Raw genomic sequence first — 121,896 nt, forward strand, 5'->3', positions numbered from 1 at the left:
AGAATTAACCATGCAACACTGTGGCCAAAATAAAGTGTCTCAAAAAGCATTTTTAATGTTTCATATGTTCAGAATCTGTTTAATCCATACGTTGACCAACTGACTGAAGACTGATAACTATGTGGATATTTTTAGCAAGATGGAGTTAATGACATGTTATAAGACAACAGGACAGTTAGCAAAGGCGGTAAAATCTGATGGCCTCCAACATTGCATGATCTCTCTTCTGTGGAGCAAGTTAAAAGGCCAGCTGACTTTAGGTAATCCCCCCACATACTGGAAGAGGAACATCTTAATAGTGAAAAATGGCACACATCAGGTGTGTGTAGCTTACAGCCTGATAAAATGCATTCTGTACTTGATTGCTGTCAGTGTCGGTTATTTCCAGCTTCTTATCTTAATAACAGTTATGTTAATTGTCTAAGGAAACTGAATTCGTGTCGGATTTATAAAAACTTTGTGTGCAGGTTTCATTTTGGTCACCCTGACTAACATTTCCACAGTAACAAACTTGAAAATTAGTAACAAAAATCTTTGAGCACTTTCCTTATATTTCAGTGACCTAAAATATAGTAATATTGTCACAAAACAAAGCATTTATCAAAATTTCGCTGTATCGTACTACTTTCCTCAGCTTACTGTGTCAGTACTTCTGGATTGTGATTGAAACTGATGTTTAATTAAAAAGAAAGCACCCTTGTTGTTATTGGCTAGAGACTTCTATCTCTCCTCCCCCCCCCCCCCCCCCATGTTATATTATTCATTCTGAAGAAAGATTATCATTTAGTGCCTCATTGACATCATGACTGTTAGAGCTAGAGGACCAGCTAATTTGGGAGGGGAGAATTTGCCATTGATCTATTGGAAGAGCCACCTCAGCACTTGGCTGAACTAATTTGATGAGCATTCTAAACCATAATTAGGATGCCTGACTGTACTTCTATCTTGTTCATTCCATTTAAGAATCCAGTGACTTAAATCATGCACCACAAGTTTTTGTTGCCAAAGAATACTGAAACTAGTAGTAGGCATGCTGCAATTCTTCTATCTCTTATGAAGAAATCTTCTGCTACTTATGAAGAAATTGTTTTAGATACAGCTATTGGCAGTATTGACTGGAAATCACTCTGGAATTCTGAAGATAGCAGGGATACAACACAGGAAGCAAAAGGGTGTAAAACTTGTAAAAATACGAAGTCACAGCTATGTGAATAAGAGAACTTGAAGGGGAGGCTGTAGCTAAGAAGATAATGAGATGGCATTGTAGCCTGTCTCCCCATGTTATTTGACCTGTACATTGTGCGAGTGATGAAGGAATTCAAAGGAAAATTTGGAAAATAAAGTTCAAGGTAAAGACATAAAAACTTGGCAGTTTGCAGACAACATTGCAGTTCTGTTGCATACAGTAAAGAACTTGGAAGATCAGCTGACGGCATAGTGACTTGAAAAGAGATTGATTACAAGATGAATATCAGCAAAAATAAAATAGGGGTAACTGAATGTGGTTTAATTAAATCGGGCCAAGTTGAGGAAGTTTAGACAGGAAATGAGACACTGAAAGTAGTGGACCAATTTTTCTATTTGGGGAACAAAACAGAGTCAGATGTCAGAAATAAAGAGGATATAAAAAGTTTCTCTGAAACAATGAAATATTTTAACATCTAATATAAATTTAAATGTTAGGAAGTCTTTTCTCTAAGATTTTTTTCTATTACTCAACAAGGCGAAGTGGATACCTGGCCATCACTACAATTGACTTGGTCACCCGGTTAGGTACAGGTACATTCCATTTGAAAGTAATGCGACATAGTTGCAGGGAGGGCATAATACATTAGTTTTTTTGTGAAAAAATGAAGGCTGAGAATTGAGGAAGTTTTTTTTTTCAAAACTCAGTAGATGCAAAAAAGTAAATTTTTGAGGAGAAACATATTTTAGATATCATACCGAAATACTAATTACGTAAACAATGCAATTTACACAGTTTTTGAAGGCATGATTCTGATTGTCTGTCTGACTTTTCTAAAATTTTCAATGTTTACTTCGGAATAGAGGGACAAAGCTTAAAGCTTTTTCAAATGTCAATAAATGGAAAGATGAATGTTAAAATTTTTGTTAACATAAAAATTCAAATTGATTTTTACACCTCTTTTTTTTCTTTGACATTAATTAAAAAGAAAAAGCACCCTTGTTGTTATTTTGGATACATATATGTACTACAGTTTAACACTTTAGTATCACACTTTTCCATAAAAACTTGATAAGCAAAAGTGCAAAACAGCAACAAATGCTATTAAAATACTACACAAAATACTTACTACAAAAATACTGGATATCTATTCATCACTTTCAACACTGGCATTATAAAACTCTTCTGGTACATTAAAATGTCTCATAAATTTTAAGATTTTTATTTTCTTTTCTTTTCCTTGCTGACGAGGTTTGTCTTTTCCAAAGTTGTTGCTTTTCTCACTTACTGGCTGCAGTTTCTGGATTTTCATACCTCAACCTCTTCAGGACTCCCATAGCAAGTGTCCAATACTGACAATACCTTCTTCTTAGACTTTTCACAAGCCATGACTTGCTGAGTAGTTATTTTGAAAGGCATTTTAGATCATAGGGCTTTTAGTGCACTGGACTGGAGATGCTTTGCTTCTCAGTCTTTATTTAGTATCTTAATGGTACCATGTTGTTCCAGCACTTCATAGTATTCAGTCAGTGAGAAAATATCTTGTTTTTTCCAGTAGTCTGTATCCACCCTATCAAACACTGCCAATATTATAGTTATGACCACAAATATGAAAATAGTGGACTGCTTATTAAATTTTTTGTTTTCTTCCTTGAAGGCCATTAGTGTGTATGTCATTATGTATTTTTATTTTGAATGATACAGGAGTCGGCAAAAAATTAATTTCATTTGGACCATTTTGTGACTGGAACACCTCGAGGTTCCTGAAAAACTCAATATAGCAGCAGGTACCTGGTTGCATCCTTTTGGTCCTTCTGTTTGAAACCTAGCACAGAAAGCAGTCCTTTCCTTTGTCTATGCTTTGGAATGAATCATAATTTACAAACTGTACAGCCATCCTATCTTGAATAGAACACTTCTCTTTTGGAGAGCTTTGATATTGCCTGATTCTGTTGTACACCAGACCATACTTTAATTACATTTGGATTTTCTTGTTCAGCTTATAATTGACGATGATGTCCAGCATTGTTATTTTCCTTTCAGGTAACTCGGAAGCAAAGCACAGTTTGAATTTATTAACTTTTGATTTAACTGTCAATGTGTTGTTGTGGTCTACACTCCTGAGACTGGTTTGATGCAGCTCTCCATGGTACTCTATCCTGTGGAAGCTTTTTCATCTCCCAGTACCTACTGCTACCTACATCCTTCTGAACCTGCTTGCCTTATTCATCTCTTGGTTTCCCTCTACAATTTTTTCCCTCCATGCTGCCTTCCAATACTAAATTGGTGATCCCTTGATGCCTCAGAATGTGTCCTACCAACTGATCCCTTCTTCTAGTCAAGTTGTGCCACAAACTCCTCTTCTCCCCAATTCTGTACAATACCTCCTCATTAGTTATGTGATCTACCCATCTAACCTTCAGCATTCTTCTGTAGCACCACATTTTGAAAGCTTCTATTCTCTTCTTGTCCAAACTATTTATCGTCCATGTTTCACTTCCATACTAGGCTACACTCCATACAAATACTTTCAGAAATGACTTCCCGACATTTAAATCTATACTTGATGTTAACAAATTTCTCTTCTTCAGAAATGCTTTTCTTGCCGTTGCCAGTCTACATTTTATACCCTCTCTACTTCAACCATCATCAGTTATTTTGCTCCCCAAATAGCAAAACTCCTTTTTTACTTTAAGTGTCTCATTTCCTAATTTAATTCCTTCAGCATCACCCGACTTAATTCGACTACATTCCATTGTCCTCGTTTTGCTTTTGTTGGATGTTCATCTTATATCCTCCTTTCAAGACACTGTCCATTCCATTCAAATGCTCTTCCAAGTAATTTGCTGTCTCTGAGAGAATTATAATGTCATCGGCGAACCTCAAAGTTTTTATTTCTTCTCCATGGATTTTAATTCCAACTCCGAATTTTTCTTTTGTTTTCTTTACTGCTTGCTCAATATACAGATTGAATAACATCGGGGAGAGGCTACAACCCTGTCTCACTCCCTTCCCAACCACTGCTTCCCTTTTATGCCCCTCGACTCTTATTATTGCCATCTGGTTTCTGTACAAATTGTAAAGAGCCTTTTGCTCCCTGTATTTTACCCCTGCCACCTTTAGAATTTGAAAGAGAGTATTCCACTCAACACCATCAAAAGCTTTCTCTAAGTCTACAAGTGCTAGAAACGTAGGTTTGCCTTTCCTTACTCTTTCTTCTAAGATAAGTCGTAGGGTAAGCATTGCCTCACGTGTTCCAATATTTCTACAGAATCCAAACTTATGTTCCCCGAGATTGGCTTCTACAAGTTTTTCCATTCGTCTGTAAAGAATTCAAATTAGTATTTTGCAGCTGTGACTTATTAAACTGATAGTTCGGTAATTTTCACATCTGTCAATACCTGCTTTCTTTAGGATTGGAATTATTATATTCTTCTTGAAGTCAGGGTATTTTGCCTGTTCCATACACCTTGCTCACCAGATGATAGAGTTTTGTCAGGACTGGCTCTCCCAAGGCTGTCAGTAGTTCTATTGGAATCTTGCCTACTCCTGGGGCCTTGTTTCGACTTTTCATCTGAGCTCTTGATATTCAAACAAGTGGTTCTCTTTTCTCCAAAGGTCTCATTAATTTTCCTGTAGACAGTATCTATCTTACCCCTAGTGAGATAAGCCTCTACATCCTTACATTTGTCCTCTAGCCATCCCTGCTTAGCCATTTTGCACTTCCTGTCGATCTCATTTTTGAGATGTTTGTATTCATTTTTGCCTGCTTCATTTACTGCATTTTTATATTTTCTCCTTTCATCAATTAAATTCAATATTTCTTCTCTTACCCAAGGATTTCTTTTACCTACTTGATCCTCTGCTGCCTCCAATACTTCATCCTTCAAAGTTACCCATTCTTCTTCTACTGTATTTCTTTCCCCCATTTTTGTCAATCGTTCCCTTATGCTCTCCTTGAAACTCTATAAGCTCTGGTTCTTTCAGTTTATCCAGGTCCCATCTCCTTAATTTCCCACCTTTTTGCAGTTTCTTCAGTTTTAGTCTACAGTTCATAACCAATAGATTGTGGTCAGAGTCCACATCTGCCCCTGGAAATGTCTTACAATTTAAAACCTGGTTCCTAAATCTCTGTCTTACCATTATATAATCTATCTGATACCTTCTAGTATCTCCAGGCTCCTTCCATGTATAAAACCTTCTTTCATGATTCTTGAACCAAGCGTTAGTTATGATTAAGTTATGCTCTGTGCAGAACTCTTACGAGGTGGCTTCCTCTTTCATTTCTTAGCCCCAATCCATATTCACCTACTCTACTGTTTCCTTCTCTCCCTTTTCCTATTCTCGAATTCCAGTCACTCATGACTTAAATTTTCGTCTCCCTTCACTACCAAAATAATTTCTTTTATCTCATCATACATGTCATCAGTTTCTTCGTCATCTGCAGAGCTAGTTGGCATATAAACTTGTACTACTGTAGTAGGTGTGGGCTTCGTGTCTATCTTGACCACAATAATGTGTTCACTATGCTGTTTGTAGTAGCTTACCCGCACTCCTATAGTTTTATTCATTATTAAACCTACTCCTGCATTACCCCTATTCGATTTTGTATTTATAAACCTGTATTCACCTGACCAAAAGTCTTGTTCCTCCTGCCACTGAACTTCACTAATTCCCACTATATCTAGCTTCAACCTATCCATTTCCCTTTTTAAATTTTCTAACCTACCTGCCCGATTAAGGGATTTGACATTCCACGCTCCGATTTGTAGAACGCCAGTTTTCTTTCTCCTGATAACGACATCCTCTTGAGTTGTCCCTGCATGGAGATCTGAATGGGGGACTATTTTACCCAAGAGGATGCCATCATCATTTAATCATACAGTAAAGCTGCATGCCCTCGGGAAAAATTACAGCTGTAGTTTCCCCTTGCTTTCAGCCGTTCGCAGTACCAGCAAAGCCAGGTCGTTTGGTTAGTGTTACATGGCGGGACCAGTCAATCATACAGACTGTTGCTCCTGCAACTACTGAAAAGGCTGCTGCCCCTCTTCAGGAACCACACGTTTGTCAGGCCTCTCAACAGATACCCCTCCATTGTGGTTGCACCTACGGTATGGCTATCTGTATCGCTGAGGCACGCAAGCCTCCCCACCAAAGGCAAGTACAATGATTCATGTTAACTGTCAATAACAGCAGCAAATATTGGATTTTGACCAGACTGTTTCAATAGGTCATGCATAGCATTAACCTTCATTTGTAACTACAAAAATCTGAATTTTTGACAATTGAGTAATTATTGACTTCTGAAAAAACATATTTCAATAAAGCAGCCAGTAGTTTGTTTGGACAAACTGTAGATTCACACCCACTGAATAAATGTTTCTAAGTGATGATATGTGAAGAGTATTCTTAAATGTCGTTTCATTGTAGTGAATGTTGTTTCTCGTTCACTTCTCCTCACTAACTATAAGGAGAAAACATTGGACTATCTAGCAGAAATGGAGAGCGAAAAAATTAAAAATATTGAGAAGAAAAGCTGACTTTTTGAACTTTTGTCATTAATTATGAGCACTAACCACCACCTGTTTATTCCACAGTCAAAATTTTGCAAGAAAATGGTTCCCTGCTTACTACTTAAAATATAAAAAAACTTCTATCCAAAAAGTTCTTGGACTGATTTTATTCCTGGTGTACAGCCAATGTCAGTGCAGTAACTATGCATGGGCTTACTAAACCCGTTTCAGGAGTACTGAGAAAACTGAATTTTTAGTTTCTTTTTTAACCCACAAATAATTGTGGCATCACAGGGATTGTTCCTCTACAGTAATTAACTAATGATGTTTTACAGAAAAGCTTAATGCATAACTGGCTAGTTAATGGATTTTTGTAATAGTAAACAGAAAATACAAATATTGCTGTACTTTGATTTGATTTGATTTGATTTTTTATTGGTCCAGTTTGATCATATAGCACAAATTTTACAATTGATATTGGACAGGTCAAAGATAAGTTACACTAATGCATAGTATTAGCAATTAAAATTAGGTACCTACAACAATTAATTTTGTTACATATTCAGAAATTCTCTGACAGAATAGAAACAGTGCTTTATTAGAAATGCCTTTAGTTTAGCTTTAAATATTGGATGAGTAATATTTTTTATTTCCTCTGGTATCTTATTGTGTAGTATTACACCAATGTTAATTATGCTCCTCTGATAGGTGGTTGTTCTGTGATATTTTTGACATATATTTGATTCCCTTCTGGTATTATAGTTGTACACACTTTTGTTCTGTAGCAGTTTGCCTGTTTTCAGGAGGTAGTCCCTAGTGAACAAGATAGTTTCAAAAATGAATAAACTTGGAACATTTAGAACACCAGGTTCAGTAAAATGGGATTTACAGGACTCCATCTTTTTAAGGCCACAAATTATTCTTATAGCTCTTTTTTGCATTCTAAAAACCTTTACACTGTGCGTTGAGTACTTACATGGTTTTGGCACACAACATTCAAATTATTTATCAACATGGAGCAAAGTTATATTAAAAACAAGTCACTATATAATTGGAATCAGCATAACCAGTCATTGTATTAGATCACCAAATGATCATAAAACACTAAACAAGTTATTTTTTCCTGCACTTTATACATCTGTGTCTCTACTGTAATGTCTTGTCTGGCAGGTGGCTGCAGTTGAAGTATGAAGGGACTTAAACCAAGTGTGAAATTTCTCAGGTATGACTCCCTTTTTGCATAACTGTATCAGTCAATTCTTTTTCTGTGCATTTATTGTCAGAATCTTAAGATGAAGGTCTTGTAAGTCAATATTTTCATAGTTAAAGGATGTACTTTACCAAATGTGTGTATTTCCTTATAACTGATGAGTGACTGTATCTGTATTCTGTCACTCCTGGCTTGCATTTTTGGTCATTTTTAGCCAGTTAATTTTATTTTCCAGACAGTCAGTACCTTTTTTTTTATGAAAGATGCAGAAAGTTTAGATAAATCCTCGAATTTTGTGTGTTTCTATTCATGCATTGCATAACGTTAACCTTTGTTGTTTCAAGCCATTTTTGATCTTGCTAGTCTGAATAAATTTAGCCAATCCTGGAGGGTATAAACAGGCACATGTTTCTTCCCTCATTAGGCTGCACTATACATGCTGTTGACCAGATTCAAGAAACACGTGTTCAATAATTTCTAAATTTATTGTCTGAACCAATTGTAGGAACAAGACAGCTAGGTTTTGATTCCTGTTCTGACCTCCACCTGTTCTGATTCCCACATCTGTCAGAGAAGAATGAAATGTGTTTTATATCTGGTCGAAGCTGTTTAATACAGGTACTGATTTCTGAGCTACCTATCTTTTCGATTAGCTCAGTCAAAGTATAGCATAATGCATCATTTGGCTCAGAAAATTCACAGATAGTGAAATTGTATGTACATATTTTCGGACTGTAGTACATTTGACTGACTTCACTTGAAGGAATTTGCAAGACAGATTGTAAACCAAATGTGGAACACACAAATGTCTTGTTTGCTCTACATTTTTTCTTTTATCAGTAGCTTTCACTTGATTGGATTCATTTTTCCTTGCAATATGGTCATGCTTTCTTTTCTTCATAACTCTTTGCTTCCTAATAACCCACACATTTTTTACATTGATCCTTTCTAGGTTTGTAGAAGGTGAGATTGTAGTTCTGAAAAAAAATTGTTCTGCAAGTTACTTCAGTGACTGGTTTGAAATCCTTACATTATTCCTTGCACAGGCTGCGCTTTTTAGATGTACTTAGTTTGGGGTTAAGTACAGGCATTTTATGGATTTCCTTGAGTAATGACACATCATTGTAGCAAACTTTTCTGTGCATTCTTTAACTCTCTGCATATCATCTAGTTTAGTTTTATTGTATGGAATTCTTTTGCCTCCCTTATCACCTTCTCTGAAAAGTCCACTTTCACCTTTCCCTTTATATGCAGTATCAACACATCAGCCAAAATACATAAAGTTTTAATAAAGAAGTTCTTAGAGACTCTGACTTCTTTATAGTCTTTATTTAAATAGTAAACTTTAGAATATTTATGTTCTTTGGTGGCTGATCAGTATTTTGTCTTCATGTTGGAATAGGCTTACTGTGCTACCAAGAATAAAATCTTTCTGCCTTGTGTAATCACAGTCCCAGAAGTTTCTACAAAAGGAGTGCCTCATTTCAGCTGAAAATTTTTTGTTGCAGTTGTATCTACATCTTTCACAACTAAGTTGCTTTGGTTTTGTTGATTCAGTTTTATATTTTTTACTTCCATCTTTTGGGATCACTATTAATCCATCTTGATCATTTACCACTGTTACTCTCTTTTACAGCATAGATTTCTTTAATCATGATATATCTGTATTGTCTGTAACACTGGAACCTGGTTCGTAGTCAGGATCCCAGTGTCATAAATCACTCTCTTCTGCACTATGCTTGACCATTTCACTAAAAGCACTTCCCTGTGGGCACGTCTAATACAGTTCCTACTTTGGCTTATCTTTTGCCGTTGTCTGTGTGAGGCCTTCATCGCATACTCTGCTTACATCATCTTCTCTGCTTCCACTTGATGCACTTGGAGATTCAAGTTCATTTCCTTAAAATAAAAATATGAAATAAAATTATTTCACACATTTTAAAAGTCAGTGTATTGTAAGAGTGAAATTCACATTTAGAGTGTCATTTTATTGCTTACTTCCACTTTCATCTTCTGTGGGTACCATTTCCTTGGCCAATGGCAACAAGCAGGGTGCTTCTTGAAAACATTTTTTAGAATTAAACTCACAGTAGGCAACTGACAAAATGCTACTGCACTCACTGAACTCACAGCAGCTTCCGCTACAATGGGCATTTAGTTATTCATGCAAGTCAGTTACAATAATCAACAATAATACTGATGTCACATTGTTGACACAATGTGATATTATAAGAGGCCAACATTGAATCACCAGCATTGTTACTGGCTGTTGAGAATAACACTAAACACATGTACACAACAGTCTGCTAACAAAATTTATCTTCAATATTTTTCAAATTATGAACAATAATATTTATGTCACATGGTTTATGTAATGTAATATTATGTACACCAACTTTAGATCACTTTTCTGGTAGCTGAATCTAAGAAACATAAGCATACCACAGTCTACTTATAAAATTTGTCTCCATTACATCACATACATTTTCCAGCTGAAATACATTACATGCCCTTGATGGATTGTTGTTGTTCAAATAATTTCAACAATGTATCCACAAAGTACAGGAAAAATCATGTAAGTGCACTTAAATAATTTCTGCTGCATACAATATTCATCTATGAACTTAACGTAGTTCTGCATCTGTTTAACTTCTTAGAGGGAGAACTGCACTTAACTAGTTTCTCCAGACAAAAGATATTCGTTTTCGGATAAAAAATTCATACATAAACCAAAAATGACAAACTCTGCACTTAATGGGTTTTTTCAGTAAGCCCGTGTATGTTGGTAGTTTGAACTAAACCGAGCGAGGTGGCACAGTGGATAGCACACTGGACTCGCATTCGGGAGGACGGCGGTTCAATCCTGTCTCCAGCCATCCTGATTTAGGTTTTCCGTGATTTTCCTAAATCGTTTCAGGCAAATGCCGGGATGGTTCCTTTGAAAGGGCATGGCTTATTTCCTTCCCACTCCTTCCCTAACCCGAGCTTGCACTCCGTCTCTAATGACCTTGTTGTCGACGGGACGTTAAACACTAACCACCACCACCAGTTTGAACTAACAACAGATGTGCGTTCAACCAATTAGTTGTGAGCAGGCAGTGTTAAGTAGTGGGCATGCAGCTGTAGTGTGTTAGTGTCAACATTGTCACAATTCATAATGGAGCAACACCTCTAAATCAAGTGTTCAAGGGATTCCTCAGAGTGTTTTGAAAAAGAGAAAAATTTGTGCATAGTTTATCCTACAGAATTTGACTCCCGAACAAAAATGGCGATGTCTGGGCACCTGCCATGACTTGATTAAAATGCAGAATGTGCCAATTCTTTCCTGGAAAAATTATCACAGTTGACAAGAATTGGTGTCATCAATATGAACCTACTACAAAACAGAAATTCACATGAAGAGTTAATGCTTTGTCGACATAACCAGAATTCGAGCCAATGCGATGCATGAGTTGAAAAGCATCCCAAAGAAGGATGGACTTTTCTGACAGTTACCTATGGTTATATGAATATTTTGTGTGTTGTACTCAAATAGGCTGAGGCAATGTAGAGCACCTGAAACATTCAAATGACTGTCTTAGCTTTCTCTGTGTTTTTTTTTTTTTTTCATTAATTCACCCTTGAAACTTTCACATACAGACATATGGTATGTGACAGGATTCCACTTGCAAGAGTACTGGAGTGTATGCTGCTATTACCTCTTCTCACACAGGCAAGAAGAGCATAGAAACTTTTGAAATGTGGTGCTACAGAAGAAGGCTGAAGATTATATGGATATGTTGAAAACTAATGAAAAGCTACCAAATCAGATTTCAGAGAAAAGCAGCATGTTACAAGAGACTAGAATCAAGGATTGATTGATAGGATATATTTTGGGCAATTAAGGGCTAGACAATTTGATAATAAATAGAGGGACGTTTGCAAGTGGAATCCTAGCACAAACCATATGTCTGTATGTGCCACTGAATGAAGTCCCCATTTAGAAGAGGAATAGAAACAGGATGTACCCATCAGCCTAAAAAGTTTCAAGGGTGAATTAATAAAAAAAAACATACATAATTCAAGGCAGGGCTACATGTGAAACAACACGTCATTTATCAGCTGACATGCCTGCGCTGCACAGCCGTTTACATCGGTATGATGACAACTAAACTGGCTGAGCACATGAACGGGCACAGACGAACTGTCCGCCTAGGAGATGTCCAATACCCAGTAGCAGAGCATGCCGTCCAGCATAATTCTAGGGACTTAGGAACCTACATGCCATTTGGCTTCTCCCACCCAACACCAGTCCCTCGGAACTACGGAGATGGGAACTTGCACTCCAACACATACTTTCATCCCGCCATCCCCCTGGACCGAACCTGCATTAATCAACCTCACTCCCATTTACTCTTCAGTCTTCTCCTTTTTCTCTTTCCTCTTTAGCCATTCACGCATCTTTTCATCCTACACAGTTGTGTTTATCTTTATACTATATACTTACTTCTGTATGCATCCTCTTTGGTTTGAATCTGGCACAGTACTTAACAGTAGAATATCTTTGGCTTCTCTCTGACAACCACTGAGCGAGGTGGCGCTGTGGTAGCACGCTGGACTCACATTCGGGAGGACGACGGTTCAATCCTGTCTCCAGCCATCCTGATTTAGTTTTACCGTGATTTCCCTAAATCGCTCCAGTCAATTGCTGGGATGGTTCCTTTGAAAAGGGCACTGCCAACTTCCTGCCCCATCCGTCCCTAATCCAATGAGACCGATGACCTCGCTGTTTGGTCTCCCCCCCCCCCCCCCCCCAAAAAAAAAGAAACCAATCTAATCCAATCTGACAACCATGCCTCCATTCTTGCCACCCTCCCTGTTTACCTTTTCCTGTTGCTTCATAACCTGGGTTGTGAGTAACTTAATCCACTTTCCTTTTTTTCCTCTCTCTCCTCCCTGATGAAGGAACAAAGTTCTGAAAGCTAGGAATGTCGATTTTCTGTTCTGTTCTGTTTTGTGAATCTATCGGCTGTACTGAGCTGAGCTAAGTAGTGGCCAGCCCCTCTGTCACTTCGTTAGTATTTCTTTCACATCTTAATATGAGATTTTCCATTAATCATTTTGAATTCATCTTTAATATGTTTTTGTCAGCAAAAGTGATTAAGTTACACAGAGAATTTACAAAGTAAATATGTCTTTACAAAGTAAATATGCCTACACATAAAGTGGTGAAAGCCTTTTATTACATACATTACTCAGGAAATAGGGGCTGACCAGAGTAGACTGGACCACATTACAAAGAAACGGATGTAGCACATATTCAAGTCAAACACGAAGGTTGAAGCAAAAGGCCACAATGGCTTCTCAGACTAAAAATTTTAGATTCACATCTATGTTGACATACACTCTCTGACAGTCACTGTGAAGTGGATGGCAGAGGGTACTTAGCATGCTACTATATGACAGGATTTCTTCCTGTTCCAGTTGTGTGTGGAAAATGGGAAGAATGATTGCTGAAATGGTTCTGTGCATGTTGTAATTTATCTAGTTTTGATTTCACTGCTACTAAAACAGTTAAAGAAGTGACACACAGTGGGCTGAACAATATCTCCAGATTCTTCACTTAATACTGGTTCTCAACACACAAGTAGGCTTCTGCAGGATAATTTGTCACAGAAATGACACATTCGGTGATATTTAAACATCACAGCCTTTATAATAAAATCAAATACAGACACATTTGTTCATTTATAGACAACAAGAGTACAGAAAACTTTCCACATTTAAGTCTTATAGGAAGGATCCCAACTTTATTTCAGCTAAATTCCATTCCCCAACACTTGTAATCCCATACAAAGGAGCAAGCATGTTTTTATTTTCTGAGTATGCCTACTCATTTCTATGATCACACAATACATTTTTATTCTTTAAAAATCCCTTGTAGTTAATAAAAAGTTATCTATGTAACATACATAGATATCTAAGCAGCTTTCTCAAAAATATTCGTCTTGAAATGTTGCCGTGTCAAAAATGTATTCCATCCTAGTGCACAACCATAGTTTGGAGATCCTGGAGATGATTCACTATCCAAAATTTTGAAAATTAAGCACAGGATTCACATGTTAACATTCCTTAATATTTATGTCACATTCTATAATGTATTTTATTAGTAAATGTATGTCACATTTTGAAATACTGTTAGTCATTATTCATGATGCAAGTGGGGATGTATGCCATTTCTCTGCAGCCTCAGGACATTTATTTATTTATTTCATGTTCTGTAGACCTAGTTAGTGAGTCAATCACAAGAATATGGAACATGTCAAATTGTACAGGTTTCAATTTAAACTTACAATAAATACAAGGGCGATTCAATGCCAAATTGTACATAGTTTAAGTAAGACATACTATAAATACAGTAATAGATACAAAGTCAGCTAGATAACATAACAACCATTTAACAGAAAAAGGAATTTCAAATAAAGGTTAAAGATAAGAGCACAAAGTTAAATTAGATATTAGGCCTACAATAGTAAATACAGGTACAGTCAATTTGTTTACAAAAAGTGTGCTAATGCTCAAATGCACAATAAAATCAATTGAACTACTTCTAGACAAAATAAGTTTTTTTCTTTCAGATATTCATTCACAGTATAAAAAGATTTCTCTGTCAGGTAATATTTGAGAACTTGTTTAAATTTTGGCAGTTCTGTATGAACACATTTGATATGTAGTAGTAGAGCATTGAACAGCTTAATGCTGGAGTAGTAAACTCCTTTTTGTACCAGAGTGAGACGTTTCACTTTGAAATGTAGATTGTTTTTATTTCTGGTATTATAGCCATGGAATTTACTGTTGTCTTGGTAGATAGAATAATTTTTGCACACAAAGGTCATTAAGGAAAAAATATACTGTGAGGTAGTTGTTAGGATACCTATCTTCAGAAAAAAAGTGCCTGCAAGAGTGTCTTTGCTGGACCCCACACATTATTCTGATTGCTTTTTTTTGGATGGTGAAAACTTTTTTTGCAAGTGGTTGGTTCCCCCAGAATATGATAGGATATGACATCAATGAGTGGAAGTAGCCAAAGTAGGCAATCTTAATGGTGTCAACTTCATCCACTGAAAAAATTACCCTTAATGCAAATGTGGCCGAGCTATTTTTTTTTACATTGATGAAGAATGTGAACTGACCAATTACATTTGCTGTCTATGTAAGCACCCAGGAATTTTATATCTTCAACTTTCTGTATTGGTTGATCTCTACATTTTATGTTAATTTCATCGAGACAACTTTGTGATGTATGGAACCTCATATAATGAGTTTTATCTGCATTGAGGAGAACCAATTTAAGATGTCATTAAAAACAGTATTTGTAGTTTGTTCAAGATCGTGATCTATCAAATCGTCAATTAGAATTGTGGTATCATCAGCAAACAGGGTAAATTTGCTGTTTGTCTCAGAACAAAGAGGAAGATCATTAATAAAGATGAGGAAAAGCAGTGGGCCCAAAATTGAGTCTTGAGGCACACCACACGTTATCGTGCCCCATTCAGACGAGGCAGGTTCTCCAGAAGAGCCATTTAGCATTACAGTCTACTTCCGATCCTGTAGGTATGATTGTAGCCACAAGCCAACAATACCAACTAAACCATAGTATTCTGCCTTTCTCAAAAGAATTTGGTGGTTTACACAGTCAAAGGCTTACGTAAGATCACAAAAAATAACTACTGGAGACATTTTTTGGTTAATGGCTTCCAAAACTTGGTTGTTGAAAGAGACTATTGCCTGTTCAGTACAAAGACCGGCGCGAAACCAAACAAATTTTTGCTTAAGATACTGTGGAAGTTGAGATGGTCTACAATCCTCCTGTGCATGAGTTTTTCAAGAATTTTCGAGAAGGTAGTTAATAGGGATACTGGGTGATAGTTTTTAACAATACTTCTATCACCTTTTTATAGAGAGGAATCACTACAGCCAATTTTAGTCTGTCAGGGCCAATCCCTTCTTGTAGGGATGTATTGTATATGTTGCATAAGACGGGACTAACAAATTTATAACAGTGTTTCAGTATCTTACTAGAAATATTGTCCACACCAGCAGAATTTTTATTTTTTAATGATCTAATTACGCTTATGACTTCGCTTACAGTAACTGGAGGTAAAGGTAGCTGTGGGATTCTGTTGTTAATAGCTTTCTGTAGGAGGAACAATGATTCTTCCATAGAGCCATTACAGTCTGTCTTCTCTGCTGCTCTCAAAAAGTATTTATTAAATATTTCTGCAACCAACTCAGGTTTCTTTATGATACTGCCCCCTGTTTTAATCTCTAACTGAGACATGTTCCCTGTTGTCCTGCTAGTTTCCATTTTTATTACATTCCATATAGTTTTAATTTTATTTTCTGAGCTTTCAATTTCTGATTTTATGCACATACTTTTAGATTTATTTATAACCTTCTTGAGAATGCTGCAGTAAAGTTTGTAGTGTTGTCATTTCTTTGGATCATTACAAGTCCTGGGAGAACTGTATAACACCCTCTTTGTTCTACAAGATGTTATTATCTCTGTGGACGAATGTGATCCATAGCCATAAAACTGTGAAGAGCTTCTGGTTTTATTAAATACAAAGTAACTACTTTGACTTTGTGTCCTGATTCTTAGGTTCTCAGTATTTTACTTACTATAGGAAACATAATCTTAAAATAGTGATGTTATTTCATTGTGACAAAAATATTGATCATCTAATTGTACGCTTATCTCTTGTCTGACAAATTCAAAGCTCAAGTAAGATTTAATATATGAGCAGTGTGTAAAAGCACTCTTATTCCCATCCTTATTTAATAAGGTTCCAACCTCAGCTTGTACATCCGTCGCAGAAAATGGTAAGTTCTCTATAGTAAAGGAAGATGTAAATTCTCAGCAGTAACAGAATATACCTCCCCATGAACCATGGACCTTGCTGTTGGTGGGGAGGCTTGCATGCCTGGCGATACAGATAGCCGTACCGTAGGTGCAACCAAAACGGAGGGGTATCTGTTGAGAGGCCAGACAAACGTGTGGTTCCTGAAGAGGGGCAGCAGCCTTCACAATAGTTGCTGTGCTGGTACTGCGAATGGCTGAAAGCAAGGGGAAACTACAGCTGTAATTTTTCCCGAAGGCATGCAGCTTTACTGTATGGTTAAATGATGATGGTGCCCTCTTGGGTAAAATATTCTGGAGGTAAAATAGTCCCCCATTTGGATCTCCGGGCAGGGACTGCTCAAGAGAACATCGTTACCAGGAGAAAGAAAACTGGCGTTCTACAGATCGGAGCGTGGAATGTCAGATCCCTTAATCGGGCAGGTAGGTTAGAATATTTAAAAAGGGAAGTGGATAGGTTAAAATTAGATATAGTGGGAATTAGTGAAGTTCAATGGCAGGAGGAACAAGACTTTTGGTCAGGTGAATACAGGGTCATAAATACAAAATCAAATAGGGGTAATGCAGGTGTAGGTTTAATAATGAATAAAAAAATAGGAGTGCTGGTAAGCTACTACAAACAGCAAAGTGGACGCATTATTGTGGCCAAGATAGAGAAGAAGCCCACGTCTACTACAGTAGTACAAGTTTATATGCCAACTATCTCTGCAGATGATGAAGAAATTAATGAAATGTATGATGAGATAAAAGAAATTATTCAGGTAGTGAAGGGAGACGAAAATTTAATAGTCGTGAGTGACTGGAATTCGAGAGTAGGAAAAGGGAGAGAAGGAAACATAGTAGGTGAATATGGATTGGGGCTATGAAATGAAAGAGGAAGCCACCTGGTAGAGTTCTGCACAGAGCATAACTTAATCATAGCTAACACTTGTTTCAAGCAACATGAAAGAAGGTTGTATACATGGAAGAATCCTGGAATACTAGAAGGTTTCAGATAGATTATATAATGGTAAGACAGAGATTTAGGAACCAGGTTTTAAATTGTAAGACATTTCCAGGGGCAGATGTGGACTCTGACCACAATCTATTGGTTATGACCTGTAGATTAAAACTGAAGAAACTGCAAAAAGGTGGGAATTTAAGGACATGGGATACGGATAAGCTGAAAGAACCAGAGGTTGTACAGAGTTTCAAGGAGAGCATAAGGGAACAATTGACAGGAATGGGGGAAAGAAACAGAGTAGAAGAAGAATGGGTAGCTCTGAGGGATGAAGTAGTGAAGGCAGCAAAGGATCAAGTAGGTAAAAAGACGAGGGCTAGTAGAAATCCTTGGGTAACAGAAGAAATATTGAATTTAATTGTTGAAAGGAGAAAATATAAAAATGCAGTAAACGAAGCAGGCAAAAACGAATACAAACGTCTCAAAAATGAGATCGACAGGAAGTGCAAAATGGCTAAGCAGGGATGGCTAGATGAGAAATGTAAGGATGTAGAGGCTTATCTCATTAGGGTTAAGATAGATACTGCCTACAGAGTAGGAAAAGGGAGAGAAGGAAACATAGTAGGCGAATATGGATTGGGGCTAAGAAATGAAAGAGGAAGCCACGTGGTAGAGTTCTGCACAGAGCATAACTTAATCATAGCTAACACTTGGTTCAAGAATCATGAAAGAAGGTTGTATACATGGAAGAATCCTGGAATACTAGAAGATTATATAATGGTAAGACAGAGATTTAGGAACCAGGTTTTAAATTATAAGACATTTCCAGGGACAGATGTGGACTCTGACCACAATCTATTGGTTATAAACTGTAGATTAAAACTGAAGAAACTGCCAAAAGGTGGGAATTTATGGAGATGGGACCTGGATAAACTGACTATACCAGAGGTTGTACAGACTTTCAGGGAGAGCATAAGGGAACAACTGACATAAATGGGGGAAAGAACTACAGTAGAAGAAGAATGGGTAGCTCTGAGGGATGTAGTGAAGGCAGCAAAGGAGACCTTTGGAGAAAAGAGAACCACTTGTATTAATATCAAGAGCTCAGATGGAAACCCAGTTCTAAGCAAAGAAGGAAAAGCAGAAAGGTGGAAGGAGTATATAGAGGGTCTATACAAGGGTGATGTAGTTGAGGACAATATTATGGAAATGGAAGAGGATGTAGATGAAGATGAAATGGGAAATACGATACTGCGTGAAGAGTTTGACAGAGCACTGAAAGACGTGAGTCAAAACAAGGCCCTGGGAGTAGACAGCATTCCATTAGAACTACTGACGGCCTTGGGAGAGCCAGCCCTGACAAAACGTCACCATCTGGTGAGGAAGATGTATGAGACAGGCGAAACACCCTCAGACATCTAGAAGAATATAAAAATTCCAACCATAAAGAAAGCAGGTGTTGACAGATGTGAAAATTACCAAACTATCAGTTTAATAAGTCACAGCTGCAAGATACTAACACGAATTCTTTCCAGACAAATGGAAAAAGTGGTAGAAGCTGACCTCGGGGAAGATCGGTTTGGGTTCCGTAGAAATATTGGAAAATGTGAGGCAATACTGACCTTACGACTTATCTTAGAAAATAGATTAAGGAAAGGCAAACCTACATTTCTAGCATTTGTAGACTTAGAGAAAGCTTTTGACAATGTTGACTGGAATACTGTCTTTCAAATTCTAAAGGTGGCAGGGGTAAAGTACAGGGAGCAATAGGCTATTTACAATTTGTACAGAAACCAGATGGCAGTAATAAGAGTCGAGGGGCATAAAAGGGAAGCAGTGGTTGGGAAGGGAGTAAGACAGGGTTGTTGCCTCTCCCCGATGTTATTCAATCTGTATATTGAGCAAGCGGTAAAGGAAACAAAAGAAAAATTTGGAGTAGGTACTAAAATCTATGGAGAAGAAATAAAAACTTTGAGGTTCACCGATGACATTGTAATTTTATTAGAGACGGCAAAGGACTTGGAGGAGCAATTAAATGGAATGGACAATGTCTTGAAAGGAGGATATAAGATGAAAATCAACAAAAGCAAAACGAAGATAATGGAATGTAGTTGAATTAAGTCGGGTGATGCTGAGGGAATTAGATTGTGAATTAGACACTTAAAGTAGCAAAGGAGTTTTGCTATTTGGGGAGCAAAATAACTGATGATGGTCAAAGTAGGGAGGATATAAAATGCAGACTGGCAATGGCAAGGAAAGCGTTTCTGAAGAAGAGAAATTTGTTAACATCGAGTATAGATTTATGTGGCAGGAAGTCATTTCTGAAAGTATTTCTATAAAGTTAGCCATGTATGGAAGTGAAACATGGACGATAAATAGTTTAGACAAGAAAATAGAAGCTTTCGGAATGTGGTGCTTCAGAAGAATGCTGAAGATTAGATGAGTAGATCACATAACTAATGATGAAGTATTGAATAGAATTGGGGAGAAGAGGAGTTTGTGGCACAACTTGACAAAAAGAAGGTACCGGTTAGTAGGACATGTTCTGAGGCATCAAGGGATCACAAATTTAGCATTGGAGGGCAGTGTGGATGGTAAAAATTGTAGAGGGAGATCAAGAGATGAATACACTAAGCAGATTCAGAAGGATGTAGGTTGCAGTAAGTACTGGGAGATGAAGAAGCTTGCACAGGATAGGGTAGCATGGAAAGGTGCATCAAACGAGTCTCAGGACTGAAGACCACAACAACAACAACAACAACAACAACAAGAACAGAAAATAAGCAACTTATCATCTACCAAATTTACACTACCATAGGATTCCACACAAGATTTCCATTTGTGGTTCCAATGTGTCTACCTTAAAGTGTAAGTGATCATCTAAAGTGTATACTTGTTGAAGTCCTAATTCCAGTTCTTTCTAGTTTATCCATCCTTCCATTTAATTGAGAACCAAAATCTGGCAGTTTATCACTTAGGCTAGGAAATATTTTGTCTATTTCTTCTAATCTTTCTTTTTCTTAATATAAAATCCTTTGTTTATCTGTGTTCTCAGATGTGAAATCACTTGCATAATTGTTTCTTAAGTCACATTTCCTTCTATGAGAGCTGCAGTTGTAAATCTACTCACAAATATAAATTTAGAAAATTACAGAACTGGCAATGAAATTAATTAAGATGGTACTAACAGTAAATGATATGTTTTTCTTGTTTCTAACCAGTTCACTCTGCCAGTTGACAGTGTGCTAATTGAAATTAAGAATTCCCAACCCTTTAAATTGTATATTAAATGAACAGAACCCACTGGGTTTTGCTTAAGAGAATCCTGCTTGGAGTCCAGTCAATAAAACTTGAAAATATTTTGCAGTACAAAATTAAACTACATTAATTACATTTATTACAAAAATGGACTGTTAAATAAAGTGGATTAAAAACAAATATTAAATGTGTGTACTACGACCAAGTGTAGCAGAACTGTATTAAGGAATAAATTGTGTTGTGGGATTGTAAAAAGGTGAAGGTGATGAGGTTGGTGGGTAGATGTGTGAGTAAAGGTATTGCACTAGATTGTGTTCATGTGCTTCCCTCTTCCATAGGTCTGCAAACTGAAGAGCAGAAGGTGCTTTCCACTGCATCACAAGGAGCAACTACAGGGTGTTTGACAAAGTTACACTGACCCTCCACAGTGCAACTTACAAATCACTGACTGTGGTGTGCACTGACATGCCCATGGGGTGTTAGCTTTTCACAAAGTGCAGTAATACTACATGGAATACAGATATGAGTTACTACTAAGGCTAACACAAGAAATGCATACAGACAGAAACTACATAAATCTGTGGACATTGTTCTAATCTGCAAGAGGGAAACTGTGTAGGCTGCAATGAGTGGAGCCACTTAACATCCATCCACATTATATACTCCATGTTTGGTGTGAATATGTGCGATGGAACGAGACTGACCATGTTCGGTGCTACAACAGTAATCTTCTGTAATGCACTGTTTGATATGTGATGAAATATCTGAAGTTCCATAGTACCCAGAAGACCTACTTCAGTTGCTGACGGAGACAATTTAAGACACTGGGCTTACGTCTTCAGGTGTTGGGCAATACATTTGAAATCCTCATGCAGTGAAAAGTATTCCAGCCAATGATAATGGACACAATGAAATCGACATTGTTGTGGTAGTATTATTGGTAACTCAAATGAATTTGTATTGCACTGTGTAGCAAGTAAACACCTACCCCCCCCCCCCCCCCCACCTTCTCGGACATATTTGCACACTTTGTGGCCAGTGATTCATAAGGTGAGCTATGGGTGGAAGGGTTGGTATAACTTTGTGAAATACCTTGTAGTTGCTTTTTGTGACACAATGGGGTAGATAGAGTCGGAAATCATCTGCTCACTGTTCAGTTTGCAGACCTATGGAGAGGGCAGTGCATGATTACAATCTGGCGATCTGTCTTCCCTCAAGCTTCTACCCTCCATCCCTGCCCCCTCCACCCTTTTACATCCCCAGAACACAATGTATCCCATAATATGGCTGTACTGCACTTAGACATTTAAGAATGTTTAGGTAGACGAAGATTATTAATTAATAAGGGTATGATTAATGTGATGCCTAGAATGGCTTTGTGCTGATGTCTTTTGAGATCATCAAATATAGCCTCTCCTCCATTATTAAATTTGGTAGGTGAACTTAGATTATAAAATAGATTTATGTCTTGGTCTTCTTTTATATTTTTTGCTCTATTTTTTTATCTTCCTTTTAGATCTGTTTATATATATCACAATAAAAAACACACAAACACATACACAAATTTCAAACTTTCGCAACCCACAGTTGCTTCATCAGGAAAGAGGGAAGGAGAAGGAAAGACGAAAGGATGTGGGTTTTAAGTCTCTCCCATCTACTCAATATCCCACATCCAGCACTACTCCCCCCAAAACCTCAAAATTCTAGTCAACACAATCTGGAACCACAACGCCACAATTCAGCAGTTAACCTTTCCTCCAAACCTCTCTCCCAATCCGAAACCTCTGTCCTATCCAAAGGCCTCACCTTCATCCCCACTCTCAGATTCAACCAAACAGCCCTCGTCAAAGATATACTGTCTTACACTCGTAGTCTCTGCTGGAAATATCACTTTGCCACGAAAAAAATTATCCTAATCCTACTCCTAATGATCCAACTTCCCAAGACACTATCCAAATTGAACCCTGCCTTGAACAGTTCCATCCTCCATCACAGCAGGACCCACCTCCTCTTCCTCAAAATCACCCTCTCCAAACCTTCCAGGAATTTCTCACTTCCAGCCTTGCCTCTCAGTCTTTCTTGAAAAACCTTAACCCTACTCCCAACATCACCACAGCTGAAGCCCAGGCTAACCGTGATCTGAAAGCTCATCGATCCATCGTCATTCTTCCGGCTGACAAGGGTTCCATGAGCGTGGTACTTGATCATCGGGAGTATGTGGCTGAGGGACTGCGTCAGCACACTACACACAAAGTTTGCCAAGGTAATCCCCTTCCTGATGTCCAGGTGGAGCTTCAAGGAATCCTCAGAACCTTAGGCCCCCTACAAAACCTTTCACCTGACTCCATCAACCTCCTGACCCCACTACGGTCGCAGGTTCGAATCCTGCCTCGGGCATGGATGTATGTGATGTCCTTAGGTTAGTTAGGTCTAAGTAGTTCTAAGTTCTAGGGAACTGATGACCTAAGATGTTAAGTCCCATAGTGCTCAGAGCCATTTGAACCATCATCCTGACCCCACCGATACCCCACATCCCTACCTTCTACCTTCTACCAAACATCCCGGCTGCCCCATTGTAGCTGGTTACCAAGCCCCCACAGAACGTATCTCTGCCTACGTAGATCAACACCTTCAACCCATTATGTGCAGTCTCCCACTCTTCATCAAAGACACCAACTACTTTCTTGAATGCCTGGAATCCTTACCCAATCTGTTACCTCCAGAAACCATCCTTGCAACCATTGATGCCACTTCCCTATACACAAATATCCCGCACGTCCAGTGCCTCGCTGCAATGGAGCACTTCCTTTCACTCTTTCCTCATTACCTTAGCCAGCTTCATCCTAACTCACGACTTCTTCACTTTTGAAGGCCAGACATACCAACAATTAAAGGGAACAGCCATGGGTACCAGGATGGCCCCCTCATATGCCAACCTATTTATGGGTCGCTTAGAGGAAGCCTTCCTGGTTACCCAGGCCTGCCAACCCAAAGTTTGGTACAGATTTATTGATGACATCTTCATGATCTGGACTCACAGTGAAGAAGAACTCCAGAATTTCCTCTTCAACTTCAACTCCTTTAGTTCCATCAGATTCACCTGGTCGTACTCTAAATCCCATGCCACTTTCCTCGACGTTGACCTCCATCTGTCCAATGGCCAGCTTCACACATCCGTCCACATCAAACCCACCAACAAGCAACAGTACCTCCATTATGACAGCTGCCACCCATTCCATATCAAACTGTCCCTTCCGTACAGCTTAGGTCTTCGTGGCAAATGAATCTGCTGCAGTCATGAATCCCTCGACCATTACACCAACAGCCTGAAAACAGCTTTTGCATCCCACAACTACCCTCCCAACCTGGTACAGAAGCAAATAACTAGAGCTACTTCCTCATCCCCTCAAACTCAGAATCTCTCACACAAGAACCCCAAAAGTGCCCCACTTGTGATAGGATACTTTCCAGGACTGGATCAGACTCTGAATGTGGCTCTCCAGCAGTGATACAACTTCATCAAATCCTGCCCTGAAATGAGATCCATCCTTCATGAAATCCTCCCCACTCCACCAAGAGTGTCTTTCTGCCATCCACCTAACCTTCGTAACCTCTTGGTCCATCCCTATGAAATCGCCAAACCACCTTCCCTACCCTCTGCCTCCTACCCTTGTGACCGCCCCCGGTGTAAAACCTGTCCCATGCACTCTCCCACCACCACCTACTCCAGTCCTGTAACCCGGAAGGTGTACACAATCAGAGGCAGAGCCACGTGTGAAAGGACTCACGTGATTTACCAACTGACCTGCCTACACTGTGAAGCCTTCTATGTGGGAATGACCAGCAACAAACTGAGGCAGACAGTGTTTGTTGGTAATGAGGATCACCCTGTGGCTAAACATGCCTTGGTGCACAGCCAGCACATCTTGGCACAGGTTCAATTGTTAATTTTATGCCTTTAACTTCCGTTTTATGTTTCCAGTTTATCTATATGTGATATACCTTTTTAGCTGGTTTTTATTCAAAGGATTTAATTCTTGAAATGGTTTGATTGAGATGAATTAATTGTTTAATTTTTTCTTTATTTTTTCCCTACTGGTTTAATTGCTTCTTATTCTTTTTGTTTATTTTATTATTCCATATCTGGAGATAATAATTTTTACTCAAGATTTTCTTTTGATGATAAGGGTTATTATATTTCATTTGGTATAATTGGCTTATTGTTTGTTGCTGTTTCTGGTGGTAGTTTTTTTTATCTCGATTGTTTTTCACTATTCCTCATGTGATTGCCTTGCCTTATTATTTAAAGTTTTTTGACAATTACAGCTGTTATTTTGGGTGCTTATTTGGGCTATCTTATTTCTAAGTTTGATTTTTCTCATAATCTGTTTTCTTTAAGTATACTTTCTTTTGTTAGATTTGCTGATTCTATGTGATTTATATCTTTCCTTTCAACTAAGTTTGTTAGATATATTTCTTTGAAGTTGGGTTATTATTTGTCAAAATTATTTGATTATGGTTGAGGTGAGTTATTTGGGTTCAGGGTTTGGTTATATTCAAGGTTGATATGATTCGAATTTTAAGATTTATCTTATAACTTTTTTCTATCTTCTGGATATTTATATTAGTAATGTTATTTTTCTTATACCTACATAGCTTATAATTAGAGCGTGACACCGAAGATGTTAAGGAGGTACCAAACTCACAAGAACATGCCTTAATTAACTTTGTTGATATTTCATCGTAATCACTAGAATGCTTTGTTTTTAAAGATTTTATTATGGAAGTTATTTCTTTTGGTGAAGGGAGTGACATATTCATGTATCTGAAGCTACTTGTAAAGGCTAGTTTCAGATATTCAAGGGCATTATTTACTGATCCTGACAATCCCATTCTATCAGTAATGGATATAAAGTACTTGTTAAATAGATTTACCACACTATGCCCATCGGTTACTAATGTGTCATCTACCCTTAATGCTATTTGCTCCTGTTCCTTTCTGGTTCTACCAATCTCCTCTTTCACTATATCCCATATTGTTTTTATTTTGTTCTCTGACATTGCTATCTTCTTCTCGTAGTGCATTTGTTTAGATGTCTGCTTCTTCTCGTAGTGCATTTATTTAGATGTCTGCTTCTTCTCGTAGTGCATTTGTTTAGATGTCTGAATTACTTTTTTTAAATATTTTACAGTATTCCTTGTATTTAGCTAAGTCATAAGCATTGGAGCTTTTTTGGTTGACAGATGCATTATCCTTTTTGTCTTACAGGAAATCTTTATTCCTTGTGTACTCCATGGTTTTATTATAGACTTCTGTTTAATTTGAGTAACTTTTAGAGGAAAACAGTTTTCAAACACGGTACTGACATTGTTCATGAATGTGTTATATTTTTCATTCATGTTATGAGCGCTATAAACATCTTTCCAGTTCATATCTTTGAACAGTTTTCTAAAACACTCAATTTTTGGTTGATTGACTACTCTGCTGTACTCAGATTTAGCAGTCTTGATAATCTGCTTAGAATTTACATCTAAAAGAAGGAGCTGCATGTCATGATTTTGTTCCTTTGATTTGTCTATAAAAATGTTATTAATGGCTATCCTTGAGGATGTAGTGATCCTAGTTGGAAAGTTTACAGTGTGAGTTAGATTGAAAGACATTACTAACTGCAGTAAATGTTTACTGGAAGATTGCATTAGAAAATGTGTGTTAAAGTCACCAGCAATCACAAATTCTTTGTTTCTTCCTGTTAAATAACCCAAAAGAGCTTATAGATGATTAATGAATAGATTATAATGTCATGCAGGTGTTTGGTAAATAGTTACTATTATATACAATCTGTTATGGAACTCTACTTCAGTTGCACATGCTTCTAGATGCTGCTCTAAACAGAATTTCTTAATGTCAATGTTCTTGAATTTATGGCAGTTTTTAATAAATGTGGCAACTCCTCCTCCATCCATATCTACTCTGCAGAAGTAGGAAGCTAGCTTAAGTCCTGAAATGCCTAATATATCTATACCAGTGGTCACTTGATGTTCAGAGAGGCACATTATGTCAATTTGGTTAGATGAATTCATTTCATCAATACAAACGAATAGTTCATCAACTTTATTTCTGAGTCCCAGAAGATTATTCCAATAATTACATGAAGTCCATGGAAACCTGTTGCAACAAAGAATGTTGATCCATATACTGCATCTGCGATAGTGAAAGGTGTTTCCCAATATTCGTATGCTTGAAGTATTGTGAAATATAATCCTAATCGTACTGTGAAGAATAGGACTTATAGTGCTTCAGTGTGATTATATTGTATAAGACTGGTGTGCTCATGTTATGGTTACTCCTTAGGCTAGAAGAATAGCTGTATTAAGTAATGGAATTTGTATAGGATTGAAAGGTTGAATTCCTATTGGAGGTCATAATATTCCTAGTTTAACTGTTGGTGCTAGTCTTCTGCTAAAGAAGGCTCAAAAGAATGATACAAAGAACAAGACTTCTGATACAATAAATAAAATTATTCATCATAATCCAATTGATACAAATCCTGTATGTAATCCTTGATATGTTCCTTCCTGTACTACATCTCATCATCATTGAATTATGGTTAATAATGTAATTCCAAATCCAATTATGAATAAGTTAATGTTAAATAGATGAAATCATTTCGCTAATCCTGGTACTACGACTATTGCCCCTGTTAATGGTCAAGGTCTACAGTCTACTAAGTGGAATGGGTGATTATAGGTGTCTAGCGATTATGTTTGTTGCTAGTCATACTGCTAATGTACCTGGTTGGATACGTTTCTAATTGTTTCAATTAATACTATACATGATATTAATGCAGGTGGTGTTCCTTGGGATACAAGGTGTGTAAATATGTGACATTCATCCAAATAATATAAATCTTAATCATATAGGTAGAGCAATTGCAAATATTAATGTTGAGTTGCTTGTTCTAGTAAAAAGTAAGGGAATAGTCCTACGAAATTATTGAATAATATTGTAATGAAAATTGATATAAAGATGAATGTTGTCCCATTAAATGATGTTGGTCCTAATAATGTTTTAAATTCATTATGCAGGGTTAAGTTTAGTTTATTCCAGATAATATTAATTCGTGATGGTGTAAGTCAAACTATTGATGGGATTAATAGTAATCCTAGAAATGTTCTAGTTCAGTTTTATGATGAGTTGAAGATATTAGTTGATGGATCAAATGTTGAGAATAAGTTTGTTATCATTTTCAGGTTAGATTTTTTATCTCAATTGTTCTTTTTTCTGCTCTTGTGATAAGATTAGGTTAAAATGAGAAAAAAGTTTATTTGATTAAATAGAATTAAAGTGGCTGAAAATGTAATGAATATACAGAGTCATATGAGAGGAGATATTTGAGGGATTTTGATTTAAACTTCCGTATCAGAAGTAGTCGTTAATTTACTATTGTTTGGTTTAAGAGACCATTACTTACTTTCAGTCATCTGATATTTCAAGGTGTACTAATTATTTAGTTATTTTAGACTGACACACTAATGTTATATATTTTAACTAACTCCTTAAAATATCTTAGATAATCACTTGGTGAATAAATTTACTGATGTTCTTTCAGTTACAATTGGTATGAATGTGTGGTTTGCTCCACAAATTTCTGAGCAATGGGCGAAGAATAGTCCAGGTCGGTTTATTGTGAATGTTCCTTGATTTAGTCAACCTGGTGTGGCGTCAATTTTAACTCCTATAGCAGGATGTGAGGTCTGTCAGTTATTGCTCATGAGTGAAGGCTCTTGTTAATACTTGTACTTCTGTATTTATTGGAAGAACTGTTCAGTTATCTACATCTATAAGTTGAAAACCATTGTTTTCTAAATCCTGCTCTGGTGTTATGTACATATCAAATTCTATGTCTATAAAGTCTGAATATTCATATTTTCAGTATCATTGTCGTCCAATTGTTTTGATTGTAATTATTGTGTCTACTGATCATCAAGTAAATATAATAGTCGTCGTGATGGGAGTGCAATAAAAATTAAGGTAATTGCTGGTAATGCTGTTCAAATAGTTTCAATTAAATGTCCATGAAGTATATTCCAGTTTGTGTAGGCAATAAATAGTACATATCTTAGGGCGTAGCATACAATTACTGTAATTAATAATAATACGACCATAGTATGCTCATGGAAGAATGATAGTTGCTCCATTAATGGTGAAGCTCCATCTTGAAGTGGTAAATTTGATCACGTTGCCATTATTGGGTTTCTAATAAAAGGTCAAACCTTTATTTGTAGGGCTTAAATCTACTGCACTAATCTGCCATACCAGAATGTAGAAATTAATGGTAATTCTGAGTAACTATGTTCTGCAGGTGGGTTATTTGGTAATCATTCTGTTGATCATCTTATATTTGCTCTAAATATGATTGCTCGGTTTGTAATTATTCTTTCTCATATGATTACAATAAATATAATGATTCCTACAATAGAAACTGTAGATCCAATTCTTAAAACTACATTTCATGATATATATGCATTTGGGTAGTCTGAACATCGTCGTGGTATTACTGCTAACCCTAAGAAGTGTTGAGGGAAGAATGTCAAGTTTACTCCAATGAATATAATCGTAACTGAAGTTTTAATCCTGTATTATTTATGGTTAACCCTGTGAATAGTGAGTATCATTGAATAACACCTCCTATCATAGCAAATACTGCTCCTATAGATAATATATAATGGAAGTGGGCTACCAGTCACACCCATAACATGGGTAGTTATGCACCAGTGCCCCGTAAGCAGTATATGTTACCAAAACATCTCCAACTATTCAGAGAATAGTCTGTGGACAATTTAAAGAAGGCATAACAGAGCATAGTGGTAGTTCTTGGTCAGCAAATACACTAATTGTGCTGAAAAAGTCACCTGATGGAACAAGAAAATATAGATTCTGTTGTGATAAAAGGTTTTTAAATAAATGTACTGCAATCAGTGCACATCCAATTCTAAGTATAATTGAAACTTCGGATAACCTTGGGCACTGTAACGTCTTTTCTGCAATATATATAACAATAGGTATTGCCAGATTAAAGTTTGTCCAGCAGACAAGCTAAAAACAGTTTTTTAGAAGACAGGCTGAAAACAGTTTTTACAGCATCATACCGTCACTACCAGTATCAGAGAATGCCTTTTGGGTTCAAAACCGCACCTGCAACATTTAAGTGGTTGTTGGATGTAGTCCTTCTAGGGTTAAAACCAAAAAGATGCAAGGTCTATTTGGATGACATCACTGTTTTATCAAAAGATCTAAATGAAAGTGCAGAGTGTGTAAGTGAAGTATTTGGTAGACTGCAAACAGCTCGTCTCATATTCAGCATTGATAAATTTTGCCCAGCCACAAGTTATAGCCAAGATGGAATGAGGACAAATCCTTATTTCACTGCAGCTTTTCAGTTCCACAAACAGTTAGGCAATTGCATTAATTTTGGGATTGGCAAATTATTACCAAAAATTCATGAAAAGTTCTGCAGAAATTGCACAATCATTCACTATATTATTGGAAAACAGAGGTTATGTTTCAGTCAACACCAAAAAGTCAGTAAGCGTTTCAAAAATTTGAAAGAGATAATTATTTCTGATTTTACTAAAGAATTTATATTATCATGTGGTGGAAGCAGTACAGCTTTGGGCATCATTTTAATTCAAACTGTAGATGGACAAAAGCATCCAGTAGCTTATGCATGTCACCAGCTGAATATGGCTGATTGCAATTATTATTACAGAAAAGATGTTAGTTTTGACACAAGATATTTAGTATTTCTGTTGTTATTTATATGGTAATAAATTTAGTTACAGATCATGCATCCTTGAAATGGTTATTAGGACTAAAAGACCCTTCTAAACTGGTTAACAAGATGGGCATTTCAGTATGAAATAGTTTATAAGCCTAGTGTCAGTCACACAAACGCGGATACACTCAGTAGGAAAACTGCAGTATTGCAAATATCACAATTAAATCTAGTAGATTTGAAAAAGGACAAACAATGGATACAGAATGCCAAGTTTACAGTAAATGATCACAACTTCTGATGCAAGAAGGTGTACTCTGTAGTCTAACGCGGACCATGAATCATTATTCCTATGGCATTACAAACCAAAATGTTATGACAAGCACATGACCCTGTACCATCAGGAAGTGTGGGGTAAGAGGGCTACTGACAGATGAGTTGCAGAGAGATTTTGGAGGAGAAACAACACGGTGATGTAGAGCAATATGTAAAAAATTGCATTCTATGTCCTCAATTGACGTTATAGGCCCGTTTTATATGCGTTTAGTGGGTAATAAGTATGCAATGATGATGAGCGACCATTTTTCAAGATATCTTGTAATGATAGCTATACCAGATCAGAAAGCGAGCACTTTAGCTCAAGCCATGTTGTAACAATACCAGAAACTATAGCCACATATCAAAGAACTAATTTTATGTGTGATCTGATGTCGTCTATTGACAGTGCAGAAAATGCGGACTAGTCCATTCACCCACAAGCTAACGATCATAGGGAACGACTCCACCATACTGTAGTGAAGATGCTAAGTCACTATGTGAATAGTCAACATTTAGAATGGGCTTTCTAGGCTATGTAGTGAGGGCGTACAACTCAAAAATCCACAATGGGACAGTTCTTTCACTGCACAAAGTGGTATATGGGCAAAAGATGGCATCACCTTTTGATTTAGAGCAGCAAAGATAAGAACACACTGGGCAAACATGTGAAGCAATTTGTGAAAGTGTTGAAAGAAGTTTGGCAATGAGTGAAATGTGCAACATAAATGCATCAGGAATGGATTGTAAGTGGATTACCTCAGTATAGAGTAGTGTTCTACTAAACTGCAGACCCCAAAGTGTAAAAAAAAAAGAAATTCTTAATGATGTTTCAAGGACAGTAGATTACTTTATTGGCCAATCTCAAGTTGCTACCAATGAAAACATTGGTTGCACATGTTAATTGAGTTCAACCTTTTAAGGATAAAGTTGACAAATTACCACTGAAAAGGAATTGCCACATGGAGTGGGAGAACCACAGAGTGTGCCTTATGAGTTTAGGTCTAGAGATAAGTAAAAAAATAGCAATGTATTGTTTTTAATTTTGTTCCTGTTTATGTACATAAATATTTTTTAGTTTGCTGTAGTAGTAAATATTCTTGCACATATGTGAAACAGAGGTGAATAAAATCCAGCTATTGGAAAATGGAATCTTGCTCTTACGACAACCAAATGTACTTCTCATAGACCAAAAGTGGCTGCTTAAACTCACCTTTGGCATCTGGGAGTTAAGAAATAAAATTCTACATTTACAGAATATGTTCATTATCTTCAGAAGTGGAAAAGGGGCAGATCGTAACAGATGTACAGAACAAATACCAGGAATTGAAATTTTCTTATGAGACACTTCAGCCTCAGTTACAGCATATGACAGAGGTAATTCCAGAAATGCTAGTACAAAAGAAAAGAGGTTGGTTAGATGCAGATGGAAAGTTATTAAAAATGGTATTGGGGACAGCAGATAAAAATGACATTGCAAATTTAAGTAGTGTGATAGGGGAAATACAAGAAATGGCAAAGAACACAGAACCAGCAGTTGTTTGGCATATACAAACTATAGTTTACAAGCTATACAAAATGTTCCAAAACATGGTACTACAAGCATTGCAATTACAATTAAGTGCGGCATGACCAGTATGCAGCAACTTCGCATGCTTCCTTGTTGGCATTGATGACATTCTGTAGCATGCATGACATTGGGCATAGGCTGCAGACAAGATGACTCATTGTCTGTTCTTCACCACATTCACATGCTGTGGAGTCGCATGCAAATCCCCACTTTTTCAAGTTGGTCTTCGTTCTTCCAACGACAGAACGCAGCCTGTTGAGTGTCTTCCATATTGACCAGCTGTGTGCCAGCAATGGAACGTCGAATACTTCGCGGCAAGGTAGAGAAAATGATGAAAAATGCCATCATTCAGTCTTCACAAAGCCCATGGTCATCACCAGTGATTCTTGTCAGGAAGAAGGATGGCAGCTGGCACTTTTGTGTTAATTACAGGAAGCTTAATAAGATAACTAAAAAGGACGTTCACCCCCTTCCACAAATTGACGATACACTGGACTGTCTGAAGGGGGCTAAGTTTTTCTCAAACATGGACATGTACTCGGGATACTGGCAAATCGAAGTAGATGAGGCCGATTACGAGAAAACTGCATTCATCACCCCTGAGGGCCTGTATGAGTTTAAGGTAATGCCGTTTGGTTTGTGTAATGCACGGATGATTGATAATCTTCTAAGTCACCTGAAGTGGATGGTGCGTCTTTGGTATTTAGATGACATTATAGTGTTCTCAGAGACATTTGATGAACACATAAAAAGACTGAGGGCCGTTCATAAGTGTCCCCAACAAGGTGGACTGAAACTTAATCTGAGAAAGTGTCTCTCTGGGACAAAAGAAATCAAAATACTTGGACACCTTGTGTCAAATGAAGGTGTGCGGCCAGACCCAGAAAATGAAAGAACTATAACAGAATTTCCTATTCCTGAAAAAATTAGAGATGTGAGAAGCTTCCTCGGATTATGTTCTTATTACCGTCATTTTATCAAAGACTTTTGTATCAAAGCCAGGCCACTCCAAGAGTTGTTAAAAGCTGATGCTAAATTTATCTTGGGTGGTGCTCAATAAGATTCTTTCGGTGTGCTGTGAAAAGCTCTGATGACTGACCCTGTACTTGGTCTGTATAATGAGAAAGCACCTACAGAACTACATGCAGATGCCAGTGGGTATGGGATCAGTGCTGTTCTGGTGCAAATTTCGGATGGAAAAGGGAAGGTTATAGCCTATGCCTCTAGGACACTTACAAAAGCCAAGAGAAACTACTCAACTACAGAAAGAGAATGTCTTGCTGTGATCTGGCCCATGTGCAAATTTTGACAGTATCTCTATGGAAGGCCATTTACAGTTGTTACAGACCATCATTTACTTTGTTAGTTGACAGGTCTTAAGGATCCAACAGGATGACTCGCCAGGTGGGTACTACGTCTTCAAGAGTATGACATTACCATAGTGTACAAAAGTAGAAGAAAACACCAAGATGCTGACTGTCTCTGTGCAAGACCAGCAAGACTTTGATGAAGATAGTGACTGTCTCATTGCACTCCAGGATCTCTCTGCTGAGCAGAAGGACTCCAAGATATCTCAAATTATGCTTGCCTTAAATTGGTCAGAGGATGAGGAAGGACAATTTAAGGTAGTTAATGGATTACTTTGCAAGAAAAACTTCGATCCGTTTGGAAATCGGTGGCTACCAGCGATTCCTAAACACATGCGCTTAGATGTTCTAGAGAAATGACACACCTAAGGCCGGACATTTAGGATTTATTAAGACATACAATATGATCCGCAAGAGATTTTTCTAGCCAGGTTTATTTAGGAGTGTCCGTCGCTGTGTGTCGCACTGTCAAGAGAATCAGAGGAGAAAGGCAGTTCTTCAGAAACCACCTAGCCGACTCATACCAATTCCACCAGCTGAAACGCCTTTCCAGCGTCTTGGGATTGACCTTCTTGGATGATTTCCAATGTCTGCTAGTGGCAATAGACGGATTATTGTTTGCACTGAATATCTGACACGCTATGCCATTACAAAAGCCATGAAAACAGCCGAAGCATTCGAGGTAGCCAAATTCATTGTGGAAGACATTGTATTAAAACACGGTGCCCCAAGGTCATTAATTACAGATTGAGGGAAAGTTTTTCAATTGAATCTTGTGACAGAGATAAAACTGTTTGTGCAACATTACTCAACACATGATGACTGCCTACCATCTGCAAACTAACGGGCTTACTGAACACCTTAATAAGACCTTAGCCGATATTCTATCAATGTTCGTCAATACTAAGCAGAGCAACTGGGATGAGGTGCTACCTTTGCCTTCAACACCGCCAAACAAGACATCACAGGATTTACGCCATTTTTCCTGGTGCATGGGCGTGAGGCGACTACGACAATGCACACTCTGTTTCTGTTACATCCTGATGGCGCGGACGACGACCACATCAGCCAGGTGTTAACCAGAGCTGAGGAAGCTCAGCAGTTAGCTCGACTTGGCATGCTGCAGGCTCAAGAAAACAATTATGCTGTGAGTCACCACCATGTTGTCTACCAGCCTGGTTACCTCGTCTGGATCTTCACTCCTGTTCGGAAGGCTGGTTACTCTGAGAAGCTCCTCGGGCGCTAGTTTGGACCTTACAAGGTTGTAAAACAGTTGTTTGATGTTACTTATGAAGTTGAAGATTTCGACTCCAACACAAGACGATGAAAGATCAGAGATATGGTCCGTGTCCTTTGAATGAAGCCCTATAAGAATCCTGCAACCCAGGGTAAATTCAAAGCTCCAGCGACAGGCAACGAGCGGAAAGGTGATGAAGAAGATAGCAGCAAAAGAAGTTCTAAGAAGATCACCGCCAGGGCAAACATCAGTCATTGGGGAGTCGGAGTATGCAGGACCGATGACTTGTTCCCGGACTAGGACATAACACCGAGACACTGTTCTCTTAAGGAGGGAGCAGTATCGCAGAAGAAGCTTAGTAGCACAGTCACCGTGGTGTAGTGGTTATGATACTAGACTGTTGCATGGAGGGTTGTGAGTTCAAAACTCACCTGAACTGTAAAATTTTAATTTCTATATTCAGTTTGAGTACATTCTAGAAGTATCCACAAATGTCAACAGTTATTGTACTGGAATGTTCTGTAACTGTATATATACCATGTGTTCTGGCTGGAGGCAGTTCGCTCCGTGCTCTTGTATGTCCAAGTGCTGAATAAACCTTCATTAAGTGAATTTAGTGTTCGTCATTCATCCAATTACACTTTCTTCTACATGAGAGTATGGTAACAGTGAGAAAATGGATAAAGTTAATACAAACTGACAAAAGAAGTGAAGTCCTGCACATGTGGGTTTCTGAATTGTATTGATCTTTTTGTCTGGTTTTATGAAGGTTCCATTGTTGACATTGATATACAGTGTCACTGTTGATTTTTCTTTTCGTGCTGTCAAAGTGCGTGATTATTGTTTTTGTGTGATATCCAGTAGCATTCTGTTTTCACAGATAGCGGTGTATCCAGAATCATGCAACATTGGTAAGTCTAGAAAAACTGAGAACAATGTCACATGAAATGGAAGAGCACTGCAACTGTATGAAGATTTGTACTGATACGATAAATGATGCAGAAAAGTCTTTAATTTGTATCTAATTTCAGTCTACTGAAGGACTGTAATGAGTAAAGTTGTCACCTGTCAGGACTGATTTCTACTGATATTATTTAATGCTGAAGGCCTTGCAGAGATGAGACAGTAGCAACTTTACGTTATTACACTTTTCATTATAAGAACAATAAGAGAGAATGCTATGAAGGAACTGACTGTTAGTCAACAGGCCTTTATATCACTGCATGGGATTTATATATATATATATATATAAAAGATTAAAAACTAGTAGGATTTCTTTAAACAATGATGTTTCAGTTGACAAATGAGGCAAACACAGAAACCAAGCTCATAAACTTTCAGCAGAAACAGAGAAAAACACCTGCATTCACATCATGTCGTTTAAAGGGAGGTTCAGTCATTACAGCATACATAAAGCACAAAAACTGTATTTGCCAGAAGAACTAACGATCAACAAGACGTTTAAAGAGCTTTCAAGAGGCCCAACCTAACTGTTCAGCGTGATATGAAACCTATCATAAAATATTTAATATTAAATTTTATATCTCGTTTGGTTTACGTTGAAGTGATATTGCAGTACTTGCAATAAACTTTCTGCAACTTTCAAAGCTCCAGAGGCCCAGATTACAAGTGTAACACATGGAAAGAAAAGATTACATTCAAAATAATATTAAGAGAGAGATGACTGAATGTGAACTACACCGCAACTGACACTTTATATCAGCGTAAAAGACAATCTCAACAGAGAAGCATAGTAAATTTATAAGCACTGAATCGATAAGTATAGATTTACCATGGAATTTTCTGTCTCCAACACCAGCACCAATGTTGTCTATTATTAAGTGCCAGCTTTATAGCTATTTATATACATCAACTCTCCGACAACAAGGCAGTATTTTATGTTTACCATGAAACAATACAGAAGAAAGGTTCAAATGAAATAAATAAATAAAAATGCGACTACAATTCTAGATTCAGAGGTTAAAACTTTGGAAATCTTCTGTGACATATGTGGGAGTTTAAAACAAAAACTATCCTCTTTTAAGGTTCATTCACTATCTTGTCCATCATGCAAAGTGTTTTGAATCTATTTGTGTGACATACCCAATTAGAGGAAATTCATATTTGGAAAGCAACAAAGACATGGACCTTGTTGTTGTTGTTGTGGTCTTTAGTCCTGAGACTGGTTTGATGCAGCTCTCCATGCTACTCTGTCCTGTGCAAGCTTCTTCATCTCCTAGTACCTACTGCAACCTACATCCTTCTGAATCTGCTTAGTGTATTCATCTCTTGGTCTCCCTCTACGATTTTTACCCTCCTCGCTGCCCTCCAATGCTAATTTTGTGATCGCTTGATGCCTCAAAACATGTCCTACCAACCGATCCCTTCTTCTACTCAAGTTGTGCCACAAATTTCTCTTCTCCCCAATCCTATTCAACACCTCCTCATTAGTTACGTGATCTATCCACCTTATCTTCAGCATTCTTCTGTAGCACATTTTGAAAGCTTCTATTCTCTTCTTGTCCAAACTAGTTATCGTCCATGTTTCACTTCCATACATGGCTACACTCCATACAAATACTTTCAGAAAGACTTCCTGATACATAAATCTATACTCGATGTTAACAAATTTCTCTTCTTCAGAAACGCTTTGCTTGCCATTGCCAGTCTACATTTTATATCCTCTCTACTTCGACCATCATCAGTTATTTTACTTCCTAAATAGCAAAACTCCTTTACTACTTTAAGTGTCTCATTTCCTAGTCTAATTCCCTCAGCATCACCCGATTTAATTTGACTACATTCCATTATCCTCGTTTTGCTTTTGTTGATGTTCATCTTATATCCTCCTTTCAAGACACTGTCCATTCCGTTCAACTGCTCTTCCAGGTCCTTTGCTGTCTCTGACAGAATTACAATGTCATCGATGAACCTCAAAGTTTTTACTACTTCTCCATGAATTTTAATACCTACTCCGTATTTTTCTTTTGTTTCCTTTACTGCTTGCTCAATATACAGATTAAATAACATCGGGGAGAGGCTACAACCCTGTCTCACTCCTTTCCCCACCACTGCTTCCCTTTCATGCCCCTCGACTCTTATGACTGCCATCTGGTTTCTGTACAAATTGTAAATAGCCTTTCGCTCCCTGTATTTTACCTCTGCCACCTTCAGAATTTGAAAGAGAGTATTCCAGTCAACATTGTCAAACGCTTAATCCAAGTCTACAAATGCTAGAAACGTAGGTTTGCCTTTTCTTAATCTTTCTTCTAAAATAAGTCGTAAGGTCAGTATTGCCTCACGTGTTCCAACATTTCTACGGAATCCAAACTGATCCTCCCCAAGGTCCGCATCTACCAGTTTTTCCATTCGTCTGTAAAGAATTCGCGTTAGTATTTTGCAGCTGTGACTTATTAAACTGATAGTTCGGTAATTTTCACATCTGTCAGCACCTGCTTTCTTTGGGATTGGAATTATTATATTCTTCTTGAAGTCTGAGGGTATTTCGCCTGTCTCGTACATCTTGCTCACCAGCTGGTAGAGTTTTGTCATGACTGGCTCTCCCAAGGCTGTCAGTAGTTCTAATGGAATGTTGTCTACTCCCGAGGCCTTATTTCGACTCAGGTCTTTCAGTGCTCAGTCAAACTCTTCACGCAGTATCGTATCTCCCATTTCATCTTGATCCACATCCTCTTCCATTTCCATAATATTGTCCTCAAGTACATCGCCCTTGTATAGACCCTCTATACACTCCTTCCACCTTTCTGCTTTTCCTTCTTTGTTTAGAACTGGGTTTCCATCTGAGCTCTTGATATTCATACAAGTGGTTCTCTTTAATTTTCCTGTAGGCAGTATCTATCTTACCCCTAGTGAGATAAGCCTCTACATCCTTACATTTGTCCTCTAACCATCCCTGCTTACCCATTTTGCACTTCCTGTCGATCTTATTTTTGAGATGCTTGTATTCCTTTTTGCCTCCGTCATTTACTGCATTTTTATATTTTCTCTTTTCATCAATTAAATTCAATATTTCTTCTGTTACCCAAGGATTTCTAGCAGCCCTCGTCTTTTTACCTACTTTATCCTCTGCTGCCTTCACTACTTCATCCCTCAGAGCTACCCATTCTTCTTCTACTCTGTTTCTTTCCCCCATTCCTGTCAATTGTTCCCTTATGCTCTCCTTGAAACTCTGTACAACCTCTGGTTCTTTCAGCTTATCCGTATCCCATGTCCTTAAATTCCCACCTTTTTGCAGTTTCTTCAGTTTTAATCTACAGGTCATAACCAATAGATTGTGGTCAGAGTCCACATCTGCCCCTAGAAATGTCTTACAATTTAAAACCTGGTTCCTAAATATCTGTCTTACCATTATATAATCTATCTGAAACCTTCTAGTATTCCAGGATTCTTCCATGTATACAACCTTCTTTCATGTTGCTTGAAACAAGTGTTAGCTATGATTAAGTTATGCTCTGTGCAGAACTCTACCAGGTGGCTTCCTCTTTCATTTCATAGCCCCAATCCATATTCACCTACTATGTTTCCTTCTCTCCCTTTTCCTACTCTCGAATTCCAGTCACTCACGACTATTAAATTTTCGTCTCCCTTCACTACCTGAATAATTTCTTTTATCTCATCATACATTTCATCAATTTCTTCATCATCTGCAGAGCTAGTTGGCATATAAACTTGTACTACTGTAGTAGGCATGGGCTTTGTGTCTATCTTGGCCACAATAATGCGTTCACTATGCTGGTTGTAGTAGCTTACCTGCACTCCTATTTTTTTTTTATTTATTATTAAACCTACACCTGCATTTACCCCTATTTTATTTTGTATTTATAACCCTGTATTCACCTGACCAAAAGTCTTGTTCCTCCTGCCACCGAACTTCACTAATTTCCACTATATCTAACTTTAACCTATCCATTTCCCTTTTTAAATTTTCTAACCTACCTGCCCGATTAAGGGATCTGACATTCCACGCTCTGATCCGTAGAACGCCAGTTTTCTTTCTCCTGATAACGACATCCTCCTGAGTAGTCCCCGCCCGGAGATCCGAATGGGGGACTATTTTACCCAAGAGGACGCCATCATAATTTAATCATACAGTAATGCTACATGTCCTCGGGAAAAATTACGGCTGTAGTTTCCCCTTGCTTTCAGCCGTTTGCAGTACCAGCACAGCAAGGCCGTTTTGGTTAATGTTGCAAGGCCAGATCAGTCAATCATCCAGACTGTTTCCCCTGCAACTACTGAAAAGGCTGCTGCCCCTCTTCAGGAACCACATGTTTGTCTGGCCTCTCAACAGGCATAAAACAAAGGCAGAATTTCTGAAGCACAGAATGGACATAATTAATGATGCACATGTCAAACCCACTCCTTCTGTTGTTGAAGTTGATGACCTTAATGATACATGAGAGGTCTGATTTCTTGCAACCAAGACACTTACTAAATTGCTCAATACCATCTTAAATTATTAAGGAGATGAAGGTAGAACGTCATCATCTAAGGCTTGGCAAATAGGCGACACTAACAATGGACCTTGAATCACATAATTTAGGACTGCTCCTGCTGCACGAATGGTAGAGGAAGGAGATTTTTGTTCCCTTTGTCCTGTTATGAAGGTAAGCTATTAACCCTAGAAGCACCAAGCATGGAAAAAATTGCCCGTACATTTTTATTTTTTAAAAATGTCATGGCAAATATTCTTCTATGTTTTTGGGTCTTTTTCAATTTGTCTGTTACCTTGTAATACACTAAGCTGTATGTTTCTATGGTTAAATTTTTATAACAGCAAGTACAAAACAGGAATTTTATGCCCAAGGGCACATTTTGCCCAGGGTTGGTACTCCACGTGACTGTAATTCTTATTATCTTCCCCACAACGACCAAGTATGGGCAAAATTTGCCCGTACGTTTTTCTTTCTTTTATTCAATTGGCAACCTTCAACATGAGTTTTACTGTGGTTTGGTGAGCATCTAATAGTTGAGTTTCACTTTCATTGTTGATTTTAGACTTGCCATTATTACTATTAGCAGTTTGTCACAGTAGAGCGACGCCTTTATTGTAAAGTAGATTTTGTAAGATGAGTTATAGAGGCTTGAACGACGCAGAAGATCTTGCAGAACTGTTACTCGACAACGAATTATCAGATTTAACTGAGTTTGAGTCAGGTCATACAGAAGTAGAAAAGGATTCCAGTGAAGAAGCGGAGGATAATGAAGAAGAAACAAACCATGCAGGTAACGCTCCAAATAAATATGTTACACATTCTGGCAGAGTGTATCTTGCAGAAGCTCTGAGACATAGTAAAAGGGATTTTGGTAATATAGTCCATGAACGTCAAGGAATAACCAGTGCTGGGAAAGTAACAAGCATATGTGAATCATTTAAAAAAAAATTCACTCCTGAATTACTACTGAAAATACTTGACCATACAAATGAAGAAGCTGAAAGAGAAAACGTATCTCCCGTTAGCGATTCTGAAATATATGCATTGATGGGAATTTTAATTCTAATGGGAGTTTACCAGGACACCAATATTTCTTTATCTGATTTATGGTCAAATTTATTGGGAAGAGCGATTTATAGAGGAGCTATGGGTAAGACAAGAGCATATCAGCTACTGAAAATTCTTCACTTTGATGATAAAGGCACCAGGCCAGAAAGACGGGTACATGACAAATTTGCACCGCTGCGTGAAGTATTTGAAGTATTGAATGAGATATTCCCATGGTATTTCAGAAGTGGACCTGACAAGACAATTGATGAAATGTTGTGTCTCTTCATAGGTTGTTGTCCTTTCAAAGTTTTCCTCAGTGACAAAACTGGAAAATATGGAATATTAGTCAGAATGCTTCGTAATGCAACTGAACAATACATAATAAAAATTAAGTGTATGCTGGAAAAGACAGTAGACCTGCCAGTGAATGAGGACCTCTTGAGATTGTGAAGAGACTGGTGGAGCCAATAAAGAATAGAGGCTACAATGTCAGAACTGACCGCTTCTACGCTTCTGTGAAGTTGGCGGACATTCTCTATAAAGACTACAAACTTACATTGGTTGGGACACTCAAATCAAATAGAAAACATGTACCGCAGGAACTTAAGATGACAGCAGGCAGAGAGCTGTATTCCTCCAAATTCGCATTCACAGACCTATCTTTTAAGAAGCCGCCAGTAACAATTGTCTCTTACATCACAAAGGAAAAACCAAAGAAAAATCTGTTGATGTTGTCTACACAACATCGCAATGCAGGAGTAGAAGTTGATACACCAAAAAAGAAAACACACATAAACCTGTACTATAATCCCACTAAGGGAGGAGTGGATGCCATAGATCAAATGGTTAGGACATACTCTACAAAAAGGGGTACGAGAAGATGGCCACTGTCAACGTTCTACAGCCTACTTGATATAGCTGCACTTAACTCATACATCCTGTTCAAGACGAATGCGCCTGAATGGAATGAAGGGAAACCAAACGACAGAAAACTTTATCTCCATGAATTACGCCATGAACTTTTGAAACTATATGTACAAGAGTGAGCCATGGATTTGAAAGGACTCCAGTTGCCTATTATTTGTGCGATGGGAGAGATCCTAGGAAAGAAACTAGAGGTAAACAAAATTGCTGCAAATGAAGAACCAACTAGGAAAGCAAGGTGCTACATATGCTTTAAGAATGCAAGTAACCAGAGAGCAAGAGACATCATCACAAAAACCAAGTGAACATGTGGAAGTTGTGAGCGCCATCTGTGCGAGTCATTCAGAATAAACCATTTTGTGTGCAGGAGGTAAATGTCATCAATAAGTGAAAATATTCGCTCAAAGTGAAAAGTGTTTTCTGAGAGTTTTCAGTGTACAATACCATGTATTTTAGCAAGTGTTTTCATTTCTGTTTTTGAAACTTTCTCTCAAAGACAAAGCTGTATTATTCAATTAATAGATCAAAGAGCACATAGAAACTTCAGACAGCCTTTGCTTTCGATTACAAACCTTCTTATCTTGTTTACACAAACTTTCATTGACCAAGATTTGACCATTCTTGGTTGTTATATTCACCCTATGAGTGATAAAAAATTAAGCTTTCAATTATGTTGTCACTATTTCCTGTTAAAGTAATATCTCAATGGAAACAGAATTACATAAAATAAATACATATTACAACAAATTACAAGATTTACAACTTGTTGTAATACGGGCAAAATTTGTCCTTAGTTGGTGCTCCGTGTAACCTAAAATACCTTGGTGTTTCTAGGGTTTAAGAATTATCTATATAATATACTTAAACTAGATCATATCATTATCTGAAATAGTAATTCTTATTTTATAACAATAAATCTATTGAGGTATCCTGCTAATAGGAGATCACATGGACAATGTTTCAGGATTGTTACACGTTACCAAAGAAACATATCGTGATCTAATAGAACTGGTGGTGTTCTGTGACATTCTTCACAGACTCTCTCTTCTGGCAGCGAATTTATTGTTTTGTCAATCCCATTTGTGTTTTGTACAAGTAAAAAGAAAAACATTATCACTATGAAATATAAAAAAAAAACCATGATTTATTTTTAATAACTGCACTTACGTGTATGTTCCATTAACTATATTTTTGTTGACTGAATGATTGTTGGAAGTAATACACAAGGCGGTTTAATAAAGAGACAAAAGTTGAAACATAAAGTATTTGAATGGTAAAAAATATCTCAGGGTGTTCCACCAGGCTCCATATTAGGCCCAGTCCTGAAGATCAGGATCTGTGATCATACCCTCAATGACTTAGAAACTTGGTTTCAGCTAAATCAGTTGAATCTACACATGTCTAAGACTCATGTGATGCAGTTCAAAACCAAACAGCCAAAATGTGAGCAAGTTGTACATAACAACCAAGATATAGAAGAAGCTGACTCAATCAAATTCTTAGGTTTAAATGTATATAAAAACTTGTACTGGTACATTGAATACCTGGCAAGCAAACTGAGCAGCTTTGCATTTGCAATGCAAATATTATCAACATAACTGACATGGATACACAAAAAGTAGCATATAAAAGCTACGCCAAATCCATTATTAGGTATGGTTTTGTTTTTTGGGGTAACTTGACAAACATAGTGTGGATACTAAAACTACAGAAAAAAATCATTCAAAATATGTGCACTGCAAATCACAAAGAACCATGTCGACCATTAGTTAGAAAACTTAAAATACTTACTCTGCCATCCTATTATATTTTTGTACACCAGACATGAATTATTTGAGGAAACAATTTTGTCCATTCACATGATACTAGAAACAAAGAAAATTTTACACTCCCCACCCATTGCCTCAGACTATATGCCCAGGGACCTCAAGACATGTGAATGAAAATTTGTAATAAATTAAAAGGGAATAAGTTGATGCAGATGAATTTAGGTTTACTTAACAGAAAGCTATATGAGGTACTGACATTGAAGTGTTATTACTCAGTGGATGAATTCATGCAGGACAAACTGGAAATTTGAGCTGGATACGATGTGTTGCATATTCCAAGAAATATCGTCATAGTGTTATTTATTATTTATTTAAAAAAAATCACTGTAACTGTATTATAAATTTTTGACATGTCTTCTGTACACAAACCAAATGTATGTCATGAGATGAATAAAACACAATTCACACTGACTTATTAATCTTTATAATTTACTCAAGTTCATTCAAAATAAAAACAGAAAATCCATAAACAATATTATTCCTAAAACCCTGTGTGACATATGACTAGAATCATAGATGAACAGAATTTTGTCGTGGGAGTTACATAGAGGTTATATTCTGAAAAATGGTCTTAATATCCCATTAGTTTCTAAATTTCATAATCTGATTTGACAACTATACTAAAAAACTGAAAACTAGCATTCAAACAAATAAGACACATAGGGCCAAATTTTTAAAAGTATTTTTTAATTCTTTTACGGAAAACTAAAGAACGGTCATTCAATGCACGTTATAAATTACAACAGCATATTTCAATAAACACTGAAACTGTGAACTTTCAAACTTTAAAACTGCTCCCCTGAAAAAAAATCTAGGAAATGGAGTTAATCCCTCCTTCCCCTGAGGTCTTCAAATGAAATACCAAAAACTTTGTGATCAGTAATATGAAAGCTACAATGCCTGTAAGGCATATTTATAAGCCCAAGTTCAAGATTCTGCTCATCTGTAAATATAAAATTCAACTCAGATGATTGTACCACACAGTAAACATGCCAACGTCTCTCACGATACTGGCAAGAATGTTGGTCCCTTATTATCTGTAAGGTACGTCAACTGAAAGTAAATCAATATTTCTGGAACAAAAAGTGAGAATTACAATGAAAGGTTACAAGGCGAAGCTAATACTTGTCTGTCTTTCTTGGTTCTACTACGTAAAAAAATTTTCACGTTACACTAGAAGCATGTACAGGTATATCTCACACATCCTTAAAAGTAAGTATCCCTCACAGACTCTAGAAATGACATATCCCTTGCCGCCGAACTTATATTTTCATGACACACAGCACTTCTTCCTGTTGGAGTTGAAGTGATCATGTTGTCCTCATGGTTGGACCTTTGTATTTCTTCTGTCATCCAAGCACCAGATGTTGACTGTTGCTGATGTGTCTTAAGGTGCTGCTTGAGACTTTCTCTCCATCGAAAACTTCGACCACAGGTAGTGCATGACAAGTTCCTCTCATCTAAGTGAATCTTCATGTGCTTCTTTACACTGTCTGGGTATGCATAGGATTTACCACACAGCTGACACAAATACGGCCGTTCTCCAGTGTGCTGGCGCATGTGTACTCTCAAGTGACCTGCGTGATAGAAACATTTTCCACAAGTGGGACATTTCAGCATCCGTTCACCACTATGTAGAGTTTTCTGATGCTTGTTGAATGTAGAAGCATCACTGAATGACTTTCCACAGGTAGCACATAAGAATGGTTTCTCACCTGCAATAAAAAAATGTTTAAAGTAGCAGACACTAATTGGAAGAAGAAACTAAAAAACGTAACTTCACATTATTTGATACTGTAGTCTACAAATGAACTGGCAAAAGGAAAGCAATCAACAGTGTTAAGCAATACTCTTTTCCCTGCAGCTTCCCCCATGCATGTATTTGACACGAGTATTGCATACATCTCCTCCTCCCCAGTGTCTCAGGTCAACTCCCCTCCTCTCCCTCTCTCTGTCCATCTCTTCCTACCACCTCCTACTCAGCATCTCTGTCCATCTTCTCATCATTCTTCCCCTCTGTACCCAACTCCTCTTCCCCTCATGTCTCTGCCAATCTCCTCCTTCCCCTCTCTCCCTGTTCATCACCTCCTCTGTCCCTCTCAACCCCCTCCCCCACCCCACACCCATCCGAATGTGTAGCTCCTGCAACACAGGCTGATAAAGCTGGCCTATACTACTCCAACACATCAAATCTGTCATCCAGGGCTGCCTACACAAGAGGGGCTTAAAAACTGTGCCCCTGATATGTAAGCTGTCCTACAAAGCAGTTCGATGAGGAAGACCAATACTATTCCCAAATAACATGCCTGTCGTGCAGGATGCTTACACAGCAAGGGCTGAAAAAACACTTATTTGCCTGTATTTCTGCTGCTATTGAAACCAAAAAATGCTGATAATAATGAAGTTTGCTGTCTGGGCGTAGAATTTGGCTGAAACCAATAAGCTCAGTTAAAAGAGACATAAAAACAATAACTTCACATTTTCAAAAATGGCTACAGCTTGGGAGACCAGAGATTTTTCCAATGGACACAAAAATAGAAATGAGAACATACTGAAAGTTTCTGGAAAACATGAAAAACCACTGGTCAAGAAAGTTACGTTGACATCACTTCAACACATCCTATTTCAATATGTGCCAGACGTTTCTCAGACTGATTAATTAAGTTTCTACCTGTTAGTCCACTGTAAAATTTGATACTATCATCACATGAGATTTTATATATTCCTGATGTCGAGGAAACAAGAGTACAAGAAGAAGAAACTAAAATCCCAATTTTCTCAAATTCAAGAATACACAAAATCTCATGCAATGGACAAACAGATAGGGACAATTATGTTCAAAGAACACACTCTAAATTGTGAAAGTAATCAATCTATCTTTTACCTGCACTTATGCAACCATAAACATAAACCAGAATGAATAGAAAATACAATGAAAATGCTACAGTTTACCCAAAGAACTATAATGAAACTCCTGAAATAACTTGAGATTTGTACCCACACAGACACTTATCCAGACGAAATTGTTGATGAAAATTGGAACTAAAACACAAACAATATTTAGAAAACTTTATTGACTTCCTAAAGGAGAAAGGGTGAGTTTCAGTGGTTCATGACACCAGGAAATAAATAAAAAACAGCAGAACTCTCAACACAAATTATATATGTACATGATACATGAAAACATATAGTGATACAATCTATGTAATGTAAACTTATTGTAAACACATACACATCAGTGGAGTGGGTCATGAGTGAAGTTAGCTTTCCTATCAAACAAATGTAGGTACAAATAAAAAGTGAGGACCATTCATAAAGTTCTGACAAATTCCAACAACCAAGGACACTAAATGACATCTCAAATGTAAAGCTAATTGTTGCTAACATACGTGTAAGCCATACTTAATAATTTTAAACAAAAAACTGTACCATTATTAATATGGTAGGATTACTTGAAATGGGCATAATAGCTGAAACCACTCGTCTTATGTACATAATGAGCTAATAAAATCAGTGTGCAGCACAAAATGGAAAATTCATACTAAATCATTCATAGAAATAGTAGTGTTCACCTTATTAAACTGTAGTTGTCCAGGTAACCAAACTTCCAATATGCTGGAATAGCTGTGGATCAGCAACTTCTGTAAATCATTACAACAAAAAAACAGTTTAAAGTTGCAAATTTTACTTTTTTTATTCACTTGATGACTAGTTTTGGGCTGAGACCAAATTTCACATCATTGCAACATAGTCAAAAACGGTACTTCCGAAGATGTGAAAACCATGTCAAAAATGTGCAACAAACAGTTATCTGTATGCGCTGTAACTGTTCATTGCACATTACAGACATGGTTTTCATGTCTTTGGAAATACCATTTTTGACTATGTTACAATGATTTGACAATCAGTCTCAGCCTGAAACTAGTCATGGAGTGAATAAAAAAGTAAAAATTGCAACTCTAGACTGGTTCTTGTTGTACAAACTATAATTTTAATGTGAAATAATTTATCTTTGCCGAATTCGTTAGTTACAAGACTGGAGTTAAGGCAGTTAAAGTTGTGATAAGTGTTGGCTGAGAGAACAGGAAGGAAAGGTTTAGCTCCCTAATTGGAAAGATTTTCTTTCCTTGTGCACTGTGGCATCTTTCCTTTGCAAATGTTTATCAGTTTAAATGATTGTGATGAGTATATCATGGAAGAATAGCAATCACCATAAGTCAAATACAACTGCCCAAGCACAATTTTAGTTTTTCTGACTGACTTTGAAGTGGTGAAAGATGATTCCATGGAACAGCTTCCAGTTCAGTTCTAAGAAATATATGCCCTCCAAGGACTTTTTGGTAGGAAGGATGTGGCATGATATCTTGGATGGAGAGTCACTGTCAGATGTAGAAGTAACTTCAGGTGTGCTGCAGGGAAGTGAGTTGCAGACAATACTAATAGTTATCTATTGCAGATGATGCAACTGAATTGGTAGACTTTTGAAGATGGATGTAAGCTGTATAAATATGCAGTCAATCTTGATAGGATTTCAAAGTGCTGCAAACATTGGCAACTTGGTTTACATGTTAAGAAATGTAAAAATATGCACTTCACAAAACAAAAAATGTAGTATCCTGTAACATCAATGAGTCACTGCTGGAATCAGCCAAGTCATAAAATTACCTTGGTGTAATACTTTGAAAGGATATGAAATGGAATGAACACACATGCTCAGTCATGGGTAAACCTGGTGGTAGACTTTGGTTTATTCGCAGAATACCGGGGAAGTGCAATCAGTCTACAAAGGAGATTCCTCACAAATAACTTGTATGACCAGTTCTAGAATATTGCTCAAGTGTTTGAGATCTGTACCAAATAGGACTAACAGGGGAAATTGAATGTATATAGACAATGGCAGCAGGAATTGTCACAGGTTTGTTTGATTCACTGGAGTGTGTCACAAAGGTACTGAAGGAACTGAACTAGTAGACTCTTGAAGATGGATGTAAACTATACCAAGAAAGCTTAGTTTCAAGACCCAGCTTTAAATGATGACTCTAGGAATATACTACAATCCCTTACATAATCACTCCCACAGGGTTTGTGAGGATAAGATTAGAATAATTACTGCATGCACAGAGGCATTCATACACAATTATTCCCACACTTCACATGTGAATGGAACAGGAAGGAAAGCTAACAATTATGCAATGGAATGTACGTTCTGCCATGCACCTCATGGTGGTTTGCAGAGTGTAGACACAGACAAGGGCAACTATCAACAATGGAGTTAACGATTGGACCAGGACTGTGTTATTCTTAAAGCCTTCATCAATGTAACCCCCCCCCCCCATACTACAGTTGAGTCTCATGTAACGTAAGACACAATATGGCATCTTACTAGAAATGCCTGTTACAACAACATGACATCAAATTTAGTCAAATGAACTGCAGATTCTATGAGGAGGAAAGAATCAGAAGTGCTGCAGGTTTTAACTTAGGAAACCCATAGGAGGATTCTTTGGGACAAAAAGTAAAATATCCAATGTGCATCTTTCCAGGCATCCAAATTTTGATTTCCATTAAAATATAAAAATTAATAGGCTCTATGAATATCAGAAATTATTAAATGCTAAGCTCAAGTGTACATGTGGGTTCTAGGACCAATTCATCAATCTTCAACAAATTTATACTTCAATCTACTCATAATAAAACATTGTTGAAATACTCCATAATAAAGATTTTTCCTATGTGACATGAGGCCACCTGAGGATTACACATTAATGGGCCGAAGTTGATATAGTGAATAAATAAATTTAATAATAGTGCAAGCAAAAAGATGTTGTACCTTCTAAAATATTGCGAGACTGTGGGCAAGAACAGAAACAGTATTTACCATTTAATGTTCTCCTTTCCCACACAACACTCATAGCCTCTTGGTCAGCAACAACAATGGAATGTCCAGAAACGTGCCCAAGAGCTTGTCAACATGTAATGGGCTACTTAGCAAGAAATCAAAAAGAGAGAGATGACTATTAATAAAAATGGAAACTGTGAATTGACCTCACTAGTACAGGTCCAGCTTACAGTTGCTGACCACACATTCAGGTAGGTAATGTAAACTGCTTTCCAATGAACTGCTCAGGCCTGGCAAACTGTGTGTAAGTAATATTTTGATTTACACATAAAAACATTTAGACAAATCCTGATTAATCTGACTGTAATCAAGAATCAACAAAACCAAAAGACAGAAGGAAATACAAGTAAGAGAGGGGTGAGAGTGAGTAAGATGGGCAAAATGCTTCACTCAGAAAGCAGCTGGAGGCCCCTGGGCATGTTATGCAGTGGACCTGTGTTTCGCCACCCTCTGTTACTACAAGAAAACTAGCCAAGCGGCCAAACTGATAAAATCTCAGGAAATATAACTACAATGGCTAGGCATTAAAACACTGACAAATTAAAAAGAATAAAAAGATGGTAAGGGCGAGAACTATGCCGTTCCACTGAGAATGAGCAGGCATGTGCCCCCTGGGTACGGGCCGGTGAAACGGCACGCCTCCAATCCCTCAAACAGCTGACGAGGCTAAATCAGCCTGCCTCAGAGAAAGGAATAGATACTGTCTTCATGAACAAAATGTAAAACCAGATCAGCCACTTTTGTGTCATCCACTAACACCAAAGGCAGTGAGTTTAACATTTTACCATAAGGTAGCCAAATTAGGGCACTCCATTAGATTGTGTTCATCAGACAGGCATCCCACCGGTAGTGGGGTGGATTCTCATGTCATAAGGTGTCACCATGGGAAAGCCAAATGGGTCCAATGCGAAGCCGACAGAGAACGGTGGATTCCCTGTGAGAAACATGAAGGGAAGACTGCCACGTGATCTTGGTCCCCTGATTGAGAACACTTGGCTAGTGCAAGAATGAACATAACTAAAGGTTTGACTGATGACCACCAATTCTGCAATGAATATACAGCACTGATTCTCCAGGCATCATAGTTCACTGAACCTCGATTGTGTGTAGGCAAAAGCAGTTGTTCTGTCAAGCAATCAGTGTACACCTTTTCTGAACCTCGAAAAGCATCAATGACGTTCAGGAACAGGTGGCAAAAAACCATGGGGCCAACAGTCTTTCTGTCCAAACGATATGTTGAAACATATCCAAGGATATGGTACACACAAGGGGGGATAGGTGATTGCTCCCTGACAAGAGGCAACAGTGGAGGAAGGTGGTGTTCAGAGCAGAGACACTATGCGAACAGCAATTTTGACTCCAGTTCTGGGCCTCTGTTGTGGAAGGTGGAACACAGTACCAGCAAACAGATCATAGTAATTTGAATGCTAAAGGGAGCAGCTACTGTGTATTGAACAACTGAGAATTGGTTGTTGGCACCTGGTCTGTAGTGGGTAGATCCAAGCATCCACGTGTAGGCTGTTCGCAGGGCTAGTCCGAAAGGCACCTGTTGCAAGTTGGACCCACAACAGTTTATCAGGTCCACCATCCTCAATGTCAATGGCTATGCCAAGCCAAAAGGCAGTCTTCCATAATCTAAACAGGACAGGATCAGAGCTTTGTAAAGCTGCAGAAGTGTAGAGTGATCTGTGTCCCAACTGGTGTTACTGAGGCAGCAAAGGGTACTAAGGTGTGACCAGCACTTTTGCTTAAAAGGTGAAGATGGGGAAACCACATCAACCATGCATCAAAGACAAGTCCCGTAAAACCTCCACCACTTTAGCAACTGACCGTCAATGTAAGAGTTCTTTTTGTGGATGGACAGTATGACGGAGGCATAAGTGTGTGACATGTGTCTTGGCAGCCAGAAACTGAAAGCCATAGCTGAGAGCCCAGGACTGCATCTCTTGTATGCCACTCTGCAGTAGGAATTCAACAACACCCACAGTGAGGAGCAACAGTACAAGCAAAAACTGTCAGAATACATGGAGGGTGACACTCTAGACCCCACACCTGCAGCTAGATCATTGATACTACTAGAAAAAGGGGAAAACTCAATATAGAGTCCTGCAGGACCCCATTCTCTTGTGAGTGGGGAATACTGTGGGAAGCATCAACTTCAACCTTGAAAGTACAGTATGATAAGTTCTGGACAAAAATTGGAAGCACACCCTGGAGACCCCACTCATGTAAGGTAAGGAGTATGTGGTGTTAACTTTGTAAGTCTAAGACGACAGCAATAAGAAGCAGTCTGGATAGCAGACTCGAGGCAGACCGAATTGTCAGCAACAGAATGGCCTCGGCAAAAACTGCCCTGTGATAGAGCCAAAAGGACTCGATACTCAAGGTACCAACACAGCTGCCGGTGCACTATAAGCTCGAGAAACTTGCAGAGAACGTTTGTGAGACTAACTGGGCTGTCCACCACAAAGGTGCTGGAGAACCCATATGCAATCTCTTAATGGTCACAGCGATTTCAGAGGTCCACCAAGGTATGGTCTTCAGACAGTTGGAGTCTGAGGAACAATGTATCACTAAGTCAGCTGCCAATAGAATGGCTGCGGCTGTACTCTGGATGGCCACACTGATACCTTCATGTGGCGGGGCACTAAGGATGACAGCAGAAGTGAAGATATCCCTGTAAGCACAGTGGAGAGCCCATGTGACTGATGCTGAGGGAAGGAAGGACAATCAGCAAGTGGCCACTGCCACATAGTTCATCACAGACACTCCAATGGACAGAGGGGAGAAGTCCAGTGCTGCAAGTGGTAAGATCAATGGCCAAATAGAGCCATATGCCACACTGAAGTATGCAGAGGCATCAGTATTCAAGAAACCAAAATCTAGCTTGAAACATAACCATCTTTCGTAGCTAACAAACTCGATACTTAACTTGCAGTTTCTCAGAGTTCTTCACTGCAATTATCTCAACCTGAAAGAAAGTGTTGGGCTCCTTGTAATGTCACGATTGATTAGTCAGGTTAATCAAATCTAGTGAATTATGTGGCTAAAATGAAAATATACTAAATAAATTGTTTATTCACAACACAAAGATGACTTAACGCTGACCCAACAAAATATGAAGCAATACTAGCCATTCCATGGCTGCTGCCATTGATCCTTATACTTCTAATGATAAGCGCATATAAATACCGGCATTGTTTGAAACAGTAATTCTGTAGTTTACAATTAAAAGTAGATTGGTTTTATTAAACAAGTTACATAATTTGTATTTACAATTTGTAACAATCTTTTCAGAAAATGTAAGCAATATGCCAAAGTAATACAGTTATCATTGCCAAAATACACGAAATACCTTTCCACGGTAAGTTCTGGTTTAGAAATGTTTATAATTTTCTAAATATTGGTTTGAGTCAGATACTAACAAAAATTCTGGATCCTTACACACAGTTAAACACGATTACTATCAGGTTTCTTCGTATGAGTTTTGTCAATACAAATTTTATCATTCCTTTACATTTTTATACATAATTTTTGATTGAAACCATTTTAATAAATTTCGTCATTTTTATGTTCCATGTATCTCCATTCAGTCAAATAATATTGTTACAATGTGTACTAATTTAGTTATATAGCTTTGTGTACACATCGCGAGATAGTATCAGGTAGTTCGATATTTTCTATACTGCACTCTTCATTTTGTGTCATCCCATTCTGTTACCCTCCAAAGTACTGCACATAAGAACTATGGATGAGAGTTTGCGGTAGTATGCATGAACTCCAACAGGAGTACATTATACAATAAATTTGATACTGGTGTCTGTGTTGCGAATTGATGGTTAGTATTACTGTACTATCGTAGACGATTGGTACTGCTAAAGCTGTTGCCTCAACATTCCTGTGGGAATCACGAGTGGGGCTTTGAACATCGTCGCCACTGAAAAACCTCCAGGCTGTTGACCAATGAAAAATGCCAGGATGGCGTTATAAGTGGCAGGTGCCAGAGCGCATCTGCTAGTCAAGATCACTTCTATGTTGCTAGTTTGTGCCAAATGTTACATCAGGTTGTTGATAGCTAGCTCTACTGGCAAACATTCAGTGTACTTTCATGTCAGGCCCCTGCCTATAACTAGCCGTGTCTGCTAGACGTCGTCAACACTGCAGCATTTCTTCATCCACAACATGAGTATAATATATTTATTTAAAGTGCACTTGTGTCTACTAATCTTTTGCTTGTCTATCCAGATTTCTATGGTGACAGATCGTTTGGTCATCTCCCACCCATTTATCTTAGGCAGCAAGGTCACCTTCCACCCATTTATCTTCAGCAGTGAGGATACATTTGAGTCCTCGTGACACAACTGTTACTGACTTACAGCATAACAGTTCTCAACCAAGCTTATAACATAAACATATTATGCAAAGAACAATTTAAAGAAGTATATACACAATATTTTTACACAAATAATTAAACATAACTTAATTTTACAAATATGTTTCTTCCATGTCTTTTCTCTCCTCCATAGAATCATTAGTAGAATGGAAATTTTTATTCAACATGCCATCAGCAGGCACCTACTTCTTCTTGAGCCTCTTCAGTGTTTTGTTTTCTGAAACAACACACACATCTATTACCAATCGATACAACTACAGATTAAAGAAATTTTTTTTTAGCTAATTATACAATGTAATCCTCCCTAAACTCAATTCTGGTATTTTGTCTACTTATCCAGTAGTAAGTAAAGTATAGTACTCCAGGTAAATTTATATGATTGTTTTCTGCATCATCTGTTTTCCATATCTGTGATATGGTAATGTCTTCCACATGAAAATCATCAGGAAAACCATGTACTCATATTTTTAATAATTATTTTGTCACCTTCAAAAGATGTAAATTTCATTTCCTCTTAATGAGATGTACTAAACTTAAGTTATAGGCAATGATTTCCAAACAGTATTTTATAACAAATATGGTTCACTAAGAATAGTGTTACAGTATAATCATCATTACTATTGTTTTAAATTCATTGTTTACAGATAAGATACATAACATTTCATATGTATGGTCAAACTCATGAGTATCAGTGTAAAATTCTACCATATTTCAACAAGTGTTAACTTATGTTAGCGCTACTTTCATAAAGGTGTAGATCATTTGTCATATCCTCCATACAGCTTCGCAACTGTAATGAAACTGCTGTCTCCAAGTTTAAAGCGCTTCATATTTATTTCATTTATTTTTATCTGACGATGAACTACTGTTTCAAATATTGAAATTTATTCCTGAAACTAGCTGACAAAGCCAGCATTGCCTGTGTTTCCATTTTGCCAATTTTCACTGGAAATGAAAACAAAAAATGAACTGTGTTTGTAGTGTAGAACTGAAAAAAATTAATTTCCATGAATTCATGAAAACGCCTTTGAAATTATTGTGGTTCATCTGGCCACATTGTGATTTTGTTAACAACACTATGGCCATGCCTGTTCATAGCTCTTTTAACAGCTATTGCTTTTGCCTACTGAAAGTTGTTAAAAGTTCTGCCAGGTTCAGGGACTTCCTTAAGTTGATTCGACTGTATGATTGTCTTAATAGTAAAGAATAAAAGTATTAAAACATTTTAGCATGATGTACGAGTTTTTCATGCATCTCAGTGTTTCTGAGATCATATCTCCTGATGTATAATAGATAGGTGGTTCTTACTCCCACAGTGACTGTTGCTTGACAGTAAGGGACAAGTGTACCACATTTGATTGAAATTGGTCCAGTGGTTTAGGAGGAGATGTGGAACATACACACACCCATTTCTATAATCCCACGGATCCAACCTAACTGTAATAGGTACAAATGCACTACCTAAAGTAACATACAAAAATTTGCGCTGGACTGCGACTTCAAGCCAGGCATCCCACTTATCATAAGTGGTTGCCTTATGACTAAGGCTATCTGAGCATGCTGCCCAGACCAACTCAAACTTCCACATGTCACATACCTATCTATTTCTTCTCACTGATTATTAATTCATTTACCTATACTCATACATATCGTGATTCCTGTGCAGATTTTTAGAATCAAGACCATCGGAGGTCATAGTGTATCACTGCCATTTTCATCACAGGTCCATCTTCACATTTCTATATAATGTAACAAATTACAGTTTCAAATACTGAAATTTATCCCTGAAATTCAACTTAACTATCATAGGTATAGATGAACTACCTAAACCGATATATGAAAATTAGTGCTAGACTAGGACTTGAACATGGATTTCACAAAAATGGCAACTACAGTCTATGACCTTTCACTGCCTTGATTCTAAAACCATGCACAGGTATCAGGAGATAAGTGAGTATGGGTAAATGAATTAATAATCTATGAGAAGAAATAGATAGATCTCTGACATACAGAAGTTTGGGTAGGTCTGAGGAGCGTGTTCAAATAGCCTAAGTGGTTAGGTGACTGGTTGCAGTAAGCAGACGAAACCCAGGTTTGAGTCAAAGTCGGGCACAAATTTTCATATGCTGCTGATGGTACATGTCTATACCAATGAAAAGAATAAATTTCTTTCAGTTGTTTGAAACCGAAATTAGTGAGGCTGAGTGAGAACTAATAAGAGAAAAACTTTCACAAAATCTTTGACACATATGAATGTGTTATTCATTCGCAGATTGATATATTTCACTTCAAGACGTACTTATAATAAGTTTCACAATAAGTAGTAACATGTGTATTCTTATAGCTTAATGATTATGTAGTCAACTGTGTTTTGTAAAATAAGTAAATCATTATTTATATTAAGGTATGAGCTGTGAGAAAGGCCAAAAGTAACAAGGACTGACCTCAGCCCAGATAAGACAATCATTCTAATTGATGTACCACCATGTGTATAAAGAAAGTTCATACACATACTTGTTCTTACTATGTAATATTTACGATTTTATAATCCTCCTCCATTCAGTATAAGTATGTTCTCATGCAAATTGTAAACCAACAGGGTATTAGTGTATTTTCACTGTGTATCAGTGGTATAGCAGTTTCAAAGCATACAGCACTTACAACATGAGCAATAACTGTAGTATGTTCATACAGTACGTTCCATAATTTTATGTAAGTATATAAGTATCTGTGTTCGATTAATATGTAATTTGTGTAGGTGTACAATCATAAGCATCAAAGTGTTAACAGTACTGAGCACTTCTTACAAAATGTGTTTAGAAGTAATGAAGATATTAGCTGAATAAATGTCAAATTAATTCTCAAGTTCTTTCTTTGTGTACAATCCATGAAGATAGTGGGTATGTATAATATATTTCAATGTGTTTATTAATCACAAACTCTTCTCCCCAATTCTATTCAATACCTCATCAGTTATGTGATATATCCATCTAATCTTCAGCATTCTCCTGTAGCACCACATTTCAAAAGCTTCTATTCTCTTTTTCTCTAAACTATTGATCATCCATGTTTCTCTTCCATACATGGCTACACTCCCTAAAAATACTTTCAGAAACGACTACATGACACTTAAATCTATACTCGACGTTAACAAATTTCACTTATTCAAAAATGCTTTCCTTGCCATTGCCAGTCTACATTTTATATCCTCTCTACTTCGACCATCGTCAGTTATTTTGCTCCCCAAATATCAAAACTCCTTTACTACTTTAAGTGTCTCATTTCCTAATCTAATTCCCTCAGCTTCACCCGACTTAATTTGACTACATTCCATTATCCTCGTTTTGCTTTTGTTGATGTTCATCTTATATCCTTCTTTCAAGACACTGTCCATTCCGTTCAACTCCTCTTCCAGGTCCTTTGCTGTCTCTGACAGAATTACAATGTCATCGGCGAACCTCAAAGTTTTTATTTCTTCTCCATGGAATTTAATACCTACTCCGAACTTTTCTTTTGTTTCCTTTACTGCTTGCTCAATACACAGATTAAATAACATCGGGGAAAGGCTACAACTTTGTCTCACTCCTTTTCCAACTACTGCTTCCCTTTCATGCCCCTCGACTCTTATAACTGCCATCTGGTTTCTGTAAAAATTGTAAATAGCCTTTCGCTCCCTGTATTTTACCCCTGCCACCTTTAGAATTTGAAAGAGAGTATTCCAGTCAACACTGTCAAAAGCTTTCTCTATGTCTACAAATGCTAGAAACGTAGGTTTGCCTCACGTGTTCCAATATTTCTACGGAATCCAAACTGATCTTCCCTGAGGTCGGCTTCTACCAGTTTTTCCATTTGTCTGTAAAGAATTCGTGTTAGTATTTTGCAGCTGTGACTTATTAAACTGATAGTTCAGTAATTTTCACGTCTGTCAACACTTGCTTTCTTTGGGATTGGAATTATTATATTCTTCTTGAAGTCTGAGGGTATTTCGCCTGTCTCATACATCTTGCTCACCAGATGGTACAAGTTTTGTGAGGATTGGCTCTCACAAGGCTGTCAGTAGTTCTAATGGAATGTTGTCTACTTCCGGGGCCTTGTTTTGACTCAGGTCTTTCAGTGCTCTGTCAAACTCTTCACGCAGTATCGTATCTCCCATTTCATCTTCATCTACATTCTCTTCCATTTCCATAATATTGTACTCAAGTACATCGCCCTTGTATAGACCCTCTATATACTCCTTCGATCTTTCTGCTTTCCCTTCTTTGCTTAGAACTGGGTTTCCATCTGAGCTCTTGATATTCATACAAGTAGCTCTCTTTTCACCGAAGGTCTCTTTAATTTTCCTTTAGGCAGTATCTATCTTACCCCTAGTGAGATGAGCCTCTACATCCTTACATTTGTCCTCTAGCCATCCCTACTTAGCCATTTTGCACTTCCTGTTGATCTGATTTTTGAGGCGTTTGTATTCCTTTTTGCCTGCTTCATTTACTGCATTTTTATATTTTCTCCTTTCAACAATTAAATTCAATATTTCTTCTGTTACCCAAGGATTTCTACTAGCCCACATCTTTTTACCTACTTGATCCTCTGCTGCCTTCACTACTTCATCCCACACAGCTACCCAATCTTCTTCTACTGTATTTATTTCCCCCATCCCTGTCAGTTGTTCCCTTATGCTCTCCCTGAAACTCCGTACAACCTCTGGTTTAGTCAGTTTATCCAGGTCCCATCTCCTTAAATTCCCACCTTTTTGCAGTTTCTTCAGTTTTAATCTACAGTTCATAACCAATAGATTGTGGTCAGAGTCCACATCTGCCCCTAGAAATGTCTTACAATTTAAAACCTGGTTCCTAAATATCTGTCTCACCATTATATAATCTATCTGAAACCTTCTAGTATTCAAGGATTCTTCCATGTATACAACCTTCTTTCATGATTCTTGAACCAAGTGTTAGCTATGATTAAGTTATACTCTGTGAAAAATTATACCAGACGGCTTCCCCAATCCACATTCACCTACTATGTTTCCTTCTCTCCCTTTTCCCACTCTCGAATTCCAGTCACCCATGATCTCCGCCCGGAGATCCGAATGGGGGATTATTTTACCTCCGGAATATTTTATCCAAGAGGAAGCCATCATCATTTAACCGTACATTAAAGCTGCATGCCCTCGGGAAAAATTACGGCTGTAGTCTCCCCTTGCTTTCTGCCATTCGCAGTACCAGTACAGCAAGGCCGTTTTGGTTAGTGTTACAAGGCTAGATCAGTCAATCATCCAGACTGTTGGCCCTGCAACTACTGAAAAGACTGCTGCCCCTCTTCAGGAACCACATGTTTGTCTGACCTCTGAACAGATACCCCTCCGTTGTGGTCGCACCTACGGTACGGCCATCTGTATCGCTGAGGCACGCAAGCCTCCCCACCAACGGCAAGGTCCATGGTTCATGGGGGGAGGATGTCCTATTAAGATGTGAAAACGTATACTAACAACATTTAATGAGTTCATAATGTCCTATTATAAACTCATTAAATGTTGTTATACGTTTTCACATTCCTATCAGACACACAGTACAAACCTACATCTTATTACCTAGCACAAATATTTACTATATAACGTAACGGATCATCACACACCACAGTGCAGAATAAAATTCCGTAACACACAGCAACCTCATCATAATTATTATCTTCAAAATACTATAATACATCCTACATTTCATCAATATCTTATCAAACAGTGAAGAAAATCTCTACATGTCATCATCACAGCACGTACATAATCCTATCTCATCATGTCATCTTAATACACTTAAACAACTTCTCATATTTCACCATAAATGCAAAACCTACTGTCTCCACATTATAAGATACATCACAGTGTATCAACACTCTACATCATCCATCACTTGTTCACCACTTACAAAAATGACAACTTCATACACTGAGATCATAAAGTTATGGGATAGCGATATGCACAAATACAAATGGTAGTATCGTATACACAAGTTATAACATGGCAGTTCATTGGTGGAGCTGTTATTTGTACTTGGGTAATGTTTCCGACTTGATTATGGCCACACTACGGAAGTTAACAGACTTTGAATGTGGAATGATAGCTGGAGCTAGGCGCACTGTACATTTCATTTCAGAAATTGTTAAGGAATTCAGCATTCTTAGCTCCACAATGTCAACGGTATGTTAAGTATACCAAATTTCAGGCATACCTCTCACCATGGACAATGCAGTGGCTGATGGCCTTAGCTTAAGGACTGAGATCAGTGACGTTTGCTATGGGCTATGGTAGAAGACGACCAACGTGAGTGCCTTTGCTAACAGTACAACATCGCTGAAGCATCTCTCCTGGGCTCGTGATCATACCAGTTGGACTCAAGACGACTGAAAAACCATAAACTGATCAGATGAGCCCTGATTTCATTTAGTAAGAGATGATGGTAGGGTTTGAGGGTGGCACATATCTCACAAAGCCATGGGCCCAGGTTGTCAAGAAGGCACTTGGCAAGGTGGTGGTGGTTTCGCAATGGAGTGTGCTGTGTTTACATGAAATAGACTGGGACCTCTGGTCCATCTGAGACGATCAATGACTGAAAATGATTATGTCTGGCCACTTGGAGACCATTTGTAGCCATTCACTGATGGAATTTTTATGGATGACAATGCGCCGTGTCACAAGTTACAACAGTTCACAAATGGCCTCAACAACATTCTGGACAATTTGCGTGAATGATTTGGCCACACATCGAAGATTTATGGAGCATATTCCAGAGATCGGTTCATGCTCAAAATCCTGCACTGACAATATTTTTGCAATTATGGACGGCTGTATAGACGACCCTCTGGTGCTGTCTACAGGGAACTTGCAAGGACATATTGAGTCCTTGACACTGAGCTGCTACACTACACTTGGCAAAAGGAGGTGTGACATGATATTAAGAGGTATCCCATGATTTTTGTTACCTCAGTGTAATTCTCACCTGTTTTAGCTTTCAAATATTACATATGTGATCTAACAAATAATCTCCTCACGCTACTCCTCTTTTATAGTTAAAAGTGCTTGATATAACAAACAGGCGTTCTGTAGGTTTGAAATTTTCAGCTTAATATTTACTCCTCATAACAAATCATTATCAATGTTCTCCCTATATTCAACTGCTGACCATAGATCTTGAAAGAGATAATAGAAACCTTACAAGCCTGACTTCCTTCATTTTCAGTTACAAATAAAGTACAAATCTTCCCCAAGTAATTCCAAATTTTGTGTTTATGGAACTTCTTTGGGGACCAAACAGCACAGTAAAAACTACTTCTCAAACACAGCCAAAATGTGCCCTCTGAAAATGCAAGACAACTCCTCCGCTACACAAGCATATCAGTATGAAATACCTGTAGCGTAACCATGGTTCAAAATTTCTCTGCCTTAACCAACTGAATCCAAATTTCATTTAGAGAACCACACATGCTGTTATCGACAGATAATAAATGTACTTCACATGATTACTGCTGTGTAACTACATTTGAAATACTCCAGGTTTATGTACACCCAACAGCTACTGAAGAAGGATATCATGACAGAAGTAATTTCAAGGTTTTTACTTCAGTTTCTGTTAATACTTTCATAGCCTGTGGGTTTCATTTATTATATGCATAAAGCTTGCTTGCAAAACTAAATTTTCTACAGTTTACAAGCAGTTTTAACATTATTTATCTGATCTAATTTTACTTTTACAACAATGATTTTTACAGGACCTAACCATGCATCAGATCTGCTGTAAGTTCCTTTCTTAGTTTTGCAGTCAAATTATTCAGCTTCATGATCTCATTTCTTACAATTGTCACTTCATTGTTCTTACTATCAATTTTAACAGCCAAACACACATGAGAAATATTGTTTCACAGGTCACATGACCTTAACATACTGCCTATCATTATGGAACAAAACAGAAAAAAATTTGAAAGTACTTAACTTTGTTTGTAGTCCACCACGTAGATACTACACGTAATTAATTGCCACCCACTCTGTTCGTCATCCTCCTTGCCTACCCCTCTGCTTCACTTCTGGTCCCTATTGTTGTCAGTGCTGTACATATTTGCAATTTGGAGTCATATTAATTTTGAATATAGTTTTTGTGATGTGATGGCACCTGAAACTTAGAAATTATTAACAAGACTGACCTGACAGTTTTCAACATATTCAAACTAAATCCACCAAATTAAAATGTAACCACTTTTCATGATTACTGAACTCTGAACTTAACTTGTAGTTTCTCGAAGTCTGTAAACTGAGGTGTGTATCTCTTCGCTCCTATTATCTCCACCTGAAAGAAAGTCTTGGGCTCCTCGTAATGCCAGGATTGTCTCGTCAGGTTAATTAAATCTAGTGAACGTGTCACCAAAATAAAACAGTACTCAATAAATTGTTTGTTCGCACCACAAAGATGACATAACACTGACCCAACAAAATATGAGACAATACTAGCCATTCCAGGGCTGCTGCCACTGGTCTTTATATTTCTAACAATTATTGGAAATACAAATACATTCATTGCTTGAAGCAGTAATTTTGAAATTTACAGTTAAAAGTTGATTGGTTAACTTACACAATTTGTGAACTTTGGATTTACAATTTTTTTGCAACATTTTCAGAATAATTAACATGTCACAATAATACAGTTATCGTCACCAAAGTACGTGAAATACCTTTCCACAACAATGTTTCACTGAGAAATGTTTATGACGTTTTAAATACAGATTTGATACTAACATATATACTGGATCTTTAAAAATAGTTGAACAATAATTACTATCAGGTTTTCCTGTATGAATTTTGTAAATTCAAGTTTTAATGTTTGTTTACATTTTTTATACCTATTTTGGGACTAAAACAATATTTCCATCATTATATTCTGGGTACCTCAATTTCATTATTTCAGTTAACTAATACCGTTAAAATGTGTGCTAATTCACTTGCAAAGCTTTGTCTATATATTGCGAGATTCCATCAGGTATTTCGATATGGTCTGTATTGTATTCTTCTTTATGTCAACCGATTCTGTTACTTAAGCTCTATGAGCAAATTTTTTATAAATGGCCAATTGTTGTGGTTCAATCCCACAAAAGGTTATATGGATACTGAACTCATCCAGCATTAGGAAGGTAGCTGTGATATCAGTGCAGAAAATGTGATCTGACACAATTCACTATGGGTTGGGAATAAACATTACAGACAGTAAAATCCATAGACGTCTTCACATGAACAGTAACAGTCTCCAGAGATGTATCAAGTGGCACGTGTTTGCTGTACAGTTCAGAATGTACATGTAAGCTCTGTGCGACATTCTTTCATAGTCACTGTGATTCTTAAAATAGCCCCAATAGCCATGGAGGGAAGCGGTTCGCATTGCTGGAAACCAAGTTTCCTGGAGGGCAATGCAAAAAGCACAGGAAATGCATAAAAATGTTGAAGCTCAGCCAGGTGGTGGAGGAGAACCACTACAGTTCCACTAGAACAGAGGTTCTCAACCTAAAGGTAATTACCATCTGAGGAGTAAAATTAAGTTTTCTGAGGGGTAAAATGAAATTTTTTGAGGGGTGAAAACTAGGCAATCCAATTACGTTTCTATCAATTGTTTTCAAAAGATCATTATTACTACCACTGTTCCGTACAACTCCTGTGCCTTATCTTTCCAGTATCCCACTCCCTCCCAAAGTCCTACCGTCCGGCCACGGAGGAGCATTCCCCTTGTAACTCATACCACCTACGACTGGAGCTACTGAATTACATTCTCTGCCAGGATTTTGACTACCTTTCAGCATGCCCTGAAATGAGAAATGTCCTGATCACTATCCTTCCCACCACTCCCACAGTGCATTCCGCCATCCACCGAACCTACACAGTATACTCGTCCATCCCTACCCAACCCCTTATCTCATGACTCATAGCCCTGTAATAGACCTTGATGCAAGACCTGTCCCATACATCCACCACCTATTCCAGTCCGGTCACGAATATCACCTATCCCATCAAAGGCAGGACTACCTGTGAAACCAGTCACGTTATCTACAAGCTAAGCTGCAACCACTGTGCTGCATTCTATGTGGGCAAGACAACCAACAAGCTGCCTGTTCACATGAATGGGCACCGACAAACTGTGGTCAAGAAAAAAGTGGACCACCGTGTTGCTGAACACTCCGCCAAGCACAATATCCTTCATTTCAATGACTGCTTCACAGCCTGTGCGACATGGATCCTTCCCACCAACACCAGCTTTTCTGAATAGCGCAGGTGGGAGAATGTTTCTGTAACCCTCTTGGCCTCAACCTTTGTTAGCCATTGTCCTCACCCATCAAGCCCCTTCCCTGTTCTCATTCCAGCACTACACAGCCGTCTTTCCAATATCACACTCAATCTTTTTACTTCTCTCCTTTTCTGCTAATCCCCCCTCCCTCCCCTGTACTCTAACTTGCAGCACTTCACTGTTTGCCAGCCCCACCATATTACTGTCCCTCCCCCTCCCCACCCCAGCCTCCTCCTTACCCCCACCCATTTGCCACTCCCATCATGCATGGGTGCTGCTGCTCACAGTGTGGTTTCAGTTGGCTGATATGGCAGTCGCATGTCTACTTCTATTGTTGATGAAGGCCTTAATGGCTGAAAGTTTTATTTGTGACAGTCTTTTTTGTGCCTATATGAAACTCAGCATCTCCGCTATACAGTGAGTCAACTTTCCTTTTCATAATATTATTACATTCCACCCTGGATTTTCCAGTGTTTGTGTGACTTTAATATTGATTATGAAAGTTGTCAATAATGACTTTTTTCTCAATTACTAGTGTTAATGCAGTGGACATTACGGGTTCCTCACACGGTCCACCCACTACTCACATATCTTGTGCTTTGTCCAGTACATTTCTGATGATAAAAGTGAGATATATATATATGTAACAAATGCTAAATATCTCAAGGAAATGTCAAGTTGTAGGTAGTACCTGCAGTAGTCCAGAAATTGCCTCATTAATCGCTTCAAAACAGATATGTGAATTAATTGACGACACAACACAGCATTAACTACATAAGGGCTACTTCAGCGCCATACAAGTATTTTTATTGCTGTTATTATGAGAGTAGTCAGACACAAAGTATTAACAGTCTGAAGTCGCCAATTTCTGCCAGTTCAGAAGTAAGAAGTGCAGTAATCAAGTGATTTACAAACAATCAGTATACTGCACACATTTGAACTCTGTTGATTTTAAATGGAGTTGCAGTGTGCAGATCAAGTAAGTGCTGCAATAGGGATGAGTAATAAAGGATAAGTACGTTTTGTAATTAGTGTCCATCCTCACTGTGGATAGTTAGCTTTCTTATCTGAGAAAGAATTATAGCTACCATTTGTAATGCACCTTGAATTCCTTCATCATTAATTCTGACACACACACACACACACACACACACACACACACACACACACACACAGAGGAACTAAATATAATTCATTAATTCATCTTTCATCATTTTAGAAATAAAAGTGTGTCACTCTACAGTTTTGTTAGGTGCTAAAGTTGATCGTAATGTAGGGGAGATGAGGGGAGGGGGGGGGGGGGGCAACAACAGATGGTTGGGGGTGGGTGGGGACACTAGCTAATATTTGACTGCACTCAGGGTAATGGTCTAAGAAAGGTTGGAACCACTGCACTAGAGAATCACACTAACCACATCCTTTGGGTGCATGAAGGGACCAAGGAAGCAGGTCATGCCCCAGGGTCACTTGCTGAAACCAGATGCCAGGATATAGCATCAATATACACAATGTGATTCTGGTTCTGAATCACATTGTGTGGGTGAATCTGGTGACACAGGAGCCCCCTGGAACTCTGCCTAAGATACAAAGGTGGAACACGTGGAGTCTGGTGAAATGGGGGCAACTGGAGTCCCCTCCTTCTTGTAGGACATCATCTTATCCTCCTCCTCAGACAATTTAGATGTCTGTGAGGGCTTGTCTAGCTTAATTTCAGTGATAGAGAAGTGCCACGACCGACTGGCCACAGCCCAGTTCTACAGTAGCTGGAAGAATAGCAACTAGATAGAAGCATCAAAGTTTCATCGTACATTCTATGCAGCTCAATCTTGGAATTGTTATACTAAAAAACATTGATTTTTTTGGCATGTCGCCCTTTGCTTATGACACATTTACGTATTTCTCAAAATTAAGTATTATCATTTACTTTTCGTAATAAAACTCATTAATACAATTTGTTTAAATGTTGTCTAGCGATCCGAGAAAGCTGGTTTTCCAGACACCCCACTATTGACAACTAGGCAGGATTCAACATCTGGTGAGAGTTATAAGAATAACCCAGTGCCCGGGGGCCACAGATTTTCTTTAGTGTTTTTGCTGGTGTGGTAAGTCTACCTTGTCTTATCTTTGCAAGGATGTGTTTACTTGCTTTAATAGTGTCTCTTATGGTGTTTTTGCTCATCAGTGTTTTTAGGTGCGTTTGCAGAAATTTTCTTCGCTTGTGTGCTTCTATTTACTGCTTGCCTCGTCTCTTTTTTGGATTTCTCTCTTCCAATACGAGAAACCTATCTCTACCACCCCTGCTCAGATGCCTTAGCTGCAAGTGATAGATGCAATGCAGCTAACACAGATGTTTCAGTTTCAGACCAACACATTGCCTCGCTGCTAAACCTGGTACAGCAGCTCCTGACGACTCAAGCTACCAATACAGTGCAAAACACAACAACTGTAGCTCCGAGTTCCATACTGCCTTTTTGTCAGTTTAACGAAAAAGACGAGGAGTGGCTTGAGTGGCTGCAACAGTCTGAAGCCCACATAATTTCTCACAATGTACCAGGTACTGTGAAACTACATTTTTTATTGTCAACAGTAGGAAGTGCAGTGTTTGCCTCATTCAGAAATTGTTCCCTAATGTAACTCTGAGTGAACTTTCCTATGATCAGGTTGTTGATTCACTATCTAACTATTATGACAAACAAGTGAATGTGGTAGCAGCTAGGTACAAATTCCGTCATTGCAATAAATGGTCAGAGCAAACTTATTGCTAGTGGGTAACAGATTAGCATGGCATGCGAGGAAATGCAAATTCAAATGTACTTTATATTCGGATGCTATGTTGCCTGATGCAATCATGTACAATGTAAGAGATGTCAAACTTCGATAATAGATTTTGAAACAATCAGATCCATCATTTCAGCACATAGTACAAATATTAGATCAGTATTGTTCAGGTTGAGCAGCCACTGATTTGTCGGGTTGTCGTCCCCTACTTACGACCGGCCCAGGAGGCACCAACAGCTACCACGCGACGTAAACAGTTCTCCATGGCCTGTAAACAGCTTTCTAAACAGGCAAATGGAATTAAGTCATGCCCTCAGTGCTATTCATGGCACAAACACCAAGACTGCCCATCCAGACACACACAGTGTTACGCTTGTGGCAAGAAAGGTCACGTTCAATCCCTATATTTGCAATGGAACAAATACTAACCACTCACAAAAATCTAGTCACAAGGGCCATGTAATCAATGCAGTGTATTCAAAGCCTGCTGTGAGCATTAACAAAACTAACAGGTGAACAGTTTCTTCAGTGCTATGCCAGTCCAACAAACGTTTTGTTCATTTGCACATTAGTGGAAAACGTGAAATTTCAGTTGGACACAGGTGCCTCTGTTACATTGTTGAATCATAACATATATGAACTGTCAGGCTCTCCACATCTGTCAAAAACTAGCAAGCACCTGACAGCTTATAATGGACAAGACATTCCTATTCTTAGAAAATGTACTTTGCCTGCCATGTATCGCTCACATACGTGAACTGTGACTTACTGTGGTACAATCACACGATTGGGATAACACATTTGGCCTTAATTAATTTGAGTTGTTTGGTTTTAAAATTCAGGACAATGTGTTGTCAATGACTTACATCAATGCAAAAGACAATGTAGCTGAAAGACAATGTTGCTGAAAGAATTCCCTGAACTTTTTCCTGAAGGTTTAGGAGAGGCTAAAAATTTTGATGCACATATTACTATGAACAACGGTGCTCAGCTGAAATTTTTCCAGCCCAGAACTGTTCCCATTGCATTACGGAACAAAGTGGCTGCTGAACTTGGGAATTGCAAGATATCGGAGCTATTGAGCCTATACAAGCTAGTCAATGGGAAAGTCCATTGGTTTTGCTCCTCAAATCTTCAGGTCACATTCACCTCTGTGTTGACTTTAAATCTACAGGCAACTCACAAACTGTGATTGATACTTATCCATCGCCATGCCCAGAGGATCTCACAGACAGATTAAGCACTGGTTGCTACTTTCTAAAAACAGATTTGCGTGACGCATATCTTCTAAGACTACAAGATGAAGAATCTAAAAAAGTGTGTGCTGTGAACACTCATTTGGGCTTATTTAAATATTTGCTTTTGCCTTTTGCCACTGCTTCCGCACCCACCATTTTCCAATGGTACTTGGAACAGTTGACTGCTCAAGTGCCAAACTGTTCAAACTATTTGGACAATATTGTCACAGCAGGTCGTAGACCTGAAGATCACATTACAAATTTGCGTGCTTTGTTTCGTGTTATCTGATGCAAGACTCAAGTGTAGACTGGAAAAGTGTGATTTTTTAAACCTGAGTTGCAGTATCTTGGTCATGTCATAAACAGTCAAGGTGTACACCCTCTTCAGTCAGACTTTTTAGCCATACGGGACTTGCCAGTTCCTCACAATGCCACAGAATTGCAGTCAGTCTTAGGAGAAAATGAACTATTATATTCGGTTCACGCCGATTGCTGCGCAAATAAGGGCTACATTGTATTGCAAGAATGTCCCCTTTGTTTGGACAGATGAGTGCCTAGTAGCTTTACAAAAACTTAAAAGATGCATTGCTCATTGATCGATGCTTAGTTCACTTTGATCCAGACAAACCAGTTGTACTGCAAGTTGAGGCATTCTCTTACAGAATCGGTACAGTGCTTTCAACAGAATTGGTGATAAAGATAGGCCTATTGCTTTTTCATCAAAAGTGTTGTCCAAAGCTCAATGTAACTATTCAGATATAGAGAAAGAGGCATTGGCTATTGTGTATGGTGTCACCAAATTCCTGCACCACTTGTATTGCAGAAAATTCTACTTAGTAATGGATCACAAGCCACTGCAGTTCTTGTTTCATCCGACGAAGCTGTTTCCTGTATGAACTGCCCAAAAATTGCAAAGATGGGTTTTGTTGTTGTCTCCATACCAGTACGAGATTGTGTATTGTCCGATAGTTGACCTTGGTAATGTAGACGCACTTTCATGTCTTCCGATTGGCCCTGATACGGTCTTTGATGCTTCTGCTGCATCTTCTCGTCACATCGATGTTCACGATTCTGAACTGCTTCAATCCTTTCCTCTGAACTACAGGACAATTGCGCAGCCAATGGAAGCTGATTCTGATTTGAACATTTCGCTAAAGTACATTCATACATCTTCTCCTTGTCCCCTGATCAGCATAAAGAACTCTGTAGGGCACCGATACTTTGCACATTGGCGTAGCCTCACTATACAGCAAGGTGTGATTCTTGTTCAAAATGGCAGCGGAAGTCACGGATGTTGATCCCCAAAGCTTTGCAAAAAGCAGTGTTGCTGTTACTCCACCAAGGACACTGGGGGATTGTTCAAATGAAATAGTTATCATGTCGACACTGTACTTGGCTGGGTATGGACACCCAAATAGAACAGGTGCCGTCACAGTGTCACACATGTGGGGAAAATCAGTCTGCTCTGTCACAAAAATTCTCTGCTTGGCCTAAGTCGCAATTCCCATGGCAATGTGTGCACATAGCCTTTGTGGGACCTTTTTGGAACACTCATTGGTTGACTGTGGTGGACTCATAGCAAGTATCCTTTTGCTGTGTCAGTGAACTCGACATCACGTTGCCCAGTTCAGGCACTGTCCTCTATTTTCTTGCCTCGAAGGCTTGTCTGAAGTCATAGTGTCCAAAAGGCTCTCAGTTCACATCAAATGAATTTGAAACATTCTGTGAACGCAATAGCATACAGCATCTAACTAATGCAGTCAAACGGTGAAGTGGAACGTTTTGTCAAAACCTTCAAGCAGCAGATAGCCAAACTTGGCACTGCACACACCAGGGATTACATTGTAACTGTTTCTCGCCTCCTATCCTTTGCATCCACGAGGTGGACCATCGCTGGCAGAATTGCTTCAGGCTCCGAAGGAAGGTCGCAAGTATTGCTTCATGCCGCATGATATTGTCTTTTACAGGATTTTTAGAGGCAGCAGACAGTGGACATGAGGCGAGATCCTTTGTTGCCTTGGCGCATGCATGTATCTCATTTCAGGCCCAGATGGATTGCAGCACCAACATCACAATCAAATCCGTCACTGACAGTACACAGTGATCCTTCTATGTCTCTTCCCTCAGATTCACGGACTCCAAGGACAGCACGGCCACAGCAGCCGGCAGAGGGTGACATCATGATGCCGCGGGATGACCCCACGCAGACGGAGCCTTCGCCTCCCCTTGTCCTATTGATGGAGCTGGACCTGCTCACACCACAGCAGCCGACGCCTTCTACCATCTTGTTATGGGCCTCAGGAGGTGGACGCACACCCTTCTGGTCGTTTTCTGTTCAACGTTTCTGGCAGAGTGAAGGCCATTGTGGAGGGGAGGGGGATGTTGCGGCGTAAAGTCAAGTGCTGGCACACCAGTCAGGAGTGAGAGCGCATAGAGGGCTGTGAAGAAGACGTCACCCAATTGAACACTGACTGACTGTCCAGGATGACAATGTGACAGCAGTGGCCTCTATGCGAAGAGGACATAAGTGCCATGCCCCAGTTCTATAGCAGCTTGAAGACTAGCAACTAGATAGAAGCATCAAAGCTCATTACTTTCCTCGTACATTCTATGTAGCTCAATTTTGGAATTGTTATACTGAAGAACATTGATTATTTTGCATATTGCCCTTTGTTTGCAACACATATACATATTTGTTAAAGTATTATCATTTACTTTTCATAATAAAACTCATTAATATGATTTGTTTTATTGTTGTCTGGTGATTCGAGAAAGCAGGTTTCATAGACACCCCTCAACTGACGACTAGCCAGGATTCAACAATCCTGTTGCAGATCAACAGCAACACGGGAAGGGAACATCCTGAGACCTCTTCCTGGTGAGAGATGCCGCAGGAGGGTGGTGCTACTCCTCAGCAGATGCATAGTCAATGCTCCCAAATGTGGTTTGGGGGAAGCAGTATGTGGTGAGGCCCCAACCACCAGCAGAGAGAGTGTAGTTGAGCAGTTCCAAGGACCCGACGTAGAAAGCACAAAGGGTGAGGATACTGTGGCTACAGAGGATGACGACGTCATAGACATAGCATATGTCATCATCATATGTACAGGATGCATACCTGGCCCCTCAATACTTCAGTTGTCCAAGAGTCTTGTATTCTTGGATTTTCCTTTTTTGTTAGAAGATGGTGCAGTTCGGTGAGTAGGCGAATGGTCCTTTCAGCAATGTCTGTATACAACTGATGTCCACAATCCCAACAGATTGGGCTAGCTTTACAATGTGAACGCATGCCTGACTCTCATGCATTTAAAGTGTGGCATAAGGTAGTTGAAGGATAGGTTTACAGCGTGGAAAGAGAAGTAGCACTGTGCAGGGACTGGGGGCCCATGTTAGCCAAGCACAGACTCACAAAAGAATGAAATGTGTAGGCACATGGTTGACAAACAGATATTGATGACATGGAAGTTTGGGTCTGGCTGTGAGTCATGCTTGGAGAGCCAAATGGTAAGGCAACTGCTCATGATAAGCGGGAATCTGGGTTGAAGTCCTGGTCTGGCACAAATTTTCCTTGTCATTCCGTTATACACTCATGGTTTTTCATACTGTAACTGCAAATACACTTAATGTATTTCAATCATCACAGTGCTTCTTCCTTCAGACGTGCATGCACTGCAATATTGCACTCGTAAAAGAGTTGTGAGTCACTTGGTGAGGTCAAGAGGGATCAGTGGCAAAGAAATTAAAAATTTTTTGGAAATGTGTTAGAAACAAGAAACTGGAACACACATAATCTGTAAAGTCTTTTGGAATGTCATCTTCAGTGTTACAAGGCGTTATAAGCAAATGAAACATCTTCAAACAAATTGATCTGGACACGATTTACAGAAATACTTATTTTTCTAATGACATTAACTGTACCTTCGTTACATAATTTCTGGGCTTCCAAAAGTGATGTTTTTCTTTTATTATATGAATTAAATAAATTTTAGTTCTAATTAAAAATTTAATACATTTGTGATGTATGATATGCTTTATGTAGCATACTCATCTTACTTATTACAGAAGTATTACTACATCAACAAAAATAATTAATTTTTGAAAATATAATGTCATTGGATAGGTAAACAAAATTTATTCACCAAGAGATGGCTGAGGAATACACATATAAAGGTATTTAAATTTGCAAATTTTCAGAGACAGCAGCTCCCTCTTCTGACAAAAAGCTTGCAGGGGAGGGAAGAGGGGTGACGGAAAAGGACTGGTGATGTTTAGGAAACGAGGAGAGTTGGAAAAAGTCATCCTGAACCCCAAGTCAAGGGAGACTTACCATAGAGCATGAGAAGGAAAAACTGAGTGTTGGGAACTCCGCTGGATGAGACTTGGAAACCTGACAGTTTAAAGGTGGAAGATGTGATCATACACATGAGTTAACAAGAGAGGAAAGCTAAGTGCATTGTTTGTGATACAGGTGGGACATTGATAGGTCACAAAATGAAAGAAATAAAAAACTAAAAGTGAATGAAGAAAGGAACAGTTGCTTTGAAGAAAGGCTGAGACCGAAGAAACTAACACAAATTAAGGCCAGGTGGGTGGTGAGAACCAAGAACATGTTGTAACACAGGTTACCACCTGCAGAGTTCTGGGAAACTGGTGTCTTGGAGAATAATACAGATGGCACACATGGTGAAACAGGCACCTAGGTGACGACTGTCATGTTGTAGAGGATGCTCTGTAATAGGATATTCTGTGTTGCCAGTATGCAACCTCTTCCTATGCCCATTCATCCTAACTGATAACTTGGTGGTAGTCATGTCGATGTAAAAGTGAAACAGTGTTTACATAACAGCTGGTATGCTACACATGTCGTTTCACAGGTGGTTCACCATTTGACAGAATGTGTTTTGCCAGTTACAGGACTGGTATAGGTGGTAATCTCTGTCTCGCGTATTACCACATTTTCCACCTTTAACCTCTGAAGTTTTCAAATCTCATCTGCAGTCCTCAACAATCCAGTCTGGTAAGACTTCCTTGACTGCAGGTGCTGGATGACTTTTCCAAACTCTCTCCATTTCATAAACCTCATCAGCCCTTTTCCTTGTACGTGAATTCTCTTGCAGTCACTTGGTGAGTAAATTTTTTTATCTATCCAATCAGAAGTATTACTGTGACACCTAAATCGGCTTCTGCTGAAAACATTTCCCCACCTTAATATGTGTACCATCTCAAGAGTACCTAAATAATGCTGTACTGAACTGCTTTTACATCCACTAATTCTGGGAAGGTAGGGTTTCTCACAAATTTTAATATTTGCCCTTACATCTTTCCTTGCCATATACTTATGCAGGATGCTACCTACGGTTATGAACGCAATTAGAATACCACAAAAAATATGTAATGCGGAGAAAAGAAACACAGCATTTGCAATGTTGCGAGTAAAACTTCAATATAAATTTGAAATTTAGTGGCACTTTTGTAGCAACCATGCATTATATCTTCTCTCAGCTTTACTTATAAATTCTTTTCCTAATAAAAGAGAGAGAGAAAATTGGAAAATATGATCTGAAATAGCTATTACCAAGTACCATATTCGTGCAATTCCCACTGCATTTGCATTATACTGACTGGATACTTTTGAACGTTGCGCAGTTTAGTTACTCCACGACCTCAACTAACATTACCCACTGACTACTCCACTGAACAATGGTTAACACATTTCTCACAATGATTGTTAATATGTCTGATAACATTTCTAATTTTCCAATGCAAAACAGCCAAAAACAATCCTTGGAGTATATAAAATATAGATTTATATACAACAAATAGCTGAGCAGAGATTCTTCCACAAAAGGTACTGACACTAAAAAACACTCTTGCATTTAAATGTTGTTGTTGTTGTTGTTGTCTTCAGTCCTGAGACTGGTTTGATGCAGCTCTCCATGCTACTCTATCCTGTGCAAGCTGCTTCATCTCCCAGTACCTACTGCAACCTACATCCTTCTGAATCTGCTTAGTGTACTCATCTCTCGGTCTCCCTCTACGATTTTTACCCTCCACGCTGCCCTCCAATGCTAAATTTGTGATCCCTTGATGCCTCAAAACATGTCCTACCAACCGATCCCTTCTTCTAGTCAAGTTGTGCCACAAACTTCTCTTCTCCCCAATCCTATTCAATACCTCCTCATTAGTTACGTGATCTATCCACCTTATCTTCAGTATTCTTCTGTAGCACCACATTTCGAAAGCTTCTATTCTCTTCTTGTCCAAACTAGTAATCGTCCATGTTTCGCTTCCATACATGGCTACACTCCAAACAAATACTTTCAGAAACGACTTCCTGATACATAAATCTATATTCGATGTTAACAAATTTCTCTTCTTCAGAAACGCTTTCCTTGCCATTGCCAGTCTACATTTTATATCCTCTCTACTTCGACCATCATCAGTTATTTTACTTCCTAAATAGCAAAACTCCTTTACTATTTTAAGTGTCTCATTTCCTAATCTAATTCCCTCAGCATCACCCGATTTAATTTGACTACATTCCATTATCCTCGTTTTGCTTTTGTTAATGTTCATCTTATATCCTCCTTTCAAGACACTGTCCATTCCGTTCAACTGCTCTTCCAAGTCCTTTGCCGTCTCTGACAGAATTACAATGTCATCGGCGAACCTCAAAGTTTTTACTTCGTCTCCATGAATTTTAATACCTACTCCAAATTTTTCTTTTGTTTGCTTTACTGCTTGCTCAATATACAGATTGAATAACATCGGGGAGAGGCTACAACCCTGTCTCACTCCTTTCCCAACCACTGCTTCCCTTTCATGCCCCTCGACTCTTATTACTGCCATCTGGTTTCTGTACAAATTATAAATAGCCTTTCGCTCCCTGTATTTTACCCCTGCCACATTTAGAATTTGAAAAAGAGTATTCCAGTCAACATTGTCAAAAGCTTTCTCTAAGTTTACAAATGCTAGAAACATAGGTTTGCCTTTTCTTAATCTTTCTTCTAAGATAAGTCGTAAGGTCAGTATTGCCTCACGTGTTCCAACATTTCGACGGAATCCAAACTGATCCTCCCCGAGGTCTGCATCTACCAGTTTTTCCATTCGTCTGTAAAGAATTCGCGTTAGTATTTTGCAGCCGTGGCTTATTAAACTGATAGTTCGGTAATTTTCACATCTGTCAGCACCTGCTTTCTTTGGGATTGGAATTATTATATTCTTCTTGAAGTCTGAGGGTATTTCGCCTGTCTCATACATCTTGCTCACCAGCTGGTAGAGTTTTGTCAGGACTGGCTCTCCCAAGGCCGTCAGTAGTTCTAATGGAATGTTGTCTACTCCGGGGGCCTTGTTTCGACTCAGGTCTTTCAGTGCTCTGTCAAACTCTTCACGCAGTATCGTATCTCCCATTTCGTCTTCATCTACATCCTCTTCTATTTCCATAATATTGTCCTCAAGTACATCGCCCTTGTATAAACCTTCTATATACTCCTTCCACCTTTCTGCCTTCCCTTCTTTGCTTAGAACTGGGCTGCCATCTGAGCTCTTGATATTCATACACGTGGTTCTCTTCTCTCCAAAGGTCTGTTTAATTTTCCTGTAGGCAGTATCTATCTTACCCCTAGTGAGATAAGCTTCTACATCCTTACATTTGTCCTCTAGCCATCCCTGTTTAGCCATTTTGCACTTCCTGTCGATCTCATTTTTGAGACGTTTGTATTCCTTTTCGCCTGCTTCATTTACTGCATTTTTATATTTTCTCCTTTCATCAATTAAATTAAATATTTCTTCTGTTACCCAAGGATTTCTAGCAGCCCTCGTCTTTGTACCTACTTTATCCTCTGCTGCCTTCACTACTACATCCCTCAGAGCTACCCATTCTTCTTCTACTGTATTTCTTTTCCCTATTCCTGTCAATTGTTCCCTTATGCTCTCTCTGAAACTCTGTACAACCTCTGGTTCTTTCAGTTTATCCAGGTCCCATCTCCTTAATTTCTCACATTTTTGCAGTTTCTTCAGTTTTAATCTACAGGTCATAACCAATAGATTGTGGTCAGAGTCCACATCTGCCCCTGGAAATGCCTTACAACTTAAAACCTGGTTCCTAAATCTCTGTCTTACCATTATATAATCTATCTGATACCTTTTAGTATCTCCAGGGTTCTTCCACGTATACAACCTTCTGTCATGATTCTTAAACCAAGTGTTAGCTATGATTAAGTTGTGCTCTGTGCAAAATTCTACTAGGCGGCTTCCTCTTTCATTTCTTAGCCCCAATCCATATTCACCTACTATGTTTCCTTCTCTCCCTTTTCCTACACTCGAATTCCAGTCACCCATTACTATTAAATTTTCGTCTCCCTTCACTATCTGAATAATTTCTTTTATTTCATCGTACATTTCTTCAATTTCTTCATCATCTGCAGAGCTAGTTGACATATAAACTTGTACTACTGTAGTAGGTGTGGGCTTCGTATCTATCTTGGCCACAATAATGCGTTCACTATACTGTTTGTAGTAGCTTACCCGCATTCCTATTTTCCTATTCATTATTAAACCTACTCCTGCATTACCCCTATTTGATTTTGTGTTTATAACCCTGTAGTCACCTGACCAGAAGTCTTGTTCCTCCTGCCACCGAACTTCACTAATTCCCACTATATCTAACTTTAACCTATCCATTTCCCTTTTTAAATTTTCTAACCTACCTGCCCGATTAAGGGATCTGACATTCCACACTCCGATCCGTAGAACGCCAGTTTTCTTTCTCCTGATAACGACATCCTCCTGAGTAGTCCCCGCCCGGAGATCCGAATGGGGGACTATTTTACCTCCGGAATATTTTACCCAAGAGGATGCCATCATCATTTAATCATACAGTAAAGCTGCATGTCCTCGGGAAAAATTACGGCTGTAGTTTCCCCTTGCTTTCAGCCGTTCGCAGTACCAGCACAGCAAGGCTGTTTTGGTTAATGTTGCAAGGCCAGATCAGTCAATCATCCAGACTGTTGCCCCTGCAACTACTGAAAAGGCTGCTGCCCCTCTTCAGGAACCACACGTTTGTCTGGCCTCTCAACAGATACCCCTCCGTTGTGGTTGCACCTACGGTACGGCCATCTGTATCGCTGAGGCACGCAAGCCTCCCCACCAACGGCAAGGTCCATGGTTCATGGGGGGAGGATTTAAATGTTGGCACTCCAAAAGTAATGCAGCATTAACAGGATGAGGCAGCTAAGGCAGGCCAACCCAAACACATTCAAAATGAATAAATGTATCAAGGGGCAGTTTACATGAAGTTATAGAGGATAATATTGTGAATCTCTTTATGTTTGCAAGTAATTTTTATCGTTTACAGTCACTGAATTATGACGCAGATTTGTTTTCTTTTATTTCCTAATGGAACTAAATACTTTTTCTGTGGCATCTGAAATAAGCTTCTAAGAAAACTTCAACGATGTAACATGTACTATAACAACTTAACATGTATCGTACTTGATCAAATACTGTAAAGATAACAGCACCACAAACCACTGTCCCAACATCAGGAGAACAGATTCCACAAATGTCTGCCCTATTGAACCAAATGAAAGCAAACACAACACTCAGGTATGTTTCTTGTGGTTTTCTGTCTGCTTGAAGCCCACCAGTCTGTGTTTTGCTGTTGTAGCATATTGTTGAATATTGTTTAAGGCAAATATCGCCAAATTATTAGAGCAGCATCCAGTCATGTTAAGCAATCACAAGCTGTCATCGCAAACATTATAAAAAAGTTCTACAAACTGGATGTGTAGAGAATAAAATATGCAAAGGAAAAAGCAGCACAGCTGATGAAAGAAATAAAATTAACACTTTAGCAGCAGTAACACATAATGCAAATGTCACTAAGAGGCATCTAAGAAATACAAGAGGAATCAAACAAATTAGTGTCCTCAAACATTACCCGACATTTGGTTCAGTTCTTTGAATGTTATCTATGAAAAGTGCAAAGTGATGCAGCATGTCTATGAAAAATTTTGTTTAAGGAAAGAGTATCATTTACAACAAATTGTATGCAAGTCAATCTTCGCAATATGCATGAATTGTCAGCTGAAAATCTACGCTGACTAAAACAAGAGGATTAAAACAACACTATTTTTCTATCAAGGTTTGACATGTTTTTGAAGAGAAGCTGAAGACACTCAATTATCTCAAGTTCCTAAGATATGCTGCCACCACAGTTATTTGAAAACATCCCACTGGACATAAGACAGTCAAGTGTGGTATGAAAATGACAGCTGTAATGACAGACACTCCAAAGAAAACATTTGGAGAACAATGGGAGGGTCATTCAGAAAACGCAAAATTGTCTGCACATTCACCGAGCTTAACACTTTTATATTTTTTGTCTATTAGGAAACTACTTCCAAAGACATGAAAAGCCTTATGACAATGGCCTGTGATGCCGCAACTCCAGAAGAAATTAATGTACAGTACTGTCTCTCCAGAATCACTTAACAGCATGTCGCAATGCTCAAGGTCAATATTTTAAGCTCTTGGTATGACAGCCAGGATAGTAAATACACAAATAACATCTGAGTTACACATTTGCTTACATTTGGTATATGGCAGACATTTGTGGAACCTCTTCTCCTGATGCTGGGACAGCAGTCTGCAGCACTTAGTTTGATACTACTTGATCAAGTCCCAAATATGTTACGCCTTTTAAGTTCTCTTAGAAGCTCCTTTCAAATGCCACAGAAAAAAGTACATAATTCTGTTCATCATATTTGATGTTTTAGGAAAGCCTGCAACTCATTCATGATTTAAACAATGAAAAAATGCATGAGTTACTTGTTTTTCATGCTTAGCATAATGTGTTTCGAGAATTTATTCTCGTTTTAAAGTGCTTTTGATAACACCAATATTTTGGTGATGTTCGTATGTGTGATTTTCTGCCTCTCCTGCAATGTAGTAGTCCTTCTTTGATTATGTTGCACTTGAAACAGTATTTTTGTCTGCCTGCTTAAAGGTTATGTGCCTCCTCTGTTACACAATGTGCATGTGTGCACACATACACAGGAGTGAGCGCACAACCCCCCCCCCCCCCCCCCCCCCCGCAATATTGTCTCTATTAAGCTCGAAGATGAGTGTCAATTGGTTGCATATAACAGGAGTAGGTGAAACCAAGTTAATTGATGGATGTTTTTACTGGTCACCTGACTCCTTTGTGACAGTTCTAGAGTCATTCAAAGAAAGCCTATGGTTAGGGTAGTGCGGAAATACCCAGACCGTGCAATACTAGTTGGTGGTGGCTTTAACCTAAGTACAGACTTGGATGTCTATGGACTCAGTGCAGGAGGTACAGACAGACAGTCATGCGAAACACTTTTGTACACTTTTTCTGAAAAAGTGTCTTGAGCCCCTAGCTCGGCAGCCCATATGTAATGAAAATATGTTAGATCTTGTAGCTACAAATACACTGTACCTTACTGACAGTGTCAACACAGAAATGGGGATTAGCAATCATGATGTGATTATGGCTACTATGGCTAAGAAAGTTAACAAATCAGTCAAGGAGGATAGGAGACTGTTTCTGCTAGACAGAGCCAATAAGCAGTTGTTAGCATTCACTTAAGACAGTGAACTGAGACCACTTAGTTCCAGTAAGATGGACATAGAGGAATTATGGGCAAAGTTTAAGCAGATTGTAAATTGTGGTCTGGAGAATTACATGCCTAGTAGGTGGATAAAGAATGGAAGAGACCCACCATGGTTTAATAATGAAATTCAGAAGATGCTGATAAATCAAAGGTTGTTGCACTCTTTGTTCAAAAGACGATGCACAAATGACAATAAGCAAAGGTTAGTGGAGATTTGTGCATTTGCAAAAATATCTGTGTGCATAGCATACCACAATTACCATTGTCACAAAAGATCTGGCAGAGAACCCCAGAAATTTCTGGTCCTATGTAAAATCAATGAGTGAGTCTAAGCCTTTCATTCAGTACCTTGTTGACCAATCTGGTGTGGCAAATGAAGATAGCAAAACATAAGCCAAAGTTTTCAATTTCACAATGAAGAAATCTTTCACTCATGAGAAACATGCAAACATACCACCATTTGAACATCGGACAACATAGTAATAAGCACTCCTGGTGCAGAGAAACAGCTGAAAGATTTGAAAGCAAATAAATCACAAGGTCCGGATGAAATCACAATTCAGTTTTACAAAGAGTACTCTACCTATTATCAGTTCGAATATCACAAATTTTCTTGGAAGCGAGTAGCTTATATCCACAATTCATCGTGGTTTTAGAAAGCATTGCTCGTGTGAAACTCAGCTAGCCTTTTTCTTACATGATATACTGCAAACTATGGATGAACAGTAACACCTAGATTCCAAATTTCTAGATTTCCGGGAAGTATTTGACACGGTTCCCAATTTCAGGCTCTTAACGAAGGTATGAGGATGTGGAATAAGTTCACAGATATGTGATTGGCTTGAAGACTTCTTAAGTAATAGAGCCCAGTATGTTGTCTTCAATAGCAAATGTTCATCATAAGAGCATCGTCAGGTGTGCCCCAGGGAAGTGTGATAGGACTGCTGTTGCTCTCTATATACATAAATGATATGGCAGATATGGTGAGTAGCAATCTGCAGTTGTTTGCTGATGACACTGTGGTGTATGTTAAGGTGTTGAAGTTGAGTGCCTGTAGGAAGATACAAGATAACTTACATAAAATTTCTAGATGGTGTGGTGAATGGCAGCTAGCTCTAAATGTGGAAAAATGTTAAGTTAATGCACATGAGTGAGATGAAAAAACCTGCAATGTTCAGATACAGTATTACCAGTGTCCTGCTTGACACATTCAAGCAATTACCGGTAGGATCGAACAACACATGGTTCGAAGAACACATAAGTGTTACGAAAATGCTTCGAGAACTCAAATTGGAATCCCGGTGGTGTGGGGCAACGTTCTTTCCGAGAAACACTATTGAGAAAATTTAGAGAACCGAAATCTGAAGCTGACTGCCTAACAACTCTACTGCCGCCAACATACACTGTATGTAAGAGCCACAAAGATAGGATTTGAGAAATTAGGACTAATGTGGTGACATGAGAATTAGGGCCCATATGGAGGCATATACACAGACATTCTTCTCTTGCTCTATCTGTGAGTGGAACAGAAAGGAAAATAATTAGTAGCGGTAAACAGTATCCTCTGTCACGCACCGTACAGTGGCTTGCGGAGTATTTATGTAGACGTAGATGCTACGAAGATGATATAATAGTATGGTTTCACAAAAAGTTTGTACAGTCAGAGGTGTAGTGTTTTGGATTACATTATATATATGTAGCTGTCAATTATAAAATGTATTTTTACTAATACTGATATTGAATTATTGATTACATTTTTTAAATATAACATACAATGGATTTAAAGGAGGAACTTGAAATTTCTGTACAACAAAAAAAGCAAGGAGGAAAACTTCCTAATGGCAAATTAGATAGTGAATCAGTTAACTTTTTCAAATGTTACTCCTGCATATGATAACTGTAGTAATTTTTTTTTATAAATAAGCATATTTCATTTCCTTGCTTGTGTATGTATGTGTGTGTGGTGTTTTTTTTTATGAAATGTAATTGATAATTCAGTAGTTAATAGTGATAAAAATGCATTTTATAGTTAACAATTTTATATAATCCAAAAACACTAACATCTCTGACTATGCACAAACCCTTTGTGAAACCACAGTGTCGCAATACCTTATTTGTAATTTTTGATTACTGAGACACACAGTGTAAGTGATGATTTGTGTGTGTGTGTGTGTGTGTGTGTGTGTGTGTGTGTGTGTGTGTGTGTGTAATGGAGGGGACAAATCAAAATACCATTTCTAACATTAGCATGTAAAAACACTCCAAGCCAGAAGGGTTTTGATACGTACCTCACAAGCAGCTTGTAAACAAATTGGCTTCATATGGGATATTGTCTCAGTTATGTGACTGGATTCATGATTTCCTATCAAAGGTCATCACTGTTTGTAGTAACTGACAGAAAGTCATCTAGTAAAACAAAAGTGATTGCTGAGGCCCTCGGTACTTCTTTATGTATATAAACGAATTCAGAGACAATCTGAGCAAATTGTTTGCAGATGATCTAATAAAGTCATCAGGAGATCAAAACTGATTGCAAAACAATTCCGACATCTGTATGGTGTGAAAACTGGCAACAGACCCTAAATAATGAAAAGTGTGAGGTCATACACATGAGCTCTGAAAAGGAATCTGTTAAACTTCGGTTATACGATAAATCAGTCGAATCTAAAGGCCATAAATTTAACTAAACACCAACGAATTACAATTACGATCAACTTAAATTAGAAAGAACACATAGAAAATGTTGTGGGGATAGCAAACCAAAGGCCATGTTTTATTGGAAAAACACTTAGAAGCTGAACGGATCTACTAAAGAGCCTGCTCACACTATGCTTGTCTGTCCTCTTCTGGAGTACTGCTGCGTGGTGTGGGATCCTTATGGGATCGGATTAACAGAGTACATCAAGAAAGTTCAAAGAAGGGCAGCATGTTATGTATTATTGAGAAATAAGGGAAAGACTGTCAAGGACATGATACAGGATTTGGGGTGGAAATCATTAAACTTTCTCCTCCAAATGCGAAAATATTTTGTTGACACCAACCTACAAAGGGAGAAACAATCATCATAAAAAAAATAGGGAAATCACAGCTTGCACGGAAAGATATATGTGCTTGTTTTTTATTCAGGCTGTTTGAGACTGAAACAACAGAGAATTATTGTGAAGGTGGTTCTGCAGGTACCTAAGTGTGATTTGCAGAGTAGCCATGTAGATGTAGATGTATAATGCAAGAGGGGGCAGGAAATCACACATGCACACCACAAATATTAATGTAAACTAATGCACTCGATTTAAAGAAGAAAATCTCAAAATATATAGTGAAATGCATGAAAAAAAAATAAGCAACTGGTGCAGATTTTCATTATTTAAATCCAAAAAGTTTAGGCTTCCATTGAACAAAATAACACTAGTGTCATAATTTGGCAACTATAAACAATAAAAATTACTTGCAAACTTCAGAAAATTTGCCATATTGTCTGCTATAACTTGGCGAAAACAGCATCTCAATATATTTATTAATTCTGGATGCATTTGTGGTGGCCTGTCTTAGCTGTCTCACCCCGTATTTACACTTTAAGTAAATATATAATGTTAGTGTAGAGTCTTGCATTGTTTATTGTTCAATTGTGTCAGCACCATTTATTATTATGTTTTATTGTTTACCTCTGTGTAATCTGTCAGTTTCCCGGAGATTTGAAATACAGTTATTGCATGAACAGATATTTAATTTTCCATCTCAACATTATTGCAGTTTTTTTTGCACACTATACATCACAGCAGACATCAAATATTTGCTGCTCATACCTAATGTAAGTTCGGTGAATTTTTGTTTTTTTATACTGTTTGCTGCCGCCGCCATTATTCTATTCTGTTACAGTAGCAAAAAGTGTGCTGAGTGCATGCCCAGGGTCTTTTGTCTATGCTATGCATGGGTAAGTGATTCTGCATCTATATCTACACTCTGCAAACCACTGTGAGGTGCATGGCAGAGGGTACATCTCAATGTACCAGTTATTAGGGTTTCTTTCAAGAATGACTGTTTGAATGCCTCTGTGTGTGTGGTAATTATTCTAATCTTATCCTCATGATCCCTATGTGAGAGATACGCAAGGGGTTGTAGTATATTTCTAGAGTAATCATTTAAAGCCGGTTCGTGAAACTTTGCTAACTGACTTTCTTGGGACAGTTTATGTCTGTCTTCAACAGTCTGCCTGTTCACTTCCTTCAGTATCTCCGACACTCCCCCACAGATTAAACAAACCTGTGACCACTTGTGCTGCTCTTCTATGTACATGTTCAATATCCCAGGTTAGTCGTATCTGGTACACACTTGAACCATATTCTAGGGTGGAACGCAAGAGTGATCTGCAAGCAATTCTTTTCTACACAGATTGCACTCCTCCATTATTCTACCAATGCACTGAAATCTACCACCTGCTTTACCCAGGATGGAACCTATGTGATCACTCCATTTCATATCCTGCGGAGTTAAACCCAGGTATTTGTATGAGACGGTCGATTCCAACAGTGGCTCAAGATATTATAGTCGTAGGATACTATGTTTTTTTTTTTTTTCATTTTGTGAAGTGCAAAATTTTACATTTCTGAACATTTAGAGCAAGTTGCAAGATCATTAATATACAACATGAACAGCAAGGGTCCCAACACACTTCCCTGGGGCACACCCAAAGTTCCTTCTACATCTGGCGATGATTCTCCATCGAAGATAACATGCTGTATCCTCCCTACCAAAAAGTCTTCACTTGATACCCCATATGATCATACTTTTGACAATAAGTGTATTGTGGTACTGAGTCAAATGCTTTTTGGAAATAAAGAAATACTGCATCTGCCTGACTGCCTTGATCCAAAGCTTTCAGTACGTCATGTGAGAAATGTGCGAGTTGGGTTTCACATGATGTATGTTTATAAGATCCACACTGGTTGGCATTGAGGAGGTCATTCTACTCAAGATACCTCATTATGTTTGAGGTCTTTCTTCCGAGAACTGGGCATGATTTTTTGCCCAAGGGATCCACAATAGATGTATCACGGACCCTATATTGCTCCAACTGCACACTCCCGACACCATTACAGAGCCTCTGGTTGAACAGTCTCCCACTGATATGCAGGATTCATGAGGTTTTCTCCACACCCGTACATGTCCATCCACTCAATACATTCTGAAACGAGACTCATCCAACCAGGCAACATGTTTCCAATCATCAACGGCCAAAAGTCGGCACTGACAGGCCCAGGCGAGGTGTAAAGCTCTGTATCCTGCAGTCATCAAGGGCATACGAATGGGCCTTCAGCTCTGAAAACCCATATAGATGATGTTTTGTTCAATGGTTCGCACACTGACACTTGATGATGGTGCAGTATTGAAATCTGCAGCAAAAGATTTGTATCGTGCAATCATCAAGGGTACACGAGTGGGTCTTTGGCTCTGAAAGCCCATACCGGTGATGTTTCATTGAATAGTTCACACGCTGACACTTTTTGATGGTCCAGCATTTAAATCTGCAGCAATTTGCTGAAGGGCAGCATTTCTGTCACACTGAATGATTCTCTTAAGTCATCGCTGATCCTGTTCTTGCAGAATCTTTTTCTGGCCTCAGCGATGTCAGAGATATGATGTTTTACTCGATTGCTGATATTCACAGTACACTCGTGAAATGATAGTACTTAAATCTTGATAGCCTGCCATTGTAGCAACAGTCAGCAGTAACTGATCTAACAACTACACCAGACACTTGTTGTCTTATATAGGTTTTTCCGACTGCACTGCCGTATTTGGCCTGTTTACATACCTCTGTACTTGAAAGTGCATGCCTATACCAATTTCTTTGGCACTTCAGTGTTTTAGTTGTCTTTTGTTTTTTGGCAATCACTGTTGCAACTGCGTCATTGTCACTGATACTAGTTTCAATGTGGACATCGTCAAACATGTCAGGTCTATTTGTTGCCATCAGACTCAATATATTTCCATCATAAGTGAGGTTCCTAACTATCTGTTCTTGGTAGTTTTCAGATGAGGCATTTAGTAAAGTTTCACAGGATCTTATATCATGCCCACTTCTAACAAAACTGTAGTTAACTGTTGGATGATTAAAGTCTTCGCCGATCATAACAGTATGATTGGGGAGTATTCAACTGAACTGAGGTTTTCTCTTAAGTTTTCGGTTACATCTGGAGATGAGTTGGGTGGGCAATAGAAGGGTCCAATTATCATTTTATGCCCACCCCTGACATTGCATCTTGGCCAAACAATTTCAGAAGCAGCTTCAGTTTCTATCACGATGGATTTGAGTTTCTTGTCTATTGCGACAAATACACCACCTCCATTTCCCATTTGCCTATCCTTTCGATACACACTTAAAATTTTCTCAAAAGTCTCACTGCTATTAATTTCAGGCTTCAACAGGTGAACATGTGGCTCGCACCTCATTGCATGCATTCTTACATATATGGTCACATAGTGCCAACACAGTACAGAAAAATTACTAAGTCATTTGTTATTTGTGATTAATAGTATGATGCAGTTACTGAAATATCCATACATTTATATGGTGAAAGTTCTTAATTAATCAAAGGTATTTATGGACACAAAAAAAGAATACTGCATACACAAACAAAATTTCAATTATGTTGAGGGAAGTTAAATGATCTATAAATATAATACGTAAGTCCACTCATGAGTTAATGAATCAGTCTGAGCTGGTGGGTGAGAGAGAGAGAGAGAGAGAGAGAGAGAGAGAGAGAGAGAGAGAGAGAGAATGGCTCTCACCAGGGAGAATGGAATAGTTCAATGTGTCACATAATTGGAATGTGTAACACTTGAGAACTTGATTGAAGCTAAATTGTTTGTGACCAATACTTTAATAACTCACCCTTCAAAATCAACCAGGCACTAGAGTATTCAAATGCCATAGTGTCAAGGGTGTATCATGAGAACTTTTAAACCTGGAAAACTGCAACTTCCTGGCAGATTAAAACTGTGTGCGCCGACCAAGACTCGAACTCGGGACCTTTGCCTTTCGCGGGCAAGTGCTCTACCATCTGAGCTACCAAAGCAAGACTCACGCCCGGTCCTCACAGCTTTATTTCTACCAGAATATTTCTCATTCTGGAAAACTGCAACTGCCCGAGTCAATAGCCGCCAGCAATAACTTGATGATAGGCTGTATTTGACTATCATGGATTATAACAGCAGACAGGTGGATTGCAGCAAATCCAATCTACCGGTAATTCAACGTTGGGCAACAACAATTCGTTGTAACAGTGCACACAGGAACACATTCTCAGAGTACGGAAAAATACTGCCTGGACTCTGAAATGTGGTACATGTTGGTACACAATGATTGCTGAGTAAGATTACAGAGAAATTATTTGAGACAATGCTTTTCAAATGCCATATTTCAGCCAGGCATGAAAACAAAGCTGTGTGAAAGAAGTTTACATAGGATTGTGTCAGAATAGTTTGAATGTACAGAGCACACATATTAGGTGCTTATATGGTCCCCCAAGTCACCTGACCTCTATCATGTAGAGCACATCTGTACTGCACTGTGTGAGCTGCATCTACTGAACACTCCTGTTATAACATCAAGTTTAACACATATATTTCAAAACCACACAACACATAAGTCACTGAGCAAGATGACAAAGCAAGACATGTGAACACGGAAACATTCGAATGAGCACTGAGTCCAAGTCTAGCGGCCGCTGGCTGGCTGGCCGCTTAGGTGGCGCGGCTGCTGCATGGCTGGCAGACAGTGCCGCATGTAGAGGACGCGTGTAATTGCGTGGCGGCACTTTGAATGATTGGCGAGTCACAACACCTTTCCCCCCTTTGAAATTTTTGCACTGGTCTTGATGGAGGTGGCCTGTAGATTGCTAATGTCCATAAGCGTTGCTTGACTGACCGTAAAGTCTCGAGGAGGAGGCTTCCCGTATGGATGGGAGTGTCCCCGATGATAACGGGTTGAGATGACAGGAGATGTAGGGGACGAATCTGCTGGGGCCCCATGCATCAATCTGCCCATTGCGGCAAGTCCAGTTGATATAACAGGAGACATGGGCGATGTATTGGCTTCCGTAGGAGAAGGAGGCGAGTAGATTGGCTCTGACAGATGATGGTCATCCGGTTCCTGCATGGGCACGTCTCCTGGTGGCGTCTGTTCCTGTATTGGCACCGAGATGACAGTGAGAGGGCTGCGTTGTGAATAATGAGCGATGCCAAGATCCCGAGCATCAGGTAAATACAGGCGTCGGCCACGGTGTCGTAAGATGCAACCCAGACTCCATTTTGACTGCCTGCCATATCCTCGTACCCAGACAAGGTCGTCGGAGGTGAACTGGCCAAGTGAAGGCACCCACGGCCGTGAGGTGGTAGGCTGCAGAAGAAGAAGAAGTAGCGTGCGGGGCTGTCGGCCATGTAAGAGCTCAGCAGGGCTGTGGCCGCCCATGGGGGTGAAACGGTAACAAGCCAGAAACTGGAGAAGCGCATCATCATCAGCAGCAGAAGAAGTCAGGAGCTTCTGCATCTGAGCCTTAAATGTGCAGACCAGTCGTTCAGCCTCACAGTTTGATTGTGTATGGAACGGAGGGGCCGTGACATGCATAACACCGTGACGAGCACAAAAATTCGCAAATTCAGAAGAGGCAAATTGCAGACCATTATCAATAACAAGAGTAGAGGGAAGACCTTCCAAAGAAAAAATGCAGGGGAGAGCACTTGTGGTTGCCGCAGTGGTACGCAACGTCCAACGGACAATGAAAGGAAAGTTAGAGTAGGCGTCAATTATGAGGAGCCAATAAGTACCTAAAAAAGGTCCCGCGAAGTCAGCATGAATGCGCTCCCAGGGCATCTCAGGTGAAGGCCACGGTGACAAAGATGACTTCAGGGTGGCGGTCTATGATGCACAAGGGCCGCAGGCAGCGACCATGTTTGCTATTTCAGAGTCGATGCCAGGCCAGTACACATGATGGCGCACCAGAGATTTCGTGCGAGACACCCCAGTGCTCTTGGTGAAGGAGGCGTAAGACCAAAGCACGCAAAGACACAGGTACCACAACATGCGGCGAAGCATTGTCGGTTGAAAGGGGGATAACACCATCCCGAGCCGTGAGGCGGGTAGCGTAAAGCGTAGTAGTTCCGCAACGGATCAGAAGTCTTAGTGGACGGACGATCTGGCCAACCCTTCTGAATACAGCGTAAAACCCAGAAGAGGGTAGAGTCAGAACTCGTAGCAGCCTCCAGCCGGTTCCCGGTGATGGGGAATCCGTCCACAACCCGCTGCTTGGCAACATCCAGATGGAAACACAAAAGTTCATCCCTATCGAATGCCAGATCAGGACCCATGGGAAGGCGAGACAGTGCATCAGCATGCGCATGTTGAGCCGTCAACCAGAAATAAATCTCATAATTGAAAAGAGACAAGTAAAGAGCCCAACGTTGGAGGCATGGTCGGGAAGTGACGATGATGGATGAAACAAGGAAACAAGTGGTTTGTGATCTGTAACAAGATGAAATTTGGATCCATAGAGAAAAACACAAAACTTATGAAGAGCATAAATAAAGGCCAAAGCTTCTTTTTCAATTTGAGAATACTTTTGTTGGGCATCCGTGAGCATTTTGGAGGCATAAGCAATGGGTTGTTCAGAGCTGTCAGAAAAACGGTATGCAAGGACTGCACCGACCCCATATTGAGAGGTATCAGTGGCAAGAACAAGATGTTGGCCAGGTCGATAAGTAGCCAGGCAAGGGGCCTGTTTCAACATAGTCTTCAATTTCTGGAAAGCCGCATCGCATGACGCGGACCAGTGAAAAGGCACGTCTTTATGCAACAGGCGATGCAACGGCTGAACCACTGACGCACCAGATGGTAAAAACTTGTGACAGTATGCTACTTTCCCCAAGAAGGCCTGTAGCTCCTTAACAGATGTAGGGCGAGGAAGGGCATAGATCGCAGCGACAGTTTGCTGAAGCGGACGAATACCATCCCGAGATAGTTGAAACCCCAAGTACGTGATAGATGCCTGAAAAAATTGTGATTTCTGAAGATTACACTTAAGACCGGCAATCTGTAAAACATGAAAAAGTGTTTGGAGGTTCTGAAGATTTTCTTCAGTGGTGGAGCCAGTGGCAACAATGTCGTCCATGTAAATTATACACCCAGGGACAGGAAGCAATAATTGTTCCAAGAATCGCTGAAAGAGAGCAGGGGTGCTGGCAACCCCCAATGGCAATTGTCGGTATTGATAAAGGCCGAAAGGCGTGTTGAGGACCAGAAACTGCTGGGAAGCAGCGTTGAGAGGAAGTTGATGATAAGCTTCTGACAGGTCAATTTTAGAAAAATACTGGCCTCCCGCAAGTTTAGTGAACAGGTCGGGGCATAGGGTAAGTGTCGATGAGGCACTGTGCATTTACAGTGGCTTTAAAACCGCCACAGAGATGAATATCACCATTGGGTTTAGCAACGACGACGAAAGGAGAGGACCACTCACTGGAAGTGACAGGAAGCAAGACCCCTGAAGTAGTGAGACGGTCCAGCTCCCATTTTACCCGATCATGAAGGGCCACAGGAATGGACAGAGCCTGAAAAAACTTAGGCCGAGCAGTGGGTTTGAGTGTGATATTAGCTTCAAAGTCATTTGCACGGCCTAACCCAGGAGAAGAAAAGGGATGAAAATGTCGTCGACAAGGAAGCCAATTGAGCATAAGGAATAGCATCAGAGACGATATTGACAATGATCTATGGAGAACTCAAAAACACGAAAGGCATCGAAACCAAAAAGATTCTCTGTTACTCTGGTCGACCACAAATATGGGAACAGTGCGAATGACGGATTTGAAAGATACCTCAGCATTCAACTGTCCCAAGAGAGAATCTTCTATTTATTGTACGTCCATAATTGCCGAGTGACAGGTGATAGGAGTGGAGAACCCAACTGAATATACATCTGAGAATTAATTATAGTGGCAGCAGAACCAGTATCCATCTAAATGAGAACATCCTGACCAAGGATTTGGACAGTGAGGAATAACTTCCCTGAAAGGGAAGAAGTGCAATTGACAGACAACACAGAAGCGAATCAGCGTCACGGTCATGAACATCATGTATGCGGTCGGGTTTGCAAACGCCAGACATATGACCCTTCTTTTTGCAATTGTGACACACGGCCCAATGTTGGGGACAGTCCTCCCGTGAATGTTTCGTAAAACACTGCGGACATGAAGGAAGTTGCCAGGGGTTTTGCTGCAGTTTCTTAGAGGGTTGTTTACGGTTAGGCTGAGGCTGCGCGTGGGAGCGTACTGCGGCCCCGTCGGTAGGTGGGGATGCACCGCACACGTCTTGTCAACAGCACACAGAGGTTGTATTTCTCCTACGTCACACCACGCCTCTATTTACGCCCCAGCGGCGTGAGAAATTTCAAAAGACTGCGCGACGGATAGGACTTCATCTAGAGTCGGATTTGCCAACTGAAGGGCACGTTACCTAACTTCTTTGTTGGGCGCCGACAGGATATTAGCATCCCGTACCATGGAATCGGCATAGGATTCTTTGTGAACGTGACACTTTCGACTGAGGCCATGAAGTTCAGCAGCCCAAGCGTGATAGGATTGATGCGGTTGTTTTTGACAATGATAAAAGGCAACACGAGAAGCTACCACATGCGTTTGCTTTCAGACAGAAGCGAGCACATTTCAGCAAAGGACAAAGACGCAGGATCTTTCAAAGGAGCCAATTGTGACAACAATCGATACATATGAGGTGAAATCCATGAAAGGAACAGAGACTTACATGTTTATTCGTCAGTGACATGAAATGCCAAGAAGTGATGTCAAAGACATTTTTCGTAATCAGACCAATCTTCCGCCATCTCGTCGTAAGGAGGAAAAGGAGGTATAGACAACAACAAGAAATGCCCAGCATTTGATGCCACAACGAAATCGCGATTCGTCGATGTTAGAAGCGTTTGCTGTTCAATGAGACCTTGCAATAGTAGCTCGACAGTAGCCATGGAAACCTGTGGGTCAACGATGAAAAGGAAAAATCCCATCCTTTTCGCCAACTGTTATAACGTCAAGTTTAACACATATATTTCAAAACGACACAACACATATAAGTCACTGAGCAAGTTGACAAAGCAAGACATGTGAACACGGTAACATTCGAATGAGCACTGAGCCCAAGTCTAGCGGCCGCTGGCTGGCTGGCCGCCTACGTGGTGCGGCTGCTGCATGGCTGGCAGACAGTGCCGCATGTAGAGGACGCGCGTAATTGCGTGGCGGCACTTTGAACGATTGGCGAATCACAACAACTCCAACTTTTCTCTGTGAGTTGTGGGTAATAGTTGGTCTACTGTGTTAAGGGTAGTTTTCCAGTGCTTTTGTTGTCCCATCGAGTGGTGTAAAGTGTCTTCACTATTACCAGGTCAGAAGGGGATGCTACAGGCTACTATGCATGTTATCTCATGTATAATTGCTTTTGGGCATATAACTGGAAATCTTTTACAGGCCACAGCAGGTGCTTTCTAAAACTAAGCACTATGGTATGGCTAAAACAAACTAAGTCCTCTTTTTAAGGTATGACATACTTGCAATAACATGTAGGTATTAATGCTCTGAATGCCAATGTTAATACTGCAGTTAGTGCACCACATACTTTTTCTGAACTTGTGCACCTAACTGAAACCAATCAAACTATCATCACATAAATAATATCTCAGACAAATGTAACATTGTTAAATGAAAGTGATCATAAACAGACTTTATTTCAGAATAATTTTTATTTTGCTGTCTGCTTGTCAAAATTCAGCAGAGGAGATAGAAGAGGACGACAATGAATTACTACATGAAATGTATTCGCAGTAGTGAATATGGACAATCAGCTGTATAATGGCATGACGATGATGAAAATTTATGCTGGTCTGGGACTCAAACTGGATTTCCTGGTTGTTTTGGGCGGTGCATACAAGCATGCCTGGGGAAATATTGCATCGCACTTCTGAACAACACAGGCACTGTAATGCTGTAAGAATTACTACAGTCTTTATTCTGGCAAACACATGGAATATTTTGTTGTGTTTTGTTCACACTGACATGACTTCCATTGTCAAGTGGAATATTTTACTTGTGCACAAGTCATAACCGTAAAAAGTTGCTGACATGTAGGACATTGAATGACTGATTGGATGAATAAAGATACAAAAATAATCTGTCACTGTCACATCATGTGTTGGGTATTTAATCTTATTGTTATATTTTACTCAAATCACTTTAAACCACTGCTTGTGCACACTGTTGTCATTTGTATAATCTATACCAGTTGCAGTTTGCTGTGATTTATGTAAAAGATCATAAGTACGTTAACATTAAATATCCAGAAAAGGATGTGACGATGACATATACACATGTCGGATATTTTTTAAGATTTTAACATGAGCTGAAGCAGAACTTTTCAGTATTTCTCTTGATAATGGCCATATGGCTGGAACTGCAGTAGTAGGTATTGTGAATAAATAATTTCGCAGTCAAAGGTGAACGTAAAGTAATTTGGAAAATGTTATGTAACTGTGAACCCCAAGTATGGGAAAGGAGAATGTAAAGTAATTTGGAAAATGTTATGTAACTGTGAACCCCAAATATGAGAAGTTAATCAACAGAGACACTGTCAACATTTTGGTAGCATACTAAGTAACATGCTAACGTGTGGTGAAACAGTGTTTGCCACATTCAAGCTGCAGACATGCTGAAGCACGTTCACTAATCAAAATTGGAAACTGTGAGCTGTAGCCCATGAGATTCCTGCTGTGACAAACACGCCAATGGTGACATTCGTCATCTTCTTCTTTTTTAAAAATACCATTTTACACTACAGTACATTTCACAACATACACTGTGTGGAATATTCATAACCAGCAAAGTGTGATGCCACCACCAGCAAAGATACATACCCTTGTGTGTTACCTCAGAATTCTGGGCCTAAAAGTTGTTCTTTATTGTCATGACTAGTTATAAGTTTTCTAGATCCTCATAGACCATGATATGTGCAGTCAATTTTTTAAAATCTTAATTTCTGTCACTGTTATTTATTTGTCATTTTTATCCACTAAAATATACAGCTTTTTCTCTCTCTGACAACATGTGTAATAAAATCTTTGGAAGTTTTGTTATCCCAGAACATGAATTGTAATTCAATGTAAAGAATACAAAAACTGCACCACTCAAGATAATGAAAATAAAGACATATTCAATACCCACACTCTGCTTAAAACTTGGCAAAAGCATTTTTGAAGTCCACAAACATATAGAAACAGCAACAAATTAGGAACAGTTCTGATAACTATGACATAAATGCAAATCTGAAAATTAGCAGACTTCATCGCATTTGCACTTAGACAAAACATGCTTGGTCCACGTAGGAAGATAGCCATATAAACAACAATTCATATGGTTAAGTAAATAACACACACACAATAATGATGGTGAAATGGAGCCAAAACTCATCTAGGTAAAAGTGAGCAGGAACAAACTTTTGTTTTGTTCAAGGTGAAATCATCAAAGTATTTTATGTTAGGAACATTTAGTAAGCTTCACAAAAGTTTAAGAGTAAAGAGTATAGTATTCAATGTGCATTGAATTAAAATAGTTAACAAGGAGCCAAAAACTAGGTAAGGTGTAAGGCAGGTTTGCTCATTGCCACTAATGATATTTAATTTTCATGTTCAAGAGACAATGAGGAACGTAAAAAGAATAATTGATGTGTGTGTGTGTGTGTGTGTGTGTGTGTGTGTGTGTGTGTGTGTATGAGATCTGGGGATTGGAGGGGGTGTCATGCACAGAAACTCAGCATGATCTTCTTTGCTGACAACACACAACATGGCTGCAAATGTCAACAGGAATTGGGTTGAGTGCATAATGAAATGTAATGTGCGCTAGCTGAAAGCATAATGAAAATGAAAACTAATGTAATAGTATGCCAAGCAGATGGATATGGTGGATGGTCTAGTTAAACCTGGGCAAGATACACTTGAGGAGGCGAATGAGTTTTATTTTCTCAGAAGCAGAGCATGCAAAGAAGGAAATCTGTAGGAAAAGCATAGTAGCACGGATTACATAAGGAAAAAGCCTTTCAATAAAAGAAAAATAATCTACTCACATAAAAATTCAACCAAGATTGATAAGGGGGCAGGGAGAATAAAAAATAGGAAACTAGAAACACATTTAGTTTTCAAAAACAGTTAATTTTTCATTGTTAAATCAAGCAAAGGACGAAATCATTTCATTTTTGTAACTATATCGACTTCACCATACCTGTGTGGGTTCTTGCATGCTGCACAAGGTTGAAGGCTTTTTTGAAGATTTTCCCACAAACTGAACAACTGTATTTACTTTTGGCATGGACTTCACCTACATGTTTTTTTAACTGAATGTCATCATCAAAAGTAGAAGAGCATTCACTACACACATATCTTCCACCACTATTATGTTGTACCATGTGTTGCTTCAGTGCACCCACACGTTTAAATGTCTGACCACATATTTTACACGTAAAATCCATAATGCTGCAGTTGTCTAAACCACCTTTGTCAGTCTCTGTTGGTGAGACTCCCAGTTTATCAGTTAAGGAACTAAATTCAACTGCTCGAGTTTCAACTTTGACTGAACTGTCGACAGAGATATTAACTGTTTCAACCATTCCACTATTTAAACCATGTCCATTATCCAAACTTGAGAACGCATTGCTGTTGCTGTTATTGCAATCACTGTTTTTTAAAGTATTTATAGTAGACAATTGTAGCTCAGAAGAATCGGATGTATTATTTTGTGTATGTTTATTTAACATACCATTATTTTCAATAGTTGAGGTCTGAAATTGTAGAGCTGTGTTTATTACAATTGCATCTATATTATTTTCCAGGGCAGTTTTCTCTTCTTGCTCAGAACTGTGGTTTGTCTTTGCTAAATGCAAAGAATTCACATCAACACATGGGATCTTCTGCTCTATGTGTGAGACGGACTGTTGTTCCAGCACAGAGCATGTAAGCTTTTGGCTAGCTGAGACAGCTGAACTACTGTCAGGTGATGAATTACAAGAAAGGTATTTGCTCCCCGAAATGCCTGGTCTGGAACTATTTTGTGCAAGTTCACTTTTTACTGGCTGGCTAAGTGATTCTGAGAAATTACTTGTTGCTTCCTCAAAACTCTCTGTGTACTCAAAAGTACTATGCAGACTATCTCCATTAAGGTTTTGTTCAAGCAAATCTAACCCCTCAAACCTCTGATTACATGCTGACGATGTGAATACTTCTTCCTTTGGTGAAAGTTGCAAAGTTTTTTCTACATCTGGGCTCGGAAAATTGAGAGCTGCTTCATTTACAATTGATTCGATTGGCACATGCAGAGCGTCTTCCTGTTGATTACTTGATCGGTCTAGGGAGCCCATCATGTTAACACTATCTAAACATTCTATACTGTGCACAGTATGTAAACCCATGTGTTGTTTCAACATTTTTACACATTCAAAAGTCTGATCACAGAGAGAGCACACAAAGCTTCTAAAAGCATCACCTCTATCGAGGAAGCAGTCAAGCAGTGCATCAGTATCACCTGAAGAACAGTCTTCAGATGCATTACGTGCTCGATACGGTATCTGATAAATACGAAAGAGATCGCGTAACATATCTTCACCGAGTCCGAGCTGAGCCTTAACTTGTTGTGTGTACACATTAACCTGCCAGCCCTGCGAACCTGAACGACATGAAGAATGCAAAGGGAGACGATGATGACATGCCTGGCATGCAAAACATAATGCTGAATACAGTCCACTGGACCGCCGAACATCTTCGTGCAGCTGCAGCTGCCCAGAACAACAACAAGGGCATCCCAATAATGGTCCTAGGGCTTCCTGCAGACATGTGAGCTCCAGCAGACGTACTCCTTCCGCCCGTACCATACCTGCAGATATGCAATGGTCACAATAAAATGAAAATAACAGGCTGTTTGAGGGGGTTTGAAAGATTACATAAAAATGCAAGTACATAGCTGGAAATGACATGAATTTAAAAAAAAAAATTGCAAGCAAATAGCTGGAAATATCAATTGCAGCAACATAATTACATAGTTCCAATAATTTAAGATCAAGATCTGTACCCACAGCTGATTTAAGGCCCAGGCAACACAAGTAGCTGCTTGGGGTGTAGAGCTGAGAAGGGCACCAAAGTTGCCCCCTTGTGCAAAATGTGTGCAGCAGGTGTAGCAAAAACAATTCACTTCTGCACTCACTCAGTTTATGAGCAAACGACAGATGGAAATGGGAGCGACATGACATGTTGCTCATGTGGAAAATGGAAGTGACGGAGGTGTGTGTGTGTGTGTGTGTGTGTGTGTGTGTGTGTGTGTGTGTGTGTGTGTGTCCAGACGAATATGTCATGTCAAACCAGTCCTGGTTATACTCTATATACAAAAAATTCTCTCACTGTGCAGCCTTTTGTGGTCACAATGATTAGTTACAGCCCTTGCAGTATACAATTCAAAAGGCATACACTGGAGTACGAACTGTAATGCAACAACACAGGCAGTCATATCTGTCTTACAAATATATCAAACAATGGAAAAATGACAATATTATGAAAAGGATAGACTACAAGTCATTGTATACGTAGATATTGAGTTAGATACAGGCACAACAAAAGGACTGTGAAGAAGTAAGGTTTTGGCCAAAAAGGCCTTCATTGGAATTAGACCACACACACACACACACACAGACACACACACACACACACACACACACACACACACACACACACACACCACAGTCTCTAGCTGCTACAGCCAGACTGCATCTATCTGCGACTCAACAATTATACGATGTGGTGAGGTGAGAAGCAATCCATCCTTTTCACAATACTACAAATATATCCTTATGACAAATGTGATTAGGACACAGAAAGCAACAAGACCATTGCAAGGTCAACACATGTAATACTGTGAACACAGTCCACCGGACAGATCATAGACAACACCTATTTTCTTTGATTTAACAAAAGCATCTGACTGTGTCAACTATGTTCAACATTGGTTCACTTCATACCTGGAAAGTAGGAAGCAGAATGTTCTCCTCCCGTGTGAACAAACAAGTAAGAGAGTTGAGTACGGATGGGATCATACAAAGTTGGTGTGCCACAGGGTTTTGTTCTGGGTCCGATGCTTTTCTTGATTTATACCAATGGTCATCAACTACACATGACAGATAACTTTAAAAAAGTTGTCTTTGAACATGATAATTATTATTGGGAAAGACACTGAATGTAATGTAAATGATGCAGTTTATAGGATAGTTGGTAATATCAGCATGTGACTTTGAAAGAAAATTACAATCTTATGCAAAAACTCAATCATGTTAATTTCACTGTAAGAATAATTTCCACTGCCTCTTACACTGAAACACAAAGGCTTCTTTACTTTGCTACTTCAACTCTATTATCTCATATGCTGTTATATTTTGGGGCAACTCTGTGCACTCTTCAAGAATATGCTTAAATTAAAAAAAAGGACAGTCAGACTGATCTACAGTATCACCCACAGACTTCATTTAGGCCCTTTTTACATTTTTTATTAATATTTTGTTTATAAAATTTCTAATCAGCATTCTGTAAACTATGAACTGACTTGTTCCACGACTTTGGCTTGCATGGTACCATCGAACATGATAAATAAAATTTCTCTCTGAAATGCAAAGATCATTACTTTTAATAAGAAACTTCTTGGAATATTAAAACTGTACGCTGGACTGACTCGAACTCAGGACTTTGCCTTTTGCAGGCAAATACTCTACCGATTGAGCTGCTCAAGCATGATTCACGACACATCCTCACATCTTTACTTCTGCCAGTACCTCATCTCCTATCCTTCAGATGTCATAGAAGCACTCATCCGAAACTTGCAGGACTACAACTTCTGGATAAAAGCATATTGCAGTTTCATGGCATATCCTTTCTTCCAGAAATGCTAGTCCTGCTTTTAGTTAGCTTTCAGACAATATTTGCTATGGCCTTGTAATGATTTAATTGGTTTCTCTCGAAGTCAGCTAGACTGCTGAACATTTCTACTTCTCTCCAAATGTGTTCTTATTTATTTAATTTAAATTATATACTCTAATCTCTTAACATCTTTTGCCAAAAGTTTAGAAATTACTGCTCTTCTGTGCATGTGCTTGATAAATTACTTAAACACTATGCCTCAAGGGCTAAAACGGTATTTATTTCACTCTCACTCCAACATTTACTTGAGGAACAACTCTCTTAATAACAATATGACATTCTGGCTATGGCACAGCAATCCTACTGCTATTGCAAATAAGAGTGTACAAATTGACAATTGTCCAACTGTATTAAAATATTTTGAGTTCAATGGTTTAGAGCTATTTTCTTGTGCAGGATACCTGCAAGTGATGTTGCTTAATTGTAGTGCTGGTGGAGTTTGAGCTGGCAATAGCACATCTGAGTGTTAAGCCCTTCTGTAACCCATTATGAACAGATGACGATTATTTAACAGACTGGTTACATCTCAGTGAAGACTGCAATATATATCAACATATGAAGCCAAAAAGAATGAAGACTTTTTCACTTTAAAAGACTCTTCATTTCTGCATTTGAACTTATCTACTGTATTCAAGCCTTGTTCACCTTCTACAGTAACTCTTAGCCCTCACACTTCCTTCCATCACCAAACTGACAATTCCATGATGCATTATGGATGAGTCCTATCAACATATTGTTTCTTTTAATCAAATTGTCACAAATTTCTAGTTTCACCACTTTCATTCATTACATCCCCATGTATTATTCAATCTAACCATCTGATCTTGAGCATTCTTCTATAGCACCACAATCAAAAGTTTCCAGCTTTTATAGTGTCTGGGATGCCTTTCATCCATTTTTTCACTGGTATGCAAGGCCACAGTCCAGACAAATATCTTGAGAAAGGACTTCCTCACATGTAAATATAAATTACATGTTTCTCATTTTCAGAAACAGTTTTCTTGGTATTGCTGGTCTGCATTTTATCTCTTCCTTTCTTCAGCCATAATCAGTTATTTTGCATCAAACAACAATACTCATCTACCACTCTCAATGTCTCATTTCCTAATCTAATTCCCTCATAACTGCCTGATTTATTTTGATATTATTCCATTACCCTCATTTTACTTTCATTCATGTTCATCTTATAAGCCCCTCTCAATATTCTATTCATCCCATTCAACTGCTCTACAAAGTCCTTAGCTGGCTCTGACACAATTACAATGCCATAGGCAAACTTATTTCTTCTCCTTGAACTTTTATTCCTTTTCCAAATTTCTCCTTGGTTTCCTTCAAGCTTGCTCAATACAAATTATATAAATATAGGTTTAACTTTCTTCAACCTGTCTTCCAAGATAAGTTGTAGGGTCGATGTTGCCCTGAGTTTTTCTGCATTTTTCCGGACCCCAAACTGATCTTCCCTAACATTGGCCTCTATCAGTTGTTCTATTCTTCTGCAAATAATTAGTGTCGATATTTTGCAACCATCACTTTTTAAACGGATGATTCTATAGTATTCGCACCTGCCTTGTTTGGAACTGGAATTACTATACTCTTCTTGAAGTATGAGGGTATTTCACCTGTCCCATATATCATGCACACCACGTGGGGTAATTCTGTTATGGGTGGCTCTCCCAAAGTTCTCAATATTTCCGAGGGAGTGTCATCTACTCGAAATGCCCTGTTTCCATTTAGGTCTTTCATTGAGCCACACAAGCTGTCCCACCTTGGCAAGGTCAGTTGTTTGTTGGAGGATCTGTAGCCTAGGTGAGGTTACATCACCCTTACGGCATTCCAATGATTTTTTATTGCCTTAAAAGAGCAAACTACAGTGGGCATATGTGATTGTTTTTAAAAATAATTGTTTGCATTTTACTGCATAGATACTGTTCTTTAGCAATAGCATAATCCAAAGTAACAACACAGTAACATATTACACCCAGAGCTTTTCAGCTTCGTCTCTCGCAACATGAATTACAAAATGACAGTTGAAATTTCTAAGCTGCATGTAAATGTTGGTTCTAGGCATCTCCATTACCTCCTAAAAGACTGACTGAAGTAATTTGTAAAAATTGGTACAGAATTCCATTCAAGACTATTTATAGACAACATGCACAAATTCTAATGTAAATGATGATAAAAATTACAGACATTCCAGCGATCTTAGATTTTTTCTTAAACCTTTTAGTACACTCCTGGACCCGCCTTGAATTAGTCGAAGTAAGGAATGAAGAAGTATTAAGAAGAGTTGGAGAAGACAGAAACATGCTGAAAGTCATCAGAAAGAGAAAACGGAACTGGATTGGACATTGTTTGAGGAGGTACTGTTTACTGAAGGAAGAAATAGAAGGAATGGTGGATGGAAAAAGGGGAAGAGGAAAAAGAAGATATTAAATGCTGAACAATATCAAAGGAAGCAAATATTCAGAAATGAACTGAAACTTCCTGAAAAATTAAACTGTGTGATAGACTAGGACAGAAACCCAGAACTTTGCCTTTCGTGGACAATGTTGTTACTAGCTGAGTTATCCAGGTATGTCTTGCAACCTGTTGCCACAGCTATACTGTCAATACAACTCTCTTGCTTTCCAAACTTCAGAATAGTTCATCAGGATACACTGAGGGACTAGCACCCCTGGAAGAAAGTATACTGTGGAGAAATGGCTTATCCACACCCTTTGGGATTTTTTCAGATTGAAAATAGGAGACTGGTACTGGCACAAGTGAAGGTGTGGGTGGTTAATGAATTGCACCTGGATAGCACAGTCAGTGTGACACTGCCTATGAAGCACAGTCTGGGACTGCTAAGGAAGGTGGATGGTCGACCTTTGTTTAGTGGGAGAATTTTGGGTCAGTGTAGCCCCCTATAAAGTAGATTGTGTATAGAACACATATCATTCCCGCTCAGGCTGTGGAGGTGAGCTGATAGCTGCATATTAGCGCTAGCTCCCCAGCATGTACGGATGACGCGGAAAGGGAGGCAAAGCTGCTGCCCTGCTGCAATTGCTGGGCCTCGTGCCCGGCGCATCAGAAGATGGGGAACGCCAGAAGACGACGGAGCGGAAGGAGCAGTGCTATCGCTGCCGAAAACTTGACCATGTTGCCAAGTATTGCCGTAATGCAGTGGCATGCCTTCGTTGTGTGCAAGCACACGATTCGCGCTACTGCTCCAAGAAAGATGCCACACGCTGCTACGCCAATTGTGGCGGCCCTCATGCCGCGAATTAACGCAGCTGCAGCTACATCAAGAACTGGAGTCGCGGAGACTAGGCTAGACGGAGACACAAGACCACCAAGAAGGCGGAGACAGCTGAGGCCGTTGCGTCCTCGCCACCCCCAGCCTTTGGCGGATCCGTGGTGGCCGATGACGTAGCTTTACCACCAGACGCAGTCAGCGAGGCGTGTGCCAGGGACCCTCCACACCGCGCCCGACACCCATCATCATCATCATCATCATCATCAAATATCTGCTCTGTCAGTCGCTGACTGACAGTCCCAGGCGTCGACAGGGCCAATCAGGTAAAGGCCCCTAACTGATGCATACCTGTCAATTCACGTGACCTACTGCCTGTCTCCGACTGGCAATCATACGTATCCAATACGCACAACCGTCCCAGTTATTCCCAAACGTCCCAGCAAACCTCAACCCATCTAAGTGGAGCAAATGTCTAACGACAACAAACTCCTCCTTAACATCCTCAAGAAGAGGAATTTCAAGTGCGAAGCAGCAGCAGAACACATATGCAACCCACTCTTTGAGAGCTACTACTCGAGTATTTGGGATCCCAACAGGTCAGCTTAAAGGCTGACATCGAAGTAATTCAGAGGCATACTGGTAGATTCGAAACACAAACTTTGATCACCACGGAAATGTTTCGTGAACTCAAATATGGTTCCCTGAACAGAAGACAAAGTTCTTATCACAAACCATTGTTGAGAAAGTTTAGAGAACAGGCAATTGCTGCTGATTACAGAACAATTCTACTACTGCTAATACATGTCTAGCATAAGGACCATGAACACAAGTTAACATAAATTAGCAGTCATACGGGCACACATAGACAGTGGTTTCTCCTCCGTTTCATTAGTGAGTGGAACCAGAAAGGGAATGACTAGTAGTGGTACAAGATACTCTCCACCATACACTGTACAGTGGGATGCTGAGTATGTATGTAGATGTAGATATAAACAGAATGCGCCCCTTTGCAGATTGTAAATGGAATTTTAGATCTACACAGTGAGTAAGAATGACAAATTTGTCCGTTAGCAGCTACAGCTAGATAATGTGCTCCATTGATGCTCCACAATTTTCAAAGTTTTGTCTGTGATAAACTGATGCTGCAGTGTTCATCTTTGGTATGGTAGTGTAAAAGGTGTCACATATTCAGCTAAATAAAAAATCTACACAATTTGAATGTTTATTTACACATACAAACTGACTTACACTTTTTTTGTATGCACCCATGTGTGGCATTTAGGTCCAATTCAAAATTATAGATTCTAATGTTTATGTTGTTTCTGTATCACTTTTCTGTGATTATATTACTATTCATATGTAACACAATCTACTGCTTATTTTTTTCAATTGCCATAAAAAAATCTTTTACCATATCATCAACTGTAAACTTAAATAGGCCACATCTAATACCATCACATATTAACATATTAATGTGGGGAGGAGGGAGGAGGGGGGGAAAGAAGGAACAAGTTATTTAGAAATTTTTCAGAATTTTTGGACACTTACAAATTTACATTTCCAAGAATTTTCAAAAGTTGTGAGTGTTGCACATAACTTATTTTGTAGTCAATCAGCATTTGAGATTTACAGTTACTGTAAATACTTAACATTATACGTTATATTATTTTTATCTTTTAACAGGAGTGTATACTGCCTGCATTTATTGTAAACTGAAGATATTGTTGAATTTGTTACTGGCTTTAAGCCGAAGAATATACACAGAAATAGTAAATTTTGTACCATGTTTTTCTGTTGTTTTAACAAGTATGTCATTTTCACTCTAAAAGGTTACCAGGCCCACTAAAGGGAATCAGCAATCTTAGTTTAAAGCTATTCATTACTGTACTGTAAGATATTGAACCAGGCACAATGCAGCCACAGTGTTTATGCTTTCTGAGGCACAGGATGAGTTGGTTGGTGTTCGTAAGCTGCTAGGAACCATTGTGACTACTGTACGGCAATTTTAAGCTGCTGTGAGGGCCACTGAGAGCCATTTACCACAGTTATTAAAGGTGGACTGAGAGCTATTTAGCAGAGATACTAAAGGTCTGTCCTCTTCTGTGGATACTGTCTCTTTTGCAGGAAATACAGGATGTGTCACTCAACATCCACTTCAGTGTGTGTGACTCATCAACAGCAGGTCTAGGTGTCCTGTGCAGGGGAGACAAGGACTAGGGACAGGATGTTACGGCTACCCCCTTAACCAACAAGTTCGAAGTGCTATCTTCCACTGAAACCAAACTGAGCCAGCGAGACTTTACTTATCGGAAAATGTGCACAGTGTAAAGGGAGGTAAAAACAAAGGGGGGGGGGGGGGGGGAAGAGGTCTATCAATTATCTGCAAGTCAACCATACAGCTAATAATGGTCCCCCCTTATGGAAATGCCAACAATGGACTGGAAAAAACACCATCCACATTCAGTGTGTATGCCTGGGGGTCTCATTCCACATTTGTCAATGGAGCTATTCCAATAGTCACTGAGGAAAAAGGGTGCAACCAACTGCAAAGTGAGGCTCATGTTGAGAAAAATGTTGTTTGTCATCTGGGATCTGGAGCTGTACTTATATCATTCCAGTGACAGGCAGAAAAGGTTGACATTATTAGCCTCGTTCATATTGTTTCAACAAAGCTCACAATCTGCAGCATTGTCCCGATAACAGAACGTGGCCTCCTGGTTCTCAATCAGGTGGAAAGTTTGAACCTGAGACAAAAGATACGTGACAAGCTAAGCTGCAACTTCCTGGACTTGTACCACAGTGTTGAGAACTGGAGGGTCCCCCTAAATGAATCAATTCTGCACTACACAATAGAGGCTATTACCCTGGTATCAGAGGGCTTTTTAGACTGGGCTAAACTACTAATAAGAAAAAAATATTATGTAAAAGTATGGTGTGCTTGCCTGTATCAAAATTGGTTCAAATGGCTCTGAGCACTATGGGACTTAACTTCTGAGGTCATCAGTCCCCTAGAACTTGGAACTACTTAAACCTAACTAACCTAAGGACATCACACACATCCATGCCCGAGGCAGGATTCAAACCTGCGACCGTAGCGGTTGAGCGGTTCCAGACTTTAGCACCTAGAACCGCTCATCCACTCCGGCTGGTGTGCCTGTATCAATGAAACTTTAACTTACTTGTTAGATTACAATGATATGCTGAACAAAGGTTCTAAACCAGAAGACAATTCTGATTTTGAGCCTGGAGATTTTTAAAAATTAATTTGCATGCACCAGGACAATGAAATACATTTCAACTTTTACATTTTGTAAGTTTAAAGGCCTTCATTTCTGTCCTGACACCATCTTGTGGTAACAACATTCTGAGAGCTTTCTAAAGCAAAACACTACTGATATACTGAAGACAATGTCAGGAAAACAACAGAAAGGTTGTTCTATTCACTGAAATAAAAGAATAAAGATCCTAATTATTTGTAGAAGTGTAGCTAATGGCAACTCACTGTGTAGCTGAGTGGCTGATATACTCATAAATAAGTCTGCAGACCTTGCCAAGTGTTCAGACAATTTTGCTGAGCTAAGTAGTACAGTTTACAAGTCAACTTGCATGGTTACTCTGTCCTGGTTGACTGCATTGTGCCAGCACTGCAGGATGAGCTGTAATAGTCAGTCCTGAAGGTCTCTGTCTGAAAGCTTGGCAGCATTTCAGTCATGCTTGTGTGCCTATCTAACGCTCAGTCTCACCCACACAGCGAACAGTTACCCTTACTTCTTCCATTATTTACATTTGACCAAGTGAGATGAGGTCTAGATTTCAAAAGAAAAAATAATATATAATAAGAACAACGAAAGCTACTTTGGGAAGAGGATACTGAGGGGTGTGAACTATTAATTATTAAAAGCTATTATTGGATTTGGCATACAATCACCTTTCATGTCCCTCTGGCATAACTGAGAAGCTGTAGTTGTGAGGATACGGGATGAACATCAAGACTGGAAAGTGTGCCCCAAATAAGGTGCATCAGACTGAACTATTTGCCAGGAATTATATAGTTTCGACTGTTTGGCCACTTAAGTTTTCATGTAGCGATACCCTGAGGAATTTTTTGAGCATGCTCGGTAGTAAAGGCCTCTGTGTAATAGATGGTACAGGACTTCCGGTCATGTGTGTAACTCTTTTGTCAGTATGGTTTAACGAAATCAGGATGGTTAATCAAACTAGAAAGAAAAAGTTCCTGAGAATTTCAGGTATGGGGAGGAAAATGGTGTCATTTGTTACAAGCTACTGATAAATTAATTGTGAGTGGGGGTAGGGGAGCATACAGCAAAAATGACTTTTCTTTCATCACAGCTGAGATACGCTAGCCATAAATAGGAGTTTAATCACTGTTTTTGAACACTGATAATTTTTATGGAATAATGTTCATATAACTAACAGACTTAGAAATATTAAGTATTTTAAAATTTGTGATTTTTAAAACTCAATAAAATTAAACTTTAATTTAAGGTTAAAAAACACAGATTTCCATGAGATTTTATGAAATTCCTGAAGTTCCCTGAGATTTCCTCTGATTTTTCCGGTAAAATGTAATTCCCTGAGAATTCCAGTTTTTCAAGAAGAATTGCCACCCTGGGGTCCTCAGGTTACTTGTGAAGTTTGTTTAAGAAATGACTCTTGGTCAGTAATAATATACCAAGTAAAACAACACAAAAATTGTGGACATGAAGTTTCAGCTAAAATAATTTATTCATTGACAGAGGCAAACATTTAATTTTATTTGTGAAATGTGTGCCCTATGGAAAGCAGAAGAAAATACTTTCAGCACTTTGCTGTGAATTTTAAAGGAATCTCAAATGAAGCTAGTAACTGTCAGGGTAGATGGGAGGTGCAACAGAAATCCAGTTTGCCATGCAGACTGGCATATCAGTAAGTTCACTCTTCCAGAGTCACCAGAAAGTGCCCTTGATGTGTGCAATGAAAAAGACTAAAACTGTGTTTCTTATCAAAGAATGTTACATGATATGGATCGACCAAAGGGGGCAGTTGTTCAAGACACTGACATCATGTTTATGAGGATGGAGTTGGTTCTATCTGACCATCCTGATTTAGGTTTGTCCTAAGTAACCTCAGGCAAATACCGGCTTTGTTTCTTCATTAAGACCATGGCCGACAACCTGTCCTATTCTCAGAAACCTATTTGTTTTACATGCATTATGATGACAAACCCAACACTGTTCTAATAATAATAATAATAATAATAATAATACATGACAGCTAGAATGGAGAACAATCTCCAATACGATGGGATGGGTAACGGCTGTTGTGGGCACACAGTCAGTAGGGAAAGGCTTTATAGACATTGAACCAGGTATTCAAATCATCTTGTAATACAGTGCTGACTGCATAATATGTACAACACACAACAATAATAAAGTAACTGAGTGCTACTTATTACGGGATATGAAATTCTTGACTGGCCTATGGAAGCAGATGGGTGAGAGTATGGTACAGGTTTTGGCAAAGGTTGTGACAGTTTTTCTCAGGACACTGGTGGTATTGGGAATACTGCTCAATGGTTATATAGGCAGCGGTAATGGTGTCTGTATTCTCCATTTACATTCATTGATTTTGGTAACTTACTACCAATATTATCAGCTTTCTAACTAACCTAGACCTCAGGATATGCTACTGGCCAGTCTCTTACCACACTTAATGTTACATTCCATCCAAGAGCTTGCATCACCATATCAATTTTCACTCACTGTTATACACGGGTCAAGGTTGTAACATGAGTGACAACAATGAAGTAGTCTGCAATAAAAAACACTAATTTCCAGTTCCAAAACCAAGTGAAACAGGTAGGATTATTTAGAATGGTAAGGGTCTGGAAAGGCGGAGTAAAAAAATGAATAACAGACAACAGGAAAACATTAGTATTTGAAGCATGGAATGTCAGAAATTTGAATGTGGTATGAAAGCTAGAAAATGAGAAAATTCAAATGTAAAGGCTAAGTCTACATATAGCGAGAGTCATTGAAGCAAAATGGAAGAAGGTAAGGATTTCTGGTTTGATGAATATAGGATACTATCAGCAGTAGCAGCGAATGGTAAAAGGGTTGGTTGGTTTGTGGGGGTCGAAGGGACCAGACTACAAAGGTCATCAGTCCCATGCTCCGCGACCATAAAACCTCACAAGGTGTAAAAACAAGTAAAAGAGGTAACAAGGGACGACACAGAACAAGAAAGACACAGACAAAGACCAAAAAACAAGGAAATAAAAGCACATAGAGATTTACAGTGGTTGGCCAACCATGGAAACAAAAAAGGAAAAGCCAACCATCAAGAAAAACACTAAAAACCACAACCTAAAACCGTAGGCCAAAGGCCAGACTCAAAACAAAAAGGACACAAACCCTTAGATCGAGCGATGAAAGCCCCCTGCACGAATAAAACTCAAAACTAGGTCTGCAATGCTGCGTCATCTGATAAAAGTCAGGGAGCGTATCAGGCAGCGCAAACATCTGTCTGAGTGCAGTTAAAAATGGACAGGCCAACAGGATGTGGACCACTGTCAATACTGATCCACAGCGGCAGAGAGGTGAGTCCTCACGGCGCAAGAGATGACCGTGCGTCATACTGGTGTGGCCAATGCGGAGCTGGCAGAGAACAACTGAGTCCTTGCAGGAGGCTCGTAAGGAGGAGTGCCACACGCCAGTAGCCTCCTTGACAGCCCGAAGTTTGTTGGGTGACGGCACGGTGCGCCATTCTACACCTCAGGTGCGAAGTACCTTCTGCCGCAAAACTGACCTGAGGTTACTCTCCAGAAGGCCAATCTCCAAGGCTGGTGCCTGACAGCCTGTTTGGCCAGCGTGTCAACACGTTAAATTCCCAGGATGCCGACATGATCCAAAGTCCACAGAGTGGCCACCAGCGGCAAGGGTATGGAGGGACTCCTAAATAGCCATCACCAGATGAGAGCGAGGCAAACACTGGTCAATAGCTCATAAACCGCTCAGGGAGTCACTACAGATAACAAAGAACTCACCTGAGCAGGAGCAGATATACTCTAGGGTGCGAGAGATGGCGACCAGTGCGGCAGTGAGAACACAGGAGTCAGCCGTCAATGAGTGTTGTTCATAAAGATCCCCTAGAGTAAGAGCAAAACCGACACTACCAGCAACCATCGAACTGTCAGTATAGACAATGTCACAGCCTTGAAATGGGGCAAGTATTGAAAGAAAGCGGCGGCGGAGGGTCTCAGGAGGGACTGAGTCCTTCGGGCCCTGTGACAAATCGAGCCGAAGGTATGGGCAGGCCACGCACCATGGGGGTAGGCATATATGGGCTCGAAAAACAGGAGGGAGAGTGAAAATCTCAATCCCAGAGAGAAGAGCCTGGACATGAACTAAGATCGTACATCCTGATCGGGGCCGCCACTCTGGCAGATGGACGACCGAGTTGGGGAACAGCAGATAGTAATTGGGATGCGTGGGCGAGCTACAAATGTGGGCAGCATAAGCAGCCAGTAATCGTTGGTGCCGGATCTGCAATGGAGAGACACCAGTCTTCACAAGTATGCGAGTGACAGGGCTTGTACGGAACGCTCCAGTGGCAAGTTGGATTCTGCTGTGAAGGACGGGGTCAAGCAACTGCAACACGGAAGGGGATGCCGAACTGTAAGCCAGGCTCTCATAATCTAGACGGGACTGGATTAACGCCTGGTACAGCCGTAAAAGGGTAGACCGATGGGCACCCCAGCTGGTGTGACTCAACCAACGAACAGTGTTAAGATGCCACCAGCACGTTTCTTTAAGCTGCCAAATATGAGGGAGCCAAGTCAACCTGGTATCAAAATCAATCCCAAAAACCGATGCGTCTCTACCACTGAAAGAGGTTCGCTGTCAAGATAAAGCCGTGGCTCAGGGTGAACAGTGCGACACCGGCAGAAATGCATAACGCAGGTCTTGGCAGCCGAAAACTGGAAGCCATGACCTACAGCCCAAGACTGCGCCTTGCGGAGAGCACTCTGCAGCTGCCATTCAGCAGCTGCAATGCCACTTGAGCTATAGTATAGGCAGAAGTCATCAGCATACAAGGAAGCTGAGACAGACGTTCCCACTGCCACAGCGAGCCCATTAATTGCAACAGAAAAGATGCAGACACTCAAGACAGATCCTTGCAGGACCCCATTCTCCTGAACTCAGGAGGAACTATGGGAGGCAGCAACTTGCATGCGGAAGGAACAAAGAGACAGAAAATTTTGTATGAAAATCGAGAGTGGACCCCGAAGACCCCACCTACGAAGCGTGGTGAGGATGTGATGTCGCCATGTCGTATCATATGCCTTCTGCATGTCAAAAAAGACGGCAACCAGATGCTGATGGCGGGCAAAGGCCGTATGGATGGCAGACTCCAGGCTCACCAGATTATCGGTGGCAGAGCAGCCCTTGCGGAACCCACCCTGAGACGGAGCCAAAAGGCCCGGGGCGCAAGCAGCCAACTCAACCTCCGGCTCACCACGTGTTCGAGCAACTTGCAAGGAACGTTGATGAGGCTAATGGAGCGGTAGCTGTCCACCTCCATTGGGTTCTTGCCAGGATTCAACACAGGGATTACGATGCTTTTCCGCCATTGCGACAGGAACTCACCCTCAACCCAAATACGGTTGAAAAGGTCTAGGAGGCATCGCTACCAGTCCACCAAGAGGTGTCTGAGCATCTGACAGTGGATACGATCTGGCCCGGGAGCTGTATCAGGGTAAGCAGCTAGGGCACTTTGGAATTCACGCTCACTGAATGGTGCAGTGTATGAGTCAGGGTGGTGTGGGTGAAATGAAGGGCTCCGATGTTCCAACCGCTCTTTCAGGGAGTATAAGGCTTGCGGGTAATTCGCAGAAAAGGAACTCTGAGCAAAATGCTCCGTTAAGTGGTTTGCAATTGTATCAGTGTCAGTACAGACTGCTCCATTCAGTGAAAGCGCACGTACACTGAGGGGGGTCCAATAGCCATAGAGTCAACTAATCTTGGCCCAAACCTGCGATGGAGAGGTACGGAGCCCAATGGTGGAGACATACCTTTTCCAGCAATCCTGTTTGCATCGGCGAATGAGGCAGCAGGCTTGCACATGGAGCTGTTTAAAACCAAGACACAGTCCTCCACCGAGGGGACCCAGAAGAACAGGGAATCGCAGATTCTGCAGCAGTAACTATGCCGGCGGTGTCCGAGTGAACCACCGCATCAATGGCATCACTGGAAAGAGGCCCATTAGTGGCAATGGAGGTAAACAAGTCCCAGTTAGCCTTATTCATAGCCCATCTGCAGGGGTGCCCAGAAGAGTGACGCTGTGGCAGTGACAGAAAGATCGGAACGTGGTCACTACTGCACAAGTCGTCATGCACACTCCATTGGACACAGGGTAATAGGCTAGGGCTGCCAATCGAAAGGGCGATGGCTGAGTACATGCCATGTGCCACACTGAAATGTGTAAAGGCACCATTATTTAAAAGAGAAAGGTCGAGCTGTGCCAACACTTGCTCAATGATGCTGCCTTGGCCTGTTGCCACTGATCCACCCCACAGGGTGTTGAAGTCGCCCAGTAACAGAAAAGGTGGCGGCAATTGAGCTATCAGTGCAGCCAGGACATGCTGTGGAACATCACCATCCGATGACAATAGAGACTGTAGGCTGTAACAGCCTGAGGCATCCGCACCCGAACAGTGACAGCCTCTAAAGGTGTTTGTAGAGCGCCACACTCACTGTACAGAGTGTGAAGGATGTAGATGCAGACGCCACCAGATACCCTCTCATAAGCAGCTCGGTTCTTATAGTAACCCCGATAGCCACGGGGGTCAGGGGTTTGCACTGCTGGAAACCAAGTTTCCTGAAGAACAATGCAGAGGAAAGGGCGAAGGCTGAGAATTTGTCGGAACTCGGCAAGATGGTGGAAAAAACCGCTGCACTTCCACTAGAGGATGACATTGTCCATGGCCGAGAAAGGCGTGAAGGGACCCAGGAGGCGGATTATGCTGCTGCATCACCTGCTGCCACCAATGGAGTACCTGTGCGAGTGTTATCAATTGTGTCTGAGGGTCCTGTAAGATCTAGGTCCTCAGCGGATGCCAGAATCTCTACCTCGTCTGCAGACACAGAGATTGTGGTGGGGTGGGGTGCCACCACAAGTTCCTTGGTCTTAGAGGTCTTCTTCTTGGACTTTTTTTGCTGCTCCTTGGGTTTCACTGGCTGGGAGGGCTTCACCCATTCAGTCTCTGGGACGGAGGAGGATCGTGAAGCCCTACGACCAGCTGCTTCTGGACACTTATGCCACTGCCGGGCGACATCTTTCCCATTTGTGGAAACCTGGGAAGGAAGGGACGCAAGGGACCCCTTGCGAAGGAGAGGAATCGAAGAAGTTGGCTGCTTCTCTGGCTTACAAGGGGGGATGGGCGTTCCTGATGGGTGGGGGGTGTTGCTCCTGAGGTAGGTGGCTTCGGAGCAACAGGGTGGGTAGTGCCCCTCACGGTCAAGGGGGCATATGGAGTTGTAGAGCTCAGGGAGCCGACTGGACTTCACTGAACTGATGGAGCTATCACAGTTGGTGTAGCGATGACATATGAGGAAGTCATTCGCACAGGATGGATTTGTTCATATGAGGTGCATTCATGTTCTAAGGCCTCCAATTTTTTTTCTCCGGACTGGAAAGAGATAGAAACATGCGCATTGTTTTAAAATGAGGCCACGTTCATTGTCAATACGTCCCAGAGATGGCAGCACCGTACGGCAGATGGAATTTTACTGCCAGCGACGAGAATGAGAACTGCTTTAAATACTTAAAATGGCGACGTTTTCCTTACTTGAATAGCATGCAATCATTCGTTTTATGAATTTGCGTGGTGTGAAACCAATTGAAATTCATCGACTGTTGAAGGAGACATGTGGTGATGGAGTTATGGATGTGTCAAAAGTGCGTTTGTGGGTGCGACAGTTTAATGAAGGCAGAACATCGTGTGACAACAAACCAAAACAACCTCGGACTCGTACAAGCCGGTCTGACGACATGATCGAGAAAGTGGAGACAATTGTTTTGGGGGATCGCCGAATGACTGTTGAACAGATCACCTCCAGAGTTGGCATTTCTGTGGGTTCTGTGCACACAATCCTGCATGGCGACCTGAAAATGCGAAAAGTGTCATCCAGGTGGGTGCCACGAATGCTGACGGATGACCACATGCCTGCCTGTGTGGCATGCTGCCAAGCAATATTGATACGGAACAACAGCATGAATGGCACTTTCTTTTCATCGGTTGTGACAATGGATGAGACATGGATGCCATTTTTCAATCCAGAAACAAAGTGCCAGTCATCTCAATGGAAGCGCACAGTCACCGTCACCAAAAAAATTTCGGTTAACCGCCAGTGCTGAAAAAATGATGGTGTCCATGTTCTGGGAAAGCGAGGGTGTAATTCTTACCCATTGCGTTCCAAAGGGCACTACGGTAACAGGTGCATCCTATGAAAATGTTTTGGAGAACAAATTCCTTCCTGCACTGCAACAAAAACCACCGGGAAGGGCTGCGCGTGTGCTATTTCACCAAGACAACGCACCCGCACACCGAGCTAACGTTACGCAACAGTTTCTTCGTGATAACAACTTTGAAGTGATTCCTCATGCTCCCTACTCACCTGACCTGGCTCCTAGTGACTTTTGGCTTTTTCCAACAATGAAAGACACTCTCCATGGCCGCACATTCACCAGCCGTGCTGCTATTGCCTCAGCGATTTTCCAGTGGTCAAAACAGACTCCTAAAGATGCCTTAGCCGCTGCCATGAAGTCATGGCGTCAGTGTTGTGAAAAATGTGTACGTCTGCAGGGCGATTACGTCGAGAAGTAACGCCAGTTTCATTGATTTCGGGTGAGTAGTTAATTAGAAAAAAAAAAAAAAATCGGAGGCCTTAGAACTTGAATGCACCTCGTATTTCCTCTTAGCCTCAGTATCGGTCAGTTGGTCCAGGGTCTTACATTCCATGATTTTGCACTCTTTCTGTAGGATCCTGAAGTCTGGCGAGCAAGGTGAATGATTCTCTCTGCAGTTGACACAGATGGGAGGCGGGGCACATGGAGTATTGGGATATGATGGATGTCCGCAATGTTGACATATGAGGCTGGAAGTACAGCGGGAAGACGTATGGCCGAACTCCCAGCACTTAAAGCACCACATCGGGGGAGGGATATAAGGCTTGACATCACAACGGTAGACCATCACCTGTAATGTATCACCCTCGAAAGCCAAGATGAAGGCACCAGCACCAATCTGATTATCCTTTGGACTCCGATGAACACGCTAGACGAAATGTATGCCTCGCCGCTCTAAATTGGAGCGTAGCTCGTCATCAGACCTATGGAAAATAATACCCTGGACCATATTTAAACTCTTATGGTGTGTGATGGAAACTGAAACATCCCCCAGCTTGTCACAAGCAAGGAACCTTCGTGACTGGGCAGATGATGCCATTTTCATCAATACTGACCCAAGGTGCATTTTGGACAAGCCCTCCACCTCCCCAAACTTGTCCTCTAAATGCTCTAAAAAGAATTGAGGCTTCGTTGACATGAAAAACTCCCTATCAGCTCTTGTTCAAACTAGGAACCGGGGCGAATAAGTGTCGCTGCCATCCTGAGCCTTTCGCTCCTCCCACAGTGTGGCCAGGGAGGGGAACAATGTGGGATTGTATTTCTGAGCACTGAATTGAGCCCAAGAATGTTTAGAGACTGCTGGCCACCAGCAAGAGATGATGTACCACACTTCATTGCGGGTCATCCGCCCTGATGCCACCCACTTCGAGCAAGGGCCCTCCTCACGGGTGCCACCCAGCCTCAGCAAGAGCCACCTGTCAGGATGGCCATTGCTGGGAGTCCCAATGCCCCATGGAGATAGGCATCTGCTCCTTGGCATACATGGGGAGTTAATGGCGCAGGCGTCAGCAGAGCAATCCCTGTGTTGTCAGGGGGCTACAACCATAAGGGTACATGGTGCCCCCACCTCAACGGACTGGCTACTGTGCTGGATATTAGGTGCAAGGAAGTCCACGGTCATCATCTCCACAGAAAGCAACACAGCACAGTGCATGGTGAAAATCGCACCCAGGGATGTATCCTCACCCAAGAGATGGAGAACGAGCGGGACTGCAATGCGACGACAAGAAAGCTGGCTAAAGGTTTCAATGCACGATGGACACAATGCACCATGAAAGGCGTCCTTCCCCAATTGGCTCGTTCTTCGGAAAAAAAATTTGAAAGATGGAGATCAAATTCGAGAGAGGACCATCACATAAAAGCCAAAACATGTGAGAATTCTTTTAGTCGCCACTTACGACAGGCAGGAATACCGCGGGTCTATTCTTACCCCCCCGAACCCGCATGGTGGTGTTAAAAGGGAGTACGATTTGTTATGAATAGGAAAGCAGGGCAGACAATTACTGTGAGTAGTTCAGTGATAGGGATGTTCTGATCAGAACTGTCAGCAAAACAATGCCAACAACAATAGTTCAGGTATACATCCCAATATCACAAGCACAACCTGAAAAGTTAGAGAAAATATATGAGGATATTGAATGTAAAGTTCAATATGTGCAAGCAGATGAAATGCAGTTGTAGGGGAAGGAACAGAAGAATAAGTTACAAGAGACTATGGATTTTGTAGAGGAATGAGAGAGGAGAAAGATTGAGTTCTGCAATAAATTACAGCTAGAAATAGTGAATACACTGTTCAAAATTCACAAGAGGGCACGGAATACTTGGGAAAGGCCTGGAGACATGGAAAGATTCCAAATTAAGATATTGGATTATAAGGCATATCCATGAGCAGATACAGACTCGGATCACAATTTAATAATGATGAGAAATAAGATGAAGTTTAAGAGGCTTGTCCAGAAGAATCAATGTGCAAATAAGTGGGATACTTAAGTACTGAGAAATGATGAAGGGTGTCAGAAGTTGTCTGAAGTTATCCATACTGTGATAATCAATAAAAGAATAGGGCTATTTCATCTCAAATTATACAGTTTAAGAGTGAATATGTCACACCATTATTTCAAAGTTTTCTGGAAAAAATATATGTTGATATTCCACCTGACACCTCTCAAAAAATAAAATATTTTGATTTTCTGATCTGTTAAAACATCACGGACCTCTCTACATGAGAGTATTTGTGAAGAGGGGGGAAGCTGTAATAAAATATTACTAGTGACAGAGATCAGAAATTATTTTTAATAAATAATGATTAAAACATACACACTTCTGAGCTCTTTTTCGTGATTTGGAAAAATGAACTATAAAAATATGTAACTTTTAACAAACTACAAAACTATGTTTTGAAAATATGAAAAGTCAATGGATGTTAAATGTCTTGAGAAATAGTGACGTGGAAAGACTGCTGTCAGCTGAAATTATTTTACTCTTTAAAAATTATCTTCTCTAAAAACACCATCCAGAATATTCTATGAATGGTATGTTAGTTGGTCATTGTACTCCTCAAACATACAATAAGAGTGGGCAATGTTTTGTAGGGCAAAATTTGAAATTTTTTTTATGTTAGGTCCATTTACTCTCAGAAAAATGATGCAAAACTTGCATATATTAGTCAAAATAATTATTTTACAGCCTTTTTAAGTGAGTGGGAAAACCAATGCTCATTTTGTTTAAGCATTTTATAAAAAAAAATAGATACAGAAAATAGCTTTGTATACACATTTTTCTGTTTCCGATATTCACAAATTGTTTACTTCTTCATGACATTCCATAAATTAAAATTGCCTACACTATAACAATCAGCGCTTTTTTTTTTTTTTTTTTTTTTTTTTTTTTTTTTTTTTTTTTTTTTAAATCTGCTCCTCATCTAACTTGTATAGCTAAGATGAATAGGCACATGGACAAGGATGATCCAACAACAGCAGTTCTTGGGAAATGGGAACTGCACACTGATCCTTTGATGATGGTCATTTGAAAGAAACTGCTGGATAATGCATGGACTGTCACAAAGAAGATGGTTACATACTGCATTCATGAGCTACACTAATTATTTGCCCCACCCAACAATGATTGTCATACACACAAGTAATGAAGTTGTTCACAACAAAGTCTTCCAAAGTATACTGTGGTCTCTGCATTTCATACACAGTGACGGGTGCATTTCTTGGAGATTAAAATTCAGGATGAAAGGATAGCAATGATTTCTGGCCTCCGTGAAAGTGAAGAAGAATTAAACTGTGAGATCCATTGAATGGAATGAATAGTCTAATGAATACAGGATATAGATTGGGAGTAAACCTAAGAGAGTAATGACAAGTAGGAGAAAGGCGATTAATGATACACTTCACTTCACAACTGACGACCAAGATGTAGATTACATTAAAGTATTCTGTTATGTTGGAAGCAAAAAATATGGTGGACATAACATGAAGGACATAAAACGCAAATTAGTGTAGGCAAACAGGGCATTCCTGGCCAAGGGCTGCTGCTAGTAACAAACATTGACCTTAATCAGACGAAATAATTTCTGAAAATGTACATTTGGAGCACAGCATTGTACGTCAGTTATTCATGGACTACGGAAAAACCAGAAAAGACGACACGCAAAGTGTTTAAGATGTGGTGCTAATGGTATTTTGATATTTAGGTGGACTGAGAAGTTAAGAAATTAAGTGATTCTCTGCAGAAACAGCAAAGAATGGAGTATATGGAGAACACATTTAAAGTATGATACTGAACCCTCTCCCCTCCTCCTCTCAGCTCTTGATTGTGGTGACAGACTGATCTGCGACGCAACCCGAAGTCTAGGTTAGGTTGGAAGGTAAGAACTGGGTTAGAGTTAACGAAGCCAACAAATGTAAACAAAGAAAATGTAGTTGTGGAAACAAATTTATTCATAGCAAAGCCTAATGTTTACACCTGCACCATACTAAAAAACGCTATGTAGGTCCTATACATGAACTTTTACCTACTTCACTGGCAAGAAAGGAACAGGCCGATTACGAATGTGTTAACGTATCAGGAAATAACTTTCATGGTACTAAAGGGAGCTGTTGAGGGTAAAAAAAAATAGTATGACAAAACAGAGTTTGTGAAACATCCAACAAATAATTGAGGATTAATGGTAAAAGACATTGGCACAAGAGAGGAATTCGTGGTATGCTGCAGCAAGCCAGAAGACTGATGAAAAATTAATATTACAATCAACATACTGTGACAATCAAAAACTAGATTCAAACACGAATTGTTGCATTTGATGTATACTAATATTTCTATGGAAATCTAAGATGGAGTCCTGGTTTGGTGCAAATTTTCAAATGTAAGAACATAATTACTACAATGAAAGTTCATCATTTCTGAATGGCTTTTGGTGACATTATTTCGTATCACAGCATCTTTATTGATTTCATCCTAATTCATCATATTTCAATGAGTTTAATTCCATTAATATTACAAACTTAAACTTGGCGAGAAAAGTTTGGCAAACTGCATTTGATAATTAAAAAGGAGTGTTGTCCGTCAGCTACAATGCGATAAAGATATGTATAGCAGCTGTCTTCAAATACTAGCTGTACGCACAATTAATTCTTGGGCTAATACCTCCCTCCCTCTTTGTCTCTTACATGAACAATGTTAGTATAAGCACCAAACTGTACAAAACATTAAGTAAAATGGCGATAATTACAAAGCAATTATGGCGATAATTAAAGCAAAAAGCCTAATCAATAACAGCATAATGAAGAATTTTATTACAGCGACAAAATCACAATAATAATTTAATTATGAACGTAATGTTAAGAAAGAAAACTGAATTTTTTGTGAGTGGTCTATCTGCAGCATCCAATTACTGTAAATAGGCTACTTAAGGCAGAAATAAACACAATTATGGGCGTGTCAGTGGTGTTGCTGTCATTATCATTATTACATAAGGCAACAGATCAAAACAACTGTTAAAATACAACTGTCCAATGCTTTCAGCTAAGAAATTCCTCAATCTCTCAAGACTTCACTGTAGCATGTAATGATCTGCGTTACGGCTAAGACAATTTAGCTTTTTAATAGTGGATATAGCCAACAATAGAGGGAATTATGCCACAAATAAGGGTGCAAGCGTCTTTAATTCTCCTGAGTCTAATATTCTATGGTCACTGCTCGAAGGACGAAGCAGTGTCAACTCTCACAACTTACAAAGCTTGCATGCTGAAACTCAATAGCATAACTAAAAATTCCTTCTACATGTGACATGATGATCAACGCCACAACCGCCGCTATTAACATCGCTATAGATATTATTAGCACTTGAGAAGCGTATGAAATATAACAATTTTAGTGCTGTGTCACAAATCATAGGAAACGAAACAATCAAGTAAACGAAAAAAAGAGAGAATAGTTTTTACACAAATGTTTACGAAAGAAAGCGAAACTTGTTTGTTTTCAACTGCATCACTGGTGTATCTACTCAAATTACACAGCAAACGCACATGAACACATCCAAAACTTTCTAATTTTCTTACTAACCGCCCATTTCCGTTTGTTACGCCAACTGCATGAGAAAAACATACATTAATCCCTTTAAATACAACAATAAGTTAAAATTCCCACTCGATACAACTCCTTCACAGCTAAAAATCGATACCACTATCGACAATCTATTGTCATCCGTATATGCACGACAGTATTCTAGTAGGTCGATATCTATGAAGCATTTGCCAGCGAAATCCTTGCTTTTACGCATATCGCATTGGCAGTGTTTGCACATAGATCCACGCTAATAGATACAAAAACTACAGGGTGACAAAACGAGACTGCTCTCTAAACAGTAATCTCAAAAAAGCGTTTCCAGAGCGATTGAGAACTTCTACATGTACACACCAACCAATTCGTGTTTCCCATTTTCCCCCTAGAAACACCGGTCTGATACACTGGCATGACCGCCAGAAATGTTACAGATCGCAACGAAATGGTGTTTTTTTATCGAGTAATCTTTATTGAGGCTACACTTCAAGGCCAGCTTCCTCTGGTCGTCAGGGCTCCTTCAAGTCACGGGACTGTCACGTCAAGGTGTATTCCCATTGTTCGTCACGTCAAGACATTTTAAGCGGGGTTTACACGGGCATGTATTGGTGCACGTTGACTTACGAGTGTCAAGATGAGTGTATAAACACCCAAAATCGCACGTTGTCGCTACTGGCGCACTTACAAATGAAAGTTGAAGCCGGATCTACTGACTTGCCCACTTTGGCTCTCCCTCTACTTTTTCATCGTCTTCGCTGAATGACTCTTCTTACCGAGTGACATTCAATCTGTTTTTGCCCGTTCTAGAGGTGACACCGTACAAATTTTATTTTGTTTCCGAGGTCTGAAATACAAGGATAACAGCCGTTACAGTATACTACACAGTTTCAGCAACTCTGCAAAGAACATCCGTGTTTCTCGAAGGATGGAAGTAGAGAGGGAAGAAGCGATAAGAGACATTATAAACAGAAGGAGGATAAATGTACTACATATTGATGAAAATGAAATAAAAGCCAAAATCCGAAGTTTACGAAATGCATACATGACACAGAACAAGGTTAAGAATTCGTTGAGGAGTGATCCTTCAAGAAATGAAATTTATAATTCAACATTTCCCTGGTTTTCTATTGATGATCGGTTTTGTAGAACATTGCAATAGCGAGAGAACCAAAATAACTCGCATTCGAGAATCTTTTCTCTGAATAATGTGCCTAGGAGCCTCAATAAATGTTCAAAACTATACCTGTTCATTCGAAAATGGATTTCGAAGTAAGCTTTTCCCTCATT

The 121,896-nt window shown here is 39.4% G+C and overlaps 1 protein-coding gene across 2 annotated transcripts; it reads right to left on the reverse strand.

Moving 5' to 3' along the window:
- Positions 1-44,818: 44,818 nt before the first annotated feature.
- LOC126335418 (zinc finger protein 432-like) lies at positions 44,819-120,751 on the reverse strand. Of its 2 annotated transcripts, none has more exons than XM_049998694.1 (3): positions 120,613-120,751; positions 96,109-97,752; positions 44,819-46,245 (listed from the first exon to the last, which is right to left on the reverse strand). In XM_049998694.1, the coding sequence occupies exons 1-3, from the start codon at positions 120,617-120,619 to the stop codon at positions 45,737-45,739; spliced, it is 2,160 nt and encodes a 719-aa protein (XP_049854651.1). In that variant the 5' UTR covers positions 120,620-120,751; the 3' UTR covers positions 44,819-45,736. The 2 variants fall into 2 exon arrangements, with proteins under 2 accessions (XP_049854651.1, XP_049854652.1); XM_049998695.1 differs by lacking the exon at positions 44,819-46,245 and adding an exon at positions 60,333-63,152 and having other exon boundaries at positions 120,613-120,743.
- Positions 120,752-121,896: the final 1,145 nt, after the last annotated feature.

This window comes from Schistocerca gregaria, chromosome 2 (assembly GCF_023897955.1).
Source record: "Schistocerca gregaria isolate iqSchGreg1 chromosome 2, iqSchGreg1.2, whole genome shotgun sequence".
Classification (NCBI taxonomy): domain Eukaryota; kingdom Metazoa; phylum Arthropoda; class Insecta; order Orthoptera; family Acrididae; genus Schistocerca; species Schistocerca gregaria.

Bases quoted from the DNA above. Each gene is read 5' to 3' on its own strand.
- LOC126335418 (XM_049998694.1), bottom strand. The intron at 46,246-96,108 runs GTATGGTGAAGT...TTTTTATTGCAG, and splicing joins GCATGCAAGAACCCACACAG to GTGAGAAACCATTCTTATGT.